General features: G+C 26.5%; 9 protein-coding genes across 18 annotated transcripts; 6 read left to right on the top strand and 3 right to left on the bottom strand.

Moving 5' to 3' along the window:
- The first annotated feature begins 21,567 nt into the window (after positions 1 to 21,567).
- On the top strand, positions 21,568 to 31,423 carry LOC132920734 (putative glutathione-specific gamma-glutamylcyclotransferase 2). 2 transcript variants are annotated; one of them, XM_060983375.1, is made up of 4 exons: positions 21,572 to 21,791; positions 21,908 to 22,244; positions 26,665 to 26,700; positions 29,635 to 31,423. In XM_060983375.1, exons 2-4 carry the CDS (start codon positions 22,092 to 22,094, stop codon positions 30,094 to 30,096), a joined length of 651 nt encoding a protein of 216 aa, XP_060839358.1. In that variant the 5' UTR covers positions 21,572 to 21,791; positions 21,908 to 22,091; the 3' UTR covers positions 30,097 to 31,423. The 2 variants fall into 2 exon arrangements, with proteins under 2 accessions (XP_060839359.1, XP_060839358.1); XM_060983376.1 differs by lacking the exon at positions 26,665 to 26,700 and having other exon boundaries at positions 21,568 to 22,244.
- A 2,264-nt stretch (positions 31,424 to 33,687) lies between these two features.
- LOC132919344 (NEDD4-binding protein 2) lies at positions 33,688 to 74,610 on the top strand. Of its 6 annotated transcripts, none has more exons than XM_060980899.1 (11): positions 33,688 to 33,907; positions 67,946 to 68,072; positions 69,388 to 71,232; positions 71,298 to 71,414; positions 73,061 to 73,134; positions 73,212 to 73,325; positions 73,385 to 73,456; positions 73,582 to 73,755; positions 73,827 to 73,931; positions 73,991 to 74,175; positions 74,242 to 74,610. In XM_060980899.1, exons 2-11 carry the CDS (start codon positions 67,946 to 67,948, stop codon positions 74,315 to 74,317), a joined length of 2,889 nt encoding a protein of 962 aa, XP_060836882.1. In that variant the 5' UTR covers positions 33,688 to 33,907; the 3' UTR covers positions 74,318 to 74,610. The 6 variants fall into 6 exon arrangements, with proteins under 6 accessions (XP_060836882.1, XP_060836883.1, XP_060836884.1 ...); XM_060980900.1 differs by lacking the exon at positions 33,688 to 33,907 and adding an exon at positions 66,046 to 66,184; XM_060980901.1 differs by lacking the exon at positions 33,688 to 33,907 and adding an exon at positions 66,845 to 66,984.
- LOC132919343 (chromatin-remodeling ATPase INO80) lies at positions 55,678 to 65,899 on the bottom strand. Its single transcript, XM_060980895.1, is given in 29 exon segments — positions 55,678 to 56,087; positions 56,174 to 56,248; positions 56,312 to 56,387; positions 56,474 to 56,646; positions 56,707 to 56,809; positions 56,882 to 56,956; positions 57,031 to 57,187; positions 57,349 to 57,443; positions 57,506 to 57,633; positions 57,696 to 58,047; positions 58,111 to 58,330; positions 58,386 to 58,482; positions 58,556 to 58,760; positions 58,831 to 58,940; positions 59,000 to 59,140; positions 59,244 to 59,446; positions 59,512 to 59,687; positions 60,536 to 60,651; positions 60,717 to 60,804; positions 60,875 to 61,079; positions 62,118 to 62,287; positions 62,393 to 62,551; positions 63,107 to 63,205; positions 63,271 to 63,444; positions 63,509 to 63,559; positions 63,561 to 63,629; positions 64,111 to 64,307; positions 64,540 to 64,598; positions 65,511 to 65,899. Coding segments are annotated over 29 exon segments (4,020 nt in total). The 5' UTR covers positions 65,633 to 65,899; the 3' UTR covers positions 55,678 to 55,962.
- Positions 74,611 to 77,535: 2,925 nt separating the features above from the next.
- LOC132922426 (uncharacterized) lies at positions 77,536 to 81,497 on the top strand. The gene is made up of 6 exons (XM_060985939.1): positions 77,536 to 77,777; positions 77,861 to 78,015; positions 78,244 to 78,407; positions 78,602 to 78,815; positions 79,471 to 79,533; positions 80,900 to 81,497. Exons 1-6 carry the CDS (start codon positions 77,754 to 77,756, stop codon positions 81,078 to 81,080), a joined length of 801 nt encoding a protein of 266 aa, XP_060841922.1. The 5' UTR covers positions 77,536 to 77,753; the 3' UTR covers positions 81,081 to 81,497.
- A 5,100-nt stretch (positions 81,498 to 86,597) lies between these two features.
- Positions 86,598 to 98,704, bottom strand: LOC132919473 (DNA mismatch repair protein Msh2). 3 transcript variants are annotated; one of them, XM_060981115.1, is made up of 17 exons: positions 98,535 to 98,704; positions 98,242 to 98,366; positions 97,081 to 97,130; positions 90,851 to 90,974; positions 90,655 to 90,788; positions 90,483 to 90,596; positions 90,037 to 90,393; positions 89,218 to 89,399; positions 88,937 to 89,134; positions 88,490 to 88,835; positions 88,246 to 88,420; positions 87,960 to 88,181; positions 87,658 to 87,890; positions 87,492 to 87,583; positions 87,162 to 87,384; positions 87,011 to 87,079; positions 86,598 to 86,952 (listed from the first exon to the last, which is right to left on the bottom strand). In XM_060981115.1, exons 2-17 carry the CDS (start codon positions 98,273 to 98,275, stop codon positions 86,830 to 86,832), a joined length of 2,676 nt encoding a protein of 891 aa, XP_060837098.1. In that variant the 5' UTR covers positions 98,276 to 98,366; positions 98,535 to 98,704; the 3' UTR covers positions 86,598 to 86,829. The 3 variants fall into 3 exon arrangements, with proteins under 3 accessions (XP_060837098.1, XP_060837097.1, XP_060837100.1); XM_060981114.1 differs by having other exon boundaries at positions 98,242 to 98,704; XM_060981117.1 differs by lacking the exons at positions 98,242 to 98,366; positions 98,535 to 98,704 and adding an exon at positions 97,917 to 98,137.
- Positions 86,868 to 97,067, top strand: LOC132919472 (uncharacterized). 2 transcript variants are annotated; one of them, XM_060981113.1, is made up of 2 exons: positions 86,868 to 86,971; positions 92,904 to 97,067. In XM_060981113.1, the coding sequence occupies exons 1-2, from the start codon at positions 86,960 to 86,962 to the stop codon at positions 96,750 to 96,752; spliced, it is 3,861 nt and encodes a 1,286-aa protein (XP_060837096.1). In that variant the 5' UTR covers positions 86,868 to 86,959; the 3' UTR covers positions 96,753 to 97,067. The 2 variants fall into 2 exon arrangements, with proteins under 2 accessions (XP_060837096.1, XP_060837095.1); XM_060981112.1 differs by lacking the exon at positions 86,868 to 86,971 and adding an exon at positions 92,237 to 92,411.
- Positions 98,705 to 98,847: 143 nt separating the features above from the next.
- Positions 98,848 to 100,911, top strand: LOC132919475 (ubiquitin-like protein 7). The gene is made up of 3 exons (XM_060981120.1): positions 98,848 to 99,165; positions 99,243 to 99,905; positions 99,972 to 100,911. The coding sequence occupies exons 2-3, from the start codon at positions 99,321 to 99,323 to the stop codon at positions 100,413 to 100,415; spliced, it is 1,029 nt and encodes a 342-aa protein (XP_060837103.1). The 5' UTR covers positions 98,848 to 99,165; positions 99,243 to 99,320; the 3' UTR covers positions 100,416 to 100,911.
- An 11,786-nt stretch (positions 100,912 to 112,697) lies between these two features.
- Positions 112,698 to 117,643, bottom strand: LOC132919476 (zinc finger CCHC domain-containing protein 10-like). The gene is made up of 3 exons (XM_060981121.1): positions 117,158 to 117,643; positions 114,210 to 114,447; positions 112,698 to 114,029 (listed from the first exon to the last, which is right to left on the bottom strand). The coding sequence occupies exons 1-2, from the start codon at positions 117,334 to 117,336 to the stop codon at positions 114,228 to 114,230; spliced, it is 399 nt and encodes a 132-aa protein (XP_060837104.1). The 5' UTR covers positions 117,337 to 117,643; the 3' UTR covers positions 112,698 to 114,029; positions 114,210 to 114,227.
- On the top strand, positions 112,909 to 114,046 carry LOC132919005 (zinc finger CCHC domain-containing protein 10-like). Its single transcript, XM_060980358.1, has 3 exons — positions 112,909 to 112,940; positions 113,048 to 113,212; positions 113,740 to 114,046. Exons 1-3 carry the CDS (start codon positions 112,909 to 112,911, stop codon positions 114,044 to 114,046), a joined length of 504 nt encoding a protein of 167 aa, XP_060836341.1.
- Positions 117,644 to 123,607: the final 5,964 nt, after the last annotated feature.

The raw sequence follows: 123,607 nt of genomic DNA, 5'->3' as shown, positions 1-123,607 counted from the left end.
GTTTAAGTTAATTAAAATATAAATAATAAAAAATAAAATTAATGTGATGTACTGATATAAATTTACAGAATATAGTTTTTACTGTTTACATTAGGTATACATTATGATAGGTATCATTTCAAATGTAATAAAAAAAATATTTGGGTGGACAGAATAAAATACTGAATTATTTTTTTCATTAATCGATTTGCAACAGCATAGTATGTAGTTTGTTCTGAGGTAAATACAATTTTTACCAATATTTTTAGTGAAAAATCATAGTCACAATATTAACTAGGTACCTACATATATAATATACGAACCAATCTTATCCATCACCAATATATCCTCTTTATATATATTTTTTAATCACTTTATTATAGTAGCATACAATTTTTAAGTAAAAATTGTTGAGTATTACTATTTTGAACATTAAATATTTATTTAGATGTACAATTATTTGAAATTATTTTTATTGAATACATTTATCAGTAGTTTTAAGCAGAGTGATTGGTCACTCACTAATTACCTCCTATAGTAAATGTGGTCTATAAATAATAATAAAAGTATAATAAGTATTTAATAGTATTTATTAATTAATAATTAATATACTGCTGTTAAATTACATAACGAAACAAGCAAACAAACAGTGTTCAAAATTTCAAAAACATATAGGTCACTGAAATAATATCGACGGTGAAAAGTTTAAACGATTTATTAGTTACGTAATTATATCTATATTCTAAAATGTGTACACATATTTCCTTTATAAATACGGTTTTAAAATGAGTGACCAACATAATTATAATTTATAGCTACTCCATTGCTATAAATACGTGTTTTATTTTAGTTTAAAAAAATAATAATAAAAGAATAATAAAACAGAATGCGGCATGAAAAAAAACTGTTTTGCCAGTCGGTAAGTAGAGTGGTCATGGGAAAATATGTCCCGTGGTGGGCCATTTTTTAATTAATTCCTCGTATTGTATATTATTGTGTGTATGGAGTACCTACCTATCCGCCTCCGGGGCGAACATATTCTCCAGTTCTTATTCAGACACATCAATGTCCGTCTCGATTATAAATCTTAAAATAAAATCGAATACCTTATATCATGTTCCTTTTGTGTGTCACTGGTCGCCGTGCAGTATACGATAGTCCCCAGAAATGTATAAGTGTATAATATTTCTGTATGACTTATGCTATGATATTAGTACTTACACTAGTACATGAACATGTAGGCTGACAGTTGGCACAGATAAAAAGAAAACTGACACATATCACACCTTGTGTGTGGGCCTTGCAGAAAACCAACAGTTATTGACATGTTTGGGTGTATTATCCTTTTTAAAGGTAAAGACGTGTACATGTCATCGATGTTTTCAAGAAATGAACAGGCACCCCGCTGATCTGAGAAGTTGAAACCTACAGAAGGGTTGTTCGGACGGGTTTTGTGTATGTATGTATATTGTATATATATATAAGTTATTTGTTTGGTACGTGATTAATGTAGGTATACCATATACATGTATAAAATAAACCGAGTTTTTGGTTTCCGGAATTCCAAATAAATACACTAGGAGATAAAGGGGAATAGGTAAAAAGAAAACCTTGATAAATGCAATTGAATCGATTCTGTAGCTCAGCATTGGTCTTTGTAAATATAATATATACATCTGTATTCACTACTCATACTTCATAGTAGGTACTATAGATATGGTGACGACAGGGTAAGAAAATTATATATTATGTATATATAAGCAAAATGATTCACCAAGCATACACAACCACATGCATTTTTTTGTAATTTTTAAATAATTATACTTTTACATGGACTATATTTTTAAATAAATAGATATATTTTTTAAGAAATTTAAGAAACTTTTTGTAAAAAACTTCTTTTCAGATCAAAACCACAATTTTTTATTGAAAATTGTTGATATTTTAAACACTTTTTAACAAAAATATTTAATTGTACTTAATTGACAACAATCAATTTTACTGTTAATATTTGTCTATATTTTAAACAATTGTATTGCTGCCGTGGACTTCTGGATCCCCTACATTCAGCAGCTTACCTATCTAAGCAGATATTGAATAATAATTAGTAAATAAATATTATATTTATTGCTTTTTTATGCTTGAAGAATATAAACAGATAAAAATATGAAATTGAATATATATAGTATTAAGTCTATTTTAATAGTAAAAAATAATACTGTTCAGTCTTGAACAAACTCTCTTTATTGTAATTTCAAATTAAAATTAATACATTTTTAAAACATGAAATACTTTTAAATTATATCTGTATATTATATTAATGTAATAATGTGATATATACTATATACAACAAACAAATATGATGTAATTACTTATAAATAATAAAGGCGCATAATTAGAATAACGATTATGAAAAATATAATCAAATATTAATTAAAATAGAATAAAAAAATTAAAGCAACTAGTTAAAAAGGATAAGAAAATTGCAAGCCATAGATGAAGTGTCTAGGTGCTGTAAATTATCTATATTTTTCATCTGACTCTAAAATCACAACGAAATAAAATTGATTATGTATTAAAAAACAAAATTAATATTTTATATTGTGGCATAAAAACAATTCAACAAAACTTCATAACATTGGCTTTTTATAATACAGTAATATTATTATAAATTGTTAATATTTTTAAACAAAATTGAATTTATTTCTTAATTATCTTTATTTCTTAACCTTCCATTAAAATCTTTTCCCATCCCTGATAAAATATTTATTAAATTATTTCAATACAAGTACTTAATTTTTCAGTACCTAGATATGTAACAACTAAAACCCATTTATAATTTAATAAATTCTTTAATCATAATTCCAATAACAACATATCGTACAACTATTCATTATAAATTCTCATATATCTTAAGAAGTGGTAGGACACTATACCGCTATTATACAACTCCTCTATATAGCGTGTTAAGCGTTTTTTTATTTTCCTATACTAAATGTATATAAACAAGAAAATAATTAAAACAGTGATAACGTTTTTACGACGTAAACTCCAAAAAATCGATACTCAATACTCGACCCATCATTATAGCTGCAATTTAGTATAACAATAACAATAAAATAATGCCTATATATTTCATATGTTGAGTTTGAATGTCGTCTACAATTTTAACTAAAAATTATTACATACAATTGGCCTTCCATATTTCAAACGTTTTTCCTAGAGCCGAGTTCCCTTATTGTTATCATGTCTGAAGTTAATGAACCTTTTGACCTTCTTCATTGTTTCATAATAACAATTATTATCGTGGGAGATGATTTTTTTTTAAAATATTGAACGTTTTAATTGAAATAATAAAAATGTATACTCTATACTACTTACTAGGTAACATATTAAGTTTTTCATACTTCACAATAAAAATTAGCCAAATGTATAACTGTTTTAAATCAACCGTTAAAATATTCCATTATATCCCATGTTTAAATATATATATATAGGTAATACTAATTAAATTAGATACCTACGTTTCAATTGGTTTACGATTTTATGAATATCGTGTTTATATTTTAAATTTAAATTGATGATATACCCTTTTATTTTATTTCGTGATAATTTTTATTTCATAAACTATATGTTTTTTGAGTATCTGTATAAATTTAAATAATAAACTTACTTAAATTATACTATATTATATTATATTATACGTAATAAATTACAATTATTAATTATTATCAATTATTACATAATAATATTATGTTCTTTATTTCCTAGTTCTATCTGTTTTTATAATCAAAAGTTAATACAATTACTTTATAATCAACTCGGTTTTCATAGTTACTACATTATATATTATGTAGAGCATTACAAGGATTAAAGAATAAACTAATCAAAACTTAAAAGTATATGCAATTAAGTACGTAAATTGAAGTCTGCATAAGAATGGCCTAACCATAACAAATGATTATATATAAATCAATAATGTAGAAAATGACTAGGTACAAAATTATCATTTTAAACTTCACGTTTCGGTTTATTGACTGTATTTTTGGTAATAGATTCCCGAAAGGAAAACACACAAACCATTTCGGGCAAGTTAATTAATCATAATTACTATCATTACACATACAATAAGCAGGCAGCAGTATTGTTTTATTATATAGAGGCCATCTCGGACTACACATATCATAACGGTATACCGGATAATTAGTGAAGTATCTAGTCTTCATAATACATTTGAAGACTTGAGTTTGAGATACCAAATTTTAATTAGTCTAGAGTTCATCGAGCTCTTTGAATTTTATTATTTCATATTTTATATTCCACATTTCGAATAATAATTATTTTTTTTAAATAATAAAAAAAATATATAAAAAATTAAAAATGACAATTGAGTTACTGCGATAATTGTATAATATAATATTTAATATAGTTGAATATTATTATTCTAGTATTGTGTACTATTTTAAATAACTATCAAAACTTAAAGTATTTTATTGTGGGGAGGAAACGCCATTTTTTTAGATATCGGTTCCACTTTTTTATTCTTAAGGGGTAGTAAAAAATATGGTGTTTTATAAAAAGGAGCGTGTAAATCATATTATTAAACTGACATGATATATGCACGTTCTATAAAAAGAACGTCCCTGATGGCCGTGCGGAAATTTATTTCGTCATAATTAATAACCGAAAGGGTTTTTTTTAAAGTTATGACGTCGGTTACCCCTTCTGTTGGATTTAGATAACCGTGAACAGGAAAACACATGGCCAGGAAACTAAAGGGCATGTTCTAATATCTTTCACGTTGGTCCGACCACGTACCATCATATTTATGACTATTGAACATTATATGGAATGAGAAATAGGCTTATTTTTAATTGTGAAACATACCTACATCAATTAATTATAATTATATTAATGTAAGAAGTTCTAGATGAAAAAATTAATTTTTATAGTACGATTCTATTTTTATTTTTTTTTATTTTTTTCAATAAAAATTTACCTTTTTTATGTTTGTTAAAAGATAATACATGTGGGACGTGGGTGTAACATCTTATTAAATTTCCTTAAAAAAAAATTATTTTTAATTTTTTTGGAATTATTACTAAAATAAATTATTAAATAGCGTTTACCTAATACTATTTATAATCATTAGATTTTATTTTAATACAATTTATTTAAAAAAAAAATAATTACACTTAGGTATATAATAAAATTCTAGTACAATAATAATTTATTATGATGAACTGATTTACGCACACTAATTATAATTACCGTTTATAACAAGTCCCATTTAAGTTTAAAAGAAACATTTATTTTACGTTAAAAAAGTATTTAAGACTTAAAAGTAATAATTTATGTAATCTACAGAATATTTCAGCAGAAATAATTTGATGTGGAATAATTTAAAATCTAAAAACTGCTCTCCTGTAAAATTTAGAGTTTGTGACATACAACTTTTGGCCTCTTAGCCATCGAATTATATACCTGTATATCGTTAATTAAACTAAACAAATCTAGAAACTAACTACAATTCTGAGCGAAAGAAATGGGTGAATTAGCATCTATATTTTCAAAGATTTTTAAGTTATATTAGATTTATATTATTATTATTAGTGTATTTTTTTATTTAGTAGTTAGACTCAAGTTTTTCAAAAAAACATTGCTAAAAATATTTATAAATAAAAACCCACGTAGCCTAAAATATGTAATGCGAATATATTCTTAGTTTAAATATTTTGAAATATAATTTTTGTTTTAAATAATTATACAATTATATACTTCATAGTGAAAAGTATTTTTTGAATATAAAGGATGTATTCAATATATTTTATAGTCTTTAAATTAATTGATGAATTATATAATAATATTATACAAAAACCCTATTAAATCTTTATAAAATACCACACAATATAATATATTATATTCAATCTATAAGACCAGTGAATTATTATAATAAGATCATAAAATTATGTAATCTTCAATTATTTAAAATAATCAGTTGTATTAACTAGCTGCAATACGTCAGTAATACTTATACCTTCCTTCATACTAAAGTAAAAACAAAACTTTATATTCATAACTTATTATGCCTAAGTATTAAATATTACTGCTTTAATATATTTAAACTCTATAATCTACGCATTTTTTTAAATAATAAATCCATAAACAATTTTTTATCGGTGGTTTGTGTAGTTACTAGTTAGTTTTTAAGTAGAGAAGCTTCTTAAAGCGTTTTGAGTTTTCAATAATGAGAACAAAATTTAAAGCCACTGTAAAAGTTAGAATGTCGAATAATTTATTAATAGTAGTAACTATGCTGAAATCATAAATAAAATATAAACATTTAAATATTTTGCTAGGTCGAAATGTATTTAGAGATAAGAGAATTCAAAAACATGTACGTACCTATTTAGTATTTATATATTATATGTATATACACTATACACAATAGAATAATACTATACAATATGTAGGCTGTAATGCACATAGACCCTATAGTCAAAATCACATACTACATATTAAAATTGTAATTAAACGATTAAAATATTAAGATAAAGTGAATCATAAATATATAGTAATTACTAATAATTAAGCTTAATATTATGATGTGTAAACTTAATATGTCGTAAATTCACTACTTATTACTTATTAGTTAATACTTACTTATTTAGTAATACCAATAGGTATACTCATAAGTCATAATCTATATTAAATGTTATTGAAATCAATTTTCTCTAAGTCTTTTATAATAATTCTGATTCTATTTTCTATTAGTTGTTACGTATTGTACTTATTTTTTTATTATTATTAATGATAATAATTTATTACAATTTTAAATTATAAATTTAAAAGTAATGAATTATTACCTTAGTTCCAACCTAATGAATGATAATGTGTACATAAATTGTACCTATTATTTTTTAAAACTATATATTAAAATAAAAGTTAAAAATGTTCATAAATATAATATAGTAATTTAGAAATATTAGATTTTTTTCTGTATTCATAATTCATTGTGCTCCTATTATAAAAAAAAAGTGTGTAATACGAAGTGTTCATAAATTTATCATTTATATTTAGTATGATAAAAAATAGAAGATTTCCGATTTTAATTAATTCTGATCAAAAACAAATTTTAACCGAATAATAGGTATCTGGCACCTATTCCAACGGAAACAGGAAGACGTTTGAAATATAAATCCCCTTATGTCTAGTATAATTTTCATTGATTTTAAGTTAGGTTAAGGTTGATATTATCATCTGCCATGATAAAAATGGTGTCATAAAAATCATTTTTCCAAATAAATCATTTTGTTAAAATTATACGAAATAAATGCATATAATGGGAATTATGTGAAAATGAATAAATTGTTATGACATCAGATTTTCTCAGTAATAGTTACGGAAAAAAAAACAATTTTAATCTTAAATGTTTTTTTTGCTAAATAATTAAACTTGAATAATAAATTAAGTTATTCACAATTTTTTATTAAAATGATTAGTGTAATGAAAAATAATAATATGTTTTTCAAAAAAACAAAATGTCAATTAAAAATTAAAATTAATTTGTTCTAAATAAAACAACTATTTCAATGTATTGCTAATAATCAAATCGTAATAATTATGTCATCATTATTGTCTATTAATAATGTCTGCAATATGCATTTTTTTTTCTGTGATTTGGCAATAGTAATATCTAATTAAATATTTAACATCGATAAATATAAAGGCAATATCTATTATATGTATATATATCGAGTTCAAATTAATAACAAAACAACACTTAACAACGTTCGATGCTATATTCAAAGTAGGTACAAGTGTATATTTTCCTTAGGCTTGATGTGTAATTAAATCGGAAGCAATTAAAAAATTAACTACGAAATATATATTGGTTTTCTAACACATCACGCGCACATTCATCAGCGTTCTTAAGATCTCATTGACCGCCTGGGTCGTCGCCACAGCAGCCGCCGGCGATACCTCTTTAAATTCTTATTATTGCATTGAGATATTAATGTACATACATATATAATATTTATACGTACATAAGATACAACTGACTGTAATATTTTTAGATGTCATCGTTTTGCGCGTCACAGTGCTCAATTTGTTTTCTAATTGGATTCATAGCACCTATATATACGACATTAATACCGTCCTTATCATTTCAAAGTGGTGCCGAGACAGGGGTGCGGAGGTACTTTGTAGTGATGAATGATATTGTGATGATGTATATAAGTTACAATATATCATATTATTAATACATCATACGTATATACAACGTATATTATATTATATTATAATATAATAATAACGCGTCTAAAGAGCCTCTTGTTTAGAGCCACCGCCTCCGTCGAGTGATCTGAAATAGAATTATTAAAAAAAAAAGTGCGCGCGGCGGCGGCGTCGGCGGTCGCTTACAAAAGGGTTTTTTTTTCAGAGTGAGTGGCCGGGGATATGCTATTGTGTGTTTGCGTATGTGAGCGTGTATCAGTGTATGTATAAAATGTGCATGTGTATACGCACGTTGTCGTCGAGCCCGCGGGGGCGACACAGGAAACGGATTTGACAAAAGGAGCGCGGTGCCGTCGTTTCGGTTGCCATGATTCAGGTGGTCCGGGCGCCCTCTCACGCGCCACTCGTCCGTCCTCGGTCTCTCCTGCATGCGCACACACACATACACCGGCACACCGCTCGCGACCATAATAATATTACCCACATGCTCTTTCTCTGTTTCACTCATGCGTCAATCATGTTGTTCTGTCTCCTTCTAGCCGCATGCACTTGCAAGGATTTGGGGGCAACCCGATACGGGAAGACTGGAGGTTTCCGATGCTTCCGCCCCGCAAAAAAAAAAAAAATAAAACAGAGAAGAAAAAAAAATCGTATAATGAAAAAACACACGATCGCACTCGCACACAGAATCATCGCTTCCGGTACCTACCATATTATACACACTCCCTCTTTCGTCGACGCTTACGATGCGTTTAAAACATGCATATTATTATATTAGACGAAGGGAAAAACAACCACACATTACGTATATAATATGTGTGTGCGCGCGCGTGTGTGTATGTGTGTGTATTAGCATTTAATATTATATTCTAAGGACCTCTTCTCCAAGAATTTAAACCTCTTAATCTACGACTAAGTGTTCGTGATGCAAAAAACTGGGTAACATTTTCAATGTCCTCGTGGATTCTAATTGGTCTATGAGCTATAAAATAACGTATTATTATTATTCATCGTAGCTATAGGATCACGGTGTGAAATAATCAAAAATATGTAATCGAGTATCGGCTACAACAGTCGTGTACAAGTATATATATATATGTTATGTACAAAATTTATTAAATGTAATGATCGACAAAAAGAAGGTCTAGATCACGAACAACTATCGTTGAGGGTAGTGGTCTAATAAAAGATCCATTCAATCATTCGCTACGCAATAATAATGATAGACCATCGAAACCGATTTCCATTTAATATTTATTAAGAAATCAACAAGCTATTTTTATAGAAATATAGGTATATTATACATATCTTGATATCTCGATTTTAAAGTCAAAAGTCGAATACAACGTTTACGAAAAATTAATTTCTTGAAATATGATTTATTATACTTCAGAAGAATTATATATACGGTAAAATTATAGTTGTATATTGTGTAATTAATTTATACAGTTATTTAATGTATAAAATGTAAAGCAATTCGCTATACTACCTAAATTATGTATGTTGATACCTTGGGAATTTTTAAATTATAATTATATATTATGTTGACTGAATATAATTTTTAAGTCAAGTATTTAAGTGTTATATTTGAAGACGTGTAATATACTGCACAAGCCTGCATTGATTAACATAGGTATAAATTAAACTAAAGTCTATTAGTCTATAATGTAGAGTATAGACTAAAGTAACTATTAAGATTAACTAATTAATAATTAATGGCTTATATATGAATTTTATCATAAAAACCAGGTGTTACAAAACATATTTGTATTAATATACGAGTATATCATATACTTTGAATGAATAATAAACAACATTCTTAGACAATTTGTTTTTATGAATACTGAATAGTAATGTATTAACAAATAACATAATACCTACATAGTACATTGTACCTTTAAAAATAACTAAATCATAATAATAAATAATTTGTGTTTAATTAAAAAGATTTTGACCAAAATGTTGAATTTATAACTTATTGGTACTAACTATTAATAAGCTCATGTTAACGGATATAATATTTTACACTCATGTATACAAATTGCAATTGCACGAAGAAGAGGCGCGACTACAGAAAAAAATAAAATTAATATATTAATAACTATATTATAACTATACTAATACAGTAATACCTATACTAATATAGCCTATATAAATCGCTTTATAAATAATAAATATTTTTAGTCCGAATTTATCTGTACATATAGATTCTTATTAAAAATAATATTACCTTTTAAATAATTTCGTATAAGTTATTAATGAATAGCGAGGAATATTAGATTTAAAAAAAAACTTTAAGTACAAGCACCTTTAAGTATTAATATAATATTAATTTCATAATTTTATTTAGATATAATTTATATTGTACTTTATTTAAATATTTAATCATACTGTATGCATTTATTTTATAACAATTTATAAATATAGACCATAATATTATAAAAAAAATATATTCTTTTTTTTTAATTAACACATTTGTTTATATTAAATCCGATTTTCTTTTTTCACAAATAACTTGATCTAATACAGTTTATAGAAAACTAAACTAGGTTTTATTTCGATATTGCTATTATTTAATAAATTATTTATGCGATTTATATGAATAAATATATAAATTTCAATATTATTTAACTTAACCTAATTTATTGTATTCCTTATCACCAATCTTATTCTTTCTTCAAATAATTTCTATTCCTTCCTTGTATAGTTATCTAACCATTCTTATAAAATATATTAAGAATAAAATAATATAATTTCTGTATTGTTGTACTATAATTATTTTATTATTAAAGGCTATATTAAAAGAATACATTCGTATAATTTTAATATAAAGATTAATTATTGATAACATCTTATAAGCACAATACAGTAAATAGAAAAAGATAGCTGTCTGATAATTGAAATATTTGCTTATTATTATTTTTATCTATACATTATAAAACCTAAAGCCTAGGCCGTCAAATCTACGTCATCTGTTGTATCGAGTCCAAATAGTCGAGGTAGGACATTTCTAAGCCCAATTTTCGAAATTTCCTGGTAAATTATGGACCATGGTTAGTAAATAATTCCATGGTTACAACAGTCATAATACCTATTCATTAATCGTAATATAAACAAAACGTGGGTATGTTTTTATATAGTCTTTGCGCAGATACTGCGGTTACAGACCACATTTTGGTGACAAGCCTCATTTTTCACGCCCACCTGGATGCGGCGCTTTTGTCTTTCGTCCCGCTAAATTCAATTTCTCATGGCATCCATCCCAATTATATCGCTTCTACCGTTGTGAATTATATTTGTATGTAATACCGTTGTATAGATCTATTATATGAGATGCATTATATTATGTATATAATTTTATGTAAAAAAATAGATTTGTGAAGCATATGAAACGGCGTTAATACTATGTTTACAAATATAATTTTTAGTATAACTCATATTTATATTATATTATTTACTTAACACTTATCGTTATTTTATTCGATTATTTTACAATTGTTTTACTTATTAATACAATTTTAAGTCAACTTTATAATTATATACAAAGCATATACTATGTAGGTACTTAATACTTGTACACACTATTTGGAAATACTATAATATACGAGTGCACTCCTGAAAAACGGCCGTAAAATTTGGTGTACGAATAAATGTCTATTTCTACGATGGACCTGCAGTGAGTAATAATATTTATATTATTCTTAGTTCTTATCTCATATATCTCGCTCACCTCAGTGTGCGTGTAACGCCCACTTCGTCAGCCCGGAAATGACGAGGATTGAGGCCTGCAAATAATATAAGAAAAAAATGTACCTTTGTAAAAGACTTCTTTCGTCGGGAGTTTTGTAGCTCTTCACATTTCTATGATACATACATATATATATATGTACACTTATTATATTAATTTCTTAATGTATACGGGTATAACACATATTGACACTCGCGGACCGTGGACTTCTCGAAAACGAGTCGATCGAAATCGAAAATAAGAAGATGCGGTAAATTCGTAAAAAGCAATCAGCGACGACATCCGCTCGTTACTATTGTACATATTTTGTACGAATAGCGGTCCATTCAATTCGAGTTCATATACCGTGGTCCATATTGGTCACGACACTTTCGAGCGAATATTTACTAATCACATTCATAGTGTATAATATATATAATATAGACACCTATGCTATGACCTATATCATATAGATACTCTAAATATTAAGATTTTTATTATTTTATTTACAACCTACATATTTCTCCATGAGCTAGGTGACTAAGATATATTTATTGATCCGTCTCTTAAGTCTTAGTATAATAGTCATCTCCAATTATATTCTAATGTTCTCCGTCGCGATAATACACAGTTTATCATTTCAACGATTTTCGATCAAACCATTAGTGAATAGTGTGTATAGTTAATTATTAAAAATTTAAATTATACAATTATAACATTATCCTTTTATAAATTTAGCAATCATATTGATCATGTCACTTAATACAACTAGCTATAGTATATACGCTTCAAAGAAAATATTAATATTAATGTTCCTATCTTCTTTAAACAATTTAGCAAAAGATCTATATCTATTTGTAGAAATTATTAAGTTATGTAGAACACTTGAAATTAATATAAATAAATTCCATAGTGTAAGTGCATTTCATTTATACTTAAAAAAAGTCGATTTTACTCATATATTATGTTTATAATTAGATGTAAATCTTATTAAAAAGATGCAAATCTTTTTATTATTATTATATATGTATATATATTATATTTGTATTCTGTTTAGCCGTTTTACCTTTCGACGGATACTTCCGTATAGCTTTTGCGGTGTGCAATTATTCCAATAGTGGCAGTGAAACCAATACCAAAATTGTCCTTTGTGGATTACTTTTTGTTATTTTTTTTTAATAATATTATAAAATATAAGATATAACTGCCATAATGTCTATACAAATTGATTCCTATCCAATACCCAATTAATAAATTATACCATTGTTTGCTATAATAATGTACAATGATCGCTATTTAGCAAACCATGCATAAGTCTCAATTTATGTACCATGTATACTGATAAATTATTTTTGTAATTTGTAAAATCACATTCATAAATAGATTATAAATGTACGAGTTACAAAAAAAAAATTATCAGCATACTTATTTTTAGTTATAAGCTATCAATTTTAATTTTAAATATGATACCTATGCAAGAATATTTTGAGTCTTTTATAATTACATTCTTTAGTGGTGTAAGTTTACCGACAAGTACTTTTTTAATATAGGGTACTTTAAGTCATCAACCCCTTCATAAAGATATATTTTTCACGCTTGTCAAGATCCTTCATACATATCCTGTTCAATTTTAACTATTAACGTTCTTGTAAGCTCTATTTCTATTACTATACTTCTATGTAACCCTATTGGCTATTTATAACATTTGAATTCCTTGGTACATCACATTGTTTTCGTTTTGATTTTCGTTACTAAATGTTGCCGTAATCGTATGTATAATACACTATAATATTAATCAATAATTTTCTATATAAATGTTGTTGGAAAACCTTAATACAAACTAAAAATGCTGATGGAATTGATAATTTGTAGAAACATAAAATAACATATTGTATTATATTAAATTAATTAATTAAACTGTACGTTTTATTATGAACAAAAAAAAGTGACTATTAATTATAAAATAAGATACATATCTAAAATATTATTTTGAAAATAAAATAAAATATTATTGAATAAGTATCTTATAAATATTATATAGTCGCTACTCTCTAGAGTTAAATTATATTTTGAAAATCTGAACTATAATAAAATAACCAACTTGATTTTATAGCATACGTAAGTGACCTATTGTTTTTGGATGTTTTTCACTTTTTTTTGGAATAATATTAGCAATTTTCTTCAATAACTTTTACTAAAGAATACTTTCTGTGTTTAACTATTTTAACTGTAATTCTAATAGGCAATTTATATAGACTAGTAGACTATAGTCTACGAAACACTATTGTACCTCTAACACATAGTATTATAGTCCTATCCAAAAATTAGGCAATCGGGCCATTATAAAAATAAGAATAAATAAAATACGCCCTAGTAATATTTGAATAAACATTATTTTTATTTATTACTAAACTTGATAATAATAATTAATTTCTTACCAAAAAATGACATTTGTGCATAATATTATTAGCCTTATTTATGAATTATGACTATCAAATAAGATAGGGTTATCTCTGATAAAAAAATATAGCTTTAAAGGTTATATTTACATATACTGTTTATTTTATAAATTGCATTAATATATAATATACAAAAAAAATAATCAATAATAAATATATGAATAATACGTCATACTAGAGCATCTGTAAAATGTTTATTTGATATGTATATAATAATAAATTAATACAAAATGTTAGCTAATTAAGAATGTAATATATGTATTACCCTTCATTTGCAATTAATTTTAATCGTGTAAAATCTTGACGCATTGTATGTTTGTAAGTAGTACCTATTATATATTTAGGTTAAAGCGGTTTATCAGTTTCCTACTACTAATAGTACCTATTATAAATTATAATTTATAGTCTAAAATACTCGTTTTAAATGTTGAGTTTGTTTAAAATTCACAAAAGAAAATTGATAAACATGGATTATGACCATTGGATAGCATTGATGATATTTTCACATCACATATGTATAGTGTATGTGGTATGTCTATTGTTTATAGACTACATCTCAACAAATTAAAAGTAGTGTAAGTTAAATAAGCCTTAAACCAACAAGGTATATAAACTAGGCGGTAAAGATATTACACATTTATACATATACATACATTCATATATATAAACATAATTAAAATTACGACAATCTACTTATTAATACATATTACGAGTGATGTTTTGTTTAATATAGATACCTATATTAGAAAATATTAAGAATATTCGTAACATTTATTTTTTTCTTACCTACTATATAAAAACAAATAAATTATTTAACTTTAGGTTTAAGGGAGGAATATTAACAATGTAATTATTTAGATAATTCTTGACTAAAATTTAAACTCATAGTTCAAAAACTACTTCCAATTGTGATAATATATGTAATATATTTTATTATAAATTATAATAAATATAAATATAAATGTAAAACCATTTGAACTGTTAGTTCATAAATGGCATCTATAATAGTTCTGGTTTTTATTTTGTATATATAATTGCACCTATTACATGTATTAATTGTTGATATGATTATCCCAAGTCTTAACAATTTTTTATTCCAAATATTTAGAACAATTTACAATCTCAAAACAGAAGCATTTTTGTTTAGCTAACGCTCATAAAATTATTTACTTTTCGAAACAAGTTTTTATTTGATGTTTTCAAACATATTTTTTTGATTGTCTACTTTATAATTTTATTACACCGCAATTACACTTATGTTGAATAAGTGAATAAGATAATTTTAAGTGGAGATAATTGATTATTTTAAATAGATTTTTATAGTTATTATATGAATTACATTCTAGTAAAATACAAAAATCAAAGATATTTAACAAACGTAAAATATTATAATTCGTTATTTTAATATTCGTTGATGAATTTGATATTTATGGGTATGATTCAATAAACAAATTAGAGACTGGCAGTTAAGGCTTGAATCACTAACAAACAACTATAATGAACATATTAAATGGGAATTACATAAATATTAAAATTAAATATGGCTTCGGAAATTTTACTGAAATTAATTTGTAATACTTATCTGAACTGGCTAATTTACTCTATAAAAAAATTAAAATTGAATACCTTTTAGATTTTTTATTTTTAATTAAATATAATAATTTACTTTTAAATTACAATTATATGCGGTAAATATAACCAACATTATGTTTTTGCAAATATTTAAGAAATCAGACTACGCTCTCTTAATTTTATAAATAAATTTGAAATTAAATTTTTTAAGTTTTTATCTATTTTCTTGATAAGTAAATAATTTATTGAACACGAGTATGAAAACTAATTATTGTACTATACGCACGTGATCCTGTAGTGATAAAGCATTATTATAATATATTATAAAAATTTACTTAATAAGTTATACCGACACATATAGAATATTGACTATATATATTAATGGTTCTTAAACAATTTAAGAGGGGTGTATTTATCCGATTTATATTCTGCAGCACAGGAGAGAATATAATAGTGAATAAATTATGAATTTAGCATTAAACAAGAATCAAATTAAGGTTATATAATAACCGACATTAAAATAAAGAAATAATTGATTTGATATGAAATCATATAATAATTTTAATTTTGGAATGTACTGTTTATTGGGTTAAAAATTACTACTCGGTAAAAAAGAACCATGAAGTATAAAATGTTGTGAATTGAGAACCACTGGTATAGTGTATGGTATGTATCCATCATTATAGATATGAAAATAATTATATAATTGTTTCTCACTATGTACTAATTTATAAATTGTAATTATTAACATTATTGCCAGCAAAATGTTGGTTTAAGATTCAGTGAAATGTTTATACTCAATAGGTACGTACTTAATAGTTGAGCGTATTAGATTAATGTAATTATCAAATACTAATTAATGTATAACTGTACATAGCTGTGTACTATAATTTTTAACTTAATAATTGTATAATAGTAATTAGTATTTGAAATGTAAAATAATAATATATATATCGTCTCTATTTGTTGATCAAATAACATTTTTAAATTTTTTCAAAACTCCTGGTACCTAATAATTTAAAATTAATTAGTTAATATAACATCAACTTCTTGTACACATATTTTAAGAAAAAAAGTGACAATTTATTTAATTTACTCTTTATTAGGTAGTCTTTATTATTGCACTTAATTGAATTCAACTTTTTATAAATTAAATTTTTTTTTATGATTGCACTTCATTATTGTAGATAAAATGTCCATATACTACCTATGACACTCATTTTATAGAAAATTATAATATCTCAAACCCTTGATTACTACATTAATTTACTTATTCATTATAATTACTATCAGTTTCAGTATTTCGTATTGAAAATATACATTATTAACTTTAAACGTAGATATACAATTATTATAATATGATATAAACGATCTCCGAGGCGATGTCACAGCATAATTAAAATAGATTTATATTATTTAAATTATACAATAGAATAAGACGTATCCTTTACTAAGATGCAAAAACAAATCATTTGTTTAAATAGTAAACTAGTTCGGGAATTTTAATACATACCCTATAAATAGGTATCCACTTAATTATTTTTGTAAAAAAATAATTGAATCTGTAATTTTTGTAATTTTGTGTATTGGATATTTCTTAGGTAGAACTGCGATTTGCTAAACTTTTAATAATTTACTTTATATTGCTTAATATGATGTTTATTATTATAGTTACTATTTTATATATTAACTATTTATGCGTAATAGTTGTTCTCTGGCAATGGTTGTCACAGATAAAATAATATGGCGTGGTTACTCTGTATTACAAGTTAAACTATAACGCCATCTATTGGAATATATTTTATATTTAATTTATACAATTTTTAATTTAAAATATATTACGTAGGATATTTTTTTCATGTGAGAATTCGCCTTCGTATTTATTTATGCATTATTACCCGTCATTTTTCAACAAAAAACAAAAATGATAATTTAAGTACGCTAGTCGAATGAAATTATCTATATTCGCATTTATTTAGATTTAGATACAATCTATAAAAAGAGCTTAATTAATTTAAGGTGATTCTTAATTTGTTAATAAACTTATTTTTAATTTTATTGATTCATAATTTAAACTATTTTTTAAGGTACTAATACAATTTATTAGACCCACATATTCAATTTTAAAATTATTCTTATTTTCATTTAATATAATCTTAATTCTAAATCCTATAGTATAATATATCAGTGACTATAAAGTAACCTTATTAGTTATTTTCTATGAAAGTAAAGTACTTAATTTTTAAAAACAAAATGCTTTATTATTTTCTTTCCTTCATTTTTATAGTAAGTTATTAGTTTATTACTACATGGAGTTCGTGTTATCGTTTTATTATCCAAGTTATTTAAGTATTAACTTAGTATTTGTGAAACGGATTAAAACATACATACAATTATAAACCATTTTTATTCTATAGGTACCTAATCTATTGTTGTATAGGTACTCGATATTTGTGTCGAATGTTTGAGTGCTTCTAAAAATTCAACTTGAAAGTATTATACAAAGATTACTACGAGAATAAAAGACCAGTACATCTAAAAATTTATAAACATTATACATAATTACCATGGTTACAAACTTTTTATGAAAAAAAAAAATTTTACATTTCCTTTTAATTTACATTATCATCAAATAATTGTTGAGCTGTTATGTTTTTTTCGATAAGAAATGTATAAATTAAAAAATACATTGTTATTTCTTATGTAATATAATTATTTTTCTATTATCTATAAATTATACTCGATGTACTCCAATGTATTTTTAATTTCCTTTAAAAATTAATAATAATGCTAATCACTTAATAATTTATCATTCATTTTATAATAGATATATCCATTTATTAAATATTATATTTAATTCATAAGCTATTATAAATACTCTCTGAATATAATATTTTATCTATATAGTTCATAAATGGATATATTTTATACAAATAATGTGTTATAAAAGTTAATAGGGTTTCAGTTTAAAATTAATTACCTAAAGTTTTATTTTTTTTTTTAATAATAGATAACTATCTCAAACATATTGATGATATTTGACTTAAATATTGACTTTGGAAGAGGTATTTGATAATATGACTTAACCTAACTTAAACTAACTTGTCAGTTATGTACTAATTACCCAGGCATATTATATTATAAAGTGACAAAGTGTCTAAACTATTAATAATAGTATATAATAATTATTATTTTTTAGTATACAGAACGAATAAACCAGTGGTAAAAATACGCGTGAATGAGGTAGTAATCCATTCATATTTTTTATTATTTTATTTCGATAAATGTCATTCTTTTATATTATTTTAGAACGGCACCTGTATAAACACTATAGTATACTAATATATACAATTAATATAGTGAAAATATTTACAATATAAATTATCACTATATATTGATATATATGTTCATGGATCATATAATCTTTAACCGCTAGATAACCGTGATTAGGTTAAGCTACTTAACCATGCTAATTTTACAGTTCAGACGAAATGGAAGTACTGCGCAATATTAATATATATATATAGCATCACATAGTCTTACATAAACTTTTCATTAGGTATATACATGTAAAATATAGTTTTTTTGTATCTGAAGATATTTATTCATACTCGTGGTCCGTATACCTTGTATTTATTTTAGATAAAAAAAAGCTTTAATTTTAAATTGTGGGGATGATTTAAAAAATATCTAACAATAATTGATTCTAGATTGTACGTTGAGAGGAGGAGAGATTAAAGGTCAAAATAAGTAAGCAGTTCTTACTTACTACTTTTCAAAATAATCAAATAATCGAAAGAAACAAAAACAAAATAACGGAAATATGTATCAAAATAATATTTACGTAAAATCAGTTTTCAAAAAAATCTATTTTGTAGTTTTTTTTAATATTTTTTCTATATAATAATAATAAATTAATTAATACCAAATATTTATAATAGCATTTTCAAATTACCATTTATTTTTCATTTGTTTTTAATTTGTAATTATTTTTACTTATTGTATGATACAATTTTCATTTTGACCATTTTGTTACAAGTTATCTCACCCATTAATTTTAATCGTTGAAAGTATCAATAATAATTGTATGAAGTATTTATATCTATACTTCATTGATTTTCAATATAGAAAATGCTTTGGCACCTTCTTCACTTGAACCTTGAGCATATTTTACTCTCTTCATCTTCTATACATTTAATTTTAGAATATTATTTTAGGCTGCTTATTAAGAATGAATTGACGACTTGTATTTGTTTTAATTTATATATACTATCAATCTTTTCATGCAAACATTGGTTAGATAGGTTTTTCAAGTATAATAAGATTATTAAATGCTATTTAAAATTATAGCAATCGAATATTAATCCCACGACTTTAAATTTAGGTTTTTAATCTTGCGTTACATGATTTAAAGTGTGTTTACCTTCTCAAGAAAATAACTATTGTAAGTCCACAACAACTTTAAGGTTGTTATACGCGACAATACAGATTTTTTATTGTATTATATTATCCAATATATAGTTTCTATACAAATATAGTCAATGTCTATATTGTCTATATTATTTGACAGTTTGTAGTGTTTGCATTGAAGTTTACCTAAACTAAAAAAAAATTTTAAGGGCATTGAGATTTGAGTTATATTGATAATACCTTAAATTAGGGGTTGCTAGAACGATTGCAATAACTTAATTACTATATAATTACTATATTTAATTAAAATACAAAATATATGTGAAGAAACTAAATTTTTGAGATTATAAAATAATCAGGAAAAATTGGCCAAATATCAACTTCAGATAATAATATGTATATACTTATAAGATAAACTATTGAGAAACTAGAATGTTATTCTTCAATAAAAATCAGTCCTACAACCTCAAATTTGCCACGATCGATTTATTATAATATTCGCGTGGCTAAAACGTACCAAATGATAATAACATGTTATTAATCTTACGTCACAAACGCGCGTACCAATATTATAATGATTGTGAGATGTGTAGTTCTGACGACTTACGACAACGACACTGAACACAGATCTATAGCACATAATGTAATTAAATGTAAAGGTGTATTATATATTTATATTATAATTTACTTGCACACATAGTTAGAATTGACGTAATTTCGTGCTTTTTATTCGTGATTATTACTTATATATTATATCATATATTATTATAGTATACATTAGTACGTTACTCGAACATAATAATTACTATACGAGTAAACACTAAACACATAATATTTTGATATTATGTGCGTATTTCAGTAAACAGAAATGATCTGTCTTTGCTACATATTTCGTATCAACCTTGGCGTTTAGGTTCATCGGTTTATTGCGCGAGCGAAATTTTTTAGTCGTCTAAAAATGAAAAATTAATAATAGTAATAATACATATATGTATACAACGAAAACGTCTGTTGACCCGGTGGCAGCGATAGCGCAAACATTAGACAAACAATATTATTAGCGTGAGTTTATTATTATTATTATTATTATTATTATTATTATAGCGATCAACAAACGGCGGCGGCGGCATAAAGATACGCGACAGAGCGCAGAATCCAAAATGATATAATCGCGCGTTATTATCACCGTCACCACCGCCGCCGACGATCACTGCTACCGTAGGGGCCGGACCGTCGTCGTCGGCCGACGATCGGACAACGCGTCGCCACCACGCCGTAACGGTTACGTTAGTTGTCGAAAAAAATCATATCGTTGTAATACACTACGTACGATCGACGCGCGCCAGACCAGTACCGCTCGCCACTCGGCGTACTTGACAGCGCGACCACGTCTGGAAGCGTGCTTGGTACGTACGTCGCCTTTAGTGCTTTTTATAATAATACCCATACTTTGAGCGCGCGAGTGCGTGTAATTTAAATATAATATTATTATAATTAAACGCACCACTGCAATTAATTACAGTATTTTGTATAACGTATGGTATTATAATCACACGTCGTCGATTTCGTTGTTATTATCATCATCAGCTCTCTGCCGAGCTCAGCGAGACACCTACTGAGCCACTGCAATATACCTCTTCGGCTACTGACACTCGACAGACGTCGTATAATTTTTCTATCCGGATCCTCCGCAGTTCATAGTTCTCATGGCTGAGAATCCCGAGTACTGGGTGTTTGGATATGGATCGCTGTGCTGGAACCCGGGTTTCGAATTCAAGGATTCTATGGTCGGTTACGTGGAGGGTTTCTCCAGGAAGTTCTGGCAAGGCAACATTGCACACAGAGGGACCAAGGAAAAGGTAACATTATAATAATTATTATTACAACCGATGAACATTTTTCAATTTTGGTATAACTATAATATTTTAATCTATACCAAAGCGCACGTGTTGTCTGTTTTGCGTTTTATCGCGTGATAATGTAATAATATAATACATGTTTATATATATATATATATATATACATATGTAAACACACTCGAGCGCATCCGCCCGAGTGAGTGCATGGCTGATGCAATGTTTTCATTTTGTTTCCCATCCGTTTTGAGAACCACTGGCTACCGCCTAGTGGTTCCGCTACTGAAGGCGGCGGCCGCCTTATTGGGGAAATAATTACTACGACCCCGTGTAAGCCACGTGACGGTTTTTAGTGTTAACGCCAGGTTTGAACGGTTTTTCGTCTTACCGGCGCGGCGGCGCTTGTTGGAAGGGTCTCGGTGTAAAGAACCAAAAATTGACTTCACCAGTCGAACCACTTGAAACTGTCCCATTATTAATATAATAAAATAAAATTCCTACATGATTTACGGTATGCAAACCTCTATATGGAAAAATTGATGACCACGTTCGATTTTCTATCGTTTACACTGCGTGTTAACTGTCAAGTTTCTATAAAATTATGTCCATGAATGACCTCTTATTTTTTGTAGCAGGTATTCGAGTAGGTAGTTATTTCCCATGTCTAGTCTTAATAATTGTGAATGTGTTTTGTGTAGTTATAAGTATATAAAGATATAAGGGGTTCTCAGAATATTAATTTCACTATTTAGCAAAAGTCAAAACTGAGATTATTTTTTTTACATTGTAATTATTAATTGACGTTAAGACATTTTTACCTTAAATTTTAATATCTCCACCAATAACGAATATATTTCCGCATTTTGTATCGATTCAATCAAACTGGTTTATTACTAGGTAGTAGGTACTAATTAACTTAAGAAAACATAAATTCTTCATAACATTTATTTATACATGTTAAGTTTTCATAGTTATAGATTTAATGTGCCAATTATTTAGTTGTATTTATTAAATAGTTTATAATTTAAAATTTGGTACGGATTCAGCGTAGTATTCGTTAAAAAGACAACTTTATTTGGATTATTATACTTCCCCCACAACTTCTATTCATTATTTGTATCTATATAGTATATACGTAGTGTCACCAAAATGCCTTTCACTTATATGTTATGCCTATTTAATAAATTGTGTCACAATTGATAAAGAAATTTTCTTTGTTAAAAATTAAGGTCATCCTTTTATATAATATTTAAAAAATTCAAGAGCTGAGATATACCTGTAAAAAGGTATATGCTTTCTTAAGTTTTATACACGTAGTAACTATATTAAACTGGTTTACTGATCTAAATTTCTGTTTATTAATGATTGAAGGCCCAGGGCCACGGAATTTTAGACAGACTATTGCAGTTTTCTTTTAAAAAATGACCTCCACGTATTACCCGAGTGAAATGTTTCAGATTTACCTATGTTTATATAATTATATTTTATAATAGTTATTAATGTTATAATATTTATCAATCAAAGCTTTCAATTTGTATTCTTTATTTTTATTTAAATTTTATTTGCAGTAGTACTACAGGTTTGAGGTTTTAATAAAGAATAAAATGATTTCGATATTTATTTGAATAAATAGTTACGTACGTCGTGGTTCGTGATACATACAATTATACGATTTACATGATTTTGAATTAATAAACAATAATGTTGAAAAATATACAAAATATAAAAACTATAAATTATTATCAAAAACAATTATACAGTTATTGTAAATTAAATATTTACAACAAAATAAATAAATAAATAAATAAATAATATCGTTCATAAATAATTGTTGTAAATGTTATTAATAAGAATTATTCTTACGTCATTCACCGCCACCGTATGTATATTATTTTAACTAAATTTAACATAAACATTTTGTAAAATGTTTATTGCGTTTTCCATTTATGTTTTATTCAATAAATATAATAATATTTTAAACATAATATAATTTTGAGAAATTCTACATGCATCATTAATACCTACATTGGATTTAATATTTAAATACTGTATAGAGTTTTATACGCTACAGTTAATGCTATATTAAATAAATATAGAAAAAACATTTTTATTGATCACATTTCATAAAATATAAATACAATAATGCACATACAGCCTCAAGATCTTTAATTCATTATTATTTGAATACCTAGTCTAAATAAAATGATTAGTGAAGGATTTTAACTTATCAAAATTGATCATTTATAAAAGAAAAATTCTGATGGTCAATATAAAATTGAGCTTAGTATCCATTGACATTGATGATATGTTGTTTAAAACATTGTATGTATCTTTTTTAATTAAAATTGAACTTTACCTAATTAAGGACCGTATATTAGTGTATACTATATTTTATTATGTGGACAACGTAATTTTATTATGTTTATGAATAATAAAAATTGTATGTAAAATAATGTAGTTGATTGATTTTTTTTAAGTATACGAAATACAAACTACAATAGATATATACTAGATTAAAATGTCTGATATGTATAAGTACTAGGTATTTAGGTAAATTTATTTATCAACATTGTATGAAAAATTAATATATATATAAATAGGATGTTATTAATTTGTGGTTTTTAAATGAGAAAACTTACGTTCAGTATTTTCAAGTGCTTCTATGTCACTTTTTATCACTAAATTCATATTATCTGTTTCTGTATAATGTATACACAATTAAACATGTATGCAAATATTAAATTATTAACTACATATAACGCTTCATAGTTCTGTTATTCATTGCTTATGCGTTATGAAATGTAATTTTATTTATTGTTACTTATTTTATGGTGAGCACGGGAAAATGGACCAATTGGATCTAACATTATTTATTTTATGATTTGAAAAAAAAGCAAGTTTTTTATATGTTATTTATTATTCGTTTATACAAGCTTATAGAATTTATTATTATTGATTATATAATAGTATAATTATAGTAATTATACAATATTATATAAGGAAATAGATCAAGTACAATATAATCATTGAATAATTTATTTAAGATGTATTTAAATCTTTAACAATTATTGGTTTAATGTTTTTAATAAAATATATTACTCAAAGTTAATTAATTTGATTTTCTTATTCATATCATCATATGTTTGATCTTATTATCTGTAAACTGTTTTAAGTCCTAATAATCAATATATTTTAAGTCTAGTATAACCAGTTCCTTGATGAACCATTTGTACCTACTTACTAACCAGTAAACATCACTATACTTATTACTTAATAACATTAGGTTATATATGTGTACAAAATATTACAATAATTTGCTCTGACTCAATTATTCATCATTTTATAAAAAATTCGATTAAAATATTTGTTAATATTATTTACACGAGTTTAATTTAAAAAAAAAATATGAGTATAGGTACATATTATAACTCGCCAATTATATTTATAATAGCAATTTAATTCATTAAATTAGGTAAGTACATTAATAGTAAATTAAAATTACAAAAGAAAAATTAAAGAAAATGTTTATTAGACTTGAATCGAAGAGGGAAGGACGGCTAAATGGGATATGCTGGATATTGCATTGAACTCCATCAAGATGGAGTGTACTCATGAGGGATGAGTTTAGGAAACTGGAAATGTAAATTAGAATGGGAAGTGAACAGATTATGGCTTACCGGCCTGAATTCTTATTGAGAACACGATTATAGTATATTGATGAAGAGGAAGTGCTACAACTATGATTACTTGGTGAGTAATGATTGGACATACAGTAATAGTACGGTGTCATGTGGCATAATGAGGAAGGGAAGAGAGGTCCAAATTATTATTCAAGTTATTATTGAAAATAATGTCATAACATAATAAAGTTGATAAATAATAGTAATCTTATTCTAAAAATAAATAAATGTACTATTTTTCATAAAAGCTTAACAAATTTATTTATAATAATAAAATATGATTATATTTTTTAATAAACCAATTGAGCCAAAATGTTTATGCTTGGTAAATTAGAATATAGCTGAGTTGTTATGACAGTTGAAATGCCGATTAACATGAATAATGTGAAGGTGAAATAAATATATTATACAAAAAAGAAAGACGAGATTCAAGAGAATAAGATCTTCTTCACTGTAGGAGTCTATTGTTTGAATTTTTTACAACTGAGAAATTGTGTGAACTACATACATCACAATATGGTCTTCTTACTTAGACATAATATTATTATTATATGAACATGGTTCAATCATAACTGTATCTAATACAAAGCCACACAGCAAAAACATGCTTCTACTCCACTCCCATCAGAAAGTATTGTCCGTCTATTCATATTTATTATATGTATGCCTATATTATTGTTATTTATAAAAATACAAACGAAAACTAGTATTTGACTAACTTAGGTTAATGTTATATTTTTCAGCCTGGACGTGTAGCCACATTAGTCGAAGACCCTCAGGTAACTAAAGTTTAATATTTATATTTTATATGCATCTTGATACCGAAACGAAACGTATTCCTTTAACCACATTCCATTTAGTAAACAGAAAAAATATGTCCTTCGTAGCTTATTGTATATAGTGAATAAAAAATATTGTGTGTTGTGTTATTTTGTCTATATATTCTGTAGATAATAATATAATATATCAAATGAACTATGCAGGAAACGGCAATAAATAAATATGTAGTAATCAAGTACGTTTAATCTACTTACAAATGAATATAGTGTTCTGTACGTGTGATACGTTCATGTTTTAATAGATTTAAGTGAGAATATCACTTTATCAACAAAAGTAGTACGAATTAATTTATTATCAATTTCCTGTACAAACTAAGGAGTTCATTACATTTGCAATATTTAGCAATATGTTCTTACTAATAACGACTAATTTGTTACAAATAGACAATAGTTTATATAGATCTATAGTAAATAACTGAAGCTTAGCTTTTCGTGTGTTTAATATTGACAAGTAATCGTATTTCTAACCTAAGGGGATAAGGTAAATACTAAATATATTATTAGAGCACTTAGAGTAGACAAAAAATTCATTCATCGCACCACCAAAAATCTAAAATTTATATGATTAGGTAGATATTGTATTTGTATATAAATAAATATATATTATAAAAAGTATATTATATATATTGTACATAATACAACGGTATGTATTTAAAATATAATTAATGTATGTTCAAAAATGTTAAAACAAAAGAAATAATAATTGTGAATTGTTTTTAGAAGCGTCGTCATGAATCAAAGTATAGGTTTATTATAGTTTTCATAAGACGGTAGCGATTATAAATCAAAACGCAGCTGATTGTAACCTTCAGAGGGTTCTAAAAATAATAACAGACATTAAATAAAACAAAAAGGTTATTATCCCAGTTCCAATTCCAACTCCCGTTATTTCTAAATTAAAATCATATTTCATCAATCGATATATCTATTGTTTTTTCTTCGAAAATGAAATTGGTATTAATAAGACTGTAGGGGTAGTTGTTATGGTATATATTTCTCAATGAAATAGTCTTTACTTTAATATACACCGTTAAGACAATAATAAGATAGGTTATTTAAGGAGTACGATGACTCGTTTGAAAATTTATCATTGTGGTTTAATAATATTTACTTTTTTCAACTTATAATAATTGCCTATAATAATGATTATTATAAACATTTTGACTTTACTTTTAATTATGTTATATAGTTTTATCTTCAACTAATTGATTTTAATCATAATATGAATTCCAATAATAATTATGAAATGTTATAGATTACAATATATAATATGTATTCAATTTAAAAATTAAATTTACTAAATTATTCACAAGGTCTTAAATTTTATCAATAGTTTTATTTGTATTTTATGAACCCAAAATTGTATTTAATGAATTAATACAAATTGCTTAATATAATAACCTTACACAAATGGTAATACGTACTATTAACCCATTTTAAAAACAAATACCATACTGTATAATACAATGTTTTTACCAATTTTATTACGATTTTATTTAATAAAATAAACTACATCTCTACATCTCTACATCTAAGTGTATATTGAATTGTATATTATGTAAGAGTATGAGAACGAATGATCACTTATCAATACATTTTGACTGTATATTTGATAAAATCTATGCGTGATGTACAAACTACTAACATCGGTGTAAAGGTTAATATTTCGTTAAAAATTAAAAAAAAATCACTTAACAAGCTGTTTATAGTTTATGACGTTTATGTAAACCGACTGAACGCAAATGTTATTATATATTGCCTACCCTCTTATCGATCCCCTATAGTGATTCTTGACTACTTTACTTTTAAACTCTCGTATCTCATTATATGGATCTATATACATATAAACACGATTTATCTACCGATATTTTGAACGAACCTGTCTGTTCTTCTTAGGGTTTCCAATGTTTCAATTCAAGTACTTCTTCAATACACAGACATGATCCTGTTTAAAAAAAATCAACACATCGACATGAAAGACATGTTATGGTTTTTTTTAACAAATTCTTAAAAGCTACCTACTGCACCCGGTAAAAATAATTACATTTTTCTCGATTATATAAAGAAGTTGTTGATTTGTGCAGCGTAGCACGTGAGGTGAGTGATCGTGATGGATGTGCGTCTTATCAAAATTAAACACCATACTATACTTTTTTGTTAACCCAAAATATAGGCTACATTTATAAAAAATGTTATTAACAAATTTGTGAATTATTTTACTTTGAATAAAGTGGGCAATACAATTTTGTTTGAATAAATAATTTTTGTTAATTCAATTCTTTAACAATACTAACGTACATTAACTAGAACTAAAAAATATTTGCCAAATTATAAACGGTTTTATTGTTGTGGAAGGAACGTAATTTCGATAAATATTATATATGTTTAGCTATAATACGATAGTATATAATTATTATAATTTAATATTATTTCAATTAACATGTAAACCTGCAAAACTATATACGTATTGATGTGGGCATTTTAATTTAGAAAGTGAGATTCCAACTCGAGCAATAAAACATACATTACACATTTATATGCCTATACCAGGGACGACGCCCACAGACTTAAAGTTAAAGGTAGTGCAAAAATTGTCAAGGTAAACAATATGTGAATACCGTGAAGAATGATCCCCCCTAAATCCTAATTTCATAATATAGGTAATAACGAACACGTATATAAAACATATATACAGTTTACTGAAAACATTCAAGTTAACTTAATATTTATGTATTGGGTGAAAATGGAAGCATCTTTTTTTTTCACGGAAACGAATAGGACCTTTGGATTTATTTACCTATATATATATTATGTATGCATGTGTATACCTATTACATCAAATCTATAACGGGTGTCGCCGTTGTGTTGTTGCAGGGTTTCGTATGGGGCAAGGCATTTCTGTTGCCGGACGAGACGGCGTTCAGGTACTTGGAGATGCGGGAAGTGTACTTGGGTGGTTATCAGGTACACAAGGTGGACGTGCGGTCTGACGGCGCGGACGATTGCCGGCGGACCGTGAACGCGACAGTATACGTGGCCACGCCAGACAACGGCCAGTGGCTTGGCGAAGCGCCCGTCGACGAGTTGGCCACCCAGGTGGCCACGTGCTCGGGACCGGCCGGCCACAACGCCGAGTACGTAATACTGTTGGCGCGATGGGAGCGTCAGCACGCGCCCGCGCACCGCGTCGACCTGGAACTCAACAAGCTCGAACTGCTCGTGCTGGAACGGTTGCAGACCATCGGCGTGCGGCCCGACGATGTTCTCACCACCAACAACATGCCGTCGTTCTCGTCCATGGTGCCCGAAAAGAAGTTGAGGTGTTTGAACATCTGACCGGAATTATATATATATATATATATATAATAACACTCAAATAAGTGCACGCTATTTCGTTACCGTCGTAAGTCCGTTAACCAAATAAAATATTTTATACTAAGTATAATATAATTAATTATCGACGTGAGTGCTATAACATTAAAACCAAAAATACCCGAAAATGGAATAATTACCTAACTATATTTTGATGTTGAACGCCGTCATCTCCGGATGACATTTACACGGCTTAATATCTCGACAAAAAAACCATAGGGCGTGATGATATTTCGACTTTCCAGCGTTATCGTTTGCGTGACGCGAATACAGTAATATTATTATGTTTTAATAATAATTCTACTTGACGTATATATTATATTATACAAGCAAATAACAAGTACTAACGGAGATGAGTACCTACCTATATATTTAACACCATTGACGTTGAAATTGACACGTATACAATTTACATTATTATACTCTAACTCTGCATGTGATATATCATTTATTTGCGATTATATTATTATAAATACGTGTATGATACTAACGAAACAAATACAATTTATTAACTACGACAGGGTGATACATATAATACATTTATAAATTATTTTAAATCGTTAATGTTTAATAATTATTAATATTTATTACTATTACTATTATTATTACTATTATTATTATTATCGTGATTACTGTTATCGTTTTACGAATTATTACGATGGATTAAATTTCGCACGAATTGCAAGTATCAGTGCTTAAAATATTTTTTTTATTTATACATAATATGATAATAAACGTGATCGGTGTATTGTTATTATTTCTATAAAATTGTCAAAGACGTTCACGTCATGATGTACCTACCTATACATAATATATGTTTATAATATTGTATAGATTAAAGTGTATGTGATGTTATTTTTTATATTGACATGTTTAAATGTCGCTCAAACGAAAAACGAATAATATAGGTATATTATTATATGTAGAGATTATGATAGAATTGATAGATATATCTATGCTGTGTATTGGGTATTTGATTTCGCGTTTGTATATAAAAAAAATAGTCCTTAATTGTGGCTATAGTATACAGGAGCTCATCACTGTTCAAGTATTTTCAGTCCCATTAAGTTGTACGCATAATATAATAAATATTGTATAATATACTAATATCATTAAATATACACTAGTAGGTATAATATTATATATATCTTTTATATCTTATTTATAGTATACCGCGAAGGTATTTTTATTTTGTATTATTATTTATTAATGCAGAAATTGTTTTATATTTATGTTTATAATATATACTTGTATAATTTAATGTAAATAAATAAATGCGTAGTTTTTTATATATGTGTGTCTGTGCGTAACGTGCAGTGTTTATAGTTTATACTGAAAACTAAAAGCAGTTATGTATATAGTAAGTATATGCCAAATGAAGGTATTGCGCACGTCGTACATAGTTTTGACTATTTAAAAATGTGCCGGGTGAACACTATATTTAATTGAGCGTGGAACTCTTCCAAAATAGTATTTTTGTTAATATATAGCGCGTGGCGTGCGCATTTATAAATTGTTCAAGTTATATTTGCATTCTATTATGATAAGAAAGTATACATTTTTTTAGAAAATACTGTATAACACATAATATGTTAATAAATTCAGGCTCGACCGTACTTCCTTTTTCTATCATCTAGGATATTTATCTAATATTTTTATTTAACAAAAAAGAAATTCATAATTTAGTTAGTAAAAATTAAATTGTGAAAAATAATTTTTTACAATAATTTTATCGTATTTTCTAAAGATAATATTTAAAGTACAAATACCTAAAATAACCTATTCAATAATTTCGTTCTTTTTAAAATGCGATAAATAGTTAATATAAAATGATAATTTATTTAAAATTGTAATTTATTTTACTTTATTATTCTATAGTACAATACAAAGTCAAAACGAAAAAGTCAAAGTTAAAGATAAATAGACTATAGAATCTGAATACATTTTTTTTCTTAGACAAAAACAATACATTGTTATTAAACATTTATTAAAAGATTATATTTACAATCTATAAAAATGATTATAACAGTAAACGTAATTAAAAGCTCTATATTTTTATATAGAGCAATAGAGATATTATAAAGTTACATGTATATATAATACACAAATAAAAGACATAAGAAATTGCCCGTACTATAAGTCTATAACCCCTATAACGTATACAATGTTTGGCTTACTATTATTATTATTATTACATGTATTTAAAATGGATATTAAATCTATTCAATCAATAATATTTATTTTGTTTTGTCTCATATTACCAAAAATGGCTGATGCGATCATAATGGTAAGAGCAAGTCATATACAAAAAATTTAAGTTTAAATGAGGTTAGAAAATAAATAAATAATAATTTAATAATTTAATGAGTATAAAAATTAAGTTAACGTCGTAGTAACATAATATTGTCAATTTGTATGTCACGCATAGACATTATTGTCTATGATGTCACGTTAGTTTGTTATTTAAATTTATTTTCCTTGAACAAAATTTTTCCGCTTAAATTGCATTTATTGTTGCTGCTATTATATAGGTCTTCTTTTGAGTAGGGGGTAAGCAACTATGGAAATTCAGTAGGCGTTCTATGTTTTAGAATATTATGTATTCTGTATTCTGTATTTTATATATTTGTGTTAAATATCGCACTCCCAGCTCTTATATAGTTTATTTCTTGTAAGAAGTGCCAATATAATATTAATTAAAAATAATGTAGTGTATAATATTATCATTGTTTTACTGAAATTATTATAGTACAATACTATATTGTAGTATAATTATACCATGAAATGGATGTAGTGCTAGTTGGATAATAATGATTGATTAAATAATGCAATTCCTACTATGTAGAAATGTTCTAATATCTCAGTTTCTTTGAGAACATAGTATCAAAATTCTGATGAAGTTTTCAACAAACTAACAAAAATAAATCATAAAAACATATATTTGCAGTTTTTTAAAATAACAATTAACTATAAAATACAAAATAATGGGTGTATTTTATTTTCAAAATATACGTAATTATATTTATAATCTTTGTTTTAAGCAAAGACATTTTGCACATTTTTGCAAGTCTCTATTTTAATTAATTGTTTATTAGTCGACTATGCGTGATGATAAATGATAATTGATTATAATTCATGAAGTTTATTATAAATTGTTAAGTGTTTCAACTTTTAAGTTTGGAATATATTCAATATTAGATATCAAATATACCTACGTCAATAATTTATTTTGGTTATCTTAGAGCTAAATTTACTATCAAACTATTTTTCGGTTGCAGTTTGTTTTAATCAATTATTGCTCTATTTTAATATTAACAAGATTGTTGTAATTTTTAAATAATTCTTTCATTAGTAACTACTAATTTCCAATTAAAAAACATACAAAAGATTGAATATAATTTTTATCACAAATAGAACATATTATATTATAATATTTAAATAACAATAATGTATTTTTAACTAATAAAATTATATAGTTTGTTTTATCTTTGTTGATAATGCGTTTTAATAACGTCTAAAATAAATTGTATAAGAACTTTGCCATTGCTATTGAACAGTAATAATTACGATCTTCTCTTAGTTATACGCGTAATACCTGTCTATAATTGTTTAAATCGAATAGATATAGGTACATAATATATACATATTACTATACATAAACTCGATATCGTTTTGGATTCAAATCACGAATAAGTTATTAGTACATGAAGATAACTATCTGTATAAAAATACATATATTAGTATATTACTGAAAAATTAACCGGAACTTCTTTTGGTAAGTTCATGAAAAATATACTTAATTTATTTATATAATTTATTATTAAGTGTAAACAAAATTAATGTAAAATTATAAAATAATTAACTCATAAATGTCAGCTTTATATTATTAAGATACTAACTATTATTAATATTTATAAAATACTGGCATCGTAAGTATATTTCTAACTGGTGTCATTTAAACCAAGTATCATAAATTTTAGTCATTTATGTCATTATATTCATTTATCATTACGCATAAACGTGTATAGTGTACCTACGAGATAATATAGGCTTATAAAAAATTAAAAATTAAATGATCACATTATTATTACTACAATTTATACCAGTAGAAATGTAAATTAACGACTGTCACTTTTCACTTAGACTTACAGATATGGGATTATTATTATATAATCAGTCATTTAGTATTTAACCAATATTACATGTATAATAAAGGTAACCGGAAACGCTGGAAACTGGTTAATTAGAAACAGTTGTCAATACTAAATAATAATATGACAATTGACAATGTTAATAAAACAGGTGGCAAAGGTACATAATATAATATAATATAATGATAAATATAAACGCCATCTGTACCGCTTTTTATTGTGGACGTACTAAGTAGGTATCATTGATAAAAACATTTTCTATAAGGTTTTTGTTATACCTTATTTTTTCTTATATAGTTATATATTGTAACGAATTTCATAATAATACCTATTAGGTAGACAAAACCTGTTATTTGTATATTATTCAATTCGTATTTTGAAATTAGTAAGTCATCATCCAACGATCCGTTTTATTAAGACGAAATGGATATTTTAACTCAAATAATGAATGTCCAACTCTCGATATATTATTATTTAATATGTACATTATACAGTGGTACGCAAGTATGCTCATATGATATCATGCTTCCTGATATTTTTTGATTTTCCATGTAATAGTGAATTTATTAAAATTCAAATTTCCAAAAATTGAAAGTTTACCTAATGATCGTATTCTCAATTCTTTAAATTTGCATTAATTTTAGAAATATTTTAATTAATTGGATTTAAAATTTGAATGAGTAGATTCTAAGTTATTAAAATGTTTATAATAAGAATAATTAAAGTCCTTAAAAATGGTTTTTCAGAAATACAAAATATATGAGTATGTAATATTGAATCTAGTATTTCTTTTACACATTTTTATCTCCCTGAGATTTTTGAAAGTTATCCGGAGAGTTTAATCATTGCAAAACATGGTTATTATTCATAAATGTATTTTTCAATTATTTATCATTAAAATAAGCAGATAGTAATTTATTATGAATTTACTTTATTTACATTTTATTGATACGGATATATAGTAATATTTTTTGGTGGCAAAATTTGGACAGTAAGTTGAAGGTTGAAATTTGAAGTCTGCTTGATTTTATAATGAGTTTTACCAGTCCCCCTCCATACAAAATACATAATAAATACATTTTGCCAAATAACATCAATGAGTATAGTTAATTAGTTAAAAGTAATGAACGATGAGATGAACAGAATGGAATTTTACAAGGATACTCCCAAAAAATGTTGGTCCACTATAGGTAGGTTAGGTATTCCGCTCATCAAAACGTTTTAAAAAATGTTATTTAATAACATCGAATCATGTAAAACATTGTATTCAAAAGTGTTTAATTAATTTCGAGGTAATAAGTGTTTACTCTTTATACTGTTAAAAAAAACCATAAAACCATTCTAGCTATATTATTAGAATATTAACGATTATATACTTATAAGTTATATGTAACATAGAGTTTTTCTGCGTACTACTAGTTACTAGGTTTATTTCATTTTCACTTAAAGATATAACAGAACTTTCACGTACTTATGATACATAGGTATTTAATAACTACATACCTTATATCTGAGTGATGTAATAATGTGTTTTTATTGTATGATTATAATTTATAATATTAATTACTACACAAATTATAAAAATATATTACTGTTACTAGATTATAACATAAACTAGCACTAGACCATATTATAATATCAATTATCATTATAATACTATTTTTAATTAAACATAAACACGATTAGTCGTCACATTAGGATATTTTATTATAAATGAATACCTGAATATTAAAAAAAAAATGGTTGTATAATATAACATTATTTTATCCTGGTAAAGTTTTTTTTATAAAAATTCATATTTAATCGATATTTATCTATTAAAATGTACAATGGTTTGTGTTCCTACATTTTTACTATGTATGGTGTATAATAATAATATAGGTGGCCTTCCTACGAGAGAATTGATTTTAAACAAGATTTAATTTAAAGACATTTCTTAAACACTGCGCGTTGCATTTTAGATAGGTATTACCTACATATTTTAAGTAACGACAAAAACACACACAAGATTTATTTAAACAGTTATTTTATTGAACACAGTTTCCTCCTATGTATATACTATACGTCCTACACCAATAGAAATCTCCGACCCATTCTTATGTATTTATGCGTATACAAAATGTTTAGAATCAAGATACGGTATGTAATTATTCTTATCTTTTAATATTTTTATAATAATGCGCGCCGAGGTCTAAACGAGTCGATTTTGACGAGCACTATTAATGAAAATATAGTCTATATAAAATAAAATCGTTATTATTAATCTTCTCGGACACGACATCATGATGTTCGATAAGTGTATGCCCACTTAATCCTTTTTGTTCCGGTCTGGAGCATATATATTATATAGGTACTCTATAGCTTGTTAATAGAGAGCAATATAATTTTCAAACATAATTGAAGGTATATGTAGTCAACGACTAACTTCATCAGGGTAAAAATGAAACACACGTCTTTGAAAACGGTCGTTGACGACATAATTATACAGTAATGATATAATATAACAACTGCTACGCCATACACGTATTTCCTATATATTTATAATATGTACATCATACAATAAACATATTATAATAATTAATATGAATTTTATTAAAAAAACTATCCTCATTCTGACGGGCATCCGAATACTGCAAGCGTTGTATAACAATATAATATTATACTTATGATCTAGAGAGACCCATATCAGTTTTAGCTATTGCGTTTAATCTTTCCATACCTAGGTAAAATTGTATGTCAACCCATACTATTAAAAGAAAAAACAATTTAAAAAATACAAAATGCTATTAATATAATGTAAAATAATTTTGGACATGTTCAGAGACATTTATGATGAGAGCGTTAGGTATAGATAAAAATGTAAACCTGTTGATTGCTAAATAGTAAATATTTTGTATGTATCATGGTGAAAAGCATATATTATGATTTTGAAAACAGGAAGAATGCCAACTATCTGCATTCTTCTTGATTATTGACGCTTTGAGATGCGCCATTTGTTTTTAAGTTATATATTTTTTTGAAATATTCTCAATTACTTAATAGTTTAAGTATCGTTCTTAATATTTATAATAACTCTTATCAATTATGTTTTCTCGACTATACACAGATAACCGATAGGCGATAATAATCAAACTCACGCGTAGATATTTTGAACTTGAAATACACGAATATTCACGTACATCAGTATATGTATGCAAATAATATAGACGCGTTTCGTGGGTAAAACGGAATATAATAATCTGGAAATTGTTTGATTATTACAATATCTTGTCCATAGTCTACGAGACTTTCATTATCAAATATTTGAATTTTATAATTTACATATAATTTTAAATTGTCTGTCAAAAATAAAATGTCTTTACTAATAATACATAAATGAGACGTATTTTTCGTTTCCTTAAAATGTGATTTTTCATTTATACTTTATTGCATGATCCCCAATTCCCCTATCCCCTTCATCATCGAAAATGAATTAAAGTATATATTAATTTTTATAGATATCGTGAAATAAAGCGTCAAATTATTTTTATTATATTATAATTCTTATGGATCAGTTAATTCCCCTGCGTCCTCTTTGGTATTAAGGGGATTTAAAGACCCCATTTGTTTTCTCTCTTGGCTTCGCGCAGCATAATACATTTTCATTCATCAGATGCACATTTGCGTTATAGCTTTAATATTAAAATTCATTTACCAATTATCAAACTTAAAAGTAAGAACATTAGGTATCTAAAGCACGTAATAGGATTTTATTGATGTTTTAATTTTAAAGACAGTATAAAGTTATAGGCCTTTTAAAAATTATGATATTTTACATATTATGTAATTATAGCTCATTTTTAAATAAGAATAACAAAAAAAATCCCATGCTATGTTATAGATAATGTTCTTATTTCCAATAACTTTGACGATAAATTTCTAATATTAAAGCTAACGATGCAACATGGATCTGCTGAACACAAATTTACTATGTTGCGGCTGCGTTAAATAGAGAAAACATATAGAGCACTGACATCCTTTAAAAATATCTATTATAAAATACTATTTTAATCAACTAATTAAAATTAAAAATTAAATTGAACAATTAAACCAAATCAAAAACATATCTATATAACCGCTAAAATTGCTTCATTTCATCAATTTCTGTCATATATTATATTATTGTTTCCCATTCCACTCTTACCTAGTATTAATTATTATTACCTATATATATTATATACTTACCTATTATTGTATATAACAATATAGATAATATATTATATATATATATAAATCAACAAATTAAATGAGATGAAATGTTGACTTACTTATGGAGAAATGTTTATCCTGAATTTGTATTGTACAAATCGTACAGGCGTGGGTCCCTAGCTTATAATATGAGTGCTGAGTATAGATCATTCGTTGCATAACATCTCGTTGATCGCTACCGATAGGTATAAATCACATGTTCACACATATAACAATGGATGTCAAATCGAATCGAAAAATACACCACGACAATAATAATGTAATATTTTTACGAACACCCGGCGCGACCCGTTATCGTATATGCATGTATATAGATATTCACCATGCGGTTCCCAAAGTGCGTACATAATTGTTGAGATCAGTGCAAAAGATTTCATTTTTCTCCTCGTCACGAAATGACGAAGATTAATGATGGATGCGCCAATATTATGCGTACATAGGTACTATATGGGCTTCATTAATTATGACGTACACGGACACGTTTATTAGACGCGCATTGTTATTGTATAAAACAATATACGCACAGCTAGTGGATAAAAGAAAAAAAATACAGTTGAAGACCGGTAGCTATTAGCTAGTGACGACGGGGCGCACAAACATAATGTTTACACGAAACGCTGGGATTTCAGTGTAGGTCGGTATTTTTTTGATTATTAATTATTATTATTAATATAAAGACATAATATTATACAGAGTGATTTATTTAAGCATATTATAATAAACTCTTAAGATCGTTGTAAATGTCGATTTTCAATTTGTCATTAATAAACAATAATTAAATTAAAAATTTAATTCAGCCCGACACTACTGTTTATAACTTTTAATATTCAATAAAATAACTCTTAAGGATAATTATTATATTTAAATATGTAATCAGTGAGACAGCGATGATTGGACCGCGCATGTCCGTACGTGTTATAGTAATTTTTGATTTGCATGTTACGCTATGAGACAACTATTGACCAAAATCTTAAGGGGTTTTGACTAAAGTTTTATCTAAAACGTGGCAGACATAGGAATCTGTTTCTTTGATAATTTATGATATTATGTATGATTACAAGACGACATTATATATAATGCACAAAAATACATTTTATTACAATATAGAAATTATTTTAAGCCTCTACTATAGCTTCTTTGCCTTTAGAAAGATGTTACTGTAAAGATTGCTTATTTATGCATGAAAGACTACAAAAGGTTAACATTTTAGAATAGACATAGCAAATAATAATAAATTAAAAGTGCTTATGTCACTCAATCTTTCGACAACAAAAGTCAGTGATCAAATGATCATTAAAAAAAAATAAAATAAGCTTAAAACTTTTAATACAATAACTTTCTGCAAATAGTAGACATTTAAAAATGTTTGAATAATTTGTATGATTATAAAAACGAACAAATTTAATTTATTTAACATAACATACCTAATACAGGTGTATAAAATATTATACGCCATGGAATCTATTTAATAACCTAATTAATAAAAATTGTACATATTATTTATACCTATTTGTACTATAACAATTTACAATATTGATTAAAGATTTTTTTAAAAGTGTTGTATCCATATTTTTTCTTTTTTTGAGTGGTGAATATTAATCATTTTGGGGGACCTAAGTCCTCTTCAGTTCACCTATATATAAGTTGGGCGGGTAACCCTTTCCCACTGGGCCCAACACTTCAGTACACCTCTAGTTATATAATTTGGTTATAGACTTGTAGGTTATAAATTATAAGTATTTAAACTTTAAAGTTTAAATGAGGAATAGATTACAATGGCAAATAGATAAAGGTACCCCGAAAATGTTGATCTGCTACTCTACTAAATTTATAAGTTATAACTAGGGCCCGGATTTAAATGCACTTAAAACCATACAGATATGCTCTAAAAAATAGCCAAAAATGCCCTTAAAAAATGCATTTTACCACAAAAATGACCTTAAAAATGCACTTAAAAAATACAATTTACCACAAAAATGACCTTAAAAATGCCATATATATTTTTTTATACAAATTGTAATTTATAAATGACATAATAATTATTTTATTAAAAAAAAACTGAAAATTTGAAATATTGACTGATATGATGTTGACACGCATGTTTTGGCCGTTTTAGGGGAAATATTATTCATTCTAAACATACCAAAATATACACTTAAGATTATGTTAAATTCTACGTTAAGCTATTTTACCTATAAAATGTTCAGCATTGCATTGAACAATAATATATTGTTTAATATTTTCAAACACCAACGATCTTCTGTTGTCCGAAAGAATATTTTTATATGTTGAAAAACTTCGTTCGACGTCCACTGATGTTATAGGAGCATATTTAAAATGACAAATGTCATCTGGTGTTAATTCTCCTGGTATGTTTTTTAGAGCGGTTTCGTTACCTTCTAAAATACTTGAAATCGTTTCCATTACAGTATAACCATTATTTTTATTTAAAACAACTTCTAATTTTTTTTTTATTGCTTCTCCATAACTGCTTGTATTATTTAAAATACAAGTTTTGGCATTATTTACGATACCAATTGCCTCAACTAGAGGTATATCTGATGCTTCAAGGCGTGTTATACAGCTTGGTATATTTCCATAGTTGGATTTTATGAATATCAAGTTAGCTTCAATTTCTTTGTCTGCCATTAAATGTTGCGCTTTTTTGATAGCTATGGCATCGTTTTCTTCAAATCCATCAATAACTGTTTTAATAAATTGAAAATATTCACAGTAGTATACCGACGCTTCTAACCAAGTACCCCAACGTGTCAGTATTGGTTGAGGTGGTAAAGGAATAGTTGGGCCCATACATTTAAACTTTAGAACTCTAGAAGGTGCTTTTAAAAAAATTTTCTTTACATTTGATATCAATGCATCCACTTTAGGAAAATGCTCTCGCACTTCTTCAGCTACCCTGTGTAGACCGTGTGCGAGGCATGTGACGTGTTCCATTTTTGAGTACAGAGCTTTTATATTTTTACCAGCTTTAACCATGTATGGAGCTGCGTCGCTGACAAACAATAAAACATTATCGTATTTTACTCCATTTTGAATTACCTATATTTAGATTATTAAGTTGTATCCATAGAGTAAAGAATATTGTATCAGAGATTTAATACTGCTAGTATATTTAATCTTTGGCAGTAAAATGTATAAATACTATATGTCTATATATTATACTTGTATATTATACAAATATGCATTAAAAACGAAAAAATGACCGAAAAAAGCTAAAATATGTTCTAAAAATGAAAAAATATTGAAATATGCAAAAAAAAGCAAAAAAATGCAAAATAAAAATTTCACCTTTGAAGTCTCTGTTACATGAATCAAATTATAAACTTGGAAAGCATTGTCTAGGATTAATCAAAAAATGATGCATTTTGCATTGGAATCCGGGCCCTAGTTATAACAAAATTAAATAAATACTCCTTTAAAAATATTCAAAAGTTTACAAAATAACAAGTGTAGACATTTAAATAAATCACCTTGTAATTTGTACACACAATACACGCTTTTAAGTTATAATACACCTATACATTATATTATAGGCAACAAAAATAAAGAATGTATTGTAATCATAATAATAACGACGGCGACGATTATTCCTCTCCCGATTGCGGTCTGTAAGATTTGATCAATCTAAGCGGCTATATAATATAATACGATTATTATTTATAATATGCCTTCGTAGACTTGTTATTACCACCTGACTGCCGAGCAGGGTACGTTCATCCCGTATCCAACCTTAATAACACGTATACGACTATACGAGTATTATACCTACGAACCTACCTAAGCAGTTTGTATAATACGATACATCAAAACATGGTTAGTGTATAATAATATTTCGGTAGCTGCAATTACTACTGCGCAGTATTTGGACTTGGGACGTACCATTAGGTTTATATTTATTTTATTTGTATTTTTTATAATTAGTTTTATCGTTTCAATATTCAATTATGTGTATACAGCTTAGGAATTAATATTAAAGTCGTGGTATATATATCTATAAAAAAAATATGAATGAAATATTGAAATAAAGTATTATTCAGGGCCGTAGTCACTGTGCGGAATAGGGGTGCATGCCTCCCCTTCGTGCTAATTTTTTTTTAAATGATTTATTTATTTATTTATTTATATTATAATATTAATATTATCAGGTACCAGTGGTACAACAAACATATAAATTATCGGCCATGATTATATAAATAATACTTTCACGTTGGTTAATGTTGTCTTGAAAATTTTATGAAACTAAATTGTGTTTAAAATCGATTTTTTATCATGTCAGTAAAATAATAGAAAAGGTGGGTTTTCTATACAGCAATTCTGAGAATAGTGGGAACTAAAATACAAGGCTTATATTTTGTAAACTTTTTTTCTCGATTACATAGTGTATAATGATAAAACCAAGTCCCTCTCACTTATAATATATGATATTTTTAACTCGGAATTGATATAATTAAAACTTATTTCATTATCACAAACATAAGTATTTCTGAGGTTTGTCAATAAAATTCATGATCGCCGTAACTATACATATTGTGTAATATTTGTATTTCGAGTTGTCCGTGAATGCTATATTATGTGTATGACGTATGTTAATTAGTAGCCAAGCGTGCACCAAAATACAAAATAAAATGTTTCAAACTTGTTTAAGAAAAATTCCTCTCTGGTTTTGAATGTTGTGACTAGACTATAAATGTATTTTTTGTTTTATGCGATAACTACTTGTATACAGAGTGATTCCCCAAGCACGATGAACCCCATTTATTTTTCTTTAGTAACAAATTTCTACAAATTTTAATTTTTTGATTTACCTATAGTTACTATTTTTTTTTAAATACTTTGATTTTTTTTAGACATTAAAAAGTTGTCTTAATTAAGGTGATAAAATTTATTTTTTTTCGAACGATAAGCGCCCTTTTCTCTAGAAATTGTTAATCAAATGGCTTTTTTTTTTAAATATTAGTGTATCTAAATTGAAATTTGAATGATTAGATTTTTTGAGTTCTTATGATTTGAAAATATATCCGATGAGCAAATAGGTGAGTAACTTCAATATTTGATATACCTACTCTGAAACTTCTCCTTGTAACTTTGGTTTAAATACCTCAAAATTTTAAAAATTTCACCCACTTAACAATTTTCAGTAAAAAAATATTGGTTTTTATTTGAAAAATAAGGTTATATCACCTTAGATTACTTCTTAAATGGTATAACAATTTAAATAATTGAAAATATGGCTCTTTAAAATACCTATTTAAAAGTTCTAAAAATCAGAATTTAAATTAATTAATCAATAAAGTAAAAATAATGAGGTTCAGTATTCTTGATAATTGGTGGATCACTATGTATATATATAATGTATTATGTATATTTCATCAGTGCGTATATGTGCCAGTGTATACCTAGATACACACGTGGTATTAATTAATGCCTAATTATCATAATTAATGTATAAATAATTGATATATATTATACATAATATATACGGAAATACAAAAAGCTGTTTTAATAAATTATAAAATAATTGCGCATCGTATTACATAATAATATATGTACTTAATATTATGTTCATAGAGTCGCATGCCCATTTATCACATATATATGTTAACAACCACAATTACATTGGCGAAACTAGGGGGCCTTGGTGAATCATGACCCACTAAAAATTTTAGTTAGGATATTTTCAATAATTGTATTACTGTAAAAAATTTACTAATTTCCTATTTACAAAAACATATCAGTCAGTGATGTAGCCAAGGAATGAGAGCTGAGAAGGCTGCAGACACCCTCCCCCTCCCCGAAGAAAAATTCTGGCTACCGCCACTGATATCAGTATATATATATGTTACCTTGTATAGACTTTTGTATTGGAAAAGATAGAGTACAATAAGCATTTAATAATTACATATAACTATAATGCATTATTTATAAAAAAATTATAAAATTATTATTTATATTATATTAATTTACCTATTTGTATAATTTGTAAATGTTTCTTTGATTTTTATTTTTTTTTTTTTTTTTTAATATAGCTAAAATGAGTATTTTTATTAATAAGGTTAATCATTAAGAAATAATTTTAGTCAGGGATTATCTCTCTCTCACCTCAGATTGAAATGACTTGTTACTTCATGCACGGTTATCTCGTATACCTGCAATCTGCAGTAGCTACCTATTCAAACGGGCCAAGAAAAGTGGAAAATCGTACGCGTACGCCACCTGTATATGTATAATATATAAGTACCTAAACAAGCGTGTTTATATTGTGTGTGGGAAATTAAACGCACTGTGTGTGAATATATCCTTTTTGGGTGTCTACAGAGTTCTCACGGTTTTCTTGAGAGCCAGCTGTTTATAAAAAGGACTCGGACCGCGAGGACCAGCTGCGGCGAAAAGGTCCTGCGATGATGCATGTACCCGTGTATAATATAGCCATGCGCGTGTGTGTTTATACGTTTAAGCCGGGCTGCCTTATCAACCATTATCTTATCCTCGGCTCACTCGTCGTCTCAGCTGCTGTGTATACCACCCCCACATTGCGTCCTTCCCATCCTGCACCCGCAGAGTACCGTAGAAACGTCGACGTATTTTAACCCCTTGCAGACCCTCTGCGCCCATCAAATTTGGTACTCGAGGCCGTTTTTTCTTTTATACGCGGTGATATATATAAAAAAATAAAAATGTATAGCACATATATATTACATATATTACATATATAGATAGATTTTAAGAAGGTTTACCAATAAAATATTACTGAAAATGTCAAAATGACACCGCGCGGATTGTAAATTATCAGCGTCGGGTTAGCCTACAGGCAAAGTAATCAGATGATTGGAGCGGCAAAATTGGTACACTTAAATAAAATATATTTACCTATAATATAACATTATAATTTGAAACGGTGGCAAATGTCTTACTTGTAGGCGGCAAATAGCTTAATCCGCCACTGGTATATATATATATACTGCACTCTTTATACCTTTATCTATGCATAATGAATTAATATGTATTAATACCTGTATATTATAATATAAACACATTTAAATTTTCCATTTTCTTTTGATGTATACTCTATAGATTATAATAGTTCGTCTCATATTTTTAGTGTATATTTTTTAATTTTGTTATCACGCTATCGTGTCAATTTCAAGGCCATTGTTTAATATGTGACGACGAGTTTAAAATACCGTTAATTAAGTTTTATTGATATCCACTACGTTATGAAATTAAAACGAAATTCTTCGAATTAATGTCAATTTAATTTTAATCAGACGTAGGTATACTCATTCACTGTGCAGTAAACGAATAAATGATTGAAGAATAACCCGCGTTTAACATACTCTTACATCGTATAACATGTATTTTGATTAAAGGATAAATTACAGATACTATTACAGCAACAGATAAAATTGTTTAAATGTATTTATAAGAATATTTAAAGTACCTACCTATATAATATTATAATAAATAGATAAATTTTTGTCAATATGATCATATGAGAGTGAAGTTGAGCTTTGACGGTTTTTAATTTGGGTATGAGGTTTATCCTGCGACTCCTCCGTGGATACTGGAATTATCTAAGTCGCTGAATAATAACAATAACAGAAAATTATTGCAGCATTAATTTATTCTACATAATACCCGCTAATGTCATCAATAATACCCACTTAAATGGCTATTATATTAAGTTTATTTTATTTTACCGTTGTACCTATACTTATATACGCATTGATCCTAATTTCGATGGTTTAAATGTTGCTCTTGATACATAAAATATTAAATAAAATAATATATTTATCCTATACTGACAAGAAAACAATTAAATCGTTTACTTAATTAAACAATAACAAAGAAATAGTATAACGTGTTTTTATAATCATATTACACATTTATACATCACAGTCATAAATATTTAATATATTATATATTTTATTATAATCAATAATCAATGTCGTTTATTACGCATCAGTATTAGTAGTATTGATACTGTCCAAATATTGAATAGACACACACGTACGTAACTAGTATTTAACAATAACATATAACTATGTAAGTAAATAAACAACTATGGTTATAATAAGCACCAACCTCATCACCCACTTAAAGGATCCCGCACAAGGATACGTAATTTTCTCGTTGCAATTATTCTCGTATTATTTACTTAGAAATTTGTTTTTTTTTTTAATAACTTTCTGGGTGATAAACATACAAAGAACTTGTCTTAAACAAGTACGAATTGTGCAGGGAAACTAAATCCCTAGGATATGTCACATTGTCACAATGTCCTCACATACGTATTATATAAAGTATAGTGATCGCTGATAACAATATAGTTTCATCCACATAGTTATTTTATTTTTATGTGAAAAATGTCAAGCTCATTTCAACAATACATTATTCATCTAACTTCAGCTGTTGTAATTTTACGAATTTATTCAACAATTTATATAATTATTTAATTATTTTTAGTTTACGCTTTACATACAATTGTTGGCTATAATGTTTTTGTTTTTGAACACAGTGTATTGAATTGTTTCTCATTTAAGAAATATGTGTTCATCAATGCAATGTGTCGTTTTACCTTTTAAGCGCAGGCATATACCTTGTAAAAATATCCGAAACCAAATGTTTTCGGTCCGTTTTGGAAATCATATACTGGAACGCAACACCTGATTCGTGTCGATAAATTTAAGAAAAAAACCTTTACCGTAAGGGTGGTATTTTGTGGAATTCGGTTGACATTGACTCTAACTCGCGAGCCATAACCGTGACAATAGCTCGCTATATAAGGGTAAAATGTAACGTACAATTGGCATTGTGTGTATGTATATACCTGTTTGTATATAACATAAATGTATTGTATATATACACGTGTGCACTTGAACCCGAGTTCCTGTTTCAGTTTTATGTTGTTTATTTTATTTTGCTTTATTATATTCAAAAATATAAAAAATTATCGAGGACATAGTTTTGAACTCTGTAGACATGGCAATTTTATGATTATATTATATGAACATTATTATAATTTATAATTTATAATACTATCTAATAAATATTATTATACGTTTTTATCTGTTATTTGTTAGAAATTTTAAATATGAATAAACAATAACAATCTAAACCTGTATATAGTATATATATAATTAAAATTTATAAGCTTATATAAATAATATGTATTTAAATAATTTTTTGTTTCCTATAATACCTATACAATTAACAATACAATTTCAATTTATCAAATTAAATTAGTTTTAATAATAGCAGTATATTGTCCAGTTTTAATAATTAGTTAAAAATGTATTATTAAAGAAACAATAATAGTATATAATTATTAATGGTTATAAATTATCCATATATATTTATATAGGTAAGTGATAATAGTGATATTATGTATAGTATTATAGATTTATTATTAATAAGGATATCTACTGAAGTTCTGTCGCTGAATGGTTTCTTCAACAAATGAATATGTCTTTGCATTATTCGTTTAATACCCTGGTCCCCGAGTACTCATGCGGCTTAATGTATTATTATTTTACCACCAATATATTATAAATCGTGTACAATTTTAAAATTGAAAAATTACTAATTAATAAGGCTATACTCGTAATATATAATGAATTACCTTTACTCTAAACAGACATTTTGCATTATAACGGATCGTTAATTATTCATATGTCAATAATTATCGATATAAAAAATGTATTTTATAGTTTTAAATTAAAATTAATTTTACTTCTTATCTACTTTTAACAATACATGTATATTAATTTTATCATATTATATTTATGCGTTATAAATACAATATAATATAAGTTTTATTTTTAATTAGATAAAACATTTAAATTTATATTCATTGTATATTTTTAATCATTGTTTTATTATCCGTACCCCCTCAATCCCAATTAATGAGGATAATCGACGCTCTATTGTATATAATTATGTATAATAATAAAACATATACAATTGTTGAGATATATATATTATTACACATAAATTACGTAGTTATTGATGATGTGTGCAGAGTGCAGACCAAAAGTGTAAATTGGTTTGAAACAATAAAAACTGGTAATTACAAAATTGTACGATGTATTTGGCGGATAGTTATCGCTGTTGGTGTTTACAATAAACTATAATTATATAGACACAAGGGAAGATACTTTAAAATATAAATATGATATTTTGTATTGTCGAAAGATTATAAAAGACGTTTTGCTGGGTTTTATTGTATTAACTAACAAACACTGGCGGTGATGTGAAATCAAAGACCCACCTTAAGTTATATATTTACATACTATATCGTAGCACTATTATACAATAAGTACCACAGAACTTAGATTAGAACCTACGCCGAGGAGAATAAACGTGTTTATAGTTGTTCATCGTGTATTCCTATATTATATTAAGATATAGGTAGGTACCTACTTTTGTTTTTGGACGTTTTACTGTGCTGTAAATTGTAATCGTATTTCAGTGTTGTTAAGTAACGTATTTCTGGAATTACTTCCATTTTTTTTTTACAATAAGAAATAGGAATAAATTAGGAATTCTTAAGTATAGGGATTAAAAAAGTGATAATTTCTTTAAATAAATTATTAACATTTTTATAAATTTAATAAATGGCCCGAGGAAAACCTTGTTTTGTTTTATTTCATTTAATATTTTATTCGAGACGTGTTTCTTATCTCGTCTTCGTTATTTATTATAATTGATACTGTTTATAATATCATAATAATAAATGGAAAATAAAAAGTAATAATAATTATTAATTATTCTGTGCTCGCCAAAAAATTACGAACACTGGAAAACAATTTCCTTTTCCTATCTCAACTGTAGTGCTGCAACATACAATCAATATTGATGTTTTCAAATATTTTTCTCGGCTTTAGAATCTAGACGTGTGTTTTGTGATCCTTGCGGACATTAACAATATCAGATTTCCATGAACACTCATAAAGTCATAAAATTAATTGTAATCGTTTTACAGAATTTTCTATAAATAATTAATTAAACATAGTTGCCTCCTAATAGTAGATACGAAGTAATTAGTTCTTATGCATTTACAGTTTACATTGATAATAATGATATTATTATTAATTACTACATATTTTTTAATTTAGAACATAACACTATTATACATATTTTATACTCATTAACTACCTGCGTAATACTAATTATTATTAAATTTTATTTTTTTGTGGTACTTATAAGACATTATATCAAGTTAATTTTTAAATTCTTATTGGAACGTGTTCTGTTTTAAAAGCGTAAACGAAGACTTGAAACTAATTCCTTTTATTAAATATATAGAATGGAAGAAGCTAAAATGAATTCCCTTTAAAAAGAAATTTTAATAACACTTAAAATAACATAGTATGTAAATATGTTTATAGTTTATACATTATACATACAATATCCACTAAGAAATTTTACTATAAATATAGTGTCAAATAGACATAGCTATACCACACTCATAACGTCATTGATTTTTTAACACATTTAATAATAACATACAAATATAATAAGTAGTCAAACTTTTTTAAGTTTTAAAAAACACCTCTTAAATATACCTCTTTTTATGTCATCCACATCCCGCGTTTAAATCTGCTCTAGATGCTCTAATATTCGACAACACGTATTTACCTAAAAAAACATCAATTATTTTACATACAAATATCAATAATATAATGATAATGTATATGATGTGGAATATAGCATTGAAGATTATTTTCTAAGAGTAAGCACTTTAATAGGTATAATAATATGACTGTATACTACATTACCACCATATTCACTTCTCATGAGTTATACACAGTTACCCATTGCGATATCTCTTGAAATAATGGAGATACCATAATTATGTTTTTTTTAAAGACGCACAAAGACAAAAACTACAAGTATTTCATGTTTTAATTTAATTTAATGATTTGGTAAAAAGTTAAAAAAATAATTCTTTATTATTAACTTAATAATTAAAACAAAAAATTTAAGATAGCCATTTTGTAGTTTATTTTTCTGAAAATGTCGACGTTCCAACATTTTATTTTCATTAATCTCATGGTTTTTAATATTTTTTCTAGTATCAAAAAAAAAATTGTGATAATTAAGTGACAGTGTTATCAAACACTTGGCCCACGGGCTCGTGCCCGTATAATAATACAAACATATTCTCAGAAAAATAAACTCTACATAATAGCAATCTTCGATTTTTTTTAAACTTTTTTACCAAAACGTTAGATTAAATTAAAATATAAAATACTTGCAGTTTTTGTCCGTTGTCCCTGCGAATCTTTAAAAAAACAACATAATTATGACATCTCCATTATTTCAGGAAATATCATAATAATGGATAAATCTTCACAGGACACTCTTTATATATATATATATATATAACTACTGTTAAATATTCATTTAACAGTTATAGTCTATGTATTATATTTACTAAACGTTACTGGACTAATTCGGCATCGTAAAACAATTTGCAAAATATAACATATGTATTATAAAACTTAGCAACTTACAAAACTCAACTTTGGGGCTAACGGGGTGAGTATTATATGGTCCACTTGCTGGTTATTTTAAGCCAAGTGAGATTATGTTTTATAACAAAACAAGTACTTAAACTTAATATAAAATAAGTTGGGCTGAGATTTTAATGAATTAAAAATTACAATAAATAATACAAAAATGTCTTAAAAATCTAAAAATATGCATTTTAAAATTGCGTTAAAAATGTATTTATTATATTTTATATTTATATAATGAAAATGCATTATACAATGGTAATTTTTTTTTTTCTGAATTCACTTTAAAATACACTAAAATAGAAGTTTATTGTTATTGCTTCTTCAAAATTAGTCTTATACAAATATTAAAGATGTGAAAAAAGTTATTATACAATTTTATATTATCCTGTATCAAATTTGCTTGTTATACATTATACCGCGAAGTAAAGATTGTAAATCATCAAATAAGAAAAAAATCGAATACCGCTTTATTACGAACAATTAATTATAATATATAATATTATATAGTATAGAAATATTATATCAACGGGGCCAAGCCAATCTTGACAACCTTATCCGTTCCCGTTATTCAAATTAGATTTTTCCGTGCACGTTGATCGACGCATGGATTTCTACAGTTTTACATTCATAATTCATATATATATTATAATCCATTTCGAAACGAACTTTGCACTATTAGACATGTTAACATTGACTTTTCGACTCCTTGTGTACGCGCACAGTCGGTTATTGGACTGTCGACGATTAATTATAGATCACGTGATCGATAAAAAATATTTTATTGCACAGTTAATATATTTCGTGCGTGATACACGTGCGCTTGTGATTTTATTATTTATTTATATTGTATCTTTTTCGTTTTTTTTTTTTATCACCAAATTTTTAAAATATTTTTCTCCGACGAAATAATTATACTAATAATAAAAATACTCCGCGGAGTTGCATTGGAATTCGTGCCTTGTGACGTGATTGATTGCATATCTTATAATATATTATATTATTATATATATAAAAAAAAAATAAAAAAATAATCTTATTATCGTGCGTAGGTACATGCGTATACATATTATGTATTATTGTGTATGTACATATCATAATAATATATATATGCACAATATATAATGTACGTTTCACGCTTAATTATAGAAACAGACCGTAATAACTTTTTTCTGCATTTTTCAGACGTTCTTTTGTCTTAACTGCGCGTGGCACCGCCCAGTGGTGGTCGTCGAATTAGTATTGTGTACATGTAGTTTTGTGTTGACTGTAGTGTTGTCTATACGAAAATAAGTCATTTAATAAATATAAGCCACGGAAAATTGGTCATTGGATGGCTAAAATGTTTTTTTATTGTAATAATACGTACAATACTTAAATAATAATATGATAATTAAAGATTGTATTAAGGACATTAAGGTTTTGTTTACAAGATATTTTTTTTCTGCAATAATTTATCTATGATTTATTCTATATATTTTAACATTCGTTTATTGGTTACCTATGTTGTTTCTTCCTAGGGATTGGTGGATTTTGTGTTTGACGCTATAGCTGCTCAAGCTCCCATTTTTCTACATTCAACGAATGCGTTTGACTGTTAATTGGACTCCACTGCATGCTGAACATTTGGTTTTATCTTCTTTGCTCATATAAAATAACTGTGAAAATAAGTTTTTTGTTATATTAGATATATAAAAAGACAAAGGCATAATTTTTTTTGTGGGTGGGGGGGGGGGTGGTGTCAGGGTGGTGTGTGGTTGCACTCCTTACTTTTAAAATAGTTCCAATTGGCCTGCGCCCTGTTGAAACAATACACAATTATTCTATTAATATAATTAAAATTAAATTGTATTTTAATTTTTATATTGACATTTATCAATATTGGTACACTGTCATTAACGATTAAAACTTTAAACTACATTGGTTATAAACAAATATCGTGCTATAGTTTTTTATTATATACCTGGTGAAATTTCAAAATGACCTGCTTGAAACCTTGCACATCTGGAAAACGAAATGACGCCCATGATAAGACAATTTGCTGATCAAGATTCTGGCCTTAAATTTATCATTCCGATTGTGCACGATAGATCGAATTCTTATTCTTTAAATTTCTAAGTGTGCCTACAGAAACCATATTATTTACTATCCTGTGCCTCGTAAAAATGTAAATTTCTTTTTTTCAAATGACCGGTTCTCCGTGTCTTACTGCAAATGTATATAGTATATTACATTATTACATATGATTGATCTTATTGAAATATTGACGATGGTCCAACGCACGTAATCTTACAAAATTAATAATATGCCTATGCACTATACACCAATGAACATAACATTTTCTAAACCTAAAATTACTTAATAATGTATGGTATTATGGTATTCGTAGATATTATACATTTGTTTAATTGTTTTAATTTCTTTAAACTTTATCAAGAACAACTTTATCGTAACAGATTTGTTTAAATTTCCTAATTTTATTCTATGATATATGATATATGATATATATATATTTATTCCTATAGGAATTTAAGATAAAGTTAAGGTAACGAATATCCAATAATAATATGATATGAACATATATAAATTACCTATATTATATGTATTACGTTGTAAATTTGTAATTAATTATTAATAAATCTTTTAATAATTAAATATTAACTTATATATATAGTACCTACTTATTTTTATATAGAAACTACTTATAGATAAGTTGATTTATCTAAACTAAAAACTCAAAAGTAAAAATAAAAAATTTAATTAAGGTTATATAAATAAAAAATGTAAAACGTAAATTTTTGTTAAAAATTAATACATTTTGTTAGTTATAATTTTTTTTTATTAAATTATATCCCATAATTATTGTTAGTGAAAAAAAGTTATCTTATACGTTCTGCAATTTGAATGGTGGCAACCCTATAGTAAAATAATATGCGTGATACATTGTTGTGTGCTAAACTCTGTAATATGACAATATATGTCCTATCCCAATCATTAAAATTTAAAAAGGTTCGAAACTCATGTCATGCAGCAGTGAAAACACTGAAAACAAAATTGAATATAATACACCATAAAGAATAATGTAGTTATTTTTAGTTAGTCAGATTTGGCCTTTGGAAAAATGACGTCTTTATCGAGTTTATCGTGTAATAATATATAAGTTTACTACTATTACAGAATTGTTTAGGCCTTTAGGGTCATGTAGGTTTCATTCGTAACATCGAAACCATAGGTATACAAATAAACGAATTAAATCCGACCGATTGAACAATCGTGACACGTAGGCGATCCAAGGCGCGACTAAGTAGCCCCTTTAAACCTACCTAAAACTGCAAGTCAAGTATTGATACAGATCCATATTTTAAAAAGTATAGGTATTTAAAATACATATTTGAATACTAAGAAAAAAGTACTATTTATAAATACTTTCAAATAATTCTAAATTGTTTAGGTACTTACATACAATTTTTTTTACCTTTTCAATCATCTGAACCATATTTGTTTTAGCATTTTCATGTATTACATTAACTTTGTGAAGCATTTTACATCGTATCATTTATTGTAATTATAAATTACTCATCTGTTTTCTTTGTCGAGGTATTTGCAGGATTTTCGGTCACACAAAAAAAATATATTATTATTGTAAATATATAGACAGGTTATACCTATGCATTTTGTTTTGATCCAGAAATTGAGAAATACTGTAATAATTGTTTAAAAAAATATATATAAGTTCTTATATTCCTTATCACATAGGATATTATTATTATTATTATTAATTTATTATACATATGTTAATAACTGTAAGTCTTGTAAGTGTAACCTATCTAGACTTCATTATTCTTGACTATATTTTCCGAATTAAATGCACACGTCCGTTTCTTATTTATCTTTTTATTTAACGTGATCGAATTGAAAATATAAAATAAATAAACCAAAAAGAAAAAGTATTTAACATTTTAAGTAGTTACTTAAAAAATATTTGAATACTTTTAATTAAATATTTTACAACTTACACATGACTAACCTACGATGAGACTAACCACTGGTCTGGTTTAACGGTATCTCCTATGGCCCTTAGGTCATAACTTATAATATTATTAAAATAAAAATATATCAAAATCATTATTATTAGGTACAGTTTTAAAATATTTCAATTGTAAAACTACGATTTCATGGCATCGAAATCAGATAATTTAAAAGTACACCACAGCAGCGAGTCCATTTGGCCGATTAAGATTCCGCAACGAAGGTTTAAAAAACGAAATCTGGCGCTAGGACTATTGTTACACGAATAGATACAATAAAAGCACAATCTTTTCAGTGGTCATGCGTTGCATATTTTGTCTTTTGAATGATACAAAATTCTAAAATCCACAGATTTTGAATGACATTGTTCATTTCACTGAGGTGGTTCGTCCAGTATTTATTGGACATCAGAAGATTACTATTTACGAATACATTACATAATATTATGACATAATAATTACTTGTAGGTATATAATAGCAAGTCTAATAAGATATTTATTTTCTTGTAAATACTCATAAAATGGAAACATGGGGTAGGCAAATAGGCTGTGTAACAATATCAGAATAGAAATCAAACATCTATAAAAGTATATATAATTTTACATACAAATTGTATACAATATTATATTGATCGGAAGTTATTTTTTTACAAACAGTCAATCATTATTCATAGTTAAATTAATTAGCATTATATGTATTATAATCTCATTTACGCTAACTATTGAAAATTACTAATTAGTAATTAGTAAATTTATTTATTTTTAAACTACATCAATCTCACTTATAAATAACAAAATAAACAATAAAAAAAAAAAAAATCAAAACAGCATTTATAGTAATTTTGTTCGTGAAGTTAATATAAATTAGGATTTTTTTGGAGAGTTTTTAAAACATAAATTTGTCAGAACAGGAGTCTTCTGATTTGTACGACTAGCACAACGTTTGGATGGGCTTACTATTTTTTTTCTAGAACTGTCATCTCCAGAAACTAAAACAATCAAATAAAAGTACCTGATTAAGTATTGATATGATTATATCATGATGATACAAATATTTGTTAGTAAAGTCATTTACCAAAATTACTGGATCTTACTGGCGTACGATTCCTACGAATTGTTCTACCTCGTTTAGTTGTTGGTGTAGGCGTTTCTAAAATAAACAGCAAATTATTATACAAATATTTTTACAACTTATATTATTTATTTAATTTACTTGGAGATGGTTTTGTAGGTGAATCTTCATGTTCAATTGTCGTTTCACTGCCAGTTTCTTCGTGGGCAAAACTACTCTGTAAACATTTGGCATTTGAACAAAAAATTATTATACAATTATATATACATAATAAGCTTTTATTTATATTATAAAAAAAGTTACCTCACTACGAGGACTCAATACAAAATCATCAATAGTTGATACATCTTCAGTCTTTTTTACTTTTGGAGAACTTTCAATTTTATTAATATCTATTTTTCGTTTCCTATCTTTTTCTTTGAATCCTTCAGCTCTTGTTTCTTCTAGCTGTCTCCTCTCTTCTTGTTTTTGGCGATCTAAACAATTTTGATTAAAGTTATTTGAAATTTAGATAAAACTATTTTTTTTATTCTTACATTTGCTTTCAATTTCATCATCATCTAAAAGTAACGAGACAACTTCTTTTGGTTTTAAGGTATCAGGTTTTAGATTGCCACCACTAATAACCATTCTTTGTATCTATTGACAGTTTTAGTAAATGATTTGTCAGTAAAATTGTTCATCATAAAAAAATTATATTAATTTACATACTTCACTTTTTTCTTTAGCTCTCTGTAGTATTCGTTCTTCAATAGAGTTCTGGGTTATAAGCCTATACACGGTAACCTAGAATAATATAATAAAAAGCATTTTACACCATTATTATTATTTTTTAATAAGTACTTATGTATAGAGCTGACCTGTTTAGTTTGACCAAGCCTATGAGCTCGATCCATTGCTTGTTGATCAACAGTAGGATTCCAATCACTATCATAAAAAATAACAGTATCAGCAGCAGTCAAATTTATTCCTAATCCTCCTGCTCTCGTACTTAATAAAAATACGAAAATGTCAGACCTGAAGAGTAAAAAAAATTTAAACAGGTTAACATAATTATTTAAATTTAAAATTAAATAAGTATTTAATACAAAGTAAAATAAATATTGAAGATTTTGTAGGGAGAAAATAAGTGATAATAATTTATAAATGTTGCGTTGTAAACACTGTTTAGTATTTACCGATTTTGAAAGTCAGCAACCATGTCTCTTCTTTCAGATATTTTAGATGAACCATCAAGTCTCATATACCTTAATTTTTTGTACCACATATATTCCTATAAAGCACAAAATTATGTATTAAAAAAATAATAAACACAAATCAAATTCTTTAAATTACCTCTAAAATATCAATCATTCTTGTCATTTGTGAATAAATTAGTACTCTATGGTTTTCTTGTTTTAATTTTGTTAGTAAACTGTCCAAAATTTTCAATTTTCCACAGTCAGTAACCAAACTTTGTTTATCTAAAATTAAAAAAATTATTTATAGCTATTTATATTAAAGGACTTCAATATTCATACTCTACCTGGTATGTTAATGTTGGACCATCCATTTTGAGGCTTTAAAGCATTTACGCCTCCTATGTTTTCACATGACCATTGAGTATGACTAAAACTCGAATGACCATTGTATATTAAACTATGGCCTTCAATAGAATCACAAGTTTCGTGCCGTTGCCAGATATATGCAGCTGATCTACTACCAGGAACCCACAATTGACGTGCTTTTGTTGTTACTTTTGGACAATAAAAGTATATAAATGGAGGAAGTTGTGTTGGTTGACATTCATATAATTGTGATGGTCTAGGATTGTAGTTATTCAATGATATGTTTTCAACACAGATATTTTCCATCGATACATTTGTGTCGGAATTTGCCTAAAAATTTTAATTTTCTTAATCAAGCATTTAAATTAACTATGATGATCCACTGATTTTTACTCGTTTAAGGCGATGCAATTTGTGTTCCATTGTTTCATTTATATGGTGATGAAAATGAGTTGTATGAGAAATAGTACAAGTGTTTACAATCGGAGTAATAAATTTAAATGGCTCTGGTACATTTTGTTCAATAAATGGCCACAATACGCTATTTTTGTCCCAACAATTTTTCTCACCAATTAAGTTATTCATTTTTTGTTGTATCAAAATATAAAGTATTCTGAAAACAATGATAATTATTAGTTACAGGTGAAACCAACTAAAAGATATATTACCTGTAAAATAGTCCACCATTTGTTATCTGAAAAAGTTCAGTTGCTGACATTTTTAAAAGTCTACTAAAGCAAAACATATTACAACTCTGTGATTTATCTATAAATGAAAAATGGTCAAAAACTTTTTTATTAAAACAAGAATATTTTATTTAAATAAATTTAATATTTACCTTGATTTTTAGAAAAACAGCTATAGTGGACTTGTTCAACATTAAATATAAAAAATTTGTTAGCAAGTAAATGTTGTTTGCTCAAAAAGTTATACCTAACCGAGTTGTCAAAATAAATCATTTTAGGAACAATATATTCAGTAGGGCAAAAAAAAAAAGGTGATCTAGCTTCTCGTCTTTCAAATAGTTCTGGATGATTACAAACCTAAAAAAAAAAATAATAACTTATAATGCTATACTTTAGTGATTTATTATAGAAACTACAATATACAAACTTTTCTAAATTGCATCACTAAATTCATTAAATTTGATGTCACATTGGGCGAAGATTGGTAAGAACCAGCTGAATGTAATAAGTCTTCAATACGAATCTTTTTTCTTAAAGCTGAAATTAAGCAATTAAATAACAGTTCTTTTACAAATTGGAAATATTAATTTTATTACCCAAATATAACATTTTTTGGCGAGAAGTAAGTGGACAGTACATCAAGATTTCAATTTTGTCAGACAATTCGTTTTCAACATCCTTTTTTATTCTACGTAACATGAATGGTTTTAAAATCAAATGCAATCTTGATAAGTGTTCTAAAACAAAAGATAATTATACAAAAAATGTCAATTATTTATAAACTCTTTAGCATAGTAATAGCACATTGAATATAATTGTAAATGAAAATTATATTCTTACTTTCATCAATGCCTGTTTTGTTTTCTGCATGACTCTCAATATCTTTAGAAAACCATTCAGTGAATTCGTCATGAGAGTCAAACATTGTTGGCATAATAAAATGTAACAAGGCCCAAAGTTCAGCCATACTATTCTGTACTGGTGTACCAGTTAACAATAAACGATTACGGCATCTAAATGTTAATAATAGTTTCCAACGAACACTACACAAAAAATCATATTTTTAATAATTATTAATTTTTTTTTTAAACATAAAATACTTTAATACCTGTTAGTACTTTTGATAGCTTGAGCTTCATCAAGAACCAAATATTGCCATTTAATACGATTAAAATATTTAAAATCGCTCACAATCAATTGATAACTTGTTATAACAACATGAAAACTAGCTTCTTGTGTATGTAATCCTTTTTGGTCCCAGAATTGTCTTAAAATTTTTCTTTCCTAAAAAGTAAGGGTAATCAAAAAATAAACATAATTTAATATAATTTGACAATGTAAACTTTATACAATTAGTATTAAAGTAACTTTTTTCAACACAATTCTAACTAGGGAACCTAATTTATATCTAAATACATGTATTTAATAGAATAAACTATTGAAATCATTTAAGAAATGTGTACCATTTAAATTAGAGGCTGATAATCGATGGATTGGGGCAATGTTATTTTAGCTTAGTTCAAAATTATAATTAAATTAAACATTTTATATTTTTAGTTATATTCTTAAAACTACACACATTTTATAATTTAAAAATGATTAAATTGTATTTTATTTATCATGTGTCTGTCTATCGATAAAATAAAGTATGTTATAATAAAATTCTTTTTTACTTTCCAATTTATACCAAACACACTTTAGATATAGCCATGGTCGACCATGTGTTTAAAGCAAACACTATCTGAATGTGAAAATTGAAAAAATAATTATCAATATACAACAATAAAAATCATAATAAGTAAAATTTTGAATTGCAACATTCTTATGTATTGATAAATATTTTTAAAATAAGACAATAACATTTTAATTTTAGTCCACAAAATGTTATTAATTTTTTAATGTGGCCCAAAAGTCTAAAAAGATTACCGATCCCTAATTTAAATATTCTAATAAGAATAACACCCAATTAATTTGATAAATATCAAAAATGTTCAATAAAATTTCTCTAAATTTTGTTTTGAAGTGAAATTTTTTTTTAAATTCATGAGTAACAACTTTGTATTTAGTAAAGAAGGCTTTATTTGCAGATAAAGGTATTTTAGAGAATTATTATTTCATATCACTAAAAATACCTGTGGATTTCCCCAATATGGTACAACTTTAAAAGTAGGAACAAATCTTGCTATTTCTTGCTGCCAATTATGGAGTGTAGATGATGGAGATACAATTAAAAATGGACCCCAAACACCTATAATATCAAAATAACAATGTACTGGTATTATAACGTTTTTCTTTCTTTAATAGCTAACTCACGATATGTTTCTGCAATATGACATAAAAATGCAATAGATTGCACAGTCTTTCCTAAACCCATTTCGTCTGCTAATATTCCATTTATTCCCTATAATTGGAAAATTAATATTTATTACTGTCATTATCAATTATGAAATAATGATAAAAAAAAATTATACTTGATCATAAAGATTTGCAAGCCAATTCATTCCTTTTAACTGATAATGTTTCAAACTTCCTTGAAATATTGTTGGCTGTGGTCTTTCTTCATTAGGAGGAGGCATATTTATTTTAAAATCGGGATCATCAAATTCATTAGATTGCCGTTCATGAGCATCTAGTGCCTTTTGAGTATTTTGTAATGCTTTATCCTTATATATTTCACTAATTGTAAACATGAATATAATTAAACAATTGATAATAAAAAATGTAATATGAAGCATTTTAAATATTTTTATTTCAAATTGTATACACATTTAATTTTTATTAAAATTACACTATATAGCTTATAATTAGGGCACAGATGTTGTAGTACTAAAAAACTAGTAAAATTAATTGCAGTATTACACTAAAAAATACCAAAATTGCACATAAAATATTCAAAATTTCACTAAAAAATAAGAGCATTTTTTTATAAATGTTTTAAATTTATATTATAATCTAAAATTCTACCAAATATATATATATATATATATTTATGTTTTACAAGTTTATTATACATCATATAATCATGTCATCACCATATAATCATATTGTATATCATTGCGTTGCACTATAAGTATTTGTTATACATTTTCGAAATCAAACCCTCTTCGATTTGGAGCTAATAAGCTTTTATATCTCGAAAATTTTTGTTCCGCATTGGTTGATGTAAGCGAAGCATATTTAAAATAAGGTAAATTGTTTACTGTCAAGTTTTCAGATAAATCATCGAACCGTTTTCCTTATTCAGTCAGCATATCAATAATTTTAATAATGGTTTCAAATTCAGTATTGTTTTCAGAGTGGCTGAAGAACAAATTTCACAAACTATTTTTGTGTTGTATTAAATACCTACCAACTTGAAATTATCTTTATTTTATAAGATATCATAGATGTTAAGACGATTGTGTGTCAACTATAACTAAAATAGTTGTATAAATGAATAAACTCAATAAAATTGTAATAAAAATCCAAAAATTGCACTTAAAACTTTTAGATTTTAATTAAAATTTACATGGCATGCATTTAAAACGTACTTAGCAATAAATTGATAAAATAAAAAAAGTCTCAAATGCAACAACATCCGTACCCTACTTATAATAAAATAAGTAATGAATAATATATTTTTTTTCAAGATTACAACCTAATATTTTATTAACTAAATATTGTATTCAATCAATTATGGTTATTAGAGGTAATATAAGTAATTATAATGTTAACCTGTTATAATTTTCAATATGCATCAATCTAGGTATTTTTTCTTCATCTAATTGGTTTAGAATTCGAAGTTGTTCTTCAGCAGAACTTTGACCAAGCTTTTTTGACATAAAATGTGCGTATAACTCTGTTTGAGTGATTAGGAAATTTAATTTTCTTTGCTGACGTTTTGCCTAAAATTATTTAATTTAACAAATACAATGTAAAATGATTAAATTTTATATTTAAAATTTAGATAGAAAGAGACAAATGATTCTTAAAATCAAAATTATATTTACCTCCATTAACTCTACATCCATTTTTCTTTGTTCCTCTGCTTCTTTTTCTTGTTTTTTACGAGTCTCGCGTTCATTACGATCATATCGTTTCCAATAGGTTAACATTTCACGCGTTAAACGTTTTGCACGCCATACGTTTTCTTTCATATTTTTTTGACTCTAAACATATAATAATTTAATCATAACCTGGAGATGAGATGTGTTGTAAGTTATTATTAAATGGTAAATTACTCAACATATTAAAAATTCTTAATACATTTCACATACATGAACAATGACAGTATTACATGATTTTAAATAAATAACATGACATGTTTATAAATATTTTTTTATGAGATGAGACTATAGAATGGTATTTACTCATTAAAGTCTCCCTATCAGTGGCGACGTTAAATTTTATTTTCTATGAAGCAGCTATTTAAAATAAATACTCGCCTACTAATTATTACCCACATATAATCCCAATTCATAAGAATACAAAAAGTATTTGTAAATTATAAATGAGTCTAGAATCATTAAGATACCCATCCCAACTGTTAACTAAAGTATAATATTATATAATAATAAATATCTGAATAATTAAATAAACAGAAATAATATAAAATTAACTTATAATGAATCAGTTAAAAAGAGCAAACAACACCTCTCATTACATTTTTCAATAACCTATCGCAGAAGAAAGATAGTAAAAATAAAAATTATATAATAAATTACTTGAATAGCTTTTTGACGCAGATGCTTCATACAAGACTGAGCAGTACGACGACAAGTTATTAATATTTCTTTATGATTGTTATTTTTCATTCTATGTATCTATAAATATTTGAGAAAAATTTTTTTTTTATTTTCAATAAAAATAAAATATAATTATTTTTTACTTTTCCCATTTCTTTTTTTGCCATATGTAACCATAACTTCTTTCTTTTCATAAATATGACTTGAGCTGTTTTGGCTTCCAAGAGCGCTTTTTTCTTTTCTAGTTTTAATGTCTTAGCTGTAGGGCTCAATGACCGTGTTTTCCTTTTAGCAAGTTTTTTTTCACTTTCCGAATTCTATAAATATAAATTGATATATTATACATTAGTTATTAATATTATATTAATTTATTTAATATACCTTGTGTTTATGTTTAACAGTAGTAGGTTTTGTCTTTTGGATGGGTTTTTTTTTCAGTTCTGGTTTGATATTTATCAAAATTAGACAATAAACCAGAACTATAGTACCGACAACGATTTTTCTGTAAAGAAAATTAATAAAACCACAAACCAAGGCTTGTTATTATTTTTTCAATTGGTTTTAAATACTAATAAAATAACTTTTATCATTATCAACTTTATAAAAATCTTAACATATTAAAGGTCAAAAATTTAACAACATTATAGTTCATAAATATGAATTAAAAGTTGTTATCAATGATTAGTTGCAAAACAATTTCTAATTATATTAACTTATTAATCTCAAGAATCATAATTCTTATTCTCTCTACAATTACACTTTTTATATAATGTCTCCTAAATTTTTCAAATTTTGTGGATTTATATATATTTATATAATAACTATCAAAAACTAAAATTAGTAAAATTAAAATTGTTTTTTCTTGTTAAGTTTATGTTAAATGTAAATAAATAAATTGTACTTATAAGATTAATTAAAGTTTTCAATAGAATTATAAAATTGATTAAGTAAATTATATAAATTATGTGTATTAAATGATTTACATTTTTAGCAGAAAGAAATTGTTTTTGATATTTTTTTTTGTATAAGTGTAGCTGTATCATGATATGTAAGTCTTCTTCTGTTACTACATCGTCGGGATCATCTGAATCATCGTTATCCAGTAGAAGATTTTGTAGCCATAAACGATCATCACCAACATTTGATAAATTGTAATAACGAGAACGATCAGCAACAAGTTCTAAAATTTACAAATTAATAATTATTCAACTAATAACAATCTATATTTATTATGCTCAATAATCAATAGGTTTTTTGTGTTAAAAAATGCATCTATTAGTTTATTACTATTTTCTTTGGCTGTTGGAAAAAATCTTCTATTTTCCAGAGATAAAACAGAAATTCTAGATTTATCTTATACCTATAGCCAATTTATTTAAAAGTTTTTAAGTAAAGAACAAAAAAATACTTACCTTCTGAAGTCTCAAGATCACTAAAATCACCATCTAAGTCTGTATCACTTGAATCTTCCCTAAAATTACAATATGAATGAGGTGTTACTAGGCATACAAATATAAGATGTTTAGATTTCATTAATCTCAAGTTAACTATATCACTGGTCATAGAATAAATCTAATTTATTAACAACAGCATAAGAACAAGTATAAAATTAAAGGATGGTGAAAATATTGAACAGGTGGAAGACTTCATGTATTTAGGCAGCACTTTAAGCTCAGATGGGAGATGCAAAAAAGAAATTATAAAAAGAATATGCCAAGCTAAATTGGCATTTAATAAGAAAAGAAATATTTTTACTTCAAAAAGCATTGACCTCAATATCAGGAAGAATCTGCTAAAAACGTACATCTGGAGCATTATGTTATATGGATGTGAAACATGGATTATTGCAAGAGAAGAAATGAGAAGAATAGAGGCATTCGAAATGTGGTGTTACAGGAGGATGCAAAAGATAAGTTGGGCTGATAGAATCACTAATGAAGAAGTTTTAGAAAAGGTATCGGAAAGGAAATCAATGTGGAAGAGTATACAGAAAAGACGAAACGAATTAATAGGTCATATTTTAAGACATGATGGGCTGCTATTACTAATCTTAGAAGGTGTAATCGACGGAAAAAACCATAGGGGAAGACCAAGATTGCAATACATAAGTCAGATAATGGAAGATCAAGGATGTAACTCATACCAAGAACTGAAGAGAAAAGCTAGTGATAGAGAAGCATGGAAATTGCTGCAAACCAATCATTAGATTGAATACTGCAGAGAGAGAGAGAATAAATCTAATTTATTAAGAGCTCTAACTATGACACTAAGTTATTACTAACTACCAAGTAGGCATTAACAACAATACAATATAATACATACTACATTTGACAAAGTACAAAACTAAACTAAAAAAAAATATATTCTAAATTATAAAAATTACCCAAGAGGTGTTTTGAAAATATTTTCCACATGATTCAAGTAGGGTTCAATATTTATAGCTTGAATAATCTGTTGGTAGTGTAACGGTAAAGCAATTTCGTTGTTGTTCATTTCACCATTCATTATTAAAAATTTTGCTTTAAAAAGTCATATATAAATTTTTCATCCAAACTAAAAACAACCATGCCCGGTTAATTTATTAAAAAATAATAATATTTCAATAAAAATTAAATCATCAATAAGCGTGAAGGTAAACATCAAACTACCGGACATTCTAACTTTTGATGGCACGAAAATATTAATCAGTAACCACTAATCAGACTAATCAGAGTTATCAGTTATTATCATAGACATAATATATGTCTATGGTTATTATTATTAATAAAAAAAGTAAACAAAACTTTGTTGAACATATGAACACTAGAATAAGGAGACTAAACTCCGCTTCTGATAACGTCCCAAAATGAGTCGTACGATTAAACGGCCACAGGTAGCGCTGCGTATGCTAGGGTTGCTACTTTAACACGCGTAGTATAGGGATTATTCATGTTTTTTGCATTTTATGTAAAATATATGCATTATTTCGAACCATGACCCTTATGAATTTTATAGCTCGTAAAATTGCGCATTCATACATGTGCATATGTATATATTTCATGAGTACTCTGCATAGAAGTAAGTATTAGATCTATTATTCAGTTCCCGATATCCGTAAGAGACTATATTATAGACTACTAGAGAATATTAACTATTAAGTATTTGAATAATGAACCGTAGTGCACACTGCACAGGGTACTAGATGTTAATCTGTTAGTGAAAAATATTGATAGTTATAAAGGATATTAGAGTAAATTTACCTATTATCAAATTTAAAGGAAAGAATATTATCTAGACAATGACATATGCTTTTAAAGATATTATTATTTTAAAGTGAGTTACAGCTATGTAAAATATAACAACTTTAAAATGTTCATTACTCACTGTAAAATATATAAATAAAATCATATGTCATTGTCTAGATAATATTCTTATCTTTAAATTTGATAATAGGTAAATTTACTCTAAAATTAAAGTTAACGTCACAAAATGTATTCTGCTGAACGAAAATTTGTTATGATGTACGTTAGTAAGACAGAGACAAAACATGCGGATATGGCGTCCTCTTAACACATAGGCAGTGGTCGAAGTAACTCAAAATAAGTGGAGGGATGGCTACACTTATAATACTGTTGTTACATTACGCCTATATTATACCATAAATTAAATATACTCTCTGATTATACCTATACCTTAAATCCTTATTTTTGTAATACAATTTTATATATACTATACATTTTTGTTTTCAGTTTGGTGTTTTATTTGTTGATATATTTAATTTTTTATATATATATAATTATATTTTTTATTTAAAACGTATTACATATATATATAAATATATAATTTATGCACGTACAGTTTATCAATAGGTTCTAACGGTATGCATTACATCATTTACATCGTAATATACAAATACAACAACTTAACTATTTATATATATATAATATATTACTATAGTTTAAGAAACATAAAAAAAATGATTTGACTATAACTTAAATATATCACTTTAATTTTTGTGTACACTAATAAGGGGCAAGGGGCCAGGGGAATGTATTATTTTAGACAAAATAAGTAGAAAGATGAAAAATTTAGATTATAATAAGTGGTGGGAGTGTGGAATACGGACACACCTATCTGCAATCATCTAAAATCCCTTACTCTACACTCTACTGGTCTCGTAGCAATGTTTATCATTCTGGCTCTTAGCATAACATTTTATAAATTATAATATTATGAAGAAAATTTTTAGTTTATTTTTATTGGGTTATTTTTGAAAATAAAAAACAACGCTGACACATGTTGCGGGTTATCACTAATCACTTATCAGAAGTTTAAACTCTAAATACGACTTATTTATTTCATCGTATCATACAACTACTAACTACTCTCAAAAGTCAAAAGACTGATTGTTAGTTTGTTTTTGTTACAAATTTTAAAATTTGAAACTAAGTATCAACAGCCAACTCACAGTTCAAACTTCAGTAATACAGTATACGCTTTACAATCAAAGGTACGAAGTTTACTATAGGTTCACTGTCAACAAAAGTATGATCATTGAAATTAATTTATACTATTATTGTCGGTAATTTGCAATGTAATCTTGTATTGTAAGATTAATTCAATAATAAACAATTAAAAACATTAACATTTTAAAATTGATAAGCAATACATAAAAGAATTTTCTCATTATATTTAAATCTAGTACAGAGTAGCAGAGATTTCTTTATTTTCTATTTATATTGAAACGTTGATTCTAAATTTTAATACCTCTTCTCTTCATTTATACAGATTATGTATTTTATAAACATTTTTAAATAGATATTTAATTTTATGTTTAAGATGACGAATTTTAGAAAAAACATGAGTTGGAGTTGTTTAAACACTAAAGAAGATTTATTTGAATTATTTACTGGCCACGTTGATCATGATGTTATTGAAATGGTGATAGAAAGTCGAAATAATGATTGTAAGTCTTAAATATTGCTCTAATCATAGTATATATTTTTTTATACTATTATTTTAATTAACTTATATTCTGTCTTAACGTATAATGTTATGTAAATTTAATAATCTTTGTTAAATCTGTTTTTAAACATTGTTTATCCATTAATTACTATTTTTACTTATATTAAAATTTCAAAATTAAACTTATCTAAAAAAAAGTATAAATGGAATCAATATCTAAAAATAGATTAAATCTAGATTTTAATTACTAAGCAACAGGAAAACCCCGGTGTATTTTTATATCTCCATTATTTTATTTTTTATTTATGGTTTTGGATCAAAACTGTAGAAAAATATTTTGTTTCCACCCTAGCCTTCAAATACAGTTAACTATATCCAATAAGGGTTTGACATGTTTGAATATAATGTTTATACAATGGATTTTTAATAATCTGTTAATTAAATTCAAACTAAATTTAAATTTTTGATAAGTATAATTATTATCAATTATGCATTAAAAAATAAAATAAGGATTACTTTCTTCTATTAGATATACTTTTTTATTTTTAACTCAAACATTGAATTGAATTAGTTATTATTTAATTATAATTTGAAGCGTATTGTCATCAATATGATTTAATATTGTTTTATGATGATTAGGACTAGGGACTTCTAGGAGTTTGTATATTTTTATCTAATTTTTAAAAATATATAAATGTGTTTCAAATATAGAAATAAAAATACAAAAAAAATTACAAAATTTAATTTGGGTTTGTAAAAGTTCAAAATGCAAATATTGGAAAATGTATTCGGTGACATGTCACTCCATTAGTTCTCCACCTTGTGAAATGATACATTGCTAGGGAAACTATCATTGCTATATTCCAAAAAAGTTATGTTTTTTCATTACACACATTTTTTTTGATCCCTAGACATTACATATTAATATCAATTAGTGTTTGTATTTTTTTTCACCAATAACCTGTATTGTTACTTATCTATACGTGATAATAGCGGTTTGTTACAATATATTAAAATTTATAAATATTAAATATAATTTTTAACTATGTCTTGAATATATATTTACATTGATCATATTATATAATAAATATTTTTTTTGAGAATATATATTTTAATAACAGGTATTTTCTTATTTTTACTGTTATAATGCATAAATATTTCAAACATTTTAAGGTCATGAAGTCCCTAGCCCTAAATTAATGACTTGGAAAGATTAATTTATAAAAAAATTTTCTCATTAATAATAATTAAGATAATATATTAAAATAGAATAGTCTTAAGATTTATAATTTTTTTTTTCTAAATTTTTTTATTAGTGTTATTGGCATATCGAGATCTTATTGAAATAACAAATATTTCTGATCCTGATCCAAATCTACATTTACTATCCGCTGAAGAAAAAAATCAATCTGCTGCAGTTTCTAATTCTAATATTCCTAACGTTAATTGGGAACGTTTATCTACAACTGAAACGCCTATTAGTAGAATCTTATATTTGTTATCAAAAAACTTCAAAGTTGTAGTATTTATGAGAGGATGTCCAGGCAGTGGAAAATCATATCAAGCAAATAATATTTTGAATTTATGCTATAAAAACGCTAAAAATGATGACTTTATTTTTAGTGCAGATAAGTTTTTTATTCATAAAAGTAATGGGAAGTATAAATATAATCGGGATAAATTAATTGATGCACACAATTGGGCATTTCAAAAATTCCAAAAAGCTATTGAATTAGAAGTTACTCCAGTTATTAATGATAATACAAATTGTGAAGCTTGGGAAATGGAAAAATATGCTAGAATGGCTGTAAATAATGGATATTGGATTGAAATTGTTGAACCTATTACCGAATGGGCATGGGATGCAACAGAGTTGGTCAAGAAAAATACACATTCAGTTCCTTATGATGCTATAGTTATGGCACTCCGTCGATATGAACATAATATTACTGTTGATAGTTTGTTAGCTAGATTTAAATTAAAATATAATAAGAAAAACCAACTACCAATAGTATCAAACATGGTTAAAAAATATCAGCTTTGTGAAAATCTCATAGACCAGAGAGATGTAGTAAGTAAAACCCAAATTGAGATTATTGACGATTTTAAAGACTTGTGTATTACAAAAACACAAAAAAAAAAAAAAAAAAAAAAAGAATCTACTATTCTTACTAATAGTAATGATGAAGACACTCTGATTTCTACAATTAGTTCAACACAAGAACAAGATATTCATGAGAGCAATGAATTTGAAAACCTATCCCAAGAAATGTCTGATATAGATGAAGAATCTCAATCATCCGTGGAAGACGCATCAAATTATGTCAATAAATCTGTTAATACATCTGAAAATGATTTTTTATTTATGGAAGTCCTGAATGAATTACCTGAAGAAGAGTATAGTAGTTATGTTGTCTATGGAAAAAATAGAGATATAAATGAAGGAAATTTGAGTATTTTGGATATGCTTTGTGGAAAATTAGATAAAGGTACAACAACTAACGATCTTAAAGGTATTATACCTAAACTAAATTTGAATAAACTTTGTGAAAACTACCCAGAAAATATTTCTTCATTAATTATTGAATTATTTGAAAAATGTGAAGGGAATATTGATTGGATTTTAGATATGTTAGTAGAATCTAGACATAATATATCAAAACAACAATTGTGCCGTTTTATTGAGTATGAAGAAAATTATTTTATAAAAAATGTTCAACGTCAAGACTCCATTGAACTTTTAAATCAAAATAATGAACAAGATACTAATTTTTTTAATTCTCCATTAAACTCACAGTCAAAAGCAATAAATAAAATCACTGAAGAAACTGATAGTAAAAAAAAAAAACATGGGAAAAAAGTCATCGATAAAAAATTACAAAGAACATTTAAAATTGTTGATGATGATTTAAGAAAAGATTTTGAAAATAAATTTACATTTGGTGATTCATTATACTCTGACCATGTTTTAAGGATAAAAAAATTTAAAGAAAATCAAAATTCTATGGACAGTTCTGATTTTATTCTTCCAAAATCTGAAAGGGTTGAAGAAAACTTAACATTTGAAAAAGATGATGGGGGAAACTTTGTTCAATTAGTTATGGATAGAAGTGTGCTTGCTCAATTATGTGACTATTTTGGCGATTTTTCTCCTAATTTTAGTATGTACAGTGTATATTTTAATTTTCTAAATAATTATATTTTAATCAAATAATTTTGATTTTAGATCAAAATACATTATTAATGCCAGTGAAATTACCCGAAAAGTTGGCTGAAGAACTTTATTATTATTTGATTGCAAATACTCCTTTAGATGTTTGTAATCAAGATGCCATTTTACAAGGTACCTAATTATTGTTTATTTTAAATATTTTAAATATTTTAATTGTTATGATTTTAAAAATAAAATTTTAGTATTTTATTTTATTTCATTATGTTTTAGTAACAATCCCATTAAATTTTTATGTAAAATGTCAAGGATATAAAACTATAAAAGTTAATGATTACATTAATTACTTTCAACAATCATAATGTTAATATTTATCATATTACCAGGGCCAGATTAAAGGGGGGGGGGGCAGAGAGGGCAACTGCCCCCGGGCGCAAGATTTTAAAGGCGCAAAGTTTTGAAATATTGTAGGTACCATTTAGAGTGACAGTGTACACGGCGCGCATACTCACATACACGTTTCCATGAATTTACCGATATCTGAATTACAAGTAATAACTACAGTCACAGTGTCCACGTAATAATAATAATTATTAAACGTCTATATAATATAGATAATATTTCCATCGACAGCTTCGACCGATTAATCAAACGTATAGATACGTGTAGTTTTCGGCCTTAAAAAGAGTCAAGAGCTATTTGCGATCTACTCTTTCAAAAGAAAAATTAAATTAATTTGCTATTCTTAATATTGAAAATGTTTTACTTGAATCTATGTCATGGGATGAATGTATAGACCAATTTGCTAAACAGAAATCAAGAAAAGCGTTTTTATAAAAATATTATAAATAATAAAAATAAAATAATTTACTTACATAATTAATCCCAGTATTTTATATATCATTTTAATAAATAAATTAAAATTAAATTAAATCATGTTTACAAAATTGTTATTTTAATAAATGTATTTACATTGTTTATTGTTTAGGTATATAGTAATATTAAAAAGATTGTTAACATATTATTTCAATATATTTCTAATATTATTTAATAAATGCCAAATTATAGTAAAACAATGTTATGTTTATAAAAAAGTAGTTCTTAATTTTAGGTAGGTTTGCCCCGGGGCGCAAAATATCTTAATCCGGCCCTGCATATTACATATAACAAATGTTTTTTATATTAGTACTTAGTCTTAATTATACATGGTAATAATGACATATTAAATATTAGTTTTCTTGTTTGGATAAATAGTTTCCTCAAAAATTCATGATGTAATCTAGTTTTAGTATTGGTGCATGAATAAAATACATTGTGAGAACAAATAATAGCTCAATTTATTCTATAACTACTTTAACCGTGTATGTACAGTAATAAAATTATGTTTAATGTCATACCTATTTTAAAACATAACAAATAAAAATGCTCGTAATTGTAATATAATTAAAATATTATTATTTTATGTTTATTTTTTCTTCAAAATTATATATTTATTACTTTTGAATAATGTCATAACAATAAGTTCTCAGGCACCGTTCAAAAACTATTAGTCTCACCCTTCCCCAATCTATTTCACTAAACTATTACGATTAGAAATGAGACTTTTATTTGGCTGTATCCACAATGTCTAGCAAATAATTATTTAGTATTTATAATTAATTTTAATTGACATAATTTTTTTTTTTTTATGATAAAGGAACAATTTTTTTTTGTGGAAAAAACGTCTTAAAGTATCCTTTGATCTCTGATATTATAATTGGGAAATAATTGTATTTATTATTAAGTATTAACTGATATTTTTTAAATTGTAATATTCTTAGATGAAACTTTGGCTAGAAAACTACAAGAAGAATCTACAGAAGAATGTTCTTCTAGTAATTCAAATTCCTACATTGTAAGTATATAATTTAGAAAAAATTATGTTTACAATTTTGTAACAAATTAATGAGAAATTAAAATTTGTTTTTACAGGGAGAATTCACATTTTCTGCAGTTTTAACAAAAAAATTGCTGTTGGAAAAATTTAAACATATTAATTCCACACATGTTTTAAATGTTTTACGTGCCAAAAATTATAAATTTCATGTAAATTAATTAATTTAAAATGCAAATATTATAGACTAAAATTAAAAAAAAATTTTTAGGAAGCAAATGAATTTTTAAGTGAAGCATCTGGAATCAAATGTTCGTTAAACCAAGACAATCCAACTATTCAAGTAATAAATATTCATTACTCATAAATTATTGGGTTTGTCTTATGTGATTATGATATGATCACATATATTAAAATAAAATATTTTATGTTTTTCCCATATTATATAATACAAAAATATTATTACAGGAAAATGAAAGAAGTCGAGTTAATGAGATAAATCATAATGAATCCAATAGTGATCAAGATTATAGTAGAGTAGCTCTAGAACTTTCACTCAAGCGACAACAGCTTTTACAAAAAGCTAATCAATCATTAAGCGCAAAACAACATCCTTCAGTCACTGCACATTATTTAGAAAGAGTAATAATACACCTTAAACTTTTTTTTTGAAAAGCTCTAAATTGTATGATTTATTTATTTTTATTGCATAGGCTGATATTGTCAAACAAAATGAAATACTTGCCAAAACCAATGCTGTATTAGATATGGTTAAACAAAATGAGAATGCCACTTCCTTAGATTTGCACAATTTAACAGTAATGCTAGTTCAATATACATTTATCCAAATAAGTTTGTTAAAGCAAAGATTTTTTAGGTTTCAGATGCTATTATAGCATTAGACATATATTTGGATAATCATATATCAAATTTGAAAAAACCCAATGGAGGAAATAGAGGTAGACAACTGACTATTATTACAGGTCGTGGAAAACATAGTCCCAAAGGCATAGCTCGCATCAAACCAGTTGTTATAAGAAGACTTCAAGATAGACGACTAATGTAAGATGGAATTTTTAAATATTAATTCATAGAACTCAATAAAACTTGGTCAAAATTATTTTTCAGATATTTGGAGCCTGAAATACCAGGATCAATAATGGTTATTATCAAAAAGAATTCTTTGCTCAGTTCAGAATTTTAGAAGTTATTGATTAGTTTATTAATGTTAAGTAAATTAGATACTACTGATATGTATTTAAATAATTATAATTTTTTTTTTTTATTGACCTTTTTTAATTTTAATCGTTTATCACAAGATATGTGAATAGTTTCATTTAAATTCCTAATAGTGGTAAATTATTATGTTTACAACATGGATGTTATCTGTTTGTTATCTTTTTTATTTTTTTATATGTATTCTTATATTATAAATTATATTGACTGACATATCAAATAAAATGTATTTTCTTAAAATATATTTGTTATGTTTGAATATTTTGTTTTTAATTTTTCAAATTATTGTATAATTTATTTATTTATTATATCTATAAATTAATAAGACTTCATGGTCCGTCCATAAGGATTTTCTCAAACAAGATCATAATATTATGAATATTTAGCATGCCACTCATATAAATTTGTTGTAAACCTAGTTTTAAAATTAATACGACAAAATAAAAATTATACAAAGGGTTTCGGAAACATAACTTGCCACTTCTCTCTTAGTAAAAATTAGCATTTTCAAAATTTGTTTAACTCCCCAAACATGCCAATTAAAAAAAAACAGTTAATATCTATTTTTGATTTTGAGGAGGAAGAAATGTCAAGTATATTTTAAAATTAGTCTTGAAATTTAATGAGAATGGTAAAATAAATGTAGAAAAAAAAAATATAAAAATTATAATTTTTTCTAAGAAAACATTAAAAAGACTTGTGAACTAAATATTTAAAAAAATCAAAATTTTTCTTAAGTGTTAATTTTTCTATAAAGGGATATTTTGCAATTTTTGCATTAACACAAAATCTGTTCTGGGGGTGTTATGAGTTTTTAGCAGGTGATAGTTTTTTTCTTTTTTATCACTCACCGGGAAAACTAGTAGTTTCTCAGGTTCCTGGATTAGTAAACCCTAAATAACTAATTGATGTGTAATTCCCATAAAGTTAAATATAAGGACTTTCCTTACATTATATCTGGTTCCCTTAATGTACATTTCAAGGAGTTGGTTTTTACTGATCCACATTGTGAAAATATAAAATGGCGACAAAATTCTCTTAGCTATCGAAGTGCCTGGTGCAGACTTAGCGACTAGTGTACGACGTAATAAGACGATTAAGTTTGAGTAAAAGTCGCTGATAAGTGATAGGTAAAAGTTCTTTTTATCCGTCGAAAAGGCGAAAAGATTTTTTTGTGATTTGTATAGAGTATAGACTATAGGCAACTTATCGCACACGTTTTAATCAACGGTTAGGTTAATTCCATAGAATACTCAACTCACAACCGTGGTCAGTACTTAATTAACTTTTTATCACGAATAGTATTTACACAGATATATATATATATATATATACCTGAATATATACTTGAATTTACGCGTTGTCGTGTTACAACTTACAAATTTACAATAGGTACGACCGGATAAACTTCATTGCGATCTTACTTTTTACTTTTTTACACAATTCATAAGGATTGTAATAAATTATATTCACGAAAATATTACCTCGATATTCACAAAAGGAAGCATACGGGAAAAAACCTATGCAAATGCGATATTTGCAATAAATAGTTTCCATCAAAGGAAATTATTAGAACTCACATTCACATAATGACTCATCTTGGAGTAAAACCATAAAAATGCAAAGTTTGTGATAGATCGTTTTCACACTTTCACAGAAAGGAAATTTCAACATCCATATAAGAACTCACACGGGTGAAAAACTGTATAAATATAATATTTGTAATAAATCTTTTTCTCGATCATCAAATTTAAATAGACACGAAACTATTGTGCATAATCAATCAGCCAAAAAACTATATTCATGCAATGTTTGAATAAATCATTTATACTAAAAAACAACACTTCAAAACTCACATTAAGATTCACGTGGAAAAGTAATCATATAAAAGTGACGTATGTTAAATTATATTTTCATGAGAGGAAATCGATTGTTTTCAAACATCAATTTTAAGAACAAGTGAAACTATTCATAAAGTCTAATATAGTAATATCCATCGACCTTTTAATTGTGATATCACTGTTGTGTGTTGTCCGTATAAAAACATTTGTCGTGAGAAAAATTATAAAATATATTAATTCAATAAGCGATAGCAATGTATTCATTTTATTATACTGTAGAGTTAGGTCAGGTATGACTGATATCTCGAACAATTAAGTAAACTTTATTACCGATTCTTTATTGTTAAAAAATTTAATTAAATATAATATTATCATATATGATATAAATTTAATTTTTTTTTTTGTATAATTTTGTAACGTATTTTTGGCACGACACCAGGAGAGGTGGGCACATCGTAAATCTCGTGCACGATGCCTTCGCGCTATTGTAGCACGAAGACATACACAGGCACACAGCACTACTATATACTCACCAATTACATATAATATATTAGTATATTAATATAATATCACAGTCCGCTTTAGAATGAAGCTAGGCATACACATGATAAAATATATTTTGTCATGAGCATTTACAGACCTAGCACACTTAGGGGACGCGTAGTTTCTCAGTCTCCTGGCAGTCCATCTACTCTCTATACACATAGCAAAAAAATGATACCTCATGTGGTATACTGCAGTGGTGGTCAAATCTAAGTCTCCTGCGTGACTACGTGTGCTTGGTCTATGTGCTAGCTTCATTCTCATGAAGTTCGTAACATATTTTCTATAAATTTTTTTCGGTGAAGTACAAAAATTCTAAAAAGTTTTTTTTTTGAGGGCCCCTAGGCTGCAACCTATGAGCTTGCGCTTGATACGAATGATACGGCCCTGCATAGACATATTTTGTATAGTTTATTTAAGCTATTTATTTATTTAACAGATGAACTAGATTATCAATCAACCTTTACATTTCTGATATTATTTGAATAATGAATACTACAATAATTAAATACATCGATGTCTCATGACTCATTGTTCGTACAATAATGATATGTGCGTTTGATTGCCTAGTAATTACGAAATATTACACGGGCCTCAAAATATTATTATCATAATATTATAAATTATAATAGTATAAAATGAAGATTATATTTTGTGTCACATGTTATTGTACATTTTCTTTCTCGAAATCAATGTACCGTATTATCATCGTGTAATTAAAATGTAATAATACCTATTATATCGTTGTCGATAGTCATTTACTCATATAGTCATATCTATTCAACAATTATTGGTACTTACACGCATTACCTACTACACGCTGCATTCGTAAAAGCGAACCCGTAGAATGAACCCCCACAATACCATCCGTACAATTATTGTTATTGATGCAATGAGCTAAGTCGTGCGTACGACTCATCTGAAAAATATATATTAATAATAAATACCTATTTCTCGATTCGATCAAATAACATACCTACCACGTCACACAAGTGTTTGCATAGGAATTTTACGGTCAAAATGAAAACATTAACTGCGTCTAAAGTGAGATATTTTTGCTGCAACGATAGATCATACATTACTTATATAATATTATAATAATGATAATTTGCAATAAATCTTTTTAGACGTGTATGTTGTACTGGGCGTTAGTCGTATGCAGTTTCGCTTCGGCTGTCAGAACCGCCAATACGAGTAATACGACTGCTGCTGATACTAAAAATAATATGACCGTTTTAAATTCAGATGAGGATTCGAAAGAAACATATGTGGATTGGACCAAGTGAGTGGAAATCTGTATATTTTTCGTGACTTATTATCCTACACAATATGTAAACCTAACCAGCTGCGATTTGAAACATCAGTGCAGTTTCGCATCAAATTTTTATAAACCACCCGAAAAAAATGGTTTTATTATATGTTATTATATAATTTTAGTTATATAGGTATCCCTACATAGTTACGTCAATACCAATAATAGATATAATATACGATAATATTTTTATATTAGGACACAACCACCAAAAACGGTAAAATCTTCCATTGAGATTTTGGAATACAGTTCGACAACAACATCGGGTACTCCGTCTGTTACGGATTTGAACGAATTCACTACGGAGGTATTATCAAGTTCAACAAGTCAGCCAAAACCAGATAATAGTAATAATCTACCAGGTGAGAGATACAATTCTAGTGAGCGGATACCAAGGAACAAGGCCATACCTTGGGGGGAGGGGGGTCAAACCTCCCCTTGAATTTTTTTGTGTTATTTTATGTGGTAGTAAAAAAACCTATACGGCTATACAATATTATAATAAAATTAGAACACAATTTTTTAGCTTAAGACCCTTCCCGAAATTAATTTCCAGTTACAGCTTTGCCGACGAACGACGTAGTCACTTGGTCAAAACCTAAAGAACGTGTAACTACGACTGTACCCGTAACAACGGAGAGTAGAAAGAAGGGGTTGTCGAAAACGAAAAAGTGGGGACATCCTTCTCTCAGCCGCATCACACATATTTTGCTATCCCATAAATCCCGTTTACAAACTATGGAAGAAGAATCTAAGGAACAACTTAAGAGGTATATTATAGACTATATAATAAATAATAATACTAATAATACATTATGAATTATGACTAATTAGTAATTAAGTAATTAATTCTAAAACAGTTGCAAATTTGAAATTATATTACAAGCTTTCAGCGAGGCTAAGCACAAGTTATCTTTAATTTCTAATATATTAAAGATTAATTTAAGTTTAAGTTCAATGTTGTGCCCCCTGGCACACACTGTCTAAAATTGTATAAGACATATTTTAGTATGCGTTTATATAGAGTGTATACAAATAAATATAAATCTTTAAAACAAAAAATAGTAAATACGGCCAACGAGCAGAAGCCATGACCCCTCCCCTGGATACGCCACTGCCTATATTGAGTACTGAAATTCTCGGAAAAAAATTTTGCTTAGGAATATTAAATCAAAAACCTATACTATTATTTATTGTAATAATTTGTTAAGGAAAAAAAATGAAAAATGAAAGTAAACTAGAAATTATATTAAAGCAATATTTTCAAAATGACATATATTTACTGAAAAAATAATTTTGCATATAAAACTATGTATACCGTATATATCAATGGTATCAACTTAACTATGTATTATATTTATAATTTATATATGTATTTTATAAAATATGTTAATAATACTAAAAATGTTTTTGTTTTGTATATAGTCCTAAGTATAAACGCGCCAAAGATATTTGCATATATCCCGATGTCAGAAAATATTTATTACGGTAAGTTTATTTTTTAACTGCAACGTATTGTAATTTTTATTTATATAATATGTATTATGTATATGTAGTGTTAGTAACTAAAAAAAAATAATGTACATATAGTTCCGTAGAATTTTGTTCACTCTTACTACATTTGATGCACAAATATATATGATAAATCGTATTATTTAGCCTCGATACCCGAAAAGTATTTAAAAAAATTTAGGTCTTTGTTCGAGCTGTTTATTGACATTTAAAATGTTTTAATTTTATTACAAGATCCTTAAAAAAATGTTCACAGAATGGTTAAAAAAAAATTAAGTGTAAAGTCACGTGCATTTTTTATAAATATTATTTGAATATTTGAACATTATCTCTATTTGCAGGTTTGATTTTTACGATATTTTTATTTTAAAGCGAGATACGAACATTTTTGAATTGTTGAATTGTTATATTTTAAATAGTCATAATTTGCATACAAACTGAAATATTTTTTTAAAAAAAAGCCTATGTAAAAACACAGATAGTGTTCTTGCTTTCACTTTTAACTATTTATATAATATTACAGTGACTTATTCAATACATGATGAAATATGTTTAACTCCCATATTGTATAGCTGAAGGATTTCCTAGTTTTTTTCTGATTATGAGGTAGGTATTAGTGTATTACTTATCCAATTTTTAGATTTCCAAAGAAGGTACATTATTAGTTAATCTAACCTAACCTAACAATAAAAAAATGTCAGGTGATACATTAACATCATCAATCAATTGCCACCTACGCATCACGCAATCCCATTATCTGTTTTTATTTTAATAGTCCTGCTCATGTGTATCTGATAAAGAGAATATTCGGAGTATTTGGACAATATTCAAAAACATTGCCGCTGCCCGTGGTCTTTGTGTTAGTCGTAAATGATAATTAGTGCACATGCAGTTGTCTTTTTTTTTAATTTATACGAGTGCCGAGCTATCTAGTATATCTATATACATTCTACGCATCACGTTCTATGTAATGGCATCGATATTTTAAGAATGAAAAGCATGATTTTTTTGCTCAAAAATAGGAAATTCTCTTACTTCTTGTAAAATCGTCTGATTTCATTAATTTTTTTTTTAAGAATATGATTTTCAGCATTGCAGGTTTATTGTACTTTAATTCTTGATTACGTTGCTTAAAAAGTCAAAACAAAAACAATTAAAAAGTATGAACTCGTAAAAATTGGTCTTACTCAAAATCGCATTAATGTATTATATTATGGTATAGTTTACAAATATAATTTAGAAAATCAAAATCTTTCTTTAAAAAAAAAATTCACGTATAAACCTAAGTACCTAACTAAATGTATATATTTTGTACTAACATCATATTATATGTATAATATAGCTGCCAAAATAAAGCAAAGACAACCTGGAAGACCAGAATTCAGGACCAATATGAAAACAAACAACAGACAAAGGTAAAGACTTCGGCCGAAATTGAATTAGAAAAAATAGAAAAATGGAAACGTGACCAGGAAATATTGGAAATGGATTCCAAAAGATTTGAAAGCATTTTAGATATTTAGACCAATACAATTAAGAGTTGGTCCTGTAAGTCCGAAAATGCAGCATATAAAACACCACAGGATTGTCGTGTTCTATCAAATAATCTATTAAGAATTTAAGACAAAAATACCCAGCAATATTTAATATAAAAATACAGTAGGTAAACGTGTCCTGTACTGTTTGCTGTAGGCCTGTAGATATATCTATATTGTATATACTTCGTTTATTGAAATACACCATTTTAAACGTCCCATAATTGTACCTATATAAACTATTCAGTGTTTTTTTACAACTCTTGAGGATGGTATGAAATGAAATGAAAAGAATAATGTGAAATTATAATTTTTATATTTATATTAATTATTATAGTTTACACTGTATATGACATTTTATATTTTTGTTGGTTTTACTTTTCCAATAAAGAAACAATTATTTTATTGGGTGTGTTTTGTTTTTTATTCATTAACTACTTAAACTTTATATTTATCATATAATAATATTATCTACTCATTTCTATTTCATAATAATAATTATTAATTAGGTTATTTAATTAAAAAACAATACATCAGCGCAATACATCAGCGATATGATTCAGTTTCAATAGTATATTTTATTACAATGCGTAGTGAATGATAATAATTATTATTCGAATCAAAATTAATTGATATTGATACAGGGGGATTCACATCAAGCGTGCTCACCCATATTTTATTATTAAAAAAAAAATTAAAGTATTGCATTTAATATTTATTCAAATTATTATGAAGTTTGGATTTTTTAAGTATAGCTTACATAAGTATCTGAGTATCTCACATAAAGAAAAATATGTTAAGATGCTTCGAGTTTTTTTAATATTTGAAAAGTGTCTTGTGGCGATATATAACTCATTTTTTCAAATGAAACCACCAATTTTTGTTTATAGGTAAATTATGAAAAATATGATATTTTTGAAAATGTCGATGCATATAGAAATCGAAAGTTGAACAAATACCTATTGTTTTATTTATAAATTGTAATATTACATACCTATCAATTTAACTTTATGTACAAAACTCTAAAGGATTATAATCTTTAAATCCTACGGATTTAGTTACATAAAACAAATCTACCTACCGGCTAATTGGAAAGTATTCATAATAGCACCTATCAGGGCCGGATTTAGAATGGTAAATTGTAGGACCCTAGGTTCAACCTGTGTTGTGGGCCCTACCAGAGGGTTTTATAAATAGGAAGGGCCTATGCACAAATAGAAGGGGCTAGAGAGACCAAACCCCCATCTTAACTATATTACATTTTGTAAAAATTTAAAGGACCATGACCTCCCCGTCCAATATTTTTTATAGTTATCTTACTATAAAAATAGTAAATTCTAAAAATTTAAAAATGTTTAAAATTAAATTCAAAGTTTTATATCGATATACAAAATTAAATTTGAAATAGGTAGATGTTTACCTAACCTAACCTAAATAGTAGGTACCTAATTAATTATTAATTATAATATTATATTATTATGTTTATTAGATTTTTTAAGTTATTTCTTAATTACTTATACGTTTTTATGTGTCAAAGTAGGTACCTACTACGAACAATATTCTGCTTTTTTAAAATAAGGAATTAAAAATGCTCATTAAATAAATAAAACGAAAATATATTTTTAAAAATATTGTCAAATCATTTTCCCTTTTCATAAGTTAACGGATAATATATTAATATGTCACTTAGTTAAAATAAAAATTTAACGTTTATTCTAATAATTATATAGGTATGCAATTATATAATGTTATTAATTATAATATTATATTATCTCAATAACAAATAAAATACTTTCGACGAAAATTTCACATAATATTTCTAGTGATGAATAGAAGGTATTACCTAGCTGGCTAATGTAAAAGAATAAATTAAAGAAATGAATATGACAATTTGTAAAATGCACATTAAAGGTAAAAAGAGCTGAATAAAATTGGCACGAAATTAATTTAAATGTACATAAAAATAATCTTTTTATTACACACTTGAACACTTCATCACTAAAAACTCATTTGTCACACAATTTAAGAATTGAGTATTAGAAATTACTATAAGTTACAACTTATTAGATGTGTATTTTTTATTCGAAATTCTATTTTTATGTATCGTACATTTACTTTATCGGAACTACAAGTAACTACAGTAGATACTATTAAATTAAAGACATATCGAACGTTTGGTATAGATTGTCATTAAAATAAACTAAGGCACTTAAAAAAAGATAATGATAAAAATTGTAAAAAATAAGTTAATATTTTTTCAAAATAATAAGAGTATAGTTAGGTACTCACTTAAATGGATCGTCCTGTATAATGTATATTTACTTATTAGAGATAAAGGCATTTATACAAAAATAGATCTTACGCAGTTAAATATTTTGTTGTCTTATGATTGTGTTATTATTTATTTATATCGGGTTAAAAGTCTTAAAGGCCATCTGCGTGACTACTGCAGCATGTCAGCATGCATTGGTAGAAATACAATAAGATTTTTGAGGAGATAACTTCATTAAAAAAATGAACCTACAAAAACTCAACTAAAATCAATCTTCTCATCGATGTTTTGTATCTTCCCTAAAATACTAAACAAAAAAATATTTTAAAGGGTTAGATTGAGGTAAGGGAAGCGGTGATTTTTCGTCTTTGTCTAACACACACGTAACATAGGATTATTTTATTTCCAACGTAACGATTGCGATATAATGAAGCGATAGAAATTCTGGACACAGATTTGAATTTGTCGTCAAGTCTACTTGAGATCGCCTTTCACACATTTTTTATCTCCCCAAAATCCTAAAAACGTTATATTAAAAAAGAATAATTAAAAAATTGACATATTTCAATTTTTGGAGAATTTGAAATCAAAAATGTGGGAAAGTCGATCTCAAAAAGACGACGCCAAATTTAAATCTGTTTTTAGAATTCTTATCGCTTCATTCTACCAATCGGTACCTACGTTGGAAATAGAACCCTATGTTGCGTGTAGGTGTGTTAGACAAAGACAGAAAATCACCGCTTCCGATCCAGTATCCCCTTAATATTGATAATTTAATCAGGCATAAGTACCAAACAATCAAAAATGTTTTTAACTTATCAACTTTTATAAAAAGTTTGAGTGGTAAGGGCCTTACCGTAATGCTACAAAAAAAAATAAAATAAAATAGAATATATAATTAATTATAAATTGTTCCTCAGATGATGCATACTATAAAATAATAATAATAGACATTATATTTATACACTATTCATTAGACTAGAGCATGTACTTAATTATAATCTATGGGTAAAGTATTTTAAGGTCACTTATACATTTGACTTAAGTTTTGCAATTTACCTATCTATTTCTTCATTGATCACGGTTAGATTAGTCATCTGTAGGGAACGGATTTTATTGTAATAAAAAAAATCAATATACTACATATATATATGTATACATTTTTCTTAAAATATGGAAGAAAAAATCCAAAATATGTAAATATTGAAGAAAATTATAAGTAATTAGTATTGAAAATTACAGAAAAAAAATATTTTATAGATATAAATATAATATAAATATAAAAATAATACAAATTATGAACATTATTCTGGAACAAAACAATAAGAAACAACATTGTTGAATGTTTGTAAATAAAAAATTACAACGATTTGGTCGGAGAATACTTTTGTATTGGCTAAAAGACCATTACACATCAACAAATGTGATAGGGCCATAATTCTTATTGACTATATCAATTTTTCCTATTAAAATATCTCTGTCGAAAATTACATATCTTGTTGTTTTAGAATTTTAGATGAAGCAGATGATGTTAAACGACGTTTAAAAATCAATGAAAAATCAAAAATTACTAAAATATGTACTTACTTACTAAATATGTAAAATACATTTTGGTTTAATTCAATTAGAATGATCTAAATCTTACACATTTTTTATCAGATTTAAAATATTTCATTCCAATAAAAATATGTATTTAGAATAAAATCCATTCCCTAGTCATTTGTAACAATGAATTAATATTATACGTGCCCAAGGATTATACTTTTTATACGTTTTTATTATTATTATTAGATAGGTAAGTGTTTATTAAAATTTGATTTGTGGAATATTTATTAGTACCAATAATACAGATTTTTACAGCATTTAAAAGCTGCATTCTGTTAGTGTTAATACACTAACAAATATAATTTTAAGAGAAAAAAACCATAATGTAGTGAAAAAGTATTCCCCTCCAAATAATTATAAAAACATTTCTACAGAGGGTTTTATAGTTAGTGCCTAGTGGGCTCACAGCAACAAGTTCTTTTATTTTGGTTTTTTTTTTCATCCAACCATATTCTAGATTTTAATCAATATGCTTGACCAAATATGCATTATGTATGAAAAATTTACATTACATTAAATTGTTTAAAATTTAAATATTATAATAATTACAATTTACAAGATGAAACCAAATTTATATGCATTAATAATATTCTGTTTTGGAAAAATGTGATTTTTTCATACAAATTATAAGAGTTAAATTAATACTAATTAGTAATCTTTAAAATATTATTCAGTCATATTTTATTTATACCATGATTATATACTAGTGTATATTTTTTAATTATATTTTACGTGTGATTGTAACACATCCTAAATTCAGAAAATAATAATAATAATATGTTTTAAATAATTAAAATAAAAACTAATTGTATGTTAAAAATAGAAGCTGACAAAGGTCAAAAATATTTTTTTATAAAATGTTGAAATTAAACTCAGATATAGCAATATGTTTCTAAAATATATTATTTTGCACAAAATATACTTTAAACTTGATAAATATTTTTTTAAATGCTAACAAATTTCATAAGAAAATTAATTGTCAAGAAAGTTTATCTAATTGGAGCTACATACTCTCAGTAAAAATATAAAAATCTGGTCTCTAATTATAAGTATGTTAACATTTTAAGTATTTTATTGATTATTTGTAATGAAATTTGAAAGCATTATTTGAGTAGTATGGCTATAAAGACTATAAGTATACTTGAAATAAAGAGTTCAATGGAATAGCTATCATTTTGGTGTAATATTAGTTTTTTATTTTTTATATAAATTTTGTCTAATCTTTATTTACAATTTTAACTAATATAAAAGCATATTGATAAATGTATCAATGGTCTGGATAATCATTTTTAATATTACTATGAGTTCATGATGTATAATTAATTATCATTCAATATAAATAATTGTCCATACACAACATATTATTATACACATATTATTCAAATAAAAAAATATTTTTATGTATTTTAATTTAGACTCATTATTTGTTTTATTTTTGAGAAAATTAATAATGTTAATATTATTGAGATAATAACCTCATAATACATAATACGTACTATAAAATATAAGTTTCAATATCACTAAAATAATAGATAAATAATAATCTATTTAAATTGATCAACATTAAAAAAAATAATAATAAATTGCAAGTTTTGTTCAAATAATTATTTATGTACTCATAAACTATAGTTGTAAAAATTAATTAAATGCTTGTATATTTTTCTATAAAAGATAGGTAGAACAATTCAAATTAATTGATAAGTAACAAATAAGTTAATGTATATGCAACAAAACATTATTTTTATCTTTACCAAAATGAATAATGAAAAATATATATAAATGATTAATTAATGAACTAGATATGTATGTATAAAAAAAAATATAAAATAATTGTAATCGATAAATGTAATAATACTAATATTATAGGAACTCAGTTCTCAGTTTTTTTATGCGTTTAAACAACTCATCGTCTGATAAAGTACACTCTTGTGCACAGCGTTTGCATTCAATCAGAAATTTTTCTTTATCAGCTTCATTAATTTCCTGAAAAATGATAAAATTTGTGAGTACTAGTTTTTATATAAATAGTATTTTAAAATACTTTTTGAATATTTTCTGTTATTTGGTTATTTTGAAAACTTTCCAACAGAGCAAGCTTCTTAGCAGCGTCCTAATGAGTTTAAGACAATAAAAAATTAATATTTATTACAAGATAATTAGAAAATGTTTATTATAATAGGACGAGTAGATACTTGAATAACAGTTTTTGGAAACTTAGCCATAGCAGCAACATGAATACCAAAACTTTTATCACATGATCCTGGTTGCACTTGGTACAAAAGCGTGAGACTATCATCTGTAGTAACGGCAGAAACGTGTTTATTGGTAATTGTTGGTATAGTCTCCTGGAGTTTAGTTAACTCATGAAAATGAGTCGCAAATAAAGTAAATGCTTTGGTTTCAGCAGCTAAACGTCTATAAACAGATATAACTTTAGTCTTAAATTTTTATTTTTCGTTTTTAATTACTTTGCTGTTAATAATAGCAGTTTATTTAAAAAACAAAACACATGTCTCACTTACTCTGCAATAGCACAGGCAATTCCACAACCCTCATAAGTTGATGTACCTCTACCTAATTCGTCAATTATTACTAACGATTCTGAAGTAGCTCTCTAAATTGATTACATAAAGTAAATTATGTTTATAGACATTTAATGATTTATATTTTAATTTATATGTTACATACTTTGAGTATAGAAACGGTTTCTATCATTTCAACCATGAATGTAGATAATCCTTTAATTTGAGAATCATTTGCTCCAACTCGAGCTAAAATAGCATCGACTACGCTGATTTCAGCAGCATCACAAGGTACAAAACTTCCCATGTGTGCCATAAAAATGGCTACAGCAACACTTCTAATGTAAGTACTTTTTCCGCCCATGTTTGGACCAGTTATTACATTAAATGTGCATTTTCCTGAAATTGAATTCATAAAATATAATAAAATGGGTTGATTATGAAATATGTCCACTGTATTTAACTTACCTTGCTCAAAATAAGCGTCATTAGGAATATAAGACACTGAATCTTGTACCTCAACACATGGATGCCTCACTTGTTTCAAATCTAACAGACCATGACCTTGGGGATGTAAATTTGGTCTAACATATGGACGTAATGAACTGGCTGCCAGCATAGAAAAGCTCGTTAAAACGTCCAACTGTGCCAGAGTTCGACTTAAGTTTAGTATGGTTGCATTGTAACTACCTACATATAATCAATGATTAAACAAGTGGTTGTGGGTATTTTTAAAGTTTAAAGTTTTTCATACTAGCTGTTTGGATGACTTCAACTACAATAGATTTTTGATGTTCCAAATAGTTTTTATGTATACTCTGGTATTCTGTATTAAGTTCTGTTAGTTTAGATGATCGAAAACGCATACCTCCACCTTTGGTGGTATCTAGAACTTCGTATGATTTATTATTGGAGACAGTCTTAGCATCCTATAACATAAATATTTGAAAATTAATAATTATTTTTAAATATCAATAGAAACATAAATAATAAATTACTTTTAATAACACTTTATAGAAAAATCCATATTGTGAATTTGAATCCAATTTCACAGAAATTCCTAATGCCCCATTAGTTTTGGTTAAATTTGATTTCATTTTTGTTTCATAGTCATCCATTTGATTTCTCATTTCTTGTAATTCGTCATCAAATCCAGATTGAATGAGAAACTCGCCTCGTTCGACCAGTTTTAAATCAATTGTCTCCTCAATCATGGCCTGATATTTATTCATGTCATTGACAAGTTCTTTTAACGGAGCTGTAATTACACTATTCAGAGTTTTATTATCTGAATTGCTCAATGTTTGCACAAGATCTGGAAGCTTTTGTATTGCTTGATATATCCTAAATTATACAGACAATAGTAATAACTATATAGACTATGAAGTTTAACAAATATAATAAATATTCACTTTATTTTATCAAGTAATATTTTTATTACCTACCTATAACAGTCTTGTAGGTTGGCTTTTTTTCTTTGAATCTTACGCATAAGAGCTTGGAGGTCAGGTATTGTGCGTAAATGTTGATCATGTAGTTGCTGCCGAATATCTGTATCCGTAACAAGAGTTTCAACAATATCTAAGCGTTCATTAATTTTATTCAAATCCCTCAATGGCTGTCTGATCCATTGAGTTAACAATCTAAACATTTGATTATTTTATTGTTTAATTTGTTTTGTATTTATAGTTTAATGTTAAACTTGTGCAAATGAAATACAACTAACCTTTGTCCATGTGGTGAGCGACATTTATTAAAAATTCCAAGAATAGAATCATTTTTAGACATAGTACCAGAATTAGAAAATAGGTTAAGTGCTTGAACACCAGCACTATCTAAATGAACAAATTTGTCATATCCCAAATTATCGACAGTATATTGATTTAAGTTATCTGAATCAGATGATAGCTGTAATTTACATTTTAAATACATTAGTTTAAAACACTCATTATTTCAAAAACTTTAAATTTATTAATGTTTTTGAAAATATTTTTTTTTCATAATTTTAAGTTGTTAATAAAAACCAACATTTAAAAAAAAATAGTATTTTTACTTTTGTCAATGAAAATATGCATTTTATAATTTCTTATTTAAAAGTAAAATATTTGATGAAGTATTAGTCAATAAATAAAAATTGATTTTAGACAAGTCACTTATAAATTATGAGTATGTAAAGTTTAGACAAGTGTAGTGGAATGTGAAATGGGTAGGTACACCCCAAAAAATGTTGGTTCACTATTCCACTTATCATATTAAATACTTTAAGTTATGATTAGTAAACTACTTGTTCAAAATTTGATTTTAGCAGAACTAAATACTTTGAATAATATTATGCTTTGGAATACGAAACTTAAAATGTATGTGGTTCAAAAAAGTAAAAAAAACTATAAAATATAATTTGTTCCCAAAAATGTTCTTCTATAACAATTTAAAATCATATAAAATATATTTAAAATAATATATTAAAAATGTTAGTGTTTACTGAAATAACACAAGTATCTTACGATAAATGGAAAATTCTATATAAATTATAATTATAACATACTTCAAGATATTTTATAACTGCAGCTATTGCAGCAGAAGCTACTTCAAGTTGTAATTGAGGTAAAGTGTGGGCATTTGGTTGCTGTCCTTCTTCGAACATAATGAGCTTGTTTAAATCTTGTATCAATGTATCCGTACCAAAATCTGATTTCTTTTTCATTGTCACAAGCACTCCACAACGCTCTACTACTTTTTTCAATTGTTCCACATCAGGATTGCTACCATCCGTCATAAGAATACATTCTTTTGGTGAAATTTTTATAACTATTGATTCAGTGTGAGAAAAATATTCATCATCAGTAAATTCACTTAATTGGAATTTATTTTCAACTGTATCTACTGCTCCTAATCCAATTAGCTAAAACATTCAAAATAAAGGTAAAAAATACTATTTTTTATCAGAACTATTATATAGCATTAAGTTGTTTTGAGTATAGTAAGTTAAACCTTGTTATTTTTGAAGTCTGGGCTTAGCTTTAAGGCAATAACTATATTTGCTACAATTTGTTCTACATTTCCAAATAGTAGATCTTCAAACTGAGCTAAGTTACCAGGTGAACCCTGAGAAATTAAATTGCATTAGTAAAATACTAAGATTTTTGGAGTAAAATTGTCATACCTTATAATCTAGAGCCCATTTTCCACCTTTGTTGACGAAAATTTCTACTTTGTAATGATTGACCAATAACAGTTGTTTTATGTATGCTTCAAAATTGGCTTTATTGAATATCAATGATTCTAGCGTATCATCATCTAAATTAATAAATTTTTTATTAATTATTTATTAATCATTGATTAGGTATTAGAAGCATTACCAGACCCAATAATTTTTATTGAATGATTTGTTTTATAAAAGTCTTTAGCAGCAAAAGTAGCATCTTGACCATGGACAGTATAATAATCTTGTCGATTGAAAAAACGAACAGTTGTTAAAGGTTTCTAAAATAAAAAAACCCCAAGACATAAGTTCAAGGTAATATCATCAAAGATTAAAATGTGTTCACGATATATCATTATTTTTTTAACTGAAACCTGGGTTTTTACATTTTCATTTAAAGGCTAAACAAATGTATTTTATATAGATAACATGTTCTAAAACAAAATGATAATAATTTAATACAAGGACAAAATATTAACCAGTTAGTAAGGTCATAACTCATTTTTATTTTAGTAAAATTGCTTACCTATATCAGGAAAATTATAATTAAAAGTTTTTGATCAAGGTCTAAAGGCCTATTTATTTGTTTATATTATTATACTTTACTGTTAATATTTTATTGTTGAATAAGAGAATGAAACAGATATGCAAATTGAATATTTGTTGTAAATGTATAAAATTAACATTAATTAATAATTTATCAAGCATGATAGAAATTAAATTTTTTTTTTTTTTTATGACAGTTTTAAGTAGTTATGATTATAGAAATACATTTTCAATCAATAAGAATAAATAGTAAAATATAAAATAATCAAATTAATAAGTCTAGGGTTCCAATTTATATTCTACAAAAATATATAAAATAAATTATTTTGTCAATAAACATTAAACTCACTTTTATAACTACATGGTATAGATTAATTATTATTGTAATCAAATCCTAAATACAACTAAGTTTACAATAATGATTTTTAAAATTTTATATATTAAATTATATTAGTTTATAATTATATTATATTAATAATTAATAGGTAGGTATAAATTTTCTAAGCTACAATATGAATATGATTTCAGTAATTGTATAGCTAAATATTAAATTTTATTAAATTAAGTGATTTATTTCTATAGTTATTAATTTATTTAGTTAATGCTTATAGGTTTACAGTTTTACCTTTTTTTAAATATTTAATTATAGGCAAAGGTTAGGTAAAAAAATACTTAAAATATTTTCAATGACTTCCTCAAGTGTCAATTTTTTTTTAAATATTAGGAAAATAGAAGTTACCACTATGACATATGACTTTATTTCTGCCTATGAATATAATCATAAAATAAATAACAAATGTAACAGTATCAATATAAAACTAATGAAAATTACTAATGTATTATTGTTACTTATAATTGAGTGGACTATGTACGAAACACAGTTCTCAGACAACTTTGGGGTTAAGGTTATCTATAACAGTTCAGGGTCTAAACAATGCAAATTATTTTCTATTTCCTCGTAACTTTTGATTATTATTTATTGGGTTTTTAGTCTTTGACAAATAAACACATCAGTATATTATATAAATTCAAGCAGTTTATTTAACTTATATCATTCAATAAGATAAACTTTGTGCAATCAAGTCTATGTGAATAGTGTTTAATATAACAACAATTCTTTCAAATTTATTAGTAAAAATAACTTAAATCAAAAAATGCAAACAACGTTTAGAGTAAGAATTAATTCAATTTATATTATAATAATGTAATTTATATTTAACCAACACCCGTGTTTGTTGTTTCCGTCTTACAAGTGCGCAACATAGTAAATTTACACTCAGTAGATCATGTTTAGCTCCATTAGTTTAAAACTTAGAGTGAATTGACCTATTATAAAAATTGATGGTAAGATCATTTATTTGTATTTATGTTAGTTTTTTACGATTATTCAATTTTTAAAAAAGTTATGAGCATTTTTAATTTACGCTTTACTATACACGCATAACTTGCTAAAAAATTAAACTATCGTATAAACCAACATACAAACACAGATAATGTTCTTACCATCAACTTTCATAATAGGTCAATTCACTCTAATTTACTATGTTGCACACTTGTAAGACAGAGACAACAAAATATGAGTGTGATGCCCTCTTAATGCAATATTATACAATTTAATTTAATGTTTTAAAATTTAAAAAATAAATAATGATTTAACTTTTCAGGTTTGCAAATTATATTTGCTTTTATGTCTTGGTTTATCAACAAATGCCAGTCCAATATTAAATGGATTAAAAACAACTTCATCTAATTATCAACAGAGTAATTCATCATTACAGCACGAATCTTTGTTTTCTCCTAACTCAGATTATGGAAATGTGGAAACCAAATTAAAATCACAAATGGTTTCAGCAGTTGACCAAAGTTTGAAAAACACTCCAGGTATTACCACAACATATCGAGATCAAAATGGAAATCTCATAACTCAGGTAAAAAAAGAAACTTTTAATAAGGAAAATGGTCAAAGCTCTCATGCATTTGAAATCCAAGAGAGTAAACAACTTCCAAATGGGTATTCGAAAAGTTTCAAAAAAGAATATTCATCATCTGGTGTAACAGGATCTCAACCTACTGTATTTGTTCAAACACCATTGAATACAGATAAATATTACAATAGTGAACAACTATCAAATGGAGAGTCAAGTTTATACGGATCTTTCCAAAATTATCAAGGACAATCAATACCTGCTAATATAGGAAACGTAGGAATTAAATCAAATTTTAAATCAACAGTTGATCAAAGTTTGACTAATGTACCTGGAGTTACTACAACATTTAGAGACCAAAATGGAAACATTGTTACTCAGGTAAAAAAAGAAATAGTAACCAATAATGATGGTCAAAATGGTCATGTAACAGAATTCGAAGAAACAAAACAACTTCCAAATGGATATTCAAAAAGTTTCAGAAAAGAATATTCATCATCTGGTGTAACAGGATATCAACCTACTGTATTTGTTCAAAAACCATTGAATACAGATAAATATTACAATAGTGAACAACTATCAAATGGAGAGTCAAGTTTATACGGATCTTTCCAAAATTATCAAGGACAATCAATACCTGCTAATATAGGAAACGTAGGAATTAAATCAAATTTTAAATCAACAGTTGATCAAAGTTTGACTAATGTACCTGGAGTTACTACAACATTTAGAGACCAAAATGGAAACATTGTTACTCAGGTAAAAAAAGAAATAGTAACCAATAATGATGGTCAAAATGGTCATGTAACAGAATTCGAAGAAACAAAACAACTTCCAAATGGATATTCAAAAAGTTTCAGAAAAGAATATTCATCATCTAGTGTAGTTGGTATTCAACCAACATTAATTAAGGTCAATACTACTGAAAAAAATACATATTTACCACAACAAATTATACAAGGGGAAACAGAAAAATTTAATGGTTACAACACATTTTTTAACAACAAATATACAATAGAACCAAACAGCCCAATTAATTCTCAAGTATTAAATAATAAAAAACAATCATTAGAAACAATAGAAACCACTGGTACGCTAAAGGGCAATTCATTTAGCCTTAACACTAAAGATCAAATTGACTGTGATAAAGGGCCTTCTAGTACTAATCCATCAAATCAAGATTTTAAACAACAACCAATTAACACAAATTATTCACCAGTTGGTCAACAAGTACCAGTCAATATCAATCATTTTTCAACACAAACACAGGCGGAAGTCGGTCAACAATCAGTAGATTTACACAGATATACAAATCCTTCTCAAATAGGACAACAATCTGTCGACATTAGTAACTTATATGTACCAAAAAAACCAAATAGTCAGAAGTTTGAAAAAATTGAGTCCTTTTCCACACAAACACAAGCGGAAGTCGGTCAACAATCAGTAGATTTACACGGATATACAAGTCCTTCCCAAATAGGACAACAATCTGTTGACATTAGTAACTTATATGTACCAAAAAAACCAAATAGTCAGAAGTTTGAAAAGATTGAGTCCTTTTCCACACAAACACAAGGGGAAGTCGGTCAACAATCAGTAGATTTAAACGGATATACAAGACCTTCTCAAATAGGACAACAGTCCGTAGACTATAGTAACTTATATGTACCAAAAAAACCAATTAGTCAGAAGTTTGAAAAAATTGAGTCCTTTTCCACACAAACACAAGGGGAAGTCGGTCAACAATCAGTAGATTTACACGGATATACAAGTCCTTCTCAAATAGGACAACAATCAGTAGATTTACATGGATATACAAGTCCTTCCCAAATAGGACAACAATCTGTCGACATTAGTAACTTATATGTACCAAATAAACCAAGCAGCAAAAAGTTTGAAAAAATTGAGTCCTTTTCCACACAAACACAAGGGGAAGTCGGTCAACAATCAATAGATTTACACGGATATACAAGACCTTCTCAAATAGGACAACAGTCCGTAGACTATAGTAACTTATATGTACCAAAAAAACCAATTAGTCAGAAGTTTGAAAAAATTGAGTCCTTTTCCACACAAACACAAGGGGAAGTCGGTCAACAATCAGTACATTTACACGGATATACAAGTCCTTCTCAAATAGGACAACAATCAGTAGATTTACATGGATATACAAGTCCTTCTCAAATAGGACAACAATCTGTCGACATTAGTAACTTATATGTACCAAAAAAACCAAATAGTCAGAAGTTTGAAAAGATTGAGTCCTTTTCCACACAAACACAAGAGGAAGTCGGTCAACAATCAGTAGATTTACATGGATATACAAGTCCTTCTCAAATAGGACAACAATCTGTCGACATTAGTAACTTATATGTACCAAATAAACCAAGCAGCAAAAAGTTTGAAAAAATTGAGTCCTTTTCCACACAAACACAAGGGGAAGTCGGTCAACAATCAGTAGATTTACATGGATATACAAGACCTTCTCAAATAGGACAACAGTCTGTAGACTATAGTAACTTATATGTACCAAAAAAACCAATTAGTCAGAAGTTTGAAAAAATTGAGTCCTTTTCCACACAAACACAAGGGGAAGTCGGTCAACAATCAGTAGATTTACACGGATATACAAGTCCTTCTCAAATAGGACAACAATCAGTAGATTTACATGGATATACAAGTCCTTCTCAAATAGGACAACAATCTGTCGACTTTAGTAACTTATATGTACCAAAAAAACCAAATAGTCAGAAGTTTGAAAAGATTGAGTCCTTTTCCACACAAACACAAGAGGAAGTCGGTCAACAATCAGTAGATTTACATGGATATACAAGTCCTTCTCAAATAGGACAACAATCTGTCGACATTAGTAACTTATATGTACCAAATAAACCAAGCAGCAAAAAGTTTGAAAAAATTGAGTCCTTTTCCACACAAACACAAGAGGAAGTCGGTCAACAATCAGTAGATTTACATGGATATACAAGTCCTTCTCAAATAGGACAACAATCTGTCGACATTAGTAACTTATATGTACCAAATAAACAATATGGAAATGTAAACTTTCAATCATCAAAATTATCGACACAAACTGGACAATTATCAACAGGTAATAATGAACCTATTAACTCTAAATATAACAGTGTCTTCGATAAACTAGGGCAATTGGAACATGAAATTCTGGGTGCAAAAAGCACAGTGAACATAAACAAGGGAAATGTACAAACCACTTATTCCACTAATCATAATGTAAAAAGCATGCCTGTGCAAACAAGTTATCAAGAATCCAATTTTTCAAAAAAAATAAATGAAAACACACAATATATAGAACCAGAATCTGAAATAGCCTATTCTAAGTCTTTTCATCAAAAAGATTCAAAATTAGTAATACAACAAGATGCAATTGAAAATCCTACATCAAATACGGAACACTTTTCAGAAAATCCAACTACACCATCTTCAGTCTGGAAAAAAATTGGAGATAAATTCAAAGGTACCATTGAAAATGCAAAAAACAAAGCCCAACAACTAGCATCTAATATTAATGATAAAGTAGGCTTTTCAAGTGTAACTGGAAATCCGTGTTAAGCATTGTTATTGTTAAAAATATTTATATGTCTTTTAATTTATTTTAAGTTTATTTATTTTATTTATTTTTGACGAAATGTAAAATTATAAAATTGTTTTCCATTATGTAAATATTTGAAATGTATTTAATAATAACAATTTTTAAACTTATTTATTTATATAAATTTATTGTATTGAGATTAATACACTTATAAAAATATTATAATAACCTATATTAAAGTTTGTTATTATTGTTTTAAATTAAAAATAGCATTTATTATTTTAAATGACACAAATATTTTAAACTAAAATAAATGGATACTTTTTAAATTGAAATATGTTATCTTACATCAGGTAATGATTTATGAAACCGTACAAACATCTTTTGCTGTTCTGGATCTGAAAATCACAAGATTAAATAAATATAAGATATGATAATAATATACATTTAATAAAAATAATAGGTATAATCCACTAACCTATAAATACTAACAAATAAAATATATAATTACATATTAGAATAAAATTTCAGCATGTCACATGCAGATTAATTATTCCTAAGAAATATCTAATAGATGTACCCAATAAATGTATTATATGCGTAATGTTATGATATACATATGAGTTGAGTCATATTAAAATTAGGTTTACAGATTAAAATTAAATAATAATTAATGTACAATACCATATACACATATATTATTTATATATAAGATATAACATACATAAAAAATACAAATCTAGGTAAAATTAACTAAATTTTAAAACTTAGAATGCTTTTATAAGTAAACAAACATTTTAAAACGTAGTTAAACCTAAAAAATATAAGTATAGATTTTAATTCAACGATGTTAATTAGTAGATTAGTATAAATACCTAGTTAACATCATTGAATTATTTTTCATTTTAACTTATGTATATTTTATTTTATATTATTTGACTATAATGAATAATGTTTGTGAACCATATTTATGATACATCTAATAATGTAATTCATTTTACTATTAGTAATAAAGTGTATCTAGGTTGAATTAATTTTAAAAGGTTATTTTTTTATTATAAAATAAAATGTTTAAAAATTTGAATATGTTAATCATTTACCAAAAAGAGTATGATAGTTATAAAGACAAGTAAGCGGTCAAATATCAAAAAATGATTACATTACTAGGAAAGGAGTAAACTTACATATTACCAATGTGAGGTGTATTAAGTCTGCGTAAATCCAAATAATCTTTAAAAAAAATACATATTAAAAGCCTTTTTAGAAACACATTAAAAATTGCCATGTCAGTCTCTGAACAAAGGTGGAACTATCACTACCAACATGCATTTGTCATAGCACTTAAGATGCCAACTGCTATTGTACATACTGCAGATTACAAGATTCAGACATCAAACTTTGTTGGTGGATCAGGATTTTTTAGCTTGTGTATATTTTCAAACCGTGCAGCAAACAAAGCGTATCTGATTATCGTTACTCAAGTGATTAATAAATTAATATTTAACTTACCAAGGTTTAAATGATTGATCGGTTTTTTGGACATTTTGCTGGGAAATGATCGACGACGATTGTACGGCAGGTTAGCAGGTATGAAGCAGAAGTGCAGAACAGGTTGAATATAAATGCAACAAAATCTGTAATTCACGTGTTTCTAATTGGTAAGTTGTCAGTAGTTGACTAGAGTTTAGGCTCGTATTAGTCGTATTGCTTGTAGTCAGTTGTAGTCAGTACAGTACCAAACACCAGTTAATAATTAATATCTTTATTCTAAAAGTAGTCACTACTCAGTACTCAGTACTTACTAGTTACTAAGTTACTGCATAGAGTAATTATTACTGTATGAGTTACTACAGTTACTAATCAGTAATTATTATTCAAATATAGATTTTTCTATTTGTCGACCACACTCTACACGTGATGTTCCTTTATCAATTGGCGCCAAAACGGAAGACGGACATAATACGTTTTGTAGAAACTCTTTGATCCAACTGGTTACTGGTGGTCACGGATTAATATATTAATGGTAGTAAATAACTACTTTAGGCACAGATATAGATAACCTGTTATCGGAGAGGTAACCATAAACCGCACGATTCCTCAAAATTGTTAAACGTTAAATTGTGCGTATCATTATTATTATTTAACTGTGCAGTCAGTTGTCATTTTCTCAATTACTCTTACTCAGTTCAGTTTCAATCAGATCCTTAAGTTCCAACCCCAACAGACTCGGCGTGTTGTGTTTGATGATAAATATTATTAAAAAATTTCGTTTATTTTACGATTAAGTTTTAATATTTTTTCCCGTATCCTGTTTGTGGTTATAGTTATTGTTTTCTTAATCGTTTTTTTACTTGACCGAAATTTACTATACATAATTAAACTCGATACTTTTTCGTAAGACGTTCTTCCTTGTTGCAGACCATCAATAAGAAGGTAGGTATCTATTATACATTATACCTTTACATATTTATAATAATCGGTTTATTACACACGAAATTAAACTATACTAGGTTCACGCGTGTAAATTACATTCGGCGTCATCGTCGGTTGTACCCTACCGTGTTGTCTGTGGTATCTTAGCTGGAAACATGTTAAGTGAAGAAGCAGAGATGTCCTTGATTAACGTAAAGTTACGTTTGGGTACAGTGACTATGTACACTGAAAAAGTGTACCTAGATTTGCAGTCGAATGTAAGTGTATTAAGACAAAAAATTTGTCAAAAGGATAACACACTTACCAAAGATAATTTTATAATGGTTTATTGCGGAAATGTTATGGAAGACTCTGTTCCTATTTATATGTATGATATTATTAACGGAGCTACGGTGCATTTGTTCAAAAAAATGAGTGTTGAAAAGCCAGAACCTCCAAAAGCTATTGATATCACCAATGCAGGATTGGTGAAACTAGGTGTAGCTTTTCGTTCACTCTCATTAAATATATCGTACAAATGTGCATTAATGAAAATTAATAAGACTAAATTGATAAATGATCTAATCTTGAATACTCCTCAACTGAATGAAGATCCTGTAGCAATTACTTTTTTACAACATTCTGAATTATTAGTAAAACTCAATGATGTTAACATGGTGAAAGAAATTGCGGAAAAGCATCCCGCTTTGGCATTAGCTGCTTTGCAAATTTCTACAGTTGTTCATGAACAAGTTGTGCAGGTAACTTAATAGAAAATCCTTAATGCCTACTATTATTTGTATTAATGGAGACATATTTTGTGTTAGAACCACTTGGCATCAGATGTTTTGACCAGATCTATATCTGCTGGCAGTGATGAAGATATGGAAGATTTAGATGATTCATCTCCTGGATCAGATACTAATAGTCAACCAATGAATAGAAACTTACCTTTTGCCATCACTGCCGCACAGTTAGCAACAGCTATTGCAAACGTGACGACACAGCAACCACAGCCAAGTACTAGTGGTGCAAGTACATCAACTGGAAATACAGGAAATGTGCTGATGACTATGCCTCCTAATACTAATCAAAGTCAACCAACTACACCTTCAGTTGATTATTCACATCAATTAGGAATAATGAGAGAAATGGGTCTGTACAATGAATCTTTAAACCTACAAGGATTACGATTAGGGGGCGGTCACCTAGAAACTGCTATTGAATTAGTATTAAGTGGTTTTGATATTTCAGATACAGATAATGCATAGTCCCTATTTTAATATTATAAAATAATGTATTATAACAATTAAAAAAATAATCAATGATTCTATTAATGTTTAGTTATTATTTTTGATTTTGATTCGTGATTAAAATTTGTTAATATTCATTTTTTAAGACAAATAAAATATGATTAAATTACATAATATTATGTAATATTTATTGGATTTAAGTATAAATATCAGCTTTGAAATGATTTAATTTAGTATTTGTATAATTTAAACAAAATATTAATTTTCATTCGACTTATGTGACATGTTTCCAGCTAAGATTACATTAATGTGTTATGTGTGTGGTACCACAAACTATCAATACTATTAGATTAATAACTTTGTTATTTATTTATTTATACTACATAATATCTAAATATATTAAATGGATGTATTATATTGTCTATTAGAAAATAATATTTGCAACAAAAAAATTTAAACAATAATTGTATTTCTACACCCTGTCTCAAATAAAAATAATCAGTCGGCTGATCAATTGTTGTCCATTTCCCTGCATCTCCCACCAATGATCCATATTATTGAATGGTCCCAAAATTAAATATAATAATACTTATTAGAAATATCAGTTGTAAATGTTAGTACATTGTCTTCAAAAAATGTCAGCTAGCAAGGTGTGGGAAATTTGGGCTTGTCACTGCCAGAGCCGTCAGACAGTATGCTCGAAAAGTGATTATTCTCTTTTGAGACAGGGTTAGACTAGAGCAAGACGTGTTATTTGAGTTGATGGAAAAAAATAAAAATGATAATATAATCAGTGCCGCAACCACTCCAATTTGAATCTGTGTGTAAATACAATTAATAGGCCTCCCTCTTAAAAATTTTATTGTTGGGGCCCTGGGTCTGTGTGTTTGACACACGCAACACACCCGGTTATTGCGTCACTGAATATAATCATTTATCAATATAATATAAATAATTTGTATGATTTAAAAAAAAAAAAAACTGCAAGTGGGTACTGCTCTGCCGTACAGTAAATATTGAGTAGATCACTGTAAATGTATGTATTCAATTTGCATTCAATGATGCATCATTGTATACAAAATACGATCTTAAATAGAGATGTCGATCAGCCTATATCACCAAGTATATTTCGTGATATGATTTTTAATATTGTTATTAAAGTAATTTATTTTACTGTTAATAATATAATACCGCTGTTAGTTGAATTAATATTTGTCAAAAACATTGAATTTAAAAATATTATTGTGTGTAAAAAATAATATAATAATATCCACGCAAGGAACAGTATATTCTAATGATACCCAATTTCCAGATTTCCCAATCTGCCCTTGGATTGACTACATATTTTTATATTTAATTAAAATATAAATCAATACATCAATTTAGAAATAATAATATATTTTATTATGATAAAAAATAAAATATACTAATTGACAAAATAAATAAATATCTTTAAGAAATTGTTAAATTAATTAATTTCAAACATGCAAGTACCAGCTGCGCCACATGACAGAGCAATTCATTTGTAGTTTTTTTTTCTAGGTTCTTTAATTAAGTGTCGCTAAACATTAATTGTTGCTACTTATAATTTGTGTATTCAATTTACATATTATGTTTCAACAAACAATATTAAAGAAAAAAAATTACAAAATATTCTATTTAAACTTAATTTGTATATACATTAATTTAATAAATATAAATCATTGTAATAGTAATTTAATTTAAGCTTATATTTTAACCTGAGTTGTCAACAAGAAATCTGTATAAAACAAAAAATCTTAGAAATTTCTATTAAAACAAAAAAGTTGAATTGGGATGAAAATAAAAATTAATCTCATATGTTTCTATAACATAATTACCTAATTATTTTACTTTTTATTATCTGTGTAATCTTTTCTCATTAGTAATTTTTATATTAATTAATACAATTCTATAACAATATATAGATCTTATACATGTATACTTTATACACGAGTATAAGATCTATGTAAGAATATATAATATCTGTATTTTATATTATATATATATTTAAATATTTATCTGGTATTAGTGTATTAGTATGAGTGATGTATCGTAAATACAGACAACTGTGGTGCTAACTTTTTCAATACATTTGAGGAAAGTCCAAATTTGTATATAACTTTGTCAATATTAATGTGTAATTTGTATGTTTCTTTCACAAGATATCAACATTAAACACTCCAACCTTGGTTGGGATATTGCAGACCTAAGTCTAGTTTTTACCAAATTAACCTAAATGGAACCAAGTTAGAACTTAAATCAATGATTTATAGAAAGAATAATTAGTAATGTAATTATTACATTTTTGAAAAGCTTCTTTCAGCTGAAACTGACAAGACTGAAATTCTACATAATGTTTTATGTACCCACCACCCCATTTTAGCTATGAGATAATAGTTTCACAAAAGCCTGTGCCGCCACTGGACTAACTTGTGATGATAGTCTTATACGAGTATACATATAATTAAAATGAAATGCAAATTAGGAGTTGTATTAATCTCTCTGTTAAGATCTTAAAAAACATAAAAATAAGTACATTTAGTAGGTACAATTTATCAAATAAAGCTGAACAATCCAAACCAAAGAAGTTACTTTGCTTGGTGTGACTGTCAGCATCAGCACATATTTCTAAGAATAATTTATTCCATATTTTTGTTACTATTAGTAATGTATTTATTGTATTAGTTATTATAGGCATGTTGAATTAATTTTTGTAAAAATATCAACTATAATAAGATGTTATTATTATAAATAGTCAATATATCGACTTACATTTTATAGTAGAACACTAGAATAGTATAAATTGTTTAAGTTAGTATCAATATTTTGAAAATTTAAATGGGTATAAAAAATAATAAATCATAAAAAGTTTTAACTTTCTAGTTTCTCCAATTAATATTTTCCAAATTACTTGCAATAAAATAACTAAATCGTTGAATATCTAATTTCATAAAATGTTGAACTTGGAATATATGTAAATGAATATTTATAGTACTGTTGTAAAAACAAACGTATGAAGGATCCTTGTATTGCCTGTACATTTTAAAGAATTTTAACAATTGTTAATATAAATATTTCGCCAAGTGGCATAGTCTATAATTGCTTTATAATGACTTAATATAGGAACAATTATAATTTGAATACCTACCTAATGTTGTTATCTATGCGCATATTTTAAAAACTAAAGTAGAAAAATATATTTTTTTTTGCTATTTTGATGTTTGATTTTTTATAAATTTTGCTATTCGTGATTTGATTGTTAAAATTTCCCTTTTTTGTTTCTGAAGTTTTGATTAGATAAATCTACTCGACTTAGTTCTTGTAAATGTTTGTAAAATATGGTTCTTCATAAGTTGTGAACTTGTACTTTAACCTATTACAAAATATCAGAATTACATAGGTGACATTTTCTTTAAGGCTTAAAGCTTAAGTTAAAATTTTGACAAAATCTCGACAATTTTCAGTTTTAATAGTTAATAATACTAAAAAACTTATTATGGAGTTCATCAAAGATTTTTCTTATATCAACTTAAAATTATTAAAAATTACGTGTAAAATATTTTTTTGGTAATTATTTTAAGTTAAAAGTTTTTTAAAGTTGTTTATTTAAACAGAAAATAACGATTTCAGTTGTATTTCAGTCACGATTTTATGTTGTAACTAAAATAATACTGTTCGTAGAAACTTGAAACTTTTCTTATTACTTATTATAATAATATTTTTAAAATATTCATTTTAAGCTATAAAAATACCACGAACCTATTACTATATGTATATTATACTATTTACTTTATATTGTTATACGTACCTATTGACTTATTATAACTTCATAAAAGCTATTGTAGTATTATTTTCGGGGAACAGAAAAAAAGTCTCGCGGGAAAAAAACTAAAAAGTACAAATTGGAATACTTTAAATTAAACTTATATAATCACTCTATCAAACCGCAATGTTTTCTAAAAAAATTTGACCCGGTAGTTTTGATGACATTTTTGCCTGCTCTTTCATGTTGCATTTAATTTTTTCAGCGATCACCAAATTTTCATTAGGCAAATGAGTATGGTCACGAATTTATTCAGGACTATTTAAATTCAAACTGGTAGTAAAATTATCAAAACATTTTAATGATCATGCTTTTGAACACTTCCACTGTATATGGTTCTGGCAAGTTTTTTTTTGGTGTATAAAAAACCTTCATACGCAATTTTTGTGTTTCCTTTGTTAGATTTTAAAATTTCCATTTTTAAAAAAATAAAATCTGTTTGTCGCATGCTCACCCCTATACTGACCTACTACAGTGATGTATTGTATTTTTTCATACACATATTTCCATATATATTATTCCATTGGAATAAAATTCTTAGTATTATATCATATGTACAATTTTTTTTATTAATGCGGCCCTTGATGAAAATTTGAAAAAAGATATGGCCCGCATGGTTAAAATGGTTGCCGGCCCCTGTACTACACTATACTATATACGAATATTATACTATACAAGAGATCACCGTATTTTACTTTATTATATCACGCTCTAAACGCCTATAATATATATATATGTATATATGTGTGTGTGCGTGTGTGTATAATCTACTGCCGATCCCGTAGGTAAAAATTAAAAACCAAAAATTATTGTTTTTATTAACTTTATCATCATTTTATCTACGGGTTTCCACAGCAACTTAATGTATATTAGGTATACACTATGGTCTATAAATGTATAATATTAAGTGAATAGTATAGATTTTATTATTTTATTTTTGGTTTTTCACACCAAACTAATATATTATACAGAGTGATTATATATAAGTTTTATTTAAAATATTTTAATTTGTACTTCTTTTCCCCCGAGATTTTTTTTCCTACCATCATTATTTTCCATCAAACAATAAAAAATTGAAAATAATAACTTTTTATTTTGAAAAATGAAAATATGTATACCTACATACTATATTGATTTTTAAAAACGCATTATTAAATGTGAAAGTAAAAATAAAATAGTTTTGACAAGTTTGTTATGCAATTTAAGACCAACAACCAGCCATAAATATTCAAAACTCGAATTTCTATATTTCATTATTCACTTTTTTGTAAACTTGTTTAGGTATATACTCTCGTTTGTATATAAAACTAATTTAGTTTTTTCCATACATTCTTCACCATTAATATAAATTCAAGCTGTTTGTTGGCAAATCTAACTTGTATAATGTAAATGATGCATTATATATTTATTACCTATATTAATATGTCTATGGTAAGAAATACTGTTTTGTCTTTATGTTAACCATTATTTAGAGTTATAATTACGTATAAATATAATACTATGTATTAAAATAAAATAAAAGATTCACTTGTACTTGTTATTACGTACAGTATTTGTCATCGCACCCATTAAGCACGTATTTTTCACTCATACACCGAGTTTTTTAATGATTCAAAACTAATAAAAATCAAAAAAATTGTATGGAATATGACAATAAATCATATTACTCTTTAATATGAAAATAGTAATTTAAATTGTTTGAAAAAAAAATATAAGTGTATTGCCTCAAATTATATTTGTAATGTAATAATTTATTCTTCGTTTGATTTTTTAAAAATTACATTTTATTTTGAATATTTTTCCTTTTAAACATGTATATTGTATACCATATGAGTTCTGAACTATTTTATTTCTTAATTTGAAAAAATTACCAAGGTGCAATTTTTGTCTGAAGAGCAACGCCTCTTTTTTAAAAGTTGATTGCATTTGCGAATACTGATTAATTTCTGTTAACAGCCATTAACCAACAACTAGTTCTTTATTTCTCTCTGATACAATAATACGAATTTTTAAATTATTCATTCAACGCACAAAATAGAATTTAAATGTACCTATCTATTTACTTATAATTTTTAACAAATTATACATAAAAATGCGATCGCAATATATTTATGGTCGCATCCAAAAACCGCACAATTTTGATTTTGACCCTAATAAGATCCATAGACAAAAACCGCACAGCCTATCGGTTATTTTATAACAAATTACCGCACACTATTTTTAGTAAAAATAGTGAAAAGATAAGATTATAAGATAACTACTATACAATAATCAAGTCTTTAGTTGCCTATTTATTTTTAGGAGCATTTGTTTCAATTTTGGGAAGAATTTTTACGTGACGGAGATCGTATACAATTTTTAAATAACGTCGGCAGTCGGTTTCAGCCAATCAAACTTTGAAAGTTTTAAATTTTTTTTTAATTAATATTTTAAATTTTTGAATATATAAATTTTTAGTTTTACATTTTTTTTAAATTATCATTTTTAATTTTTGAATATATATATTTTTTTTATGAAATATGAGAATGATGAGAATAAATAATGAATTATACATATACATATGAGTTTTTGTTTATCCACCTTTTTGGGGTGGAAATCATAACTGTGCGGTTTTAACCTATTAAATGTCTAACGGTTGTAACCTACCAAAATTGTGCGGTTTTGTCCTGTATTTTATCAAAAGTGTTCATAAGTTGTCGTGTTCAATAAAAGTTTGAAAACCACTGGCTTAGATATAAGTTATTGCAATAAAATCTAGAATTTATATCTTAAATTTCATCTATTATTATTTATAAAAGTCTCGCACCCAATTTTCTGCGCCCAAGTGTCGGCATACCAGTGCGAATGAAAAGGTATATGACTCATTAAAACTTTAAATAATTTAAATAATTACCTACAACTAATTAATTAATTGACCAAAATTTAAGTATTATAGATCAAAATAAGAACTCTGAATTATATTATGCTTCGGGAAATGAAATGAAAAATATATGTTGCCATTCGAAATACTAAAGTCTTTAAAATGATATCGACGACTAAAAATAGTAAGAAATACAATTTTTTCTAAGTATATTATTCTGTAACAATTTAAAATAATGAAAAAAAATAATTTGAAAAACGTCAGTATTTTCTGTAATAATGAATACTGCATTACTGCCGTATTTGATGGGAACAAATAACAATTATACACGTCGTATATTTGTAGGTCGAAGCTATATCTATATACACAGTATACAAACATTACAAACACGAGAGGAATTTACGACAATTTTTAAGCAAATATAATACATATAATACCTAGACAAAGAAAAACAAAGTCCTTATTATAAATGGGTACCTATACCAATTTATTTAGAACCTATTTATAAAACCATTGTTTGCGTACACATAAAAAAGATCAGTTTGCAAAAACATAAGGTCTCTATATTATGTAGGTCGCTATATAGATATAGGTATTTCTAGTTTCTATACACCCAAATAATCCAAATAGGTATATAATGCTTTTTAAATAAATATTTTCATTTTCATTGAAATCAAACGAAAAATGTCGAAATCATAATAATTGTATTAAGCGCTTATGGGATTGAGTCGATTGAGATATTATACGTAAAATAATAAATGTAATAATTTTATCATGTATTTCATACTTTGCTACGGCCTACGACCATATTAAGCAAACATCTTTTCAAAAAAAAAAAAAGTCTGTTTTCTAGTATTTAAATGGTTGAGTACCTAAACTGGCTAAACTAGTATAGTATTATATCTACTTGACAATCGTTTTAATTTATAACTTAATAAGTGGTGATAAAACCGACGGTGAGATGAAAATATAATATAAATGTTTAAGTATAAATCGTTAGTGTGAAGTTCGTTTTCCCGGTGGATTAAATTTTAAACACCACTATATAAGGTTGGTAAGTTAACTAATTTTTTAATTCATTAATTAAAAGTAAGTTTGCTATGCAATTAAAAATTCGAATTTATATAATATTTTATTATTAACGTATAGGTAGTAAAAAGAAAAAAAAATAATTACGCTAAAACACAATGACTAAATTTGATGAAAGTGTGGTGTGTGTATATACTATATAGTGACGACAATACATTGTATGGCTATTATACGTCGTTGGTCCACTATTTATCTACATTTTAAATACCTAGGTATTAAAAAGTTTAAACCAATTTACTATACGATTTTTATACGCGTAAAATCCTCGCCGAAAAATATTCTTCTAAAAATGATGTTAAAATAAATGTACGCTATCAAGTCTTTAATATTATTAGTATTGAAAATATCTAATGTGCATTTATATTACATAATCCGCTGAATGTTATGATATAATTTTCTGATGTTTTGACCAATACTGCAGCGTTGTAGTACTATTGTACCTGTAGTTCAATATCGGTGTACAGTATTTATTTACACACTACACGGTATGCGATAGGTTGCGTACTGCGTATGTATATATCTGCGCCGGGGCCGAATAATTTGGCTAAATGTTCTTGTTCTAGAAATGTACAGCTTAACACTATCGCGACAAACATTATCAATTATCGATTTCAATCAATGTATTTACATACGAGCCTGATACTTATTATAATATATAGTTTTAAATATAATCTATGGTGAATACGTGCATGTTATGTATACTTATATGTATTATCATTAGTAGGGACAGGGACCTATATATTATATGTATAGATTGATGTAGCATATTTTTCAAAATAGTTAAAACATGTTTTTCATCAGGTTCGCAATTAAAATGTTCAAAGATATTTATTACATTTGACCATTTTTCTCACTCACAGTGCATGTTTAACTTAACTATAGTTTTCTGATATTTATATGAATCTTCATATTTTATACATAATTTGGCTACACTTATATTAGTTTTATTATATTATATAATACATAGTCTATAATTTAAATTCGGAATTATTCGATAGCTCAATTTTTATTTAAATTAATAATTATTAATTGTAATAATATATTAAGTATATTATTAATAATAGTTTTGAAATTTAAATTTTATTAGCGATTTTACGAAAAAGAGAGGATAAATTTAAACGAAAGCGATCTGTTTTTTTGTATTTTGCTATTTATATACCGAACTTGATCATTACTTAATTTTAAGAAAACTAAGTCCGAGAACTTAACTGTGTTATATAATAGGTTAATTTTTACTCAACTAAAAATGTTTTTATGATTTTTCAAAATGATTATTTATTTTGAAAGTTTCAAGTTTGTTATTTAATTGGAGTTCTTTTAACCATTGTTACAAGATTTTCAAAGTAAACTATTATATTATATATTATAATTTATAATACTATATGTGTGCACAGTGGCGTAACTGGGAAAAACTCTAGGGGGCAATATAATATATTTTTCTTATTATCAAAACCCTGGCACCCCTCCCCCTGGTTAAAATATATACCTTAATAAGTACTCAATTACACCACTGTGTGTGCTGTTTGGTTAATTGGAGTTATAGGTATAAACATTATTTCTCACCTGTGTTTGATGCCGTAATTAAGGGTGTGAGAAGGATAGATCCCCCTAGCTTTATTAGTTATTTTACCAACATTTTTCAATATTTATTACCTATATATATTTATTTATTTTTGCAATTAATACAGTTTACAGTTTTCTATTAAAAATAATTTAATCTCCAACAAGAAAAAATCCTAATTACGCCACTACCTGTGCTTTGTCAGTCAATACATTATATATAACTTTTATGTTCGTAGATTCGTAAGTAACTTATCGTTATCAACGTATATGTATTAATATAATTATCTATGCAACGATAAACGATTAAATTAATTTAGAAATAAAAAAATTGCACGTTTTTTTGTGTGTACGTTTATTTATATAGCGTATATTATTGTCGTCTGACCCCGTGGTGTTAGGTCAAACTTTGATTGTACGCAATGTCAATAATATGACGGTGCACGTACTATGACGTAGTTAAGCGATGAAAACGTTAAGACAATTATTAAGACAGAGAAGTTTCCGCAAAGAATTTTGTGGTCAACGAAATGCCCGGAATTTACTATACGTAATATTATCATAAAAAAATTATTAATGATTATATAGGATTCCGTGTGGACCGCTGTTATCATTATACGTTCTTAAATCATGGATAGATAATATTCATATTAACTGGATGTAATTTTTATTTATATGATATTATTAGGTACAGCTATACATAATATTTGGGTACATTGACAGAAATAATTATAAAAAATATATTTAATAATGCATTTTATGTCATTACTAGGCCCAGTGGCGCAACCAAAGGGGGGTGTTTTGGTTTTGGCCGTGTACTCGTATATAGTTTTTGCTATCTCTAAATGAAATTCTTAAATCAACACACATTGTTGTGTTTTAAACAAGAAAAAAATGTTTTTTATTTAGTTAAATAAAGTGCTATATAGTAGTAGTAGCTGAATTATAAAAAAAAATAGTAATAATAATATTTACAAATATTCTAATAAAGATTCTAATGATTCACATATTATTATTAAGGGGATTGGAAGCGGTGATTTTCTGTCTTTGTCTAATACACGTGAGATATAGCTATACGCCTAACAAAAATTAAGGTACTTCTAGTTGTTCAATTTAAAATATTTAAAGATGTTTGAATTGGTATATACAAGTTTACTTTTCATCGGTTGAAGCACTTTTTCGATTGTTTTATTATATTTAAAATAAATATTTTGATGAGAATAAATATTTTAAATTTTATAAATTTGTCAATTTTTATTATTAAAAATATAAAAAAATAAGCTTCGACCGATGCAAAGTAAACTTGTATACCAATTCAAACATCTTTACATATTTTAAATCGAAAAACTGGAAATACCTTAATTTTTGTCAGGCGCGTAGCTATAGCTATTTTTCCTATGTTCCACGTGTGTAAGTCAAAGACAGAAAATCACCGCTTCCAATCCCCTTAAAAATGATTCTATAGTTATATAATCTTTAAATACAATTCCCTTTCCCCTCCCCTCAGACAAAAAAAAAAAATTAAAAATCAGGCGACTTGGTGACACTCCAGAAAGTATTTGGAACATCTCTGTGAAAAAAAAATTGGAAAAAAATTAAATAGTTAAATGTGCGTTCATTATAGAGGACCAGTAAGCTTATAAATATAACACAAAATATTAATCTTTCTTTCAAGTACTCGTCCGGCTGTAAAATAACATTGCCATCTCTGTACACCACTAAATGGTACGGGTATATTTCAGAAGCAGCGTGAATTTCACAAGGGGTGGTTTAAGTGGTATGAATTGTATAACGTGAGCATGATATTCAGTAATATTTCTGTAAATATTATCACACGACATTATGCTGTTCAGTTGCTGACCGACTGCAAACCGTTGCTAGTTGTTACAAATGTGTTGTATACGACACTTGTCCGTAAATAAGACGCACATGAGACGGTGTCATATAGGTACATGAGATACGACAGTGAATAAAAAAAACATGAACCGTTTCCCTCCACATGCACAGCATCACGGCGAGGTACCATGACACCGCAAACGTCGGTGAGCTCTGTGTACCTCGATTAATATTACTTCTCGGAACAATTCATATCTATATAATACGCCGGTATCAAACACACAATTGACTGACAAAAATAATAGGTTACAGGTAGCTGGAAACCATAGATAATATTTTAGTATTCTATAATTTTTAAATATTAAATGAATGTCAAAAACAATAAATAAGTATTTTTGATCGCTCTATCCAAGGGCATTCGCAGGGGGGGCAAGTATGGATAATCGTCTATTTTTATCTCATCCAGTACCTTTTTGATGCATTTAGTAAAAACATGCAAATGCATGAACTTCCCGTCCCTATAGTCATTAGTTATGATTCATAAGTCATATTTCAATAATAGTATAATAATATTATTATTATTGTTTTCTGTTAGCTTATTAACATAAAATATAAATATGTTTATGCAAAAAAATGATTGTATTTAAAAAAATAGGTATATGTGGATTATATCTATATATATATCAATCTATTTGATTTAAATAAGAAAAAATAATAATAAAATATAGTATAATATGTAAGTATGTAACTATATCTATTATATATTATGTATAATGAAATTATGTTTGCCTATCCCCACTTAAAAAGTGCTCACGGACGCCTTTGGTGGCTTGGTCTTAATGTCTTATATAGGACGTACGCTACTGATATTATTAGAGAATATCAATAATTCGTTTTTTTTAGAGAAAAATCGGAAAGCCGATTGAGGTGAAGTTTAGACTAAAACAAGGGGATGCATTATCTCCCATATTTTTAATTTCACATTAGAAAAAGGTATTTAGTGACACGGGAACATAAACGAAGTTATGGAACTAAACGTCAAAATTTGAATCATGCGTTGGCATATCCAGATAGGTAGTGCAACATTTTAATGTTATAAACTAAAACCATATTTATGAAGATTTACGTTCTATGTAATGTTAAAAGTTTCCAAAATATATAATTATTTTGACTATAGTATTAATGAATGCCTATGATGTTTATTATATAAGTCATGTACGCATGTTCGAATAATTACATGTTTAATAATAATATAATTTGCTTGTTTACAGTCTGCAGATTCATATCGCGTAGTCGATTAAACAAGAGATCCGCGCAAGATAATGGCGCCACTTCATATAACAAAAAAAAAACCGTAAGCATATAATAAATATAATATACTGTCTACAACTATACTGTAGTGAAATTCATTGTACCCAAAATACGCAAATATTAATAAAACTCATTTTTACGTGTATGTAGAAGCTATGTACCTCCACAAGGTATCCGCTGCCAAAAGTGCCTGGAATTTGGTCATTGGACTTACGAATGCAAGGGAAAGAGAAAATTTGCGGACCGCCCAACTCGTACGACGTTGCTCAAAAGGAATTTGAACAAAGACAGGCCTGCCAGTCAAATCTTATCCAAGTATGTGATAAAAAAAAATTTTTATACATTCAATTATATTATGTATACAGTATTCAATATAGTGATTTATGAATATTTTATTAGTGACACTACAGTTCGTATTCAATGTTTTTTGATTTTTCGATCAAATTTCCAAATGAAACTAGGAATCAATATATAGTGTAGTATATACATGTGGTTTAGCCAGGATATGGCGTTAGAAAAAAAGAACCGATAACTCGTAAAGGATAGGCTTAACCCAGGATCTCTTATAAGTTTGGTATACTGATGTCGTTATGGATAGGTACCTAATATATAATATTTTAGACTTACTGCAGACATTTTTATGCAAATTATAGTTTCAATATTATGATCGCGTCGTACATTATCTAGTATATTTAAATATAATATACATTTACAGAACATTTTAAGCATTTTTAAGTTTTCTTAACATTTCGGAGAGGGCCGCATCTATCACAATCCTCCTGGCTACTACACAACAGCGGTATATGTGTATATTGTCTAACCCAATAACGATATTTTTGTAGGTCCACAAAAGAAGAGAAATCGAAGAAAAAACTAAAAGATGCGAAACGGAAAAAGAAAAGTGCAAAATGGGACTCGGATAGCGATAGTGACGGTTCTTCCAGCAGCGGTAGCAGCAGCGATGACAGCGACACCGATAGTGACAGTAGCAATAGTAGCAGTAATAGTAGCAGCAGCAGCAGCAGCAGTAGTAGTAGCAGTAGCAGTAGCAGTAGCAGCGGCAACAGTAGCGACAACAGTAGCAGCAGCAATAGAAGCAGGGGTAGTCACAACAGCAAAAAGAGAAGCAAAGCTGAAAAGCAAAAATAAACTTTAAATAACTATTGCCCTAACGTGTGATTTGTGTATATGTGTATGGTATGCGCGCGTTATTCGCTTTACACCAACGTTTATTATGCATATAGGTGTTTATACTATATTTTATACTTATGATTACAATAAAATTAATGACATTTTTAAAATAAAACTTAACTGTTACAAAAAAATCGTATTATTGCGACGAGTCCGCAAAAGTGTAGGTAATCGAATCGTTTTCTTCAGATTCTGACGTAGTAGTATCACCACTGCTGCAGGATGAGCAGGACGTAGTGCTACTCGACGAAGAAGAGGAGCAGTCGTCGTCATCATCTTCGTCCGATTCCAAACCACGGCCAATCGTCTTGTCTGCTTCGTTCATTGTCGACGATGCTTGCTGATGCTGCAAACTTATCCTGCAGTGATAATGGATTTAAATTCACGATGGTTAATAAAATAATAAGCAATAATGACTTAGTTAATTGTATGTATTATTGGTATAATGTATAGGCGTTGATTAGCAGTATACATTAATATAATTATACAAGTTAAGTCGCATACTCAAAAGCTGTGTTTTCGGTATGTTTTCAGCTATGTTATTATAATAACGAAATAGTTAAATTCTTATTTCTTACAGTATTAAATAAAATTAAAAAATATATTATCAACCCACCCAATCCCTAGTAGAGGGCAGTAGAGCTTCAGATATGCCACTGATTAAGCATAGGTATATAATAAAGTTTGTTTTTTAAAATTATATTGCGCACATATATTATATATAGCTACAATAATAGTACATTAAGTTTTTTGAGTAACATTAATATTTTAAGAGATTACACGCAAAAAATGAAATTCCATCCCCAATCATTAAAACTTCAACCCCTTTGAGACACGGGAAGGGGTAGACTTATCACGCTCAAACTTTATTATAATTATTTTTTTAATACAAAGAACAAAATTTGGGGGTACTTGTCATTGAATTTTTCAATTCAAAATTTTAAAATATAAGAACCACCCTAATATAGTAATATATTATATATATTTAATATAATATAGGACTATACTATATACTATATAATATAATTATAGTATAGTATAGTTTGAATATATGCATATATGGTATATGTATAATGTATATATTATGATTATTTAATACATAATATATACTTAATATGTATCATATTATAGGACGTGTGGATTTTAAATCACTATTACAAATTATTCACACGAAGTTGACAAATTCAAAACTACTCTTTTAAATATCGATTTATATTTAAAAAAAATAAAAACGTTTTGCTTGACGACTTTCAAAAAAAAAATGAAGATTGAAATCATTTGAAAGTTCGTCTTATCACAGGTCAATTATTGTGCGCTAGAAAAAATCAAAGAGTAAATTTTTCTTGAATTTATTAAGTAAGTATCTACAGCTAGTATTCCAAGTATTTTAAAATGTGTTTTAGGCATGTTTAAAAATTCTAAAAATCTAGGTAGGTATTGATAAATTCATAACTTAAGCTAGTGGAATCATATTGTCTTTGACGATCGTTTTTTGTTGTTAACTTAAATACTACAATCAATTTACAATAATTACACACGCCATCAATTTTAAAGGCACAAATATTATCCATATTTGCTCGTCGCATGGGCGCCCGCAGGAAATTTATCAGGGAGGGGCTTTATGAAATAAAACACCAAAAAATACATTAAAAAAAGTTTATTCCTTGTAAACTACAAAATGTATCAGAATTATATTAAATTAAATACCCACCCCACACATTAAAGTAAAAATATCGATGAAATGTTTATAAATCAAAATAAAAGTTAAAATGTTCAATATTCTATTTGAATTCCAGGGGAGGGGGGCAAATACCCCGTCTTACCCCCCCCTCCCCTCCGGGCGCCCATGGCTCGTCGGGTATTTAACGTTATTTTAATTTTAAAGCGAGGTATGAGCATTTTTTAATTTTAAAATTTGACATAAGTACTCACAACTTGCTATAAAATTAAAAAAAATAAAAGAACTTGACAACACTAAAAACACAGATAATATTCTTTTACCTAAATTGTACAAATACGCAGGTGTCATTTTTTATAACAAATCATATTTTGTTTGTTATTATTAGGTAAGCATGTATAGCAAATTGTCGGTAATATTTTTATTGTATCTAATATGGGATGTACACGAAGTCAGTAGATGCAAAAAGACTGAAATTGCTGACTTGCGAATTCTTGTAAAATTTGGCTGAGCTTGTCTACGACGAATTTACAATTTCGTGCAAAATCTACCTATGAAATGCATATTATCGAAAGCAATTCGTACGTTAGGTTAGGTTAGGTAGTGGTAAGAGGATACAACATACAAGAAAAAACATTTAGGTTAGGACCATGCTTATTTTTGATTATTTTTAAGGCATTTGATCTGTGTCAAAAATGTATTAAATATTAAAAATTATTTATTTTGATGAATAATGTAATCTTTCCACTGTTAGTAAATATGTATTGATAATTAAAATACGATTATCCCATCATATTTAGGTAGCGTAAAAAAAATAATTAAAACAATATACAATTTATTAACATTTTTATTGATGTAACCATGAATTTAAAATATCCATTTTTCAAATTTCTCAGTATAGCTTTCGATGTGAAAAATAACTATATTTCTTTTCAAATACTGATTCAATGTCTTAAAACACATTTTTAGAAAAAAAAATGAAAACAAGCGCTATAAATGTAGATAACTGCATTAATACCGAAAATAGTCAACACTAAATATTCAGAAATAGTTATCTGAAATTTCTTCGATGATAAAATCGAAAGAAAGTAGAGAAAAAGTGTTTTAATTATAGTAATTAAAATTAAAAATATTATTATTTATTATTGTAAATATTCAATAATATATAATATATTTTTTAAATATCGGTAGGCGCATTAGCATCCATACTGGCCCGCATCTATGAACGCATATTATATCCACACGAATTTTTCTCAATGAAGCCTGTGCAGTGTTCTTCCATAAGGATATTAAATTAAATTAAATATAAAATATAATTATTAAACAAAAATAAACGTTTTGTAAAATGATCATACTATAAGTAATATATTATAGAGGTAGATGGAACAAACTTTTTTTTTTTGAGGATTAGCAGCTGCAGCGCGGTGGTCTTCTTATTGTGCGGACACGTCTCGTCGTCTGTGCACGTGCACGGGTCCGCGTTGGACACGACCGCGACATGTCGGCTGAGGTCGTACGACCGGCAACGGATGCACAGTTGTGGCGCCAGACACGGTTCGTCTTGGTCCATGGTGCGGTCACACACGCGATACAATAATATTGTAATATATTATTATGATTATAATTAGAGTTATTTATAGTTTGTTATTTTCACACGAATACATTACGATATTTTACGACATAATACAATTTATTACTTATATAATAAAGGTATAATATTATTATAATAATGCTGATACTGTCTTATGGTAATGTATAGTGACAACGATAACGACGATGAGGCGCCGCCGACGACATGCGGTCGTCTATCTTATATAATATATAATAATAAAACGGCCTTTGGCTTTTATTGGACGTTCCCGATCCACAACAGTGCGAGACGAGCTATAGTATCTGACGAATTTAGACGCCAAACCCTATATCCCCACCATGATCCCGACCATGGATCGATTTTTGGGCAAAAGTTCAAGAAAACGAACTACAATAATAATAATCGCGTAAGTATGCAACAAAAATTATGAAGCATATATTATATACCTTGATAGGATAGGGGGGATTAAAATTATTTAACACAAATTGTCATGATATTTATTTTTTATTTTATTTAATTTGACAACTATAGATGCATTTTAAATGTATATAAAAATACATATTATAATGACACTAGTAAAAACTTTTATGATATTATTTTTATAAATTCAAGTTTGTCAATTTGGTTTTATTCTAACTGTTTCATAGTATTTCTAATAAATGTATTTTTGTCGATTATATTTATTTTGGGACTTTGGGATTATTTAAGTGAGTGCTTCTTAATTTTATATAACTGTAGGTTTCCTTTTGTAAATTTTTCAGAACATCGATGAAAAAAAAATATTAGTATGCGCACTGTAGAACAAAGCACTGAATTCCGAATGAAAAGCTTCACAACTATTAGTATAGTGCGCACAATAACAGCCGAGTATTCTGCTCAAAATAAAAGAGGGAAATCAGACTCGTTTAAAATATATGTTTCTAATATTTTAAATCAGTATTATATGGTTACTGGCTATCATTATTATCGAATGGGGAACAATAATATTATTATATACTATATAATACAAAGGTATAATAGATATGGAAAATATTCGAGCTGCAAATTCAGGTATAACGCAAAACACCGTTAAACCGCATCTCATCTGTACCAAAACAAAAAACTCGGGACGCAATTCGAATTAGACTTTTTTTTATAGATATCTTTGTGACGGAGTGGAAGAGATGGGACTATCAGCTCATGAAACGGCTTTTTTACTCATAAACAAAAATAACATTAGTAAAAAAAAACAAAAAAAAATCAAGTCTATAAAGAGTATGAAAATAGCTAAAATAATTTAAAATAAAATCATTTCTTAGGAAATATGGTTGTATAATCGTTTGGTAAAAACTACAAGTGTTTATAGTTATTCATTTTTGAGTTAAAACAAAATAAAATAATTGAAAAGGATAAAATGGTGAAAACATTAGTTATTCCTGATTATTTTATATAGTGTTATATAGGAATATAAAACTACTATATTAACCTCTCAAGACCTCTAAGTATCAACTAAATCTAATTTTTTACTATAAATCAATCTAAAAGTTGGATATTGAAATATTTTTATTGTTACTAAAGGTGATATCTTATAAGTTATAATAAACAAAAAAATCATTGTACAATTAATATGTCACGAGTAAGATACTAAGGTATAAAGGTATTGTGCATATTACAAAGGTAATGTAATCATTATCTAAGTATCCAATCAATGAATACATTAGCCAATGCGCTGTGGATATAAAGTATTTGATAATTGTTTTACTATATAATAATAAATTGACAGTGTCAGACACTGTCAGTACAACACGATCGACTATAAACTAGTATGAGAAGTCTATAGGTATAGGTCATAGGTAGAGTTTATTTTATCTGTATATTATATATCCATATTCATAGCTCTTCTGAGAATCTAATAAATATATATGTATATTTAAAAAAGAATCACTATGATAAAAATAGTTGTAAAATAGATATTCTTTTAAAAATTGAGTGTTATAAAAACTTAAAACTATGGAATTTTTTTCAAAAATACACAAATTAATGTTGCCAGTTAAACTAGGTTACATAAAATATTATACTTACAATCAAAAAAAAGCACTAAATTCTTCCCTTACTTAGAAAAAAAATGATGCTCAATAAACAATACAGAATATAAATTGCATAGCTATATAGCATGAGTAAATAATGCTAAATGATTATTTTTAATTTGTATACATTACTTAATTTATTTATGTTTTTATTTTCTTATTTAAATTGTATTCATAGATTTATTTATGTGACAATAATTATTGACAATGTATGATGAATGATAATAATTTAATATTATGCATTTATACAGATTTCAGTTATAATTATATATTACATAATAATATAGTGCTATACTACTGTAATTATTATATAGCTTAATGCTTAATTAATTCAATAATTATTTACTAAGTAGCTTTTTTTTTATAGATTTGTTTTGTTCTAGTCCCTGGTCAGTGGTTACCTACTGTTAGTCGTATTGATATATAACTCTATATATTATATTTAATATTTATTGTTTAGGTACTCATATTAGATACTGATATCATGCGTATAATACAAAAGTTGTGCAATGTGTCATGTGTGAAATAAAAAATGCAATTCTTCGGGATTAAAATATATAACTCGTTTTTTTCAACATAACCATATAGCTGTACGGATAAAAAAAAGAAAGTATACACATTATAATATTTATAGAGGTATATTCTTGTTTCGATTAATAAATATTTTATTTTACTATTAAATATAATATAACGTAATAATAAAATATACCTATCTACTATATAAAATAATATCATCTAGTCGGGATGACGTTAACTGCACCTGTTGCAGTCATTGGCAAGTCGTGATATTCCGCACGCCCAGACAATATATCACATAATATTTAATATATACAATATACATATTAATGTATTATGTTTCCGAATTGATTATTACGACGTGTCAAAATAAAAACCTATATCTGATAATAATCAGTTCTCGCCGAATATATTTAACTATGCGCATATATTATATAACTACACACTTAATCTTAATTAATGTATTGGTAAATTGTTATAGTTCCCGCTGTGATTTGTTGACGATAATATTAATAATTATTTCATGTTGTACGCACGAATGCACGATTGTACTATGTATATTGTATATTATACTATTTAGGAACATTCTTTCGCTTGGAATATAACATAATAGGTATGTGCTCAAATCATAAATCATAATGGCATTATTATATATTTATCGATTAGGTACTGGTACTGCAGTCGTTCGACCGTGCATGGTGCATAAACTTGAATAACTGCAAATGTAACCTAATTAAATTACTTTTTCTCCAAGATTGTTTTTTGTAGTTTTTCAACTTATTGGTAAAATAACATAATATAACTACTCCCCAACTTTGAAATTTGGCCATGGCAATTCTGGACACTTTGTTCTCTCTTTAAAAAATGTAGGCACGTTATTGTCAATAATATAATAATAATAATTATTATTATTATTATAATAATTTGTTACTTATTTATAAAAAAAATTTAACGTTTGAATTACACTCAATAAAAAAATTTCTCACCTCACAGATACATAGCATATTTATATGTGGCTATAGTGGATTTTAAAATTATTTAAATGTATTGTTACAAACGGGAAATAGAGTTATATTTACCAAATTTGTATACCTTAAAATACCTTAAGATTTTGGGTGATATGAAATATTTAACCATAAAAATGTTAACATTTTAATTAAATTTATATAAAATCTAAAATTTGTTTTTCAAAAAATAAAATAAAAAAATTTGTTTTTTTCGTATACCAAAAAATAAAAATATCGAAGGAGAATCTTAATTATAATACTTTACACGTAAAAAGTATTTAGCTATCTCAGATTTAGTACTTACACTTAAAATGGATCTAAATTAGGCCGATGTAAAAAGATAAATGACTTATTACGTCTAAACCAACTTGAATGTTATGTTTAAAATAAACTGGGAACAAATCCAATTCGTGTGTACCATTGAAAACCAATTATCGAACGTTATATTCTGCAACTGAGGCACCAGAATAAATACATTTAATAATGCCTGATTAATATTTTATCTGAATCGTGTTTGATGGTTAACATTTTTCTTATTTTACAAATAAATTTGTTCATCGTACTAATATTTACAAGGTTTTCAGAAAATATTCTTAAATATAGTGTTATGTTATATGTATTTACTTTTAAATATTGGTACTCAGCAAGCAGTTATGTTTTTTCTTTAGATCCTTAAAATAGTTTACCGTTCAGATCTTCTATTATTTCACAGAATCTACTGCTTTTACTGATATTCTGCCAAAAAAAACTCCGTACAACTGCTTACTTTGCTGCTTCAGGTGCTTCGAAACTAAAATAAACAGTGTTTCATTTTAATAATCATAATAACATAATATGGAACGTATCGTTTTTCATTAATCATCCAGTTCATTAGGCATTAGCCAACCATACATTGATACATTTATTCATTCATTAGAGTCACGATATTATTAAATAAAATATCAATACATTTAGAATTGTTTATAATCAATTTATAATAAATTATAGTTAAAATAATAAATATTTTTAAGAACAACTATTTTTTTTTTTAATTATAATAATGCTGTCCAATTAAAGTTTGTTTCAAGACCTATATGTTTTTAATTTTAATTTGAATAATGTTTGTTTGTACTTTCAATAAAACATTTAAAAAGTTGTTGATGTTTGAATATAGCATAACATATAAGTCGTTTTTGAAATGTTAATGAGATGATTCAACGATAGGTATTTATTGTTCATATTATTGTTCCAAAACATAATATTTTATATTATTTGTATGAATATGATGCGTCTGGAGGAAACCTCGTATCATCACAAATACACAAACTCACCAGTATAATCGATAAAATATGTTGTTAATTTATCATTGTGTAGTAGGTATATTACTCAAAAAAATCACTCACTAAGCAATCGTAAACTTCGCCGGACTTAAAAATAAGACGTAAATGATGGATATTTTAAAAATATATTTTTAGTACGGTAAAGTAACCATATAATATACCTACCTTATTACCTCACCTCATGATATGCTTATAATATGACATATTACTAATACATTATGTTCCACTAGCAAGTTTAACGTTGCTCTAGTTGCTCATAAAAATAGTTAAGTAGTATAGACAGTAGCTCAGTTATTGTACTTAATGTTTACAAAAAAATCATTACGGCCCAAAATAATAATTATTAAAAACATTCATCTGATCTTTATACATATTATCGATCATACATGCGATGATGCAAGTATAATATATTATTTAATATTTCAAAATCAAAATATAAAATTATGAATGCAAATTTGCAATATTTTACATTAATTGTAAAGAGAGACCATATCACTTTTTTTTAGACAGTAGCCTTGAAATTTCGAAGAAAAAATATTTTCGATTTAAAGATCATTAAAGTTTACGAAGAGCTTAAAGTTCATGTATATAACGTGTAGATTTGATTATGAAACAGACACTCCTGTATGTATAATCTTCTTGAAGAACTCTGAACTAATAATTATAAATAAATAGGTATAGTACCTACTTACGTTTTTTATAGACCTTCGTTGATTTAAAATTTAAAATTTCCTATATGTTAAGTATTGTATTATTATTGGATTTAAAATATTCATTAAATTTTATTGTTTTAAAAATGTTAAGCCAAGTGGAAAATCAAACGTTCTGTGATTTTAGTTTCCGAAACAATTAATAACTGTACTATGTAGAAGTCGAATGTACGGTGTACGCATAAATATAAATTATTTAAATTTTAACGTGCATATATACCGTCTGTATATTATTAATTTATTTGAATTAGTTTAAATTTTATGATTATATCATGATAAATAATGTATTTTAAAATGCTTACTTATCATATATTTAGTATACAGATCTATTAGGAATTATTTGTTTGTTTTTAATAGGGAATTAATTAAAATAGTATTATTATAATACGTGTACCATACGCACCTTTAACACAACATACTATTAAACGATAATTATATATTATAGATGACCCATAATTTATAAATATTAAACATTATATTGATAAAAAAATTTTTATCATATTAATAAAAATCTATAAATAAATATTGTCACATTTAGCTTAGACTGCTTAAAGTAATTTAATTTGTCTAAAAACACTAAACAGATACCTAGGAAAAAATAAAATAAATTTACTTTTTTTCGATTGTGCTTT

The sequence above is a fragment of the Rhopalosiphum padi genome, chromosome 2 (assembly GCF_020882245.1).
Source record: "Rhopalosiphum padi isolate XX-2018 chromosome 2, ASM2088224v1, whole genome shotgun sequence".
NCBI lineage: Eukaryota > Metazoa > Arthropoda > Insecta > Hemiptera > Aphididae > Rhopalosiphum > Rhopalosiphum padi.
Note: the sequence above shows the minus strand (reverse complement) of the source record. Positions and strands in the feature narration are given on the sequence as shown.

What these genes read in the sequence shown, in the direction of transcription:
- LOC132922426 (XM_060985939.1), top strand. Translation starts at nt 77,754, where the DNA reads ATGAAAACATTAACTGCGTCTAAA. An exon ending in TAATAGTAATAATCTACCAG is followed by an intron (nt 78,408 to 78,601) that starts GTGAGAGATACA and finishes ATTAATTTCCAG; the next exon opens with TTACAGCTTTGCCGACGAAC. An exon ending in TCTAAGGAACAACTTAAGAG is followed by an intron (nt 78,816 to 79,470) that starts GTATATTATAGA and finishes TTTTGTATATAG; the next exon opens with TCCTAAGTATAAACGCGCCA.
- LOC132919476 (XM_060981121.1), bottom strand. Translation starts at nt 117,336, where the DNA reads ATGGACCAAGACGAACCGTGTCTGGCGCCACAACTGTGCATCCGTTGC. An exon ending in CTAATCCTCAAAAAAAAAAA is followed by an intron (nt 114,448 to 117,157) that starts GTTTGTTCCATC and finishes TTATCACTGCAG; the next exon opens with GATAAGTTTGCAGCATCAGC.
- LOC132919475 (XM_060981120.1), top strand. Translation starts at nt 99,321, where the DNA reads ATGTTAAGTGAAGAAGCAGAGATGTCCTTGATTAACGTAAAGTTACGT. An exon ending in TTCATGAACAAGTTGTGCAG is followed by an intron (nt 99,906 to 99,971) that starts GTAACTTAATAG and finishes ATTTTGTGTTAG; the next exon opens with AACCACTTGGCATCAGATGT.
- LOC132920734 (XM_060983375.1), top strand. Translation starts at nt 22,092, where the DNA reads ATGGCTGAGAATCCCGAGTACTGGGTGTTTGGATATGGATCGCTGTGC. An exon ending in ACAGAGGGACCAAGGAAAAG is followed by an intron (nt 22,245 to 26,664) that starts GTAACATTATAA and finishes TATATTTTTCAG; the next exon opens with CCTGGACGTGTAGCCACATT. An exon ending in CATTAGTCGAAGACCCTCAG is followed by an intron (nt 26,701 to 29,634) that starts GTAACTAAAGTT and finishes GTGTTGTTGCAG; the next exon opens with GGTTTCGTATGGGGCAAGGC.
- LOC132919473 (XM_060981114.1), bottom strand. Translation starts at nt 98,275, where the DNA reads ATGTCCAAAAAACCGATCAATCATTTAAACCTTG. An exon ending in GATCAATCATTTAAACCTTG is followed by an intron (nt 97,131 to 98,241) that starts GTAAGTTAAATA and finishes TGTGATTTTCAG; the next exon opens with ATCCAGAACAGCAAAAGATG. An exon ending in ATTGCCTGTGCTATTGCAGA is followed by an intron (nt 87,385 to 87,491) that starts GTAAGTGAGACA and finishes ATCTGTTTATAG; the next exon opens with ACGTTTAGCTGCTGAAACCA.
- LOC132919344 (XM_060980899.1), top strand. Translation starts at nt 67,946, where the DNA reads ATGACGAATTTTAGAAAAAACATGAGTTGGAGTTGTTTAAACACTAAA. An exon ending in TCAAGATGCCATTTTACAAG is followed by an intron (nt 71,415 to 73,060) that starts GTACCTAATTAT and finishes TAATATTCTTAG; the next exon opens with ATGAAACTTTGGCTAGAAAA. An exon ending in CCAAAAATTATAAATTTCAT is followed by an intron (nt 73,326 to 73,384) that starts GTAAATTAATTA and finishes AAAAATTTTTAG; the next exon opens with GAAGCAAATGAATTTTTAAG.
- LOC132919005 (XM_060980358.1), top strand. Translation starts at nt 112,909, where the DNA reads ATGGCGCCACTTCATATAACAAAAAAAAAACC. An exon ending in CATATAACAAAAAAAAAACC is followed by an intron (nt 112,941 to 113,047) that starts GTAAGCATATAA and finishes ACGTGTATGTAG; the next exon opens with AAGCTATGTACCTCCACAAG. An exon ending in GCCAGTCAAATCTTATCCAA is followed by an intron (nt 113,213 to 113,739) that starts GTATGTGATAAA and finishes ATATTTTTGTAG; the next exon opens with GTCCACAAAAGAAGAGAAAT.